Source organism: Neofelis nebulosa, chromosome 8, assembly GCF_028018385.1.
Source record: "Neofelis nebulosa isolate mNeoNeb1 chromosome 8, mNeoNeb1.pri, whole genome shotgun sequence".
In the NCBI taxonomy this organism is placed as follows: domain Eukaryota; kingdom Metazoa; phylum Chordata; class Mammalia; order Carnivora; family Felidae; genus Neofelis; species Neofelis nebulosa.
Window position 1 is genome coordinate 43,984,340 of NC_080789.1, and position 144,179 is coordinate 44,128,518.

The 144,179-nt window shown below is 34.3% G+C and overlaps 1 pseudogene; it reads left to right on the plus strand.

The window, feature by feature from the left end:
• Window positions 1-20,456: 20,456 nt before the first annotated feature.
• Window positions 20,457-104,764, plus strand: LOC131483803 (small ribosomal subunit protein eS17-like; annotated as a pseudogene).
• Window positions 104,765-144,179: the final 39,415 nt, after the last annotated feature.

Here is a 144,179-nt window from a genome sequence, read left to right on the forward strand (position 1 = left end):
AATGGCAATTTTCATACACTACTGTTTTTTGTATACATTTTGATACCATTTTGAAAACCTGTTTTAAATTATCTGCTGCATCTAAAGATGTGCACATCCAATGAACAATTTCACTTTTGGAAGAAATGGCAAGAAGAGGCACATCAGGACTCATGCATAGAGATGCTGACAGCAGCATTGTTCCTAATTGTCCTACACTAGAAGTGACTGGTCATCTCTATTAGACTAGATAAACTAATTGTGTTATATTTATAAAATGTAACATTATCTAGCAAAGAAGCTAAACTAACTAAGCTAAATCCAACACCATTAGTGAATCTTAGAAAAAATTGAGCAAAATAAACACACTAAATAATATGTTCACTATGATTTTATTGCTGTAAAGTACATAAATAGGACAAACTCTGTTCCATTGTGATGCACACGTAGGAGGTAAAACTAGAAAGAAAATCATGGAGTTGATTACCATAAAAGTCAAGATAATATTAACCTCAAGTGGGGAGAGAGGAAATGTAATTGTCCAGAGACACATGGAGTTGACAGGAATGTTCTCTATATTAACCTAAATTCTGGTTACATTTATGGTCACTTTATAATTATTCATTCATTCATACTGTATATTTATGTTGTCTTGGCATATATGACATGTTTATATTTTATAATGAAATACAAAGACCATTGATGCATATATATAAGTTGAGTGCAAATAATATCTGATGAACATTAGCACTAATTAATAAACTAAATTCAATGGGCAAAAAGCTCAGTTCTGTGTCATTATAACAACTGTCTCAACTTGACTAAAGCAGTAAATCTGATTGTTGTTAAGCCAGAAACTTTCCCATTCTAAAATCATTTGACATAAACACAAGCTGATTCAATTTTTTTTTGGTAAGGTTTCAAAGGACAGGCATAAAGAGCCAGAAATCCTTTTAATGTAATTAGGTAAAGATTGCAATTCTTGTGCTAAATATAAATGCATACATCATATTTGAAAAAAAAAAAGCTAGACACATAGAGAAGAATTAATTCAGAGGGAAAATACTTATTTCAGTCCCAAGTTTTCCCTAAATTAATTTATTTCTTTGAAACTCTGTTTCTAATTTTTTTTAAAATTACCCAAATGCAATCACTAGGGTTACATTAGAAAAACATTCACCATTTGCAATATCAAGTATATCTTCAGTATACACTCTACCCTGAATATGTCCACTATGAACACATAGTGTTGACACTGTCAGTCTTCTGAAGGAGTTTGGGGGAAAACCTGAGGGTCGGTCATTCAACCACATTTTGATAACCACCATAGTAATAGCTATCTTTAATATCTTCAATCTCCTCTCATATTTATATTCCTCGAGCAATAAAGAAGGTTCAAAATGGGGAAATATGAGGGAAATTTTTAGAATGATGGGAATGTTCTAAAACTGAATTATGGTGATGATTCCACAATCGTAAATTTACTAAAATTCACTGAATTAAAAACATACTTGGGGTGAATGTTACAGAATGTAGATTATGCCTTAATGAACTATAAAAATGGTGGAATATAATCTCATCTTTCCTTTGTAAAATCTTCATGTAGTGTTCTTGCTTTGTGATTTTACATGTATTATAACTTGTGACTTATTTGAAACTTTGATTTTAGAAGAGGTGGAACAGTGTAAGAAACCCAGATTCTTGCTTGACCTTGAATTCATGGATTTAATTCCAAATACCTCTCTAGCTACTGTATAAGACTGTGTTTATTAAAAAAAAAAAAAAAAAGCGGAGGGACACCTGGGTGGCTCAGTCAGTCAAGTCTCTGACTTCGGCTCAGGTCATGATCTCACGGTTCATGAGTTCAAGCCCCACTTTGTGCTCTGTGCTGACAGCTCAGAGCCTGGAGCCTGTTTCAGATTCATCTCCTTCTCTCTCTGCCCCTTCCCTGCTCACGTTCTGCCTTGCTCCCTCTGAAAAAAAAAAAAAAAAAGATTGTGTTTGCTTCCTCTTCTGTAAAAAGGAGAAAATTATAGCACCTAACCTAATGACTTACTCTAAGTATTAACTGAGTTAATGTGTCTAGATGTGCTTAGAGTAGTGTCATTTCTTGGTAAGCACTATGTAAGCGTTAGCTATTTCCATATGCTGAATTAAAGAGTCAGTTAAATGTTGAAATTGAAGATACAAAAGCAAAATAATTTATAGAGAAAGATATGAGAGAAGGGAAATAAAAGGGAATGTGTTAATCTTCTTACAGTTAATAACTCTTATCCTTGAGGTAAGACATCAATAAGCAATAACTAAAATTAATTCAGGTTTATTTGTAAGTGATGCATTGATGAATGATAATGTTAGTAATTAGCAAGAAGAAGGAAATTCAATTATTTTGGCTATTTCTGTTACTGTTCTACAATAGGTAAAATCATTTGAAAAAAACAAAAATATCACCTGAAGTAATAAGGGTTGGAGAGTTGAGATTATTAATGACTTGCCATGGCAGTTGATGAGAAGTGAAGAGAGATGTTAAATAGGAATACATAACAGGAAAACCAAATGGTAACTGGAATCCAGCTGAAGTTGTAGACTATAATTTGTTTTCAAAAATTTTTAATATTTTATTTTTAAGTAAGATCTACACCCAATGTGAGGCTTGAACTTATAACCTCAATATCAAGAGTCATATGTTCTGCCAGCCAGGTGCCCCTAATTATTTTTCAGTGTTAATGGAAGTATATTCCTTTGACAATCTCAATAGGCAATATGACATATTTTACTAAAATTGATCCTCTTACTAATTATTAAAACCAGTTTTAACAGTGTACAACAGCCATTATGATTGTCTGTCATCTATTCCTTGTGAAATAATTATTCTAAGTCATTCATGATAATTTCCTCAACTTTGCCAGTGTTTAGCTTAGAGATAGCCGAGTTTAATGTTAGGCAATGAAATGCAACCGAATGTTCGCTTTGGACTTTTAAGGAAGTGAATTCAGCCTTTGACAGCGGATGTGAAAAAAGATGCTTATTATTCCAGTTTCTGTTAGCAGACACTTCATGTTTATGAGAGACTCATCCTCAGGATGAATCTAGTTTGTGGTAGTAGAAATAACCTTGGGTTTTCATAAAATCCTATAAAAACCAAATCAAACATTACAGAAGATTGGCCTAAATCTAGACTGCTTATTATGTAAGTTCATATATTTTCTCATTTCTAAATACAATTTAAGTTGTGGTTTCCATTACAGTGAAATAATTCAACCCCATACAAAATAGGTATCTGGAAATATTCTTCAGACATTCATTATAAAGAAAAAAATAAATAAAGAAGAAAAATATTTTATTTAAGATAGGATTAATATTATAATTACATATGTAGTTGAATTTACATTTAATCATCATTATGTAATCACTTTATCTGCAAAGTATGGGTTCCTCCCTAGGAATATCCTAAAGTAGCTACAAGAATGATTGGAATTCAAAGCATCTGAGCAAAATTTAATTGTGCAAATTCACGTTTGACTAAAAGTAGTTTTTAGTGTGCATATAGATCATAAAAATGATGTCATTGAAACAATCTTATAAATAAAAGAATAAAAATTTCAGAAAATATATCCAATAATGTGGTAAGAAACTAGTATTTGCTTCTGTCCTATTTCTGGCATTGCTATCTAATAGAAATTCACCAAATAAAGTGTTTGATGTGACTGTATTCGTTTGAATCATTGCAATGACTCTGGATTATAAATGGCTTACAAATTACAGGAGAAGGTTTACATTCTCCTAACTGCATTTTACTTTTTTTTTGTCTTGACTTATAGGCAATCTTCTTAGCATACCTCATTACATTATTCTCAGCGTACATTAATCTCACCACTTTTAAAAATAAACACATGCCAGACCTTTCACATTGATTGTACCTGAAGCAACTCTTCTGAAATTGTCCCTTTAAACATCTTTTATTCTTGGGTATAATTAGAAGAAAGAAAAAGTGAACATAAAGCTAAATTCAGTTCTTATATTTTAATACAACAACATCCAAGTACTCTAACAGAAATGTCCTATAATTTCTTCTTAAATAAATGATAAGAAGTATACTAGAACATGTCATTTGTGAGCCTAATCTTTCATACACTCTAAATATGTGTATGGGCTAGAAACACATTGAGTTCAGAACTCATCATAGTGTTATTCCCTCAGAGAATGGAAAGGTGAAGTCTCACTCAGCACAGTTTTACCAAGCCAAAAAAAAAAAAAAAAAAAATCAGCATTAAATGCAATTTCTTCCAAAATCATATGAGGCTCTTTCATTCTAGGAAATCACTCAGGCTTGACAGCAAGAAAACACTTTTAAATTGGAAAAGCCTTTAGTTTTCAAACTTTTCCTCTGGTTCTTATTTCCCTTTTACATTCTGAGGTCAGTAATGTTCCACTCAACTACACTCCTCAGAGGTTTTGCGCACCGTATTTCCCACTTGAGTGCCATCTAGAAGGAAATGTTAATCTATCTCTACTTTAAAAAAATTATCGCTCTCTGATTGATGTAAATTATTAGATGGAACTACAGGCAATTATCAACATTCGGCCGTTTTACTTCACAAAATCAGTATTTTCGGATGGATCAAACTAACATCAAAATGTTGAGAATTTTTTTTCATCTCAGAAAAAGGTGATCTAATACAGTCAACAATAGAAGTTCATTTTCTTCTTAATTTGTAATGTTTCTGAGATTTTAACTTCCCTAGCTTTAGCCTTCTCTGCTATGTAGTATGGATAGTCATTACTTTGCCCTAATATTATTTTCCTCTTTGCTAATCTCAGGGACTATTTTAAATCTCAGTTTGGTTATGAAAATAGTATTATTGGAATAAGCAGTTTTAATAAGGGGATTTAAGCTTATATATTTCTGGCAGAAACTGGGGAAGTAAAAAGGTAAATTTAGAGCCGAAGGACTGGAAAAAGAGTTATCAATGATGTTGGCTGAAGCATAGGCTGAAGAGGATGGGAAAGAAGCCACAGACCATAGGGACTTTTGACAAGCTTTCTTCTGTTTTCCCCAGAACTGCAAGTCAGAAAGGTGCTAAGACATTATGTCTGAGTACCTAAGTGACTATCACTCCACTTCTACTTTCCTAATTTCACTCAATTTCCTTTTAATGAGAAACACTGACTTGTGTTAATACAGGGAAGGAGATTCCACTGAAAGCATGTCTTAGTCTTAGAAAGCAGTCATGGTAATTCCAAGAGGACTAATTCTAAGGTGACTAATGACAATTTGCCACAGACACAGAAGCCTCAGATTCATGTAAGCATAAGCGACCACTCAGAGATTTTCATCTCCAGGGGACTAATGCTTTTCCCAGAAAACTTAATAAAGTAAATTTATCACTGAGATACACCATACCCAATCTCTCTCTCTCTTTTCCTCCGTCTCTCTCTCTCTCTCTCTCTCTCTCTCTCTCTCTCTCTCTCACACACACACACACACACACACAGGACTCAAAGATCTTGCCAATAAACTAAGTGGAAATGATTTCCTTAGATCTTTAGAACATATTGACCCCTTTTGGCCCACAGCCATAATTAGTAAAGTAATCGATAGGAATTAAAGTGTATGGAAGGCTTAATGACAGAACATCTCTCTTTGCGCTCTGAAAGAAAGTTGGTCTACCTTATCAGTCTTTATATGAATAATAATACATCTGTTCATTTCTGAGCCCCTCTATTCCTTTTTCTTTCTTAGAATTTATTTAAATTCAAGTGAGTTAACATATAGTGTACTACTGTTCAGAAGCAGAATTTAGTGATTCATCACGTAAGTATAACACTCAGTGCTCACCACAGCAAGTGCCCTCCTTAATATCCGTCACCTATTTAGCCCAGCCCCCCCTCCCTTCTAGCAATCCACAGTTTGTTCTCTAGAGTTAAGACTCTATGGTTTGTGAGGCCCAATATTCTTATTAGAGGATTAGTTATGTATCCATGCATTAAAGCCACACCCCATTAGGTCTCCAAGTCACCTAGTAACTAATAATGTAATCAAATACAAATGACTATGGAATTACAAAAAAAAAAAAAAATTCCCATGTAAGAGTTCTTTCCAAAGAGACAAGATCTTGCTTACAAAATATTGGGTTATAATTATTACACCAAATAGTTCTTATCATTTGGAGAAAACTGGTTATTTGGGAAATGCATGAGAAATATGTGAAAATAAGGTGTTCCTTATTGTGACTTTATTTTAAAGTAATTTAATACATTATTTCTTTAGAATTTTATTTAAAAATAAAAGTTTGTCACCAATTTTTACATACTGAATTATCATTTTCCTAGAGGATATCTTTTTCTTTCTTTCTTTCTTTCTTTCTTTCTTTCTTTCTTTCTTTCTTTCTTTCTTTCTTTCTTTCTTTCTTTTTAACAACCTTCAGAAATAAATGTATCTGACTGTAATCTAAGTTAAAGTGAAAGGACATCTTGTGAATCTTGTAAATGTATTGTCATTTAAAAAACAGGAAGCCACAAAACAGTGGAGACCTAACAGTGTCCATGAATGTAGTACTCATCTTAAGATTACTGCAATATTACATAAAGAGCATGAGAAGGTGGGATTCCAAAGAAGAGCAATTATCACTAGACTGGGAGGCCTGAGAATGATATTCAGACAGACAACAGAGATAGGGAAGATAGGAACATCGTGTCAGAGGTGAAGGAAAGATCTTAGAGCTTAGAAAATTGGCAAAATAAAATACAACGTTCTAGCTACTGAAGAATGAAATGAGTTGATGGTCTTGAGGAAAAGAGAGTCAAAGGAAAAGATGAAAGCTTACTTTTGCAATTGTACCCCAAAGACATTTTCATGTTTTTCCTGGCAACCTTTATTTGCTAACTATGGGAAAAGCAGAAAGACAATAATACTTTGTCTATTTTTTTTCTCATGTGAGACAGCTTGTTGGCTTCCTTGAAATGTAAATTAATAAAATTTATTACTTAATTACTAGTTTTGATTTTATAACTTTAACCAGAGATCAGTGTCCTTACAATATGGAATTTCATCAGTTCCTAATATGAGAATATAAAATTTTTCATTTTTGAAGTCTTACTTTAAAATGTCTCAAGGCGTTTCGATTGAAATGTTGGTGATTTCTATTAGTATTGAAATACAGAATTAGGTAGGTTACACTGTATTTAATTGAAGTTAGAAATATCTGTACTTGAATATTTTCATTTTAGAATAGATTTAGATTTACAGAAAAGTTGCAGAGACAGTAACAAGTTACTGTATTTTCCACACAAAGCTTCTTTTATTATACATTCATATGTTCTATTTGTCAAAATTGACAAACTGATGTTGATACATTATTTAACTGAAGTCTAGACTTTATATATACTTTATTTCTATAGTGTTGACCTAATCTCCTTTTTCTTTTCAAGGATCCCATCTAAAATACTAAATGATGTTGAGTTGTCATGCCTACTTAGGCCCTCGCCTGTCACAGTTTCTTAGATGTTGTTTTTGAAGACCTTGATAGTTTTAAAGATTACTGAACAGGTATTTTGTAGAATTCCTTCATTTGGATTTGTCTGATGTTTTTCTCATGGTAAGACTCGGGTAATATATACTTAAATATTATTGATCAAGAAATTTTAATTTATTTTTTTAATGTTTATTTTAATTTTTGAGTGAGAGAGAGAGAGAGAGAGAGAGAGAGAAAGAGAAAGAGAGTCAGGGAGGGGCAGAGAGGGAGACACAGAATCTGAAGCAGGCTCCAGGCTCCAAGCTGACTGTCAGCCCAGAGCCCAATGCAGGGTTTGAACCCATGAGCCATGAGATCATGACCTGAGCCAAAGTCAGACGCTCTACAGACTAAGCCACCCAGACACCCCTAGATTAAGACAATTTTACAATTATCACTCAAAAATTATAATCTAGGAAACAAATGCACATTTGTAGAGAATGGAATGGAAATATATATATTTATATATTATATAATACATATCTCATATCAATATATAGAATCCAAAGGGCAGATTTTCAACCTTTTTGAAACTTCAATACATATGCATATACTTTCCATTGTGCCTCAGTAAACATACACACGTACAAAACTAAAAAAAATCATATAGTCTATTTTAAAAAATTGTAATCCAGTAAATTCATTTTACAATCCATTAATAAAGCATGATTTGCAGTTTTAATAGACTGAGGAAACCAAATACAGCCTTGTCTTCCTTCTCTCTCCTTCATAGCTTTGGAGAGCACGTGACTGAATAAAGACAGAAGGAAAAAAAGGAGAAAAAAATATTGGAGAGATGATATAATATCCAATAATATAAAGTTCCCTAAAGAATTTCTTTACATATGCTGGAAACACAAAAGACTAAGTGAGAAGAAAATAAATACATGTTTTGGTGATTTTCATAATGGCCATTACAGTTAAATTAGGTGAATCAAGAATAAAGAAGTTAATTGCATGGATAAAGGTTGTACAGTAAGTCAGCAGTAAAGAGGGATATAAAAACCAGGCATCTGTCCCCTGCAGTCACTATGACACACTTCCTACAAATAGTTGATTTAACAGTAAATTGCATTGTCTTTAATACTTATTACATAGGTTCGCATTTTCACTATAAAAAAAGAAAATGAGTATAGGGAATTCACAGCTATGTACAAATGATTTTGGTTCTCAATTTCATTTCTCTATTGTATATGAAAAAATTGCAAGAATCATGTAAAAATGCCCTTTGTTTCAAGTGACTTGCACTATAGCAGTCCCCACGGCACATTCCCACACTTGAGCTAAAAGGTAATATTACAGGGATCATTTCCAAATGGAGAGAAAAATAAGAGAAGACTCTTCCATCCTGAGTCCCATTAGGAAGTGAGGCTCAGAAGCATGTTTTCTTAACACTTCGTTTGCATAAAGAGGTGGACACACACCTAGGGAACATTTTCAGAATGGGCAAAGGTGGCAGGGGTGTATCAAGTGAATGGAGTATGGTCTAGGCATGTGAGGAGTTCTAATACAGGCACTTGGGGAATCTTATGAATTCAGTTCTTGTTTAGGAGTCAAAAGAGTAGCTCATTAGTAACATTTTTGAATGCCAGAAGAGAGATGTGGGTTCGGTTCCCAGTGTCAGTAGCTTCTTCTTCAGGCTATTTGGCACACATTATGCAGCAGGAGTTGTCTGGGAAAAAAAAAAAAAGCTGGAGGCCAGGAAGTATGACATGTTGCTCATCGACAATTCTGTTAGCCAAGAAATGATCTGCATGTTGATGGGCCCTCTGATTAGCTATTCATGATGAGATACACTGTTAACAGTGCATGTATATGCATAAAGCAAGAGGGGTAAAGTTAAATGTAGGAAATAGATGGCACAAATGCCCTTTGTACTTGGCCATTTCAAGGTAAAACTAAGGGTGATTTATCTTGTCTAAGTGCAGGTAAGAAATAATTACAGTTATTCAAGCCACTAAATTATCTATTCTTTATTCATATAAATAAAATAAAGTCCTAATAAAAAAACAAACTGGTATATTGACTTCCTCTTGGCTAATTTTTAAAAGTGTTCTTTGGATTAGTTACTATATTATAAATTTTCAGTGTCGGTAGCTTTATATGTGACTTAGTATTCCTTCTAATGCTGATGACTTCAAATTTTTAAAAACATTTTGATGGTGTTTTTCCATATTAAAACAAGCTTGCTAGAACAAAGTACTAGAATCTTTAAACGAGCCTTTATTATATTTATAAACAACATAACCGCAAAGAGAGAAAATGGAACAAAAGAATAAAAGGAAATTTTCAATAAGGCATGACAGCATTCTGACCCATGACTAAAAGTGTGCTGAAGTCAGTTGTTTATGATCTTTATTTAATTAATCCTTAAAGGAGACCTAAAGTTAAGTGCAAAACTTTGAGTAAATATGTCTTTGTGCTTTTTTTTTCATGAAGTAAAGGTGCATACTTTTCATAGCATTTTTAAAGCAATGTTAAGTGGATCCATGGCCAAATGTTGCCAAAATTCCCTTCTCCCTCCGAAAATATCAAGTTCATATGAGTTTTGCCAAACATTTTTTTTAAATTTATTTTGAGAGACACAGAGAGAGAGCGAGAGAGAGAGCATAAGTAAGGTAGGGGGAGAGAGAGAGAGAGAGAGAGAGAGAGAGAGAGAGAGAGAGAGAGAGAGAGAGAAAGAATCCCAAGCAGGTTTCACACTGTTAATGCAGAGCCTGAGGAGGGGCTCAAACTCACAAATCATGAGATCATGACCTGAGCTGAAGTCAGATGATTAACAGACTGAGCTGAAGTCAGATGCTTAACAGACTGCTTAACACCCAGGTGCCCCAAGTTTTGCCAAGTTTTTTAAAAACTAGATCCTCTATACCTTTTGCAAATTGTTTCAGAAAATGAAAGTGAAGGAAATATATCTGACTTATTTAGGGTGCCAGTTTAAACATGAGCCTATAAGTAAATAAAGGGAGTGTAAAAAAAGATAATTACAGACTAGTATTTCTTCAGATTCAATATCTAAAACAAAACATTTCTGCCTACGTTTCAATAGTATAAAATTAATGTAAGACTAGCTTCTGTAATAGATAAAACTCCAAATCGCTGTTGTTTAATACATGGAGTTTTATTTATTTTTACTCAGATAAAGGTAGTGGTGGGGATAGATGGTGAGGTACTCTGCATAAGCAGTCATTAAAGAACCCAGATCCTGCCATCTTCAACAGGTAGCTTCTTCTAAAGTCCTGGTGGGTATGATTGACTTCCAGCCAACAGATGGTGAAAAAGAGAGATTATAACTCAGGGGGCAGAGAAGGGAGAAATTATTCAATGAATGATGTTGCAAAAATTGTTTATCAATATCAAAAAATGAAGTTAAATCCTTACATAATACCTAAAGCAAAATCAATTACTATGAAAATATTGGATTACTTTATTTATTAAAAAAATTTTTTTTTACATTTATTTTTTTGAGAGACATAGAAAGACAGAGCACAAGTTGGGTAGGGGCAGAGAGAAGGAGACACAGAATCCGAAGCAGGCTCCAGGCTCCAAGCTGTCAGCACAGAGCCCGATGCAGGGCGTGAACTCACAAACTGAGATCATGACCTGAGCTGAAGTCGGACATTCAACCAACTGATCCACCCAGACGCCCCGGATTACTTTTAAATTAGATCCCAGTTGCTTAAGACCCAGGTCGGGAAACTGAATGCAAACCAATTCCACTGTATTCTACTGGTCAAGTGATCACAGACACCAGGTTCAAAAGGAAGGAACATAGACCACTCACATAGATGAGAAAAATGCCAAAGAATTTTGGTCCATATTTGAAAACTGCTACAAGTGTTTCCTGATTTGGGGGCCTACATTTTACTGTTTACAAGGAGGAACAGTGCTTAAATGAGAGGAGATAGAAGAAAGCAACAAATGAGTAAAGACAAGGGTGCAATATATAAAACATGCATATCTCATAATAATGACTATCTTTATCAAAATGTTTTTTAAAACTGTTTCCATATTTTACCTTTGAGAAAAATCTGAAATATTAGTCATATATAAAACACAGTTATTAGCAAAACAGTCTAATGTACTTTGATAGAATAATTTCTCACTTCTAATTGCTATTTGTTGTTTTAAATAAGTCACTTTGGCAAAATTTCCACCAGGATGCATCCATAACAATATTTTTACCATTATAAATTAAATAAACAGATAACAAATTATTTTACATTTCAAACATAAAGTATATTAAACAGAGGAGAATGTACATTTTGTTACCCTGGGCAACATATACCCTTTGCTTGATTATTTATTTAAGTTTGACAGCTACTTCAAATCAGAAATTTGAGGATACACATAGAAGACAAAATATAGAGGAAAGCTATTTCCTTGTTTACCATTCTATGCATGCTAGAATAAGCATTAAAAAATTTTAAAAAATAATAAAAAAAAAGAACCAAACAAGAGAGCAGGCCTCCCTTTGGTAAAACCTTCTGAGCTGAAGAGATTGTCAATTTCATGCTTTATCATAATGTACTATAAAAATCCAAGGAATATGTACACTGTAGCTTGCATATAAAAAATAAACAATATGTTCTATTTTCTAATAGAAAAGGGCATCAAAAGACATTTCTTTTCAAAAAAAATTTTTTTAACGTTTATTTATTTTTGAGACAGAGAGAGACAGAGCATGAACAGGGGAGGAGCAGAGATAGAGGGAGACACAGAATCTGAAACAGGCTCCAGGCTCTGAGCTGTCAGCACAGAGCCCGACGTGGGGCTCGAACCCACGGACCGTGAGATCATGACCTGAGCCGAAGTCGGACGCTTAACCGACCAAGCCATCCAGGCGCCCCCGAGAGACATTTCATTAATGACAATATTAAAAGAGACTTAGGCACTATTTTCCCCCCTCTGAGAGGTCATCTGAATTTTGTCTGTGTTACATAGGTACTATTTTTATTTGGTTTTATCATTTATTCTATAACTTATATAATCATTTATTAGATTTATAAGTTATTTGTTGAAAGTTTATGTGAGCTACATAAATGATCTCCCAATCATTTTGCTATATGTTGGAATAGTTTGTGTAACGGTGGCATTTTTTTTGTTTAAATTTTGGTGAAATTTTCCAGTGATGCCATCTGGTCATAAAGTGAACATTGTGGAGATTGTTTTAATTATTGATTAAGATACTTTAATAATATAAATGTTTTGAAATATTGAAGTTTTCTATGAATTTGCCCATTTCACTTCGATCTTCAGATTTATTGAAATAAAGTTGGTATAATACCCTCTTAGTTACTTTTTTAATGCTTATAAAGAGGAATGTCTAAATGCAACATTCATTTATGATATTGAATATCTGTGCTTTATATCTCTTTTTATTTCTTAATCAACCTCAACAGATGTTTACCACCATTCATCAGAGAACCACCTTCTGACAATTTTTACACTCTCAATCTTAAATTTCTCAGTCACAAAGCAGAGAAAAGGGGTCAAGATAAGTGTCTCTTTCAAGACTCAAAGACTCTAAAAAGTATGTTAAATTTGGAGTAGGTTTATGTTAATCGAGTTCCATATTTTGTAGTTAGATGAAATTTCTTCAAGAGTTTTGTCCTCAATTGTTTTCTGCACATCTATTTTATTGCACATTATTGTAGGAGATTTTCACCATTTTGTTGGTTTCATTTTTCCAGAGCTGCGTGAATCTGCCTTCTAACTGTTTTCCAAATGCCTTTTTAAGACAAAGCTTAAGCATTTTTTTTTCTTACACGAGTAATACGGGTTGAGTGGCAGAATATGGTATCCAGAGAATATGTGACAAAAGATAGGTACAGGTAAGTAGTTGATATCGGGGACTTTACAAGAGGGGTATCAGTATATCACCGAAAGTCAGGACAGTGGAGCATGGCAAGGAACAATTTAGGAGCTGTCACTACTTAGAGATCCAGATAAATAAGCTAAAACAAAAACAAACAAACAAACAAAACAGCAGGAAATGGCAGGGTGACAAACATTAGGTGACTAATTGCAGTCTCCAGAAGATGGGACTATAGGAATTGACAAGGGAGAAAAGCAGGGTTCAGACTTGAGGGACTGGAGAAGTTCTAAGACAGGCAATTTAAGGCGGAACATTGGCACAGGAAACCGGGTACAATTACCTGTTAAAGACCCATTTCCAGAAACAAAGCAGAAGCGTAATTTCTTGGTTTGGCTTGTATGGTCAAAGCCAGACTGGTAGCAATGACAACTTGTTGCTGACCATCTGGCAGTGAATTAAGTCCTTGCTGGCAAGGGAGAGTTATGGGTTTAGAAGCAAGGGCAGGGTTGAGCTTAATGCCAGAAAGTCTGGCAAAAGGGAGGTAGCCAGATCCTGATGCTGTGGACATTTGGCCCCTTTCATATGCATTTCTTTTATTTGTTTTTAATTATGTTTTAAATTAGGGACATTGGAAATTTCTCGTAATAGATCTTCTATTATTAAGAAGAACATATTATATGTAAAATACTCTGTTCCTTACCAAGCATTATTAACAGTAAATTAAACCTAAGACATTTTTTTTTAAGAAATGTTAATGTTTATTCATTTTTGAGAGGGAGAGGCACAGAGCATGAACAGAGGAGGGGCAGAGAGAGAAGGAGACACAGAATCCGAAGTAAGGTCCCGGCTCTGAGCTGTCAGCACAGAGCCCAATGGGGGCTTGAACTCATAAGCTGTGAGATCATTACCTGAGCCAAAGTGGGACACTCAACCATCTCAGCCACCCAGGTTCCCCAAACTTAAGACAATTTGATTTTTCAAAGCTTACAATGTCTACTTCACAGGAAGTTAACTCTTAAAATGTTTATCCCATCCATTTCAAATTGAGGGTCACATCTTCCAAATCAAGAAATACAATCTTTAAACTTGAAATATTGCCGTTACTCAAACGTCATATTTAAAATGCTCATTTTAAAGGGGAAAAAACCTGTCAAAAATTGTTCAATAATACTTTCAAGAAATATATTTTTTCACTCTTTTACAGAGACTTTATTATTAAATCAGTCTGCCAAAGCATATTTTTACCTATTTTATTGTCTATTCACAAATTGGTACCGATATTGATGTCAACCCTTTCTTATACAACACTACTTTTTGGAAAATTTTGGTAGATTATTTTATAAATACTAACTTTAAAGCATGCACTGTTTTTTTTTTTACAATCTAGAATGCAAAGCAGAGTGTTGGATAGGGTGGGGTAGTGACTAGAATATCATTTTTATTTCTATTCCTCAAAGCTCCTATTCCAAATAAGATGCTGTTAGTCTCTTTCAGTTTTTGCACGAGCCTGTTGACTTTGCAATCTGAAAGCTCTTGATCTTTAATGATCTGTAACACATCTGTATGCATAATACTGTCTTCCAAACTCCTCAACAATACAAAAACATTAGGCACGTATCATGGAGCTCTTTTAATACATTTTCCATGCAACAGTGCTTTTCCAAAATGCAACCCATTTTTGCATAAAAAATAAGATTTTACTGTGTGAGAATAATCAGGTAGTTATGCTGAACTAATGAGCTTTTTCTCTTTCTGACAGTCTTCAGACACAGTAATTGGGGAATTTAGCCATTCCTTAGATGCAGGAATGATGAGTTTTCTACCTTTAGTCATCATGAAAGATTTCCTTACAGTAGAATATGCTGGCCAGGCAAGCTCATTAACAAGCAACACTCCAATTCATTGATTGCATTATATGAAATAATAGGTTGTCTGCCTATTCATTCATATAAAATCATTCGTTAAGACTGAGCCACTCTGCATGTAATGTAAATGGATTGTGCGTACTTGCCACTGTTATTTTTATTACATAATGAATCTGAAAAGATACATTATTTTTCTTCTTTTTATAGGAAGCAAAATTTAAAAATTAAAAAAAAAAGATCACAGGGAAGTGATAATGTACTAGGCTGGGACAACTTGGTTTTATTTCTTTAGAGGAAATATGTTTACTATAATTTGGAACCTGGTTTTAAGAATCCTATTGTCATAATTTTTAGACATTCCATCTCTCTGTTTATCTCACGTCCTGTGTTCCAGAATTTCATCTTGATGCTTCATAATCATACAAATCCCTTTTCTGCATTCTGAAAGGAATATTCAATTCAAAAAGGGAGAGGAAGGATTTGTGAAATTCATTTAAACTAATAGCATATTTATTTAGCACCAAAGGGCAACATTCTTATTATGAAAATATGTTTTATTTTTTCCCCCAATACGACAAACAAGCTAGTGAGAAGGTGGCAAATCTTCCACCTTTGGCTATTTTTCTCTGAAGCTCTGGCTTATTTCTTACACTACTGTGGAAACAGCCATCGGTTTCCCATTTCTTTCCCTCTGTCAATTTTGCTTCTTTCCATAGTTCTCTATATTCATGATCAAAGAAATGAAAGCTTGAGGGTTTCCTGCGTGTACCCAACATCAGAAATGCAAGTAAATGACTAATTTTTAAGGAGACTCTAAGCCTTACCATCCAAACTATGTTTATGAGATTTAAAACTAATTATTTTTAAGTAACTCTGATTCTTATAGAGGTATACTTGGACAATAAAACAAAAACAAAAAACAAACAAACAAAACACAAAAACGAAAAGAACCACAGCAAAAAAACAAAACAAAACAAAAAAAAAACCCAGCTGTGCCTTGTTTTTTTTTTCTCTTCATTGTCTGGCTTGTTTGGAGCTCCCAGAAAATAAGATTAAATTGATAAAAAGCTTGAGAGGAAGCATAATTAACGGAAAAAATTAACAAATGAAAACAATGATGTGCCTGTTTAGCAAAAGCCAACAAAACAACTGCAATAACAAGAAAGAGGAAAGAAAGAGAGAAAGAAAGAAAGGAAGAAAGAAAGAAAGAAAGAAAGAAAGAAAGAAAGAAAGAAAGAAAGAAAGAAAGAAAGAAAGGAAGAGAAGGAGGGAGGAAGGAAGAAAGAAAGGAAGAAAGAGGTGTATCGAAAACATGTTTTCTGCAAGCTAAGTGTGCAAAAGGTTGGCTTTTTAACAGCTATTGAATTCACTCTGGGACTGAAGCATTAAATCATTCTAACCCCATCTGTCAGACAATCAGGAAATCTTTACATTTTAGCTGGGTCTTTAACACAGGGACCTAGGTACTCACAAGTTGCTTTCTTATAGTATAAAGTTTAACGCACTGTATAGCACATCGGTGAAAACTGGCCAGGACTGACATGGACTTGGCAGACACTTTCTGGGGCCAACAAGATGTCTTTGCTAGGTGAAAACAAATAAGAACCAATTCTTTTTCCAGCCTGCAGAGATAAAAGTTTCCTGGGAATTGCTGAGTGTTACATTGCTGTCCTAAAACCCTTCATTTTGTGCTCTTGTTCTGAGTTGTGTTTTTGTTGTAATTGGCTCCCTGCCTAGGAACTTGCTGTGTGCTGCTGGGTTAACCATGATGGGCAAGTGGTGTGAGGAACCACCAGTTGATTTGGCAGTAGCCCAGTGGAGTTGGGGATTACCTTTACCACAAAAGGGCGGTACACATATTTGGAAGGCAAGGTGGTATTTTATCCCCGGCCCCTCTCACCACTTCACTCCCCTGTTAAATTGGTCTCTGTTTTCTCAGCCTTCCACTTCTCACCTTCCTCTAGATACACATCCAACTGCCATTCCGTAAGCTTACACTTTATCAGCTCCAACCGTGTAAAAAACAATCAATGCAACCATCTTGGGGAGAGGGGGTATTCAACAGAATCAAAGTCTTTATTGACCGTCTGGCACACATTTAGAAAATGTCTCCTTAAATCCCATAGATAAGACTATGGAATTTTAGCATTAGCATTCAAGACCTATGAAATAAAAGGAAAAGGGGTTAGCTGAAGGTTTCTATTCATTCACAAATATATGTCATTAACACTGTCAGAATACTCTTATTTTATTCATAAATATTTCATTGAGGAGATTTTTATTGAACTTCACTGTATTCCAAGCACTAAGGATATAGGAGTGGACCAGAGACAAAGCCTTGTTCTCATGGAGCTTATCGATGAGTGGGAAAGGCAAAAAGGCAAAAAAAAAAACGATGAGTGGGAAAGGCAGATATATATGTCATGTAATGATAAGTGTTAAGAAGGAATATAAATCAGGTTAAAGAGATATTCAGGGAAAAGGGTGGTGCTATTTAGACCAAGGTGGTTAAGTAATGCTCATCTGAATCAAATACAGAAGTGAGTTTGTGCAAATTGAATGGTATTTATCCATTCATTCAGCATGTATTTATTGACTGCCTAGAATAATGCAGAGCAAGTATTTTATTTAGTGTTTAAGCTATGCTATGTACATTCTTCAGGCATTAGTTGTTGCCACTCTGGCATAACATAGAGATTAAGATCTTAGGTTTTGATATCACGCATCCATGTTTGCAGCTCACTGTAGTATGATGTGTAATTTAATGAGAAATTAATTTCTTTAAATCTGTTCTCTCAAGGGCACCTGGGTGGCTCAGTCAGTTAAGCGTCCGACTTTGGCACAGGTCATGATATCACAGTTTGTGAGTTTGAGCCCTGCGTCGGGCTCTGTGCTGACAGCTAGAAGCCTGGGGCCTGTCTTCGAATTCTGTGTCTCCCTCCCTCTCTCTCTCCCTGCCCCTCCCTGCTTGTGCTGTCTCTCTCTCTTTCTCTCAAAAATAAATAAAACATTAAAAAAATTAAAAAAATCTGTTCTCTCATATATAAAATAACATCTATCCCATTGACTTGTATAATTGAAACAACAAATGAGAAGCACGTAGCATAATTCTTAGAGCACAGCTTATAATTATTGAATATTAGTTATTCAAAGTGTTAAAATCAATGTACACCCAAATCTGTCAAATCAAAAATATCAGTCACATAACCATGGGAGCACTGTTTTTAATGTTATTAAAGCCTTCTGCTTATTTTACTGGTAGCATTTTTAAAGTGAATAGTTACAAAGTATGATATGAAAAAAATGACAGGAGCTGTTACTTTTCTACAAATGAAAACAAGTTAATTATAAGGCCTCATTTTCAAGATATTAGTTCAAAGTAACTCAACTACTTTCAGAATTCTCTATACCTTTTTCTCTGGGTGTTCTATGTTTAAGAGCAGGGGCAGAATGTCCTAGATCATCCTGCCACAAGGAAGAATAGAGTCTATATTTTTTTGCTGAAATATCTACACATTCTGCCAATCTTTGGTCATCAAGGTCTTCAGACTGAGTCCTTGTCACAACCTCAGATCCTGTTGACACTTTTGACCCCATCTTAAGGTAGATAGAGCCCTCAACTGCTTTCCTTGCACTACCCAGGACACTTAACCTGCTGTTAGCCCCTGACTTCACGCTGGACAGAACATGGGTAAAAGGTTTACACTCTTCCTCGATTACAGACTCAGAAGGGAGACCGAAGTCCATACCCAGGGCTTTTCCTATACTCTCAGGGTGTTTATATTGAGTACTTCCAGACTTATGCAGGATTTGGGCCTCTAGATAGGGCAGGTGTGATGACTCCTTCTCAAACAACTCTCTCTAAATCATTCCTATCCTAAAATCACTTTTAACTTAGGCCAGTGGTTCTCAAGCATGCATTAGCCATAGATTGCAGAGCTCTACCCCTGGAGTTTCTGATTGAGAAGGTCCTGACAGAGCCTGATAACTTGAATTTCTAGTAAGTTTCCAGGTGATGTTGATACTGCTGGTCCAGGACTATACTTGGGAAACCAGTGACCCAGATGAATCCCTACCTTCTTTTGGGCTGGAACATCATTATCATGTTGAATTTGCCATTCTTTATATTTTATAATATAAACTGTATTTCTCAGTCTTTCAAAATTGACTTTTAACATTTGAAGCTGAACTCTTGGAATTCTAGAAAAACATTTTCTCTCTCACCAAAGTACAGTTCTTACAAATCAAAAGTACTTTGTCTTTCAGGACAGTGGTTTCCTCTTTTCCCCTTACTATATTTTGTATCTATTTCAAACTAAGATTAATGAAATGAAATACCAGGAGGAAGATGAGGTGTTTTTTTTTTCTAATTTCAAATGTACTTTTTGGTTTAGAAAAAAACAATACATCTGCATGTATTTTAAAAAGTATCTACTGTTTAAGTATTCTTTATTTTAGCCTTCTGATTGCTAAATATGACTGAGTCACATAACAGTCTTCCAAACTCTGGAGGTATCATACTGTTACACAATTATGTTCTGTTAAATAACGCTTATGCAGATTACAAGTACTTAGCTAAGTTAATATGAGCAACCATTTACAATCTGTTATATTTTGCTTATGGTAATTTTTAAGAGATTATGTTGGATGCACAAATAAGCTAGCTGAACCTGCTAAATGAAAGTGCATGCACTTAATCCTTTTCCTCTAACTGCATTTAAATTAGACCATAAGAACTGCTTTCTTTTTAAAGCATATCCCTGAGTTGAAATGAACACCTTGGCCATTGCATGCCTAATATATGCATACAAATATATACATATGTATACACCCACATATTTCGGTAAAGTGTGATGAGACAAAACTAGATATAGCACACATGCACAAGAACTAGGTAATATAATCTTAATAAAACAATGTATTATTCAAACTTTCAATTTTTATGGCTTCAAGCAGACTAGACAATTTACTTGCTCTAAATTTTTAATCATCTTTTGAGTAAATTAACTGGGTTTTAATTATAAAGTCTCTATTTCAATTATTTGTATTAGGTATGGGATTAGGTGTGTGGGATTAGGTGTGTTGTGTGTGTGTGTGTGTGTGTGTGTGTGTGTGTGTGTTTGGTTGTTTTTCAGACAGGCTCACTATTCAAAATCCATGGGGTGTGTATCCTACATGGATATGCTCCTCAACCTGTAATGGCCCTGGGTTTTAATATGGCATTTACACCTTTTATGGTATATAAACATAGTTAACACACTTTAATATATGAAACTGACTATGGTAGTGGAATATGAAGCTAAAAGGGCCAATACATTTTCTGAGGAAGACATTTTGAAAGCTGTCCTTTGCTTAGCAGGTGAGGTTGCTACTTTCAACCATGCCTTTGTGTTTGGAGCTCTACCTTTGTTTATTAGTCTCTATAATATAGATCTGTAGAGACTTTTTTTTTCTCAAAATGGTATCAGTCTGTATCTGATTCCTCCCTGCCAGCTGCCTGTTCCTGTTTTTGTTTATTTCAAGCAATCAACAACTCTCTTACATTTCTACAGGCTGTGTTTCTGTGGTCCAGTCTTTCTTTTGGCTGGAAAATATACTAGCTTCATTTGACAGCAGGTCTAGCAAGCATGCTTATAATACCAATTGATGCATTCTGGTCCAGGATTTTGATAATTTCAACTCCATTTTGCTAATTGAAGACAACATTAACATAATGCTTGCCAATAAATCCTAGCCAAATACTGATAAAGGGAGTGATAGTGTTCAAGGACTCTCTAAGCTTTGTGCATACATTATTATTCTTAGACTCTCTGTTAAACTTCATTGTTTCCCATGGGTACCATTTATGCTGGAGAGCTATTATTTTGCCTGCCCAACAAACACTGCCTTTTCATTTGGTAAAGGCACCTTGCCTTTCTTTTAGAAGATAAGTCTTTTCACAATCTTAATCCATTGATTTGAGGGAGGCTGATTCAATCTTGAACTTCAGCAATATATGTGACCCATATGTGGCCATTTATGGCACTTTAATTTCTTCGCTAAACTCAATATGTCAGCTGGAACAGTGAGACCCTTACATGTGGATTTTACTGTCAATAGAAAAAGGAAGTATATTTATTTGTTTTCAAATAGGTATCTAAAGTGATACAATATCATCTTAGTGTCACCGGTTATCACTTGGCATTATTTGTGACTGAGTATAGCTGCCTAGAATAAAGTCAACAAATATAAAAGCAAAACAGTAGTGAAGAGTTACCTTTACAGAACTCTTCTCGAATAGCACATTTGAACATCTATCAACCCATACCTAAAACTGCTTCTACTCTTAGACTTCTCTGTTATGTCAGCCAAACACTCCATTTTTTGCTTGCATCAACTTGTACTGGGTTTGGCCACCCACAACTAAACCATATCATAAAGTTAACTGATGAAAACATTAACCCTAATTCCAAACACTGGCATTGATAACAAAAACAAGAAAAACATTATAGAACCATAAAATTTAGGATAAAGCCAATGAATTACCTTATGAAAATTAGTAAATACTTTGCCTTATTAGCATTAACACCTAACATTTCATTTGTAGGACTACTAAGAAGCCATTAGATGTGATATGCATGTGCACACAAATATGAGCTTATTTTTCCCCATTTTCTTTTCATTTTTGGTTGTCTCCTTCATTTGATATCTAAGTATCATGAGGTTACTTTGGTTTTATAATATTTAGTGATACTTCCTCTTGTATTAAGCCAGCCTCTTTAACAGGGATGTGGTATATAAATATAAGACACTGTAGTGGAGGCTGATGATGAGCTATGGAGGGAACAGAATACAATGACAGCTCTGAGTCCTGTAGATCAGGAGGGAGTTGCTGTCAGGTGTAGGATTTATCCAGCAACTCCTTGGTTTTCAGGATGGTTATCATTTCATTGTATTACATTAAGCCTTTATACAATCCATAATTTAAAAAAAATAGTGTTTGTTTATTTTGAGAGAGGAAAAGAGAGAGAGAGAGAGAGAGAGAGAGAGAGAGAGCGAGCATGCAAGCGGGGAAGGGGCAGAGAGAGAATCCCAAGCAGGCTCCATGCGTCAGTCCAGAGCCTGATGAGGGGCTCAAACTAAATAACGTTGAGATCATGACCTGAGCCAAAATCAAGAGTTGGAGGTTTAACCAACTGAGCCACCCAGGAGCCCCAAACAATCCGTAAGTTACTGCATGTCTTCTTGGATGTGTGCTTCCAGTAGAGAGTTAGAGATGTAGAGACTTTCCCAAACAACTTTATAAAGGTCTTCTGTGTATGCCTGTGAAGCCCAAGAGAAGAGTTTCCTTTAATGTACAAACTCCAGATCCCAGGCTTTTGTTTCATAACTGATCGGTGTGGAAGATGAAGGATGGAAAGAGTCATGTTTACCTCCATGCCTTTGGCTTGGTTAATGAACTCCAGAATGGATACTTTTGCTGACTAGAATATTTTCCCAGTATGTGGAGAAAGCTTTTAAGATCTCAGAGTCCTCCGAATGATGATAAACATAATTCTAACTCTGGCTCCTGTGCTTACTATCTGGGAGTCCTTGGGATTTAGGTTCCTCTCATGTATGCCAGAATAATCTTAATAGACTATTTTATTGGGTAGTAGTCATTATTAAATTAGATGATGATTAGTCTGCAAAATGTGATTTATTAGTATTGGTGTAAGTGTTATAGTCCAATATAAAAATAATAAAAAATTAGTCCATTTCTCAAGCAAATTATCTTAGTAGTAATTTCTAAGATGTGTGATTCATTAAAAAAAAAGTGTTCTCTGACTCAAACATTCTATATCATGAAATTATTTGCCTGAAGTTGCCACTTGATTTATATGTTCTATCTGACCTCCCCACTATTTTTCCTATGTGAATACATCACAAGCAAATTACTGGCCATATGTTTCTACTTGTACTCAGTGCCCAGAGTGTGCACATACATAAAATGGTTCCCACGAGGGAAGGAAAATAAAGACCCTTGAGATGAATGAATCTCCTAGAGCAAAGGAAAGATGCTCTTCTCTGGAATTCAACATAGTCATGGAATCAGAGCACACAAGAAGTGATCTATCAGCACAGCCTCAAGGTCACAATTTCCAATTCAGAGAATCACCCAAGGGAGAGTTTCAGAATTAGTAAGTGCTTCTGGGACTGCGGCAGAAAGCAGTGCGGGAAGAAATACCATTTATAAAAGTGAAGAAGCTACAGTGAATACTAAATTTTTTTTCTCCTTTCTGGGCAAATGACAGCACAGACTACCACAGAAAATGAGAAGTGATAGTAATTATGACTTAGTGGAAGTGTTTAAAATCATTACTGTTGGTGATGATGATAATCAAACAGAGTTGTCCAGGACAGGAGGGATAAAGGGACAGTTAAACAAAAGAAAAATTCTAAAAGAACATAAAAAAAAAGAGATCCAAGGCAATAGAATTTTTTCTTAAAGAAAAAGAAGGAGAAAAATTAATGAGACCTGGATGAGATAAAAGATTAAAATTTTAGTATTCAAGAGTTTGGAAGATCAAACCAGTCAACTTCAATAAAAACATATTTAGGCATTCTTTCTAAAACAAACATTTCTATTTATTTGGAACATAAATTTTGTTTATAAATAAATAACATTAAACTTACAATAATGTAATTAATGATCTATTGCCTTTATATATGGTTTCTATTTTTTTTTAATAAACTCTTAATGCCATGATATTAGTCAGTCTGAGAGAGAATAAGAGGCTTGTTAAGACAACAAAGTAAATGGGTTAGAATTGGGGCAAGAATTTCTATTTTCTAAATGCTTAATCAAAGCTTCTCCTGTTATATTACATACTCTCAAATAGGTTTTTACCAATTTCACAAACATTTAATATGGAGACTTAAGTAGGCCTTATTGATAAATGTAGTTCTAGCAATTTCCTAAATTCAGGGTATATTCCATGAAATCCAACTAGCAATAATGTTGGTTACTAATTATCTCCTTAGGGACAAACTGATATGGAATGTGTTCTAAGAATACTTTCTTTTTCTTTCTTTCTTTCTTTCTTTCTTTCTTTCTTTCTTTCTTTCTTTCAATAATTGTTTATTTATTTATTTATTTAAGTTTATTTTTGAGAGAGAGAGAAAGAGACAGAGCATGAGTGGGGGAGGGGCACAGAGAGAGGGAGACACGGAATCCTAAGCAGGCTCCGGGCTCTGGCTGCCAGCAAAAAGCCTGACACGGGCTTGAACTCATGAACCGGGAGATTGTGACCTGAGCCAAAGTCCCGGTACTTAACCAACTGAGCCACCCACGTGCCCCAAAGACATGTTTTTGTTTTTGTTTTTAATGTTTATTTATTTTGAGAGAGAGTGTGAGCAGGGGAGAGGGGCAGAGGGAGAGAGAGAGACTCCAAAACACACCCTGTGCTGAGCCCAACATGGTGCTTGATTTCAAGATCGTGACCTGAGCTGAAATCAAGAGTCAAACCCAACTAACTGAACCACCCAGTGGCCTGTAAGAATACTTCTTTATTACTGTTACTTAGCAATGAAAAAATTTATATGATTAGAAATAGCATGGCTTAATTTATGGTAACAGTGTGTGATATACCTGGGATATTAAAACTCTGTTTTGGGGTGCCTGGGTGGCTCAGTTGGTTAAGAGTCTGACTCTTGATTTTGGCTCAGGTCATGATCTTACAACTCACAAGACAGAGCCCCACATCGGCTCTGAGCAAATAGTGCCAAGCCTGCTTGGGATTCTCTTTGTCTCCCTCTCTCTCTTTGCCCATGCCCCACTTGTGCACACATGTACACCCTCTCTTTGTCAAAAATAAATAAACTTACGGGCACCTGGGTGGCTCAGTCAGTTGGGTGTCTGACTTCAGCTCAGGTCATGATCTCACAGTTTGTGAGTTTGGGCCCCATGTTGGGCTCTGTGCTAACAGCTCAGAGCCTGGAGCCTGCTTCAGATGATGTGTCTCCTCCTCTCTTTGCTCTGTCTCTGTCTCTCAATAAGAAAAAAATGTTAAAAAAATTAAAATAAATAAATAAATAAATAAACTTAAAAAAATAAAATTCTGTTTCATTTAGTCAAAAGTCAGCTGTGGATCTTTGGTTTGATAAGTTTCACTCAATCTTAGGTGCAAAGCAAGAGTTGCCATGTTGCTTGGTGGTTGAGACTTAGAAAAGTTCTAAGAGTGTGATCAGGTAAGAAACTTTGAGATGGACAATTGAAATTGATCTGTGCAAGGAATTCAATATTTTAAACACAAAACTAACAGCTACCTCCATGCTAGTTAAACTTGCCAGCTTTTAGTACTCTGACCTGAAAGGGGCTAACTTTATAAATCCCCATTATACTTATAGATAGAATTTTATTGTCTGGCTAAGTGGTATTATAACTTTTCTCTTCTTTTCAGTTGTTCAACTTGGGAAACTTAAAATACAATTACCCTTCACCATTGTACCACTGTTCTGTTTATCAACAAATACACTAAAGTAGGGTTCTCCATAATTACTTCATACGTATCTTATTAGTTTATTTTTTATACCGTGTATTATTCTTCAAATGCATTATTATACCAGTCTTTCCATTAAAACTCATCTCTTTCTCATTTGAATAATTTCCCCAGCTGTCCAGATCCATCTGTATTTTTGATCAAGCTGATTTATTATCTCTAGCTTCTAGCATTTTATTATTACAGATTTGGATGTGTGCTCATTTACATTTTCCACTGACTGCTTAATGAATACGTTGAATAATACCAATGCATATTTTGATCCCCAGGGACCTTCCTTGATACTTCTATCCTTCAATGAGGCATAAAATGAGTAAAGTTTTCTATGTGCTGAGCTAATTTGTATATTGTTATTGTACCATTATTTGCATGCAATAAAACCTTAAGTAATGAAACTCTCAATTAACTAGATTTTTTTTCAAGTTAACTTTAAAAAATATTTTTTAATGTTTATTTATTTTTGAGAGAGAGAGTTAGAGAGCGCGCGCGCGCGCGCGCGCGCGCGCGCGCGCGCATGAGTGGGGGAGGGGCAGAGAGGGAGGGAGACACAGAATCTGAAGCAGGCTCCAAGCTCTGAGCTGTCAACACAGAGCCCAACCTGGGGCTCGAACTCACAAACCGTGAGATCATGACCTGAGCGGATGCCCGGCGCTTAACTGGTAGAGCCACCCAGGAGCCTCATCAAGTTAACTTTTAGAATAAAGAAAAATAAATAAATAATGGCGAAATAGTAGCTAGCAGGTATTGAGTTTACAAAATTACCACTTTGCAGAGTCCTGGCTCAATTTTGCTTTAGTTCAGTTCCCTCTATCTTCCACAGCTAAAATGAGAAAGTTTTAAATAATTAAGACTTGGGTACAGCAATATCCTCAGGCAATTTGTTAGGAAAATATGCCACAGACCCTACAGTAAACTGAAGAGAATTGGACTTGCTGGCTTCATGTGGAGAATGCTATCTCAGATAATATCCCACCCTCCACACACATGATCAGATAAGGTGAGCTTTCTTGCTTAAGATAAGCTGACTATCTCTGGCTCATAAATTTCAAGTTTTGAATACAAATTTGTGCACTCATTTCTGCCTGTGTATCACAATATACACAGATACACAGTCCCTTTTATCCTACATTTTAACATTAATTTTTTAAATGTTTACTTACTTTTGAAAGAGAGAGAGAGAGACAGAGAGAGAGAGACAGAGCATGAGTGGGGGAGGGGCAGAGAGAGAGGGAGGCACAGAATCCGAAACTGGCTCCAGGCTCCCAGCTGTTAGCACAGAGTTCAACATGGGGCTTGAACTCACAAACTGTTGAGATCATCACCTGAGCCAAAGTTTGAGGCTTAACCGACTGAGCCACCCAGATGCCCCTTATCTTATATTTTAAAAAGTTCTACCTCAGTCAGCTTCATGACAGTATAGGTGTGAATACTTCTAAAGCTATCTTTTCTTGAGAATATAGGACTTAGGTAAAAATCAGTCTTTAACATTGTCATGGTCAAACTCAGTATTACACTGGGGTCTTCCCTTCTCTCCTCTGGTATAGTAGTTGCTGCTTCCTATGTACCACTTTACTCTGCTAAGAAAACATCAAGGCAGTACCCCTAATTCGCAGACTCTGATCTTGGGCCTTCACTTTACTGCCTATTCCCACACAAGCTTTAAATCCTAGCTGTGATTAAGAAACTTGGTCAATCAGATTCTCAAGGAACTTTATCAAGCAGGACGTGTTTGGAATGATCCTAGAATAAGTCCAGGGTAAGATATATGTATATATATCTTAATATATATATATATACATATATATATATATAAAAACATCAAGTGTGATTTTCATTGTAATAAGCATAAACATGAGATGGTAGTGATGATGATTTCCTAAATGGAGAAAACAGCATGAAAAAATAAAAGGAAACTAATACATATTGGCCAACTTATATGGAATTAAAAGTTAGAATAAGAAGGGGAGGTGTTAAAAAGATACCTAAAATTTCAATTATAACATACCAGGTCTACTATAGATTATCTTGGTTGAATCATATAACAAAATCAATTTCCTGCTGCATTATTTTAAAAATGGCAATATGGGGCGCCTGGGTGGCTCCGTTGGTTGAGCATCTAACTTTGGCTCAGGTCATAACCTCGCGGTTTGTGGGTTCAAGTCCCATATCAGGCTCTGTGATGACAGCTTGGAGCCTGGAGCCTGATTCAGATTCTGTGTCTTTCTTTCTCTGCCTCTCCTCTGCTCTCTCTCTTTCAAAAATAAACAAACGTTAAAAAATTTTAAAAAATGGCAATATAAATCTTGATTGTTCCTAGGGTTTAAATGCTAAAGTAGATATAATGTCCCTATCAAAGTGGCTTGTTCATAATAGATTAGTGCCCATAAATTTTAGCTACATACTCCTTTCTGTTTCAGGGCAGTACTTAGTGGCTATTTCCCCAAATATTTAAATAAATTGAAGCATGTTATGAGGAAAGCATGATGAGGGGACAAAGTGACATAGATTCCAAAGAAATAGGAACACAGTGGTTAAGTCCAAAATCACCAGAGAGAAAATCTATAGTATGCTAATTAATTGCATCAGTGAACCTTGCATTAGTGTAGTAGAAATATGGTAACAGATATCCAACAAAACCATTTTTGCCACTAATAGCTATAATACTAGCCAATATAGGTTGCTACAGGGTTACCTCACTTTATTTGAGAAGCAGCTATTTATTTATTTATTTATTTATTTATAATGTAAGTTCTTTGAAATGTTGATATATCTTAAAATTGTCATAGGCCAAGCAGTAGAAGATTGCCTGGAATTGGGGAATCCTGACTGTTATTTCTGGTGCCATGACTGGACAACCATTGTCCCTCCATTTTCAAATCAACAGGGTATTTCAGAACCTCTTGTTAAGAAAATATGATTTCTCATTGTTACCTAAAAAATATTCTGTGCATTCTTCTGGAAAGTTCAATAGAGAAACAAAATCAAGTCTGCAGACCTTAAATAAATGGTATGGAAAAATATCTTGGAGATAAAAGTTAAGAACTTTTTAGAGGAATCTAAAAGTGTATCACTGATACTTCTGATGTCACAGGGGATGTTATTCTGAGGCAAAATACAGAGACTGACAATTCTGAGGTTCAAAAGAGCCAGACTCTGAAAGGAAATTTTTTAGGAATATCCTATTCAAGTTATTTACCCCAAATTTTTCTCTTGTATTTACTTTTTAATGTATACACAAGTGATATATGAAGTAAAAGTCTAAATTAAGTCAAAAAGATATTTTCCATAAGGACAAAATTTAAAAAATTTTAATCGGCCATGTTCTTTTATAGTTCTTTTTTTTTTTAATTTTTTTAAATGTTTATTTTTGAGACAGAGAGAGACAGAGCATGAACGGGGGAGGGTCAGAGAGACAGGGAGACACAGAATCCGAAACAGGCTCCAGGCTCTGAGCTGTCAGCACAGGGCCTGACGCGGGGCTCGAACTCACGGATCGCGAGATCATGACCTGAGCTGAAGTCAACCGCTTAACCGACTGAGCCACCCAGGCACCCCTATAGTTCTTTCTTTTTTTTTTTTTTTTTAATTTTTTTTTTTAACGTTTATTCATTTTTGATACAGAGAGAGACAGAGCATGAACAGGGGAGGAGCAGAGAGAGAGGGAGACACAGAATCCGAAACAGGCTCCAGGCTCTGAGCTGTCAGCACAGAGCCTGACGCGGGGCTCGAACTCACGGACCGTGAGATCATGACCTGAGCCCAAGTCGGACGCTCAACCGACCAAGCCACCCAGGCGCCCCCCTATAGTTCTTTCTTAATGGTAATTAATGTAATAGTATATCATACAATTGACTATGTCTTAGATTTAATAAAATACAGTAGCTGCTCAGATACTATAAAGTACTGACCTAAAATGTATCATCAAATGAGCATATTTATGGAAATATCAGAGTGTTTCCTCACTAGTTTAAGTATAGCAGCCAAAAGAATCACCACCCTGAATGCAAGAGAGTAACAAGTTTTACATTTTTGACCATGATAGCATAGGAGAGTAAACAGAGAACACATTAAAAAAAATAAGAGGTGATGTAAAGGGACTCATCTCTTTCAATTGGGATTTAGATTATTTAGATTATCATAGAAGAGTAATGGTGGGATTATACAGATTCATTTGCTTGTATGCTTGTGATATTTGATGGGCAAATCCCACGTAGTGTTCTGCTCGGTGGAAAGCAAGCCTGGTTTAGCTTTACTTGTACAAATAAAAATGTACAAGGGTACTCTTTTTGTAGTCTGGGAAAATGCAAAGTAACCTCAAAGATGAGGATATTTTTATTCTATAAAATACAATGTAGTAATCTCACTTCTAAAAACTTTTAAAGTAATACAAAATAAGCCTGCTAGGCAAAGAGAAAGCTGAAAAAAATCAGAAGAAAATGATTTATATGGCCAAGCATATAAATTAAATGAAAATACAGAGATACTTAAGTCCAAATTTTCTCAATTGCGGCCTCCATTTTGCACCTGCAGTGTGTGGGCACAATTCAAACCAGATAACATCTGGCATAGTGTAAATGCAGTAATCAACAATTGCAGAAGCATTTAAATTGTGGCTGCACTTATAGGGAAGAGAGAAAAGGCAATTAAGAAGATGTGAGTCTAAGATAGGTTTAAACTCACAATTTCCACATAACTCATTCTTCAGACGAAAGACCAGAACCGAGGCTGTACAAGATCTCAGAGGGAACATGAGGTCATGCAGCTACAAGGTTCAGTCGTGGAGGAGTGGAGGGAGGGTGGGCTTGGAGATGATCAGATGTGCTTCCACATTCTGACCTCAGCACTTCCTAGGTCAGGGAGCTGAAACAATTACTTAAACTCTGCATCACATGTCTCTCAGACGTAAAGTGAAAATAATAGAATGGCAAGAGTGTGGGGTTTATAGTGAGAATTATAGTAGAAGGTTGTAAAGTAGGAGGCATCATGAATGGTAGTTTCCTTTCTCAGCCTTCTTTCACTTATTTCTGTCCCTGTATTTGACATATAATGAGAATAATTTTAACGTATTTAACTTGACTGTGTTTCAATTTGACTTATAAATTCACCTACTTCATACCCTGAAGAATCGCGAAACATTTATTTATTCTAAACCATGTATCAATAGCCTCTTATGTGCAAATTAATACACTAGGTGCTGGAATTGCAATTATGAGCATGAAGAGGAAGGGCCATTGTTTCATAGAATCTACTGAGATGGACATTAATCAGATGTACATAAAAAATAAAGTGACATTATAAATGTGATAATCACCATGTAACATGGTGATTCCTTGTAACATGAAAGGGTACAGAAGTCAAGAAAGGTAAATACTTAGTGAACTGAAGGAGGAAGAGAAAATATCTAAGCAAGTGAATAACATGCCAGCATCAACAACAACAACAACAACAACAACAGCAACAACAACAACATGAGAAAGGCTTTTTTTGGCAAAAAGGAGTACTATATATGAAAATGAGAGAATGTGTTTGGTATTCAATTGACAATGTGAATGAAATATTAAAGACATGAAAAATTTATAGAGGTCTTTATCAGGTTATGTGGAAAGAATAGTAGTAGGGTTTTCTACATAGGGTTCAAGCCAGGAGTTATGCTCAAAATGTGTTTGCAATATTATAGCAATAGAAATATTCCTTAAAATGAGCAAACTGTGCCAATAAGGGACTTTTTGAGGGCAATCGCATAAATTTAATTCATAATGACATCTCTTTGAAGTCCAAGGTCTAAATTTGGGAGAGATATAAAACACAAAGCAGGGTGGGATCACTAGAATTTGGTATAACAGATGTTCACACATATACTCTTCACCCTCTTGATCATTCCTACTTTTCTCTGTTTTTAGCTCCATTGCTGCCAGAGAGCAGGAAAAAAGAAGAGTTCCATTTCTAAGCTGGATTGAACTATCATTTCTGAGGGACTGTGCACAAAGACAGTAGTACACTTTACGTGTGTGTGTGTGTGTGTGTGTGTGTGTGTGTGTATGTTTGTGTATGTGTGTGTATAAAGTATGGATGTAGGAGAAATAACAGCTATTGAGAAGCAGTCCAAACTCTGAGTTACAGTATGGATATCTCACAAGGTTACAAATTGTAAGGGAAGTATAAAATGTGGTTATACCTTATGGATGAATACCATAAATTTGTATCCTTAATTTAATCACATATATTTATCCTTTCACTTATCTGTTCATTCTATTTGCCATAAAATTATTGATAGCATATCATGCATGAGGAAGTTTGTCAGGCATGGAGATGCATTAATACACAAAGTAATCATGACCTCAGACCTCATAAAGTATATAGTTTTTCAGGGAATATAGACAATTACACACATAATTACCACAGTTAATGTAGGAGACACAGAATGCAAGGAGATCACAAAGTAGGGCGAAATAATCTAGGGCTGTGGGGAGAAAGGCAGTGAAAAAAACATCTCAGAAGAAATAATTTTAAGCCAACTAGTTATCTAGGAATGTGAAAGAGCCAAAATTTGGAGGATAGGTAGAACATTGCATGCAAAGGAATGGCATGTAGAGAGGCAGCCTGTAGGCTAGAAGAAGAAGCTCAATATGGATGGAATATAAAAGTACAAGATGGAGTGTAAAAAGGTGTGAGGATAGTGAGGAAAGTAACAGCTAGAAGGTGGAGATTTTCATGCAGCATGTTAAGAAGTCGGAATTTTTATAAAAGCAAAAGTTTGTTTTGTAATCGAGAAATGGTTAAGCAAGGGAGTATCATGAACAGAGTTGCATTTTTGTTTGTATATTTTAAAGCTCCTTTTACAGAGATTTTATATGGATACAATTTTAGGAAAAAAAAGAGACACTGGGCATAGAGATATCAATCAGATTTGGTGGTATTGGAGAAAACAAAATAATTAGGCGATATGTTTAAGCCATTGTCTGCAAGGCATCTTCATTGACTTGGTATGGAGTAGGAAAGGATGATTCCAGAGTTTTTGACTGTAGTAACCAGGGGCATTGTGGTAACAATTATGGAGTAAGGGAACAATTATAGAAGAGATAATTAGGAGAGGACATAATAGGCTCTGCTCAGGTCGAGTTTGATGTGTCTACCAGACATCAAATAGAAATTTCTAGTGAATATTTAAGTATAGGGATCTGGAATTGAAGATAAAAATCTAGTATGGAGTTAAAATATAAGAGAAAAAAAGTCGTTTTTGAGATAGTGTTCTTCTGCAAGATGCAGCTTTAAGATGGCTTCCTAATTCTGAATCGCAGAATTAGATCAATCCTGCCTATGGAAAGCGTTGTAGATTGGCTCAGTGAGCTTCTCTTCCTCTAACCTAGAGGATGGAAATGTAAAATTTCATTTTTCACATTCTTGAAGCTACGTTTCTAAAAGTGAAAATATTCCACCAAGTAGGTTCCCACATAATACTTGGAAGGCAGAACTAAAATTATAGGGCAGAAGCCATGTGGCCTCTCTGGCAAGCAAAATCAGAAAAAAACAATTCCCTTTTCCTTCTCTCTTTCCAATTTTCCTTTCTCCTTTCTGCTCCTCCTCCTCCCTTTCCTTCTCCTTTTCTTTCTCTTTGCCTTCATCTTCTTTTTGTTTAATAGAAACTATATAAGGATCTGTGCTCTCCACCTATGCTGGATTTCCAACGGGACATTTCTGTTGTGTGGCTGGATAGGTTTCCTACTTACATTGCCCCTGGAAGTTCAGCATATAAATTTAGTGTCTAAATAACAATATCTTTAAATATATTATTATTTTCTTTTATTCTAGTTAGGAGTAGATGGTATTGTCATCCATTAGTTCCTAATTAGAACTAATTAGTTTTTGCTGGATTCATTATTGGTTACACATTTTGTAGAGCCCAGTGCAAAGTAAAAAGGTGGGACACTTTGTTCAAAAAATATTAATGTCAAGATGGCAACCACAGAGCACTAAATCAAACAGTCTGAGTTTCTAAGCCCATAACCTTGTGCACCTGCATAGTTCACACACCTGTGAGGTCAATCCCAGCTAGAGTGTTAAAAAAACAGATGGGTTGATTTGGGCAGAAGGCTTGTTCGAGATGTGTCTGGGTGGCTCAGTTGGTTAAGTGTCTGACCTCGACTCAGGTCATGATCTCACAGTTTGTGGGTTCAAGCCCCGCATCTGGCTCTGTGCTGACAGTGTGGGGCCTGCTTGGGATTCTCTTCCTCTCCCTCTCTCTCTGCCCCTTCTCCACTTGTGCATTCTCTCTAAATAAATAAATAAATAAATAAATAAATAAATAAATAAAACTTAGAAAGAAAAAAAAAGAAGGTTCCTGGATGCAGGTATTTTCAGGTTCCACTGCCCTATAGCTTTACTATCTAACAGTTGTTAATTGCTGGGTCAACAAAAAAGAGCTAAGATAATCATTCATAGCTCATGACTGGAAAATCTATATGTGTTACATGCTATCCACCTTATAGGCCATTGGTCTAAACTGGCACAGGCTCCCTCCTACCTCAAAGAGTGCTGGAAAATATCAGGCAGCAATTTTAAGGTCACTATGGTGAGCTTTATAGTATTTGCTACAAATCCCAATGTACATCTGCACAAGACACAGGAAGTCCTGGAAAGGACTCTTAATGCCAGACTAGAGGCTTCACTATCAAGATATCACAAGAATATGCTTTCTGCAGTCAGAAAAATACAAAAGATGAAGACAGGCAGAAAAGAGGTAAGCTAAGTAAGCCTTGCTCTCCTTCCCTAACTCAACAATCTAATCATTCATTCCTTCTTTAAAGGACTGAGGCCTGGCGTATTATTCAATGGGAAACCCATTCATTCGGAAATTAAATGCCATTGGAAATGAGAATGATTGCCAACATCTCCTTCTCCTCCCTGATCCTTATATTCACACTAGTCACGGAGGTATCAAGTACAACATGGATGATAAGGATATCATATTGTCTTAAAGCAGTAACATTTGTAGGTGAATCTGATGTCCAGCTTTCTTCAGTAAAATACCTTGTGCTTAGACCTTGAACTTTCCCGAAGAGGAAGAGAAGGGGGCTACCTAATATGTATTGGTATCTTAAATACTTTTATTTCCGAATCCCCTTTCCATAAGAAGCCTTGCAAAACTGGTTTTTGTTTGCTTGTTTTCTGTAAAGAGTTGCTGGCAGGGAGAGGGCTGGAATTTATCAAGTACTGTTGATTTTAATTTTGCAGCTATTTTACATCCTGCTTATATAATCTAAACTCATTCTAACAGTAGTTAAAATAAGTTTAATAACATAAAACTTGCAATGTGTATTGCAATGTGTAACAATACCATAGAAAATTCACTTAGTATTTTTTGATGTTTTGGAACACCAAATCCCTCTCTTCATTTAAGCCCCCCAAATGCTGTCTTTTATGAAAACACAAGTATTAGAATGTGACATAGCTCCACATCTGGGTGGTATCTTAGGGTGGTAGTAATAGCACTTGACATGATTTCAGGAGATTTATTGGGTTTATTTATTGGGAGATTCAGGGTTTATTTGGTTCAGTCTCTAGATGTGTAACCTTTAAAAGTCACATAACATCCCATCAAATTGTTCTAATATTTTATACAGGATCACTTTATTCATGACTTGATTTGCTTTACGTGGTTGGTTGTGCCAGCACAGATTATAGACTTGCAAAGATTTTGTGTTTCTCTCTTTTACTCCCACTCTTAGCTACATGTAGAGATTTCACTGCAAACTCCTTGAAAAGTTTTGAATTCCCTAATACTGTTTCATGCTAATATGCTATCTAAATTTAAAAAAAAATGTGTTGGGTGGGGGGGATGGGCGAAATGGGTGATGGGCATTCAGGAGGGCACTTCTTGGGATGAGCACTGGGCGTCATATGTGATTGATCAATCACTAAGCTCTACTCCTGAAACCACTATTACACTGTTTGCTAAATAACTTGGATTTGAATAAAATTAAAACAAATTGTAAAACTAAGTGTTGTGTATTAGATTACCTATTATACTTGCCATAAATTGGATTTAATTCTTATTTATCCAGGTTTCTTTTAAGAATATTAATATAAATATATTTTAATAGAGGGAGTAGGAAAGCAGGAATTCAACACAAGGAACAGATAAAAGAGCGTACTGTACGATTCAGTTGCTACTAGAAGAAGCTGGAACATTTTACTTACAAGATATCCAACCATGGAGTAATAACTTTTTGTCTCAGTATGCTATATATTTAAAAACATTATTAATTGAAACTGCTAAAATAGGCTTTACTTTAAAATTATGATAGAAAAATCCAATATAAACATATACCCGGAAATATTAGAAAAATAAAAAGTATTACTTGGTTATCATATTATCTTACATATAGTGAATTATTGATATTACTGATTATGTCTAAAGTTTAAAAAGTTTCTGTAATTTTAATTTTGCTAATTTTACTAACAACACAATTGGTAATTCTCTAACTGAAAGTTTTTTTTTCCTTTAAATATTTTGTGCTTTAAGAAATGGTAAATTATTTTTTTCAATTTTCTTTTTTGTACCGATTCACAGAAGTCAAAATAGAAGATGCTTTTACCCAGAAAGAGATCAGGTAACTGATATATCAAAAGTCATGTCAGAGCACTTACCAGTGTAAGTTAAACACTCAAAACACAAACACTAAAAATTCAGCTAGTAAGAACCATGTCCATAGTCATTCTGTTTATGTAAAATTACAACAAAGAGAATAGGAGGACTAAATCAACAGATCCAAAATACAGAATGCTGAACAGTTGTTATAGTTCAAAAACACTTTTTAAAATAACAATCCTGTTTACATATAATTATCTCATCATCCAGCTCTATACAGTTTTAACAAATGAGCATAGGAGGAATAAGATCTATCAGCAAAATATTAAAATTTAAAAAAACCCCTAATGATGGAAATGCAATATCCTTATTCTATCAGTACCATCAAAGAATATATATATAGTGTTAGCCTGAGATTCTTATAGACAGGAATCTAAGCCCCAGAAAAGATGCACCCCAAACGTAGATGTCTTTTGTTGAAAGTAGCAAAGAAGCAGTGTGCAAATGAGAGAAAATGTAGAAATACATAAAATTATCCAAATGAAGCTTACTTATTTCACACTGACTAATCCACAAATGTTTACACTTGTAATAGTTGCCAGATATGATTAAAGTCTTGATTCCTGGGGCACCAGGGTGGCTCTGTCTGTTGAGTGCCCGACTTAGGCTCAGGTCAAGACTGCTCCTGGGTTGGAGCCCCACGTGGGGCTCTGTGCTGACAGCTCAGAGCCTGGAGCCTGCTTCAGATTCTGTGTCTCCCTCTCTCTGCTCCTCCCCCCCTCACACTCTGTCTCTCAAAAATAAATAAACATAAAAAAATAAAAAGTCTTGATTCCTAGGATATCCAAGAAAGTGCAGAAAGGGCTATTCTGTTCTCCCTTCCTGCTGCAGTGACAACAGACTATTTCTACATGACTCAGTTTTTGGAAGTAGTTATAATAACTTTAAAAGCTAGTAGTTTCTCTTATATTTTAATCCTAAAAATATATTCACCGACCAAGCACACTTTGTGATAAACTACCATTTAAATACATATATTTTGTAGTGTGGCAACTTCTTAGATGTATATTCTTCCAAACTGTCATTAAAACTTGGATGACTTTTTACCTCTATCAAATATTTCTTTGTATACTTTAATATTACTGCATTTTTAATGAACCATAAAGTTTAAACTCTGTCTTTTTTGAGGTTTTGTCAATTTTTTCCCACTAAAGTGAATTTATTTTGACTGGATTTCTTGTGATAATATATGTTTATAATGTTGGTTCTAAATAACATTTCTGCCTCCTATATTTAGGGTCAGTTTGGGGTTGATATTTTCATTCATTTGAGAAATATTGACTTGATATGCTTATCTTTAAAACAAATTTAGATGAATGGGCAGGATAGCAATATTAAGGGATTCCTTCTTCAATCAGCTGCTTGCCTTGTCTAGATAATGTGTTATGTCATTTCAAACTGACCAGTGACCTGTCTAAAACTTGAGCAGCTCTTAATCATTCATAGTTACCTTCCAGGGGTGGCTACTGTCACCATTCCCCTAATAGTTCTGGAATAGGTGATACTTAGTAAGGTGACAGAACTTTATTCCAAGTAGATTGCTTGCCATAAGGAATAATAGTCAGGTTCTATAACATCAACATGGAAAATGTTTGTACGAGAAAGAAGGCCTACTGTGTGTTTTCTAAGGCTCCCATTCAAAGCTCTTACCAGCTGTTGAGAAAGATTATTAACCTCATCTTACAGATGTGAAAACTGAAGTTAAGAGGTTGAGAAAATCATTGCCTATCAAAGACAAACCAATAGTCAGGCACTCTCATCTGCCTGATTCCGGGTCAAAATCAAAGGCGATGGGGAGATGTAGAGTCTTTTATTTATTTATTTATTTATTTATTTATTTATTTATTTTCACATTGTATTTCTAATTTTATTGGTTTTTTTCTTTTTTTTAATTTTTTTTTATTTTTATTTTTTTATTTTTTAATATAAGAAATTTACTGTCAAATTGGTTTCCATACAACACCCAGTGCTCATCCCAAAAGGTGCCCTCCTCAATACCCATCACCCACCCTGCCCTCCCTCCCACCCCCCATCAACCCTCAGTTTGTTCTCAGTTTTTAACAGTCTCTTAAAGCATTAGAGTCTTTTAAGTAAACATTGGGAAGAGAGAACAACAACAAAAAGTGTCATCTTCACATTTCCGGGTAATAAAAATCAAACCAGTGCTTTCTCAACTTGTCCTTAAGTATTTTAGTAAAAGATTTACTCATGATTCTCAAGCAATTTCAATGAAAGCCCAACTGGGGCTTTTGAAAATTTTTATCTCAGCACTAAATAACAAAAGTCCTAAAAAACAATTTTAGAATCACTTTGATATGTAATAGCATCATTATGTTTACAGGCTGATAGGGTCTGAAACTAGGTATTTTTATAGATAGCAATACTTTGACCAATAGCATGAAACTAATCATCAGGTGTTAAGTTAATCTGAAAACCCATCCAGACATCTGCCATGTAAAAAGAAAAAAGGCACAAATCAAGGGAAAATTGGGGATGAGTTAGTAACAGATTTATCTTTGAATTGTCTAATTTGGTTGAGTTACACCTTCACCATACTTTTCAGCAATATAGCTTTTTGAAGTGAATTTCTTCTTTGGCCCAGAAGAAATAAATGAGTAGATGAATAAAGGAAAAATGAGGTATGGGAAATAAATGAAAACTTTCTCAATATCTTCCATCTACCAGGAATTGCATAGTTACTTATGTAGTTAACTATTCTCCCAATCCTTAAAGCCATGGCAGGATTTATTGTTGAACACTGAGTATGAAATAATACTTGGCGTCACGCAAAGTATCATATATTGCAGGTATCAAATTACTGTCATTTAAATAAATTGTAAATCAGCCTTCTTGTTCCTCAGACAGAGATTTAACTGCTGTAAATCACTAGGATCTTCCGGCTTTTCCACTGAACCATTATTGTCTTTTATATTCTAACAATTATCATGTGACTCCTCTTCAAAATAATAAAGAACAGGGAATCACTGTTGCAGAGAAAGTCCTTCGGGGAGTTCTCACAGGCGCAGTATTTCTACTTTTCCTTTCTAAGGCCACCTAATGATTCCTCATAGCACAAGTCAGCAAACTTTCCTTAAATGGCTAGGTAGTGAATATTTTAGGATTTTGCCAGCCATAGGGGCTCTGTCACAACCATAAAACTTTACTATTGTAGCTGGATTGCAGCTACAAACAATAACTAAACAAATGGTGTGGCTGGAATCCAATAAAATTTTATATGCAAAAACAGAATGGAACTTACCCGTTGATTCCAGTTTGCTGACTTCTGTCACATCTGAGTAGCCACATCATACCTTCCACTTGGTCAGAGTACCCCGCTGGAGGTTTTTGTCACTATCTTCAAATTTGCCGGCTGCCAATAATCTGCCTATGTCCTTCCTTGCCTTTTGGTATGAAATTCTCTTCATACTTATATCCCAACCATTCTTCAAATCCCATCTCAAATCTACCTCATCAGAGGCCTCCAGTAAGTATGATATTATGTGTATTAGAATATCATCAACTATCCATCCATTAGGCAATCTTTTCTCTTGGTGACATAATAGCATTCATTATTTTTGCACATGGAATCCTTTTTTCTTTTTGAAGAATTAAAGAAAAAAACAACAGTCTGAATTTTAAAAATGGGCAAAGATATTTTTCCAAAGAAGATATACAAATAGCCAATAGGTACATGAAAAGATGCTCACTATCACTAATAATCAGGGAAATGCAAATCAAAGCCACAATAAGATATCACCTCACCCCTGTTAGCATGGCTATTATCAAAAAGATAAAAACAAGTGTTGGTGGGTCTTTGGGAAAAAAGAGAACCCTTGTGCACTGTTGACAGAAATGTAAATTGGTGCAGCCATTATGGAAAACAGTATGGAGGGTCCTCAAAAACAAAACAAAAACCCAAAAAACTACCATATGACCCAGTAATTCCATTTCTGTGTATATATCCAAAGAAAATGAAATCACTGTCTCAGAGAGCTATCTGCACTCATGTTCATTACAGCATTATTCACAATAGCCAAGAGGTGGAAACAACCTAAGTGCCTGTCAATAGATTAATGGATAAAGATAATATTGTATATTTATTATATATACATTTATATATTATATATATTTATAAATATTTTAGAAGGAAAATAATAATAAAAGAAGGAAATTCAGACATAATAAAAGAAGGAAATTCTGCCTTTTGTGACAACATAGGTGAACTTTGAGGGAATTATGCTAAGTGAAATAAGTCAGATAGAGAAAGGCAAATACTGCATGTTCTCACTTATCTGGGGAATCTAAAAAACGAAACTCATAGGAATAGTAAAATGAGACCGAGGGGGTGGAAGAAATGGGAAGATGTTGGTCAAAAGGATATAAACTCGTGGCCACAGGATAAATAAGATCTAAGGATCTAACACACAGCATGGTTACTATAATTAACAGTACTATCTTATATACTTGAAAGCTGTTAAGGGAGTATATCTTATCATCATACATAGACAAAAATTTTAATTATGTGAGGGGATCAGGTGTTAACTAATCTTATTGTCATAATCATTTTGCAATATATACATATCTAATAATCATATTGTATACCTTCAACTTATATATGTTACATGTTATATATAAAGAATAATATTTTCACATAAATAAAGTTTGGGGAGGTAAAAAATTAAAAGAAACCCAATCACATGGTATAATTTCTTCTTTGGGAAATGTAAAACAAGAAAGGTTAATAATTTTCCATGATCAAATGAGGAAAAGGAAAGGCAATAGTAAAGCACTGCCCTCTTAAATCCTACTTTAATGATCCTTATTAAGGCTGTAAAAATCTTACTATTACATTAGAATTCCTAAGATGATATAACTCAACATTCCATCAAGTACAAAAATTCCCTCCATCAGTTCACTAGCAATTAATATCAATTTTCAATATTTCCAATCATAGGGAAATAACTACTGACATGCTTCTACTTAAAAATAACTTAGTTATTTTTGTGAGTATATTTCTTATTAAACCAAAATGATACACTTAAATTCTTTGCTAATGTATGCTGAGTTGATGAAATGGTGATCTGGTGAGAGTCTTTGTTCTTATTAATAAAAATTGTGAGTAGAAAGTCAAATGAGAAGCTTCATTACTTCCTATGGAGATATGTCTATAGCTGAGCAGGTCTAATTGTGATTTCTCATGTTGAGAAAAACCATCCTCACTGTAATATTTACTCATTTGCTTTTGCTCTACAGATTTAGTTTCATGGAATCTTATTTCATTTTTACATGGCAAATATTTATATATTTGAGAAATGTTGTCATGCATCCTCTAAGAATATTTTTTCAGATAAAACAGCACCCAAAACACCATTATTTATCCATAGGATACAACGGACACTTCTAACAACTCACATGAATGCATGTCATTCTTAAAACTTGCCACTGTGGAAAGCACAGAGGCAAGTGGTCTGACCAGCACAGAATACAGTAAGCCTCTTTTCTTCCATGATTTGTAAACTGGAATTCTCACAACACAGATTGGCTGCATTACAGATACACTCTTTTGTGTAATCTGTTAGTAGTTTGCATATATTGTCTACCCTTTAGGTAGATTTCAGTAAGTTAAAATCAGAAATAGCTCAGTTATATTTCAACAAATTCCCACATAAACGATTTCATCTATTTCCTGGTCAGTTGTGCATTCAACAGATCCTTGCAATTCATACTATAAGGTGGAAGTCTAAGTTGTAGGATTTAACCCCACATGCTGTCACTGGTAATGCCACAAGGTTGGAGGTCTTTGGCTTAATTTCTTAGATCAGTGGACTGCTCTTCAATAAAGCAGAAATTATTTTATGAGTATTAACGTCCCTGGAAAAGAAAGTTCAACGACAAATGTTCTTTTTGAAGGCTTAACAGTAATGTCAAAAACATGACAAGGCACTGTGCATTTAGATTTATATTTCATGTGCTTTTGCTAAGATAAGCATTCTCTGGAAGGAACTCTAAGAGTGCTTAAGGTCGAAGCTGCTCTGTGCTTGTTTTTACACATGCTTTTTACACATGTGCTTGTTTTTACACAGATGTAGTCATTGGCTACATCTCACCATTTGTGATCTAAAGTCCTGAGAACCAGTCTCCAAGGCTGATGATCAGCAACGAAAGACAGTTTAAATATATCAGTATTCTCTGAGCTCCATCTAATTTATTACATATAACGTCAGTATTTTTTTGAGTTTAGTCTATTTCATCTATTTTAGCTAGATTCCTCTTTATAAATATTATCTTAATAATATCATTTTGAGAGAACAAAAGAGGAAAATTATGTGTGACAGGTAGATGTTTAGGCAAAACCTAAACAATACAGAAAAAAAAAAACAACACAAAAAACCAGAAGAACATGGGAAAAGTATCTGATTCTATCAATGCCACAAGACTTTCTTACCAAGCTATTTTGCTGGTGATCTGAAAATGAGCATGGAGTTTTCTAAGCCTTCTAAATTAGTGTGATGTAGCCTAGAGCTGCCACATCAAGACTCTTATCTTTGGGACAAGCAGATTAAACTCATTTGCATGTGTCAACTCTGCTTTCTATTCTCATCTTGAGTGGTTTATTAACTTGTTTTGAGTAGTAGAACCCAGGTATCAATGAGCTGGCTAAAGTCTCCCAGCATGAACTTAGATTTCAAAATGGGTGTGACTAAAGGAGTGGTTGTCATTTTCATACAGCAGAAATTCCATAATTTGGAATTCTGAAATTGGATTATACTTTAGTCATCTACCTCTTTACAACAGAGACTGCAGCCTGGCCTATCCAGTGAAAAGTGGGGAGAGGAGTGAGACCTCACAAGAAGTGGCAGGAGGTGATCATGTAAGGGACACATTCTCACTCCATGGTGGCTTAAGAAAATATCCTCAGTTTGGGTTTGAGGGACAAAAGTTTATATACTATTATGTAAATATGGCTGTTTGAAGTATTATATATTTCAATGGACAATTGTTTGGAGTCCAGAAAAAAAAAAAAGATGTTAATAATCTACATGGTATCACTGAAAACACACACACATACACACACACACACACACACACACACACACACATACTCTCACTCCAACTATAGAAAGACCTGTAAATAAAAATGTAATAAAAAATATTGAAACATAAATCTAAGACCTAAACCTTGTCTTTTTCTGTGTATATAGAGACAGTATATTAAAGATATTATAAGGTATCTATATATATATATGTGTGTGTGTGTGCGCACGCACATATGTAGACATACACATTTTAATGTTAACTGAAATAACCAACTATCTTTTCAGATTTAAATAAAATTTTATTGAAACCCAGTGTGTGTTGATTTTAAACAACTCTACAAATTCTTTGACATTGCTCTTTGCCTTGAATATTGGCTGGTCTTAATAACTCATTATGATCAATTTTATGTGTCAATTTGGGCAGGTTCCCTGTGCAAACACTAATCTAGGTATTTTGCAAATTAGATTAAAGTCCAAATGTAGTTTACTTTAAGAAAAGGAGATTATCCTAGATAAACTGGGCAAATCTGACTCAATCCTTTGAAAAGTCTAAGAGCACACAGCTGAGGATTCTTAAAGAAGTTCTGCCTGTATACAACCGCTTCAGTAATGTCCAAGAGTTTCAGCTTGTTTTTGCTGATGGCCTGCCTTATCATTTCCAAACTTGCCTATCTAGTCCCTAAATTTATGTAAGGCAATTTCTTTCGAAAAATCATTCAATATGTATCTCCTACTCTTGGTTTCTCTGGTTGAACACCGACTAATACATTCACTTTGTGGTAGAAGTGGCTGTGCATGATTTTCAAGGTTATGTCCCAAAAGGTTAAAGCTTCTGTCTGACTTTCTTCCAGATACTTGCCTTAAAAACCAATGATGTGGCTTGATGAAATCCAGGTAAAAGTTGTGTTCCACCCCACAGTAACGGATGAGAGTCAGATGACTGACATCCTCTGCCAGTCATTTAAGGAAGAAAGCCTTTGAAATGACTCTAGACCTACCAGTCATTGACCACAACCACATGAGAAACTAAGAACGAGAACAACACAGCCAAGCCCAGTCAACCTACAGAATTGTGAAAGATAATAATAAATGAACGGTGTTGTTTTACACTACTGTTTGGGATGGCTATATATATATATATATATATATATATATATATATATATATATATAGTATAGATAATAGGTACAGACCTTGGTGGCTTTGCATTGTGTTAAAACTCTAAATTAGAACCTTTTCAAGCCTGGCTAGAGGCTTATATATTTTCTTGATCTTTTCGAAGAAGTGGCCTTTGGTTTTGTTGATTTTCTGTTGATTTCCTGTTTTCAATGTCATCAAGATCATCGATTTCTGCCTTGTTATTTCTTATGCTTCCTTTTGGATTAAATGATTTTCTCTAGTTTCATAAGATGGAAGCTTACATTATTAAGTTAGAAAGACTTCAGATATTCTTTATTATTGAATATATATGTATTTCATATTATAAATTTGCCGCTAAGCACTGTTATTACTGCACCTCAAATTTTTTGATACTGTCATTTTTAGTTCGATATATTTTAAAATTTATCTAGAGATATCTTCTTGACCTACGTGTAATTTAGAAGTGTGTTGTTTAATCTGCAGGTGAATTTACCAGCCATTTCCACCCAGTTATTCATTTTTAGTTTAATTCCATTATAGTCTAAGAACATACTTTGCATGATTTCTATTCTCTATATTTGCGCAAGTGTACTGATCTTGGTGAATACTCCATATAAGCTTGAGAAGAATGTGTACTTTGCAGTTGTTGAATGAAGTATTCTATAAATGTCAATTAGATCCGATTGATTAATGGTGCTGCTGTTCAGTTTAACTCTATCCTTGCTGATTTTCTACCTGAAGAATCTATCAATTTCTAAAAGAGGTGTGTTGAGTTCTCCAACTATAAAGTCACAGAGCATTTTTACATTAAACTTGATAGGAGCTGGGATATGTTCACTGTTTACTGTAGATACAGGAGCCACAGGTTTACAACTGATTTAGTGTCATTATTTTTCATCTCCCCTGTTTTCCTTGGGTCTAAGAACTCCTTAAATTCAGTCTTGTCTTGTCAGTCTTGTCAGCAATTCTAGTTATAATTCACTGCTGATGTAGTGGTAAGGTGTTGAGTGTCACATTATTAATTATTAATCAGTCTTTTAGAGGGCCTGAGTCCCTGGGCTTTTACCTCCACAAATGTTTCTTACCTCTTTTTTCACCACTTGGATAAAACAGGAAGGTTACAGAGGGCTGAAGTTGAGTAATTTCTTCTTACCCAGATCAAGCAATGATCTGGTTAAGGCTTTATCCTTTGGAGAAAGAATTTGCTCCAAGCAAATTTCGAAATACCTCCTTTTGCCAAACCCATGGAAGGGGGGTTTTCTCCTCACTGTGAGAAACACTCAGGGTTCCTAGAGGTAAGACCACAAAACTTTAGGGGCCCTCCTAAAACTGTATCTCCCAGAGAATTCTCACTTCTATGCTAACCCCTCCTCAGCTTCCAATAATTTGTCAAAATTGTGCCTCAGGTAAGCAAGTGTCTACTACGATTCTCTATATTTGCCTACTTGTCTTTCAAAATTTCAGTATAGTGGTTTGCCTTATGACCACAATACACTGATAGGTCCGTGAAAATCTTTGATTTTCTGTTTGTTCATTTTTGTTTGCTTGTTTTTTAATCCTTCTCGTAAGGATGAGAATGATGACTTCCAAGCTCTTTACATTTTGGAAGTGAAATTAGAAGGTCCCAAGTGCTACATCCACGTGAAAGTCAGTTGGAGACAGTGGCACAGTGTTCAGTTACCATTAAAACAACCAGCATAAATTTATTATTATTTGCACCTTTACATAAAACTATGAAAACTTAAGTGGGATATGTACAAATGTTTTGATCAGAGATGCTAAATATTTGGTTATATAAAGCTAAAAAAATGGATACTTCTTGCAATTTCTACCTAGGCTTTACACTATGAACAGGAAATGCAAACGGATTGTGAAATAGGTAATCTGACCATATTTGGAATTTTTGCAGGATGCTCTATGTATTCTTAGAGTCAGACAACAGGATGAATGCTTGCCATGAACACCATAGTGACTGACCCAGACTCTCATTTTGTGTCCCTGCTTCTATTCTTGCCAACCTAAAAAAAGAATTATGAACCAGTAAATGACAAAGAAGATCATTGTAATGATTTTTTTGTCCTGAAAGGCCTTACCTTTCTTCCTATACTCACTGCAGTGTGGCCTAAAAAAATAGCTGAATTGTTTTGGGCATCTGTTTGAAAGTTAGGGCTAAAAGTATAGTGTGCCTTTTCTTAACAATAACAATTAGAGTTTTCTTTCTCAACTAACCTTCCAAACACGATGGTTCACAACTGGCATGCTGTGACCTAGTTTCAGTTGGTTTTATAAGAATATTCACTATAATAATGTAGTCACCAAAACTCAGCATGCTGAGCAGCTAGAAACCAATCTCTGGGTCTTCAACAATCCCATCTATCTATTTGAGGGATTTGTTGTTCTGCAGGTACTCAAATATGTGTAGATATTCTTAAACTCTATTATAATTATATTTTTCTTTGTTCCCCTGCTCCTTATGAAGAGAGAGTTCCAAAATAAAGTCTGGTGTAAAATTCAAGTGCTTATTAGCTGAGAATATATTTTCCAAACTAGTTTCTTCTAGGGACATGGGGAAAAATCCTAAAGAAATAACAATTTATTTTCCATGTATTTTCAATCACTGATAATGTTAAAATTCTGTGGTTCTCTAAAGGGTGGATAAGTAAAAAGAATACTTCCCAGACAGTCAAGGATTGCGTATCATAAATTCAATGTAATACTAGTTTTGTTATCAGAAATATTTTACCCTAGTTTATGCTTTCTTAATTTGTTTTTTTTTTTCAAGTTTTTAAATGTTTTATTTATTTTTAAGACAGAGAGAGACAGAGCATGAGTGGGGATGGGGCAGAGAGAGAGGGAGACACAGAATCTGAAGCAGGCTCCAGGCTCTGAGCTGTCAGCACAGAGCCCGACACGGGGCTCAAACTCATGAACTGTGAGATCATGACCTGAGCCGAAGTTGGACGCTTAACCAACTTAGCCACCCAGGTGCCTCTCTTAATTTGTTAAAGAAGCAAATAGTGTAGACTTCTTTGGGACAAGATATTAAAATATAGGTTATTATATGCAACATTTCAATATCCTTGTTGCATTGTTTCTATATCCTGAAATTTCATCAAAGTTATCTGAAACTATATGCCTGCTTTCTCTCCCTACCCCCTGCCAACACAAACACATATCCTGTTCATTTAGCTTTGTTTTTCCAATTCTCTAATTACAAAATGAGCTTCTCTATACCTAACTGGACACCAAAATGTCCATTTTTGCTGTTTTAATAATGCAGAACTTTCAACTAGAAAGAGGTTATGCTTTTTCCTGCTCTCTTAATAAATGAAAAAGTCTATTTCCTATAAACTGAGATGTTTCTCATGACTAATACAGACACCATGTAACCAAGAACTATTTTTGAACTGAATAAAGAATACTAGATGCCAACCATTCTGAGAAATGCTGTGGTGATCAATGAGCTTGAAGGATTACTGAGTAAGGTGGCTGTTTTTGTTTTTGTTTTTAACAAATACACTGGAACATTTCTTTTTACAGATAGTGTTTTATTTCAGTATATCATCGAAATATTTATTCTGAAGGTACTTACACTGATGGCAAAAGTGATGGAATGCTTCTTTTGAAATTGTCCTTGGAAACAATGTTTTGTTCATTAATGTTATGGCTTCATTCAGTGCTAGACACCATTGTGAGGTTCAGGAGAATAATTCTAGAAGATATGTAGCTTACATTTTCCTTTTCTTGGCTTTTGAGTCTTGATATAAGTCAGTTTTGACCCAGGTGGCATGGCCTCCTTTAATGTATCATATAGTTATTCTAAAGAATCTATGACATAAAACTACAGAGAGAATTAAAGCTATGAAGAATAGTCTCCTGATGAAGCAGTTAAACGTTTTTGAAGACCAACAGAAATATATTTCTTCCTTTTTTAAAAAAACACCTTTTTAAAATTTTAAATCATCTCATACTACTCTAGATAAACTGGTTACATGCTAGAATGCTCTAGAAAACAGAAAAAAATCAATGTGGATGGTATCGCTTTTTTTTTTTAGCTTTAACTTAACATTCATACATATATGGAAAAATTGCTATGTAATTATTCAAACATTCAACAAATATTCAGTGAAAGCCTACAATGCACTAGTCACAGAGACTTACGCTAGATTATCTAGACAGAATAGTAGTTCCATAAGGGTACCCTGTTTTTTTTTTATGAAGTCTATTCAGTACTTCTATGACGCATAACATTTTTCTCAGTGTTGTAGATAAAGAGGGGTCAAAATAGATAGTTGCAGAAAATGTAAATGTCATAGTAAGATCAGTAAGGAATAACCAGAAATATCATACAGGTGTGACCAGGTGGAAAGAGGACCCGGCACTGGTTTCAAGATAACATAGGGGTCATAGCACCATAATTGAATTAATATCCTAGACCTGATACTACCAAGCCTACCATGGGGGAAAGGAATGATATATGTGGAATTAGAATAATTTTAATATGATACAGTAAGTATTATCACACTCCTGAAATGAATGGTAAAACTGAGATCATGCCCTGGACTTGACAGATGTGGCAGAAAAGAAGGCAGATAGCAGGAGAGGAAGAGGTAGAGGCCTTTATGCCAGATGTGCCCTTGTATCTTTGACTGTCAACCAGAATAAGAACAGCCTTGGGAGGAAAGAAATCTCCCAGAAAGAAGTCTCTGGTACATGTTTTCTGAACTGTTACTGAAAACAGCCCCTTCCTTGCTTCCTTTACCAAATATCCGTTAAGCATTTCCCATATGACAAGATATTAGCCCATGTTCTGGGATATAGCAGACCATCCTCACAGAACTTAAATTCTATTGGGCAGAATTTGATTAGGACCTATTAATTTGGAATGGGAATCTTATACATATTTGGTTTGTGATTACTGACTCAGTTGCAAGTCTGAGAGTCTATAATGAACTATTCTAAAACTAAAGTTATTTATTTTTATAATTTGTACTGTAGACTGCAATGCATCAGAACAAGTTAACTCATTTTTTTTACCATGTATACAATGGGAACAAATGATTTAAATTGGTTCTGCAGGAAGTTACTTTGCTCAAGGATGAACATTTTCTCTTTTTTTGGCAAAAGTCCATTAGATAATACTGACTATAAAAATATTACTCAATAAAAACAATATTTATATAGGGTAGAGCTCTGTTGTTTTAATTTTTATGTACATTTAAAAGTATATATATATTCATTAAAAGTATATTTAATAAAAGTATATTCTATTAAAAGTATATATATATGTATATATGTATGTGTGTATATATATATGTGTGTATATATACACACACAAATATATACACACACACACACACACACACACACACACACACACACACACACATATTTCTGATGCACCTGAGTGGCTCAGTCAGTTGAGCATCCGACTCTTGATTTTGGCTTAGGTCATGATCCCAGGGTCGTGGGATCTAGCCCCCTCCTGTCCAGCTCTGCGTGGAGTGTGCTTGAGATTCTGTCCTTTCTCTCTCTCTTTCCCTCTTCTCCTTTTCCCTACTCACACACACACACTCTCTCTCTCTCTCTCTCAAATAAAGTATAACATTTCTTTAAAACATTCATATGTGTATAATGCATATATGAATGTAATAAAATGTGGTGTAACTTAATACATGATAAAATGCCACTAGGTCATTATACTAAAACTGAGTTCATGAAAGCATAGCAAATTTGGTACATAAAATACAAAAAATATTTAGATGACTCTAGCTCAAATATTTTAAAAAGGCATTTATTTTTTAAAAATCATTGTTTTGTGAATCTAGGCAAAAATGTGTTATTTATCTTGATATTTCCCCTCCACTCTGTGTAAAAGCAAAATTTAGGCTAATGTCTGATATAAATAGTGAGTGAACCTGGGTTTGAAATGGACTGAGTATATCTGATGCTATAAGTATCTCTAATCCTGATGGAAATATGCCGTTGATAAATTCTATAATATATGTAAGGTGAAACTTCTTTCTCAGCAGGGAAAAAATAAATATGAAATAAGGTTATGTAAGCTGGTCTAATTTTCCACTCTGCGCCACATGTTGATGGCCCTCATAATTCATACCAGAGGGAAAGTACAAGCAAGGCAGAAGATGTCTGGAACCAGATAAGCCTTACTGTATTAGGAAAAGTGGCAATTAGAGAACATATTATCAACAAGAAATCATGAGTGCATTAGTGCAGAGTTGAGAAGGAAAATAATTTGGCTTAAGAGGATTAGAAATCCCCAGTTCCTAGTTACAAGTAATTCAACCACAGAGCAAAATAAACAAATTCAATAATATCTGAAGTTCATGAACAAAGATAGTCAGAAGGGGAGAAATGACAACATGATGATACATGCAAGGCTTTGTTCTTATTGCTTCTGAAAAATTCGTTTCAGAAAAGTCTCACTGGGAGGAGAAAAACAAAGCTTTTTGTTAAATCTTTGGGGCAAAACTGCTGTTTTTCAGTGACTTTTCTATGTGTTCCTTTTCGCTAATGGCACATTATTTATTAAAATTGTGACATCCCAATAATTGATACACAGTTAAAATGTTCTAAGAAATAAACTTTGCAAGAATTGCAACTCATATCTCTCGAATTTCACTGGTTTTATGTGGGTTATTTATGCATTAATGTTAATACAGCTTAATTTACTTTATGTCCATGTGTTATGCATAAAGTGTGTTAAGTTTCACCAATGACAACAAATCTATTAAGACAAAAATAGAAAGTTATTTTTCCTTTCCTGATGATGTGGCCTTTCCCAATTTCCCCCATGCAAAAATAGAGAAAATAATTTATCTGTATTTCAAAGAAATGTTCTGAAAGTGAATAATTTAGAAACAATTCAAGTGAAAATGCTTTAACATTATTAAGCACTATGCAAAAATCCATTAGATTGTTATTAATATAATATTTATCAATAATAATGCCTTTTTTGTACATCTAAAAATGAAATAGGGCAATTATAGGTAATTATGAGAAATGTTGGAGAAAAGGTTAAAGCAATCACATGAAAGTAAATTAAACCTGTGTCAAATTTCAGTCTCAAAAAAATATATAGATTTTGCTCAAGGGTCATTACTAGCCTTTAATACACACAAAGCAGCAAAGAGTAGGACGACATTCTCAATTAAACCCCCACCCTTCTATTCCCTCACTGTAACTTTCATTTCTCAGGACTGTGGAATGTGACTTTGACTCATATATTAATTGATGTTGCTGCCACAAACCTGCAAATACGGATGCACTCTAACATTTTTTTTTTTTAATTTTTTTTTTTCAACGTTTTTTATTTATTTTTGGGACAGAGAGAGACAGAGCATGAACGGGGGAGGGGCAGACAGAGAGGGAGACACAGAATCGGAAACAGGCTCCAGGCTCCGAGCCATCAGCCCAGAGCCTGACGCGGGGCTCGAACTCACGGACCGCGAGATCGTGACCTGGCTGAAGTCGGACGCTTAACCGACTGCGCCACCCAGGCGCCCCCGGATGCACTCTAACATTTCTCTGCCCCTCCCCAACTCCAACAGAGGAAAAAGGAACTAGCATGCAGGTGTGAGGCAGTAGAGAAGATAAAGAACAGTTTCAAAATTCAGTGTTTTTCTGACCAGTAAGCAATAAAATTCAGAGTTAAGAATCAGATGATCCTCATAGTTGCATAGGATGTTCCCAGGTGGATTCTAAGTAGAAAAGGACAGAGAATAGACATTTGGTTTGGATAAACAAACCAAAATTTCACCATTTTAAGTTAATTGTCTATTTTGAGAAAGAGAGAGATAGAGGGAGAGAGAGAAAGAATCCTAAGAAGGGTCTGTGCTGTCAGTGCATAGCTGGACTTGGGGCTCCATCAGTCCCATGAACGGTGAGATCATGACCTGAATCATAATCAGTAATCAGATGCTTAACCAACTGTGCCACCCAGGTGCCCCATCATTTTAAAATTATTGGATATCAAATGAGCTTCTCAAACACATTGGCCCTGAAAATAGGCAAAATATTTCATATATTGCAGGTATAAAGTTGATAGCAAGTAATCATAGTAGGGATGATGATGATGATGATAGACATCAAATATATCCCAAAAGTCAGTATCACAGTTATCTATAATTTGGAATTATTTATCTTCCAACATAAGTCTTTTGAATTGATAGAATATCTTTCCTTCATTTTGAAAAACTTGGAGTTTATGGGGTGCCTGGGTGGCTCAGTTAGAGCCATGACTTCGGCTCTGGTCATGATCTCACGGTTCGTGGGTTCGAACCCCGCATTGGGCTCTGTGCTGACAGCTGAGAGCCTGGAGCCTGCTTCGAATTCTATGTCTCCCTCTCTCTCTGCTCCTCCCCTGTTCATGTTGTCTCTGTCTCTCTGTCTCTCTCTCTCTCTCCTTCAAAAACAAAAACACATTGAAAAACTTGGGAGTTTATCAGAGTGAAGATCCTAATAGTAGAATTACTGAGAAAAAGTAAAACAGCACCTTCAAACCAGAGTTTAATAAATCAAGCATTTTCTTTCTTCTGTGAATTAGTGAATATTTGCATACTGCATGTTTACCAGTTTGAATATTGACTATTCACATAAATGCAGTAGAAATGAATGAACATGCACTTAATTGTGTCAATTAATTTTGTACTAAGACCAGATTATATTCAGGATGTTTAAAATAAATTTCTGCTAATAGCTTATTTTTGCTATTTGCAAATTACTCCTAACATTAAAATGTACGAAAATTGTTATGAATATAATTGATTATTCTGACCATTACTTGCTTATTATTTCATTAATCTGATAATAATATTATCATCAATAATACTCTTGCTTCAGTGTTTTTTTTCTATAATTACTTATTAAATCTTAAAATTATAATGTGGCAACATGTAGTATTTTTCTGTTGGCCCCTGGAAAGTGAAAAAATAAAAAAAAAACTATTTTGGCTAAATTTTAAATTTTTTTCACATTTCTCATACACTTAATAGTTACTTACATATATGGGTGAGTTGGGTTAACACAGAAATATTTACTTCTGTAATATAATATATATCTTTTGTGGCTGTCCTTTATTGATGCATCTTTCTAGTTCATGAAGAATGTGTTGCATTTTATGACTTTAACACTGCAAAACAATGACTTTCTCAAAGTCAGAAATTTAAATATATCATTTTTTAATTTTAATATATATCATTTAAAAATATATCATTTTTTAATATGTTGTAATAGCATTGGCTAAACAAAACTTGGGGTCTCTCTCACCTTGACTTAATTTACTTAATTCAATCAGAAGTACTGAATTTAACAGAGTTTCTGCTACATTTATACTGTTCAATGAAGATGATTTTTATTCTATCTCTGTCCTAGGCTGCCTTGCTTTAACTTTTTAGACCCTTTCTTCAATTAGACATTCTCTTTACCTCATGTTAAAAATCATGCTTACATGGCAGGTTTTCTAAGTCCCTCTTTAACTGAATAATCTTATTTGGATTAATACTTTTCTATGATTTATCCTAGCTCTATGTAGTTAATGTATACTTTAAACATTCATACATTCTCTCATGGTTTGGCACAGTTCATGTTGTTTACTTACCCCATTGATGTTGCTCTATTATTCAGATGCCCTAAAGGTAAAAATACAACCCTACACTATAAATATTGCTCATTATATATTAGTTTAGTAGTTGAAATTTGCATTAAGTGTGCATTTACTTTTTAGACTAAATAAAATTGACATTTTCATTATGTTACTAGTAATGTTGATGTTAGCCAGTCATTTCAGCTAAAATTGTTTTCAGATTAAAAAAAAAAAAGCAATGGCATGTCATTTTAAATTGTTTACATTTGTAAAGTAGATATCTTGACATAATTATTATACTCTAATGAGGGATTAAAATCAGATAAGTACTTAAGCTCCATGGGTTAATCCACTGATACAAATTTATGTAAACCAAAGTACTCAGAATTTATGCTACTTAAAGATATTATAATGTGAAGAGCTAAAATTTCTGATAAAAAGGGGGGGGGGGGAGTTTCTCTCAGTCCTGCCAATTGGCTTATCTATATTTGCTCCTCTCTCTGCTCAATGTTTTTATCTGTGATCCGTGAAAGACACTTCCCTTGTTGTCTTGAAAGTGCCATTTTTCATGAGTAATCTATTTGAGAAGCTCTTTGGTCTTCTTGTTTTGCAAGTGGAGGGAGGACAAGTGGGATATGACTGAAGGAAAGAAAGTGCAAGTAGATAAGGCCTGAATTCAACAAAAAGAGTTAAAGTCTTAGATAGCTCTAGAAAAACAGCTTCTGTTAAGTAATAAAAAATAAAACTAAAAAAAAACCCCACTACAACAAACAACAATAAAAAAGCAGCCAGAAAAAAGCATATTGTGCAAAATGGATATTTAATTTAATTTAATTTAATTTTAGAGAGAGAGCACCTATAAGCAGGGGGAGGGGCAGAGAGTGACAGACACACACACACACACACACAGAGAGAGAGAGAGAGAGAGAGAGAGAGAGAGAGAGAGAGAGAGAGAGAGAATTTTAAGCAGGTCCCATGACCCTGGGATCATGACCCAAGCTGAAATCAAGAATCTGGCTCTCAACCTACTAAGCCACCCAAGCCACCTTGGACTTTTAATTTACCACTTTATTAAATATTTAAAAATAGCCTTATTATCAAATTATTTCATTTTATACAATATATCTTTTGGCTACCAAATCCCATAAACTTTGTGTCAGGTGAACAGTGTCATTAGAGTATCAATTACTTTTTATGTGGTTTCAGATTTTATTTGGTATAAGCCCCTCACCAAGAATACCTGGGAGAATTAACTCAATGCTTTTATTCTCTAAGAATTAGATATGAGACAATTAAAATGGTGTCTTGATTCCTCCTCTTTCCCACATCTCTCAAAATCTTAACCGACTTTCACAGTCTAGTGTAGGTTCCACTTCCATCATGAATATTTATCTAAACATTTCAACACATATGATCTATTTCTCCAAATCCATAAGGCATTTATTTCTTGCATTATACAATTTGGTATTAATCACTACTTCATAACAGTTATGCAATGTTTTAAGATTATGTATTGATATTTCCCATCCCTAATCCCTCAAAGTATTATATGTTCTTATAGTTCAAAGACTGTGATTCACACTGCACTTTTATGTGCCTGAGTACTAGTATAACTATAAACATGACAGGCCTTATTTTTTGAGCTGTGACTTTTAGCGTCAGAAATTTGACTTCATTGCTTACTAGCTACATGACCTTGAGCAAGTCAATTTATATTTCCAAACCGTATTTTTATTATGCATAAGATATTCTAATAATTTTGAATTCATAGGGTTATAAGAATAAAATGAAATACTGCATGGAAAATAGTACTAGAACCATAAAATCAAAAAAAGAAATCTGTTACTGTAACAAAAATTATGTCTAAATGGACAAAAGAGTGCTTATCTCTGAGGTAACTTACTTAGGAATAGGTACGAGGGAATTCTAAGGAGACAGAGTATACTTTAATAAATACCATCCATCTCAATTGTTTTCCACACCTAAATTTTAAAAAGTCATCAATTCTGTAGCCTCCAGCACCTTTCTTGTTAAAGATGTTCTGTTTCTGTTTCCCATAGAGACATGACAGTTTAGTCTTTCTCCATTTTTCAGGAAAAGATGTAAAACCAGGATACTACATTTAACCTGGCATACAAATGTGCTAATTTCTTACACTTTTAAGAATCTAGACTTCATGCCCAACAACTCATAATCCAAGCTTCTCTCAGTAATGCTTTTACTATTACTTTAGTAAATTATCTAGTGAATTGCAGCTTATTTATTGTATTACATATTTATCATAGTTGATATGCAATAAACTGAAGATTGCTGGGAAAGATAGCTGCATACAAGGTCCAAGGCAATTCTGCTAGAGAAGAACTTGTAACATAGTGAAATTTCCTTTTATTTAATTTAGGGAAGGGAGATGGCAGCTTCTTTCTCTCCACACCTTAGATGTCTCCTTGGTAACATAATAGGCCCGAACTTTTGATTTTAAAATATAAGGTTGTGGGCTTTCTATTTCTTGGAACTTGAAACACATACCTCTAAAAGTTCACTCAGGAGTCTCTCACAAGGGGTCCAGGAGATTAATACAAGGTGCAATCATTTGTTTCTCATGGAGATAACTGAAGTTTTAGTTGTTCTTTATCCTATTTTCCTTATAAACTTATGTGGATTTTTGTCTATACTTTGCACTCTCCTGGAGTGCATATAATGATATACATACAAAATAATCAATAAAGATACAATTTTTTTGTTTCCTCTTTGGGGAGAGGGACATGGTTTTCTATTTCTCCAACAGAACTAATAGAGTTTCAAAGTTTTTGCAGTCAAGAAAATTCTAATCAAGATTCTAATCAAGAAAGAAGGAACAAGGACAACCTGTAAGTAGGAAGAAACGGGTAGGAATAAGTTGGTTCTACACTATTTCTGGGTGTTTCCAAGCTACTGTACCTAAAAAATTATTGCTAGTTTCAAGATGAATACTTTTTGAGATGGAGAGTGTGCACTTGACCAGGCAGATCTGCACAGGTATATACAAAAAACAAACAAATCTTAATATTGATATTAAAGTTCAAGTTTAGCCAATAACCATCTTAAGCTTAGAATTAACTGCCTGAAACAGCTTCGCTGTTGCTGACAGCCTGACCTTGACACATCACAATCTGTGAGAAGCAGAGATCCTTCATGGTAACAAGAGAGAGCTTAGTAGCCTGACCTTAAGCCGAGCCCCAGTGACTGGTCAGTAATCTGGAGAGCAAAGTCTAGTATTTCAGCTATGTGCTGAAATCTAGATCAGCTAATGTGCTCTCTGATCATCAGACATGGTGGAGGACCAGAATTGGAATACTAAATATAGGACTTTTGCCAAAATAGGAAGCCCTATTTCATATACTTTTTATCAAATTCTAATCAATTAAATATAACAATTCAGTTGAAAATTTCCTATTTTTAAAGAAAATTTTTTAAAATTTGTTAATTAAAATGTTAGAGAATATGTATTCTTCATGTTAATTCATAACTTAACTAAATAATGAGGTAATGAAGAATTTGCTACTATAAAACTCAATTAAATATAAATTTCTTTAAAGCTATAAAGTGAATTATCACTTAATATCTTCTTTTTTTGTAGAAAGCATATCATTTAATTAATTTATTTATTTTTAATGTTTATTTATTTATTTTGAGGGGGAGAGAGAATCCACAGCAGCCCAGAGCCCTATGCAGGCAGGGTTCAATGTCACTAACCATGAGATCGTGACCTGAGCTGAAACCAAGAGTCGGACCCTTAACCGACTGAACGACCCACACACCCCAACCATGACATTTTAGTGTATGGAATAAGTACAGAGAAGAGAAAAATATTGTGAATTATTAAAATATAATTTAAATATTAACAAATTGCATAGTAACAGACGCACATTTATAAACAAATTTCTCTAGCACATTATTTTCACGGATTTTTTTTGTTCCTTATAACGGTACAAGGGGATATTGAAAATGAGTTCTGAAATGGAGTCCAGCTTGCAAAAGCAAGAATCACTAGGTGAGTTTTCATTCACTAACAGATGTATTTGAAGCTGGATTTTAAAATAAAGCCTTAAACTCACAAGCTCCGTCATGAATAAAATTAAAAGGCTTTATTGCCTTCATTAGTTTTCTTCAACCCAAATCTCAAGAATTTGCTTTCGATATCATCCATCAGAATCATCTGTGGAGGAAAGGTCACAGATCTAATTCTTCATTCAGGCACAGAGGACATTAACATCTAATACACAATGTGAGATATCATATATAATAATTAGGATGTAATTATGTTCATATATTTCCTCATAGATGTCTTTAGGCACTAGCTGTTCTTCCACTTCAAGAAATCACAGTGGACGCTGTTCCTATGGTTACCAGGAGGGGTGCATTTATGAAGATAGCTCAAGACTATTAAAACGAGTGAGAAACTAGGCTGGAATTGCTGGCCAGTCTGATGAAGTCACTCTGCCCATCACTATTTCTCAGTCATTGTGATGCTAAGATTGTGTTCTTTACTAGGAACAAAGCAAAAAATGAATCATTTTACATGAATAAGCCAACTTAATTAATTTTGGTCTACTTTAATCCATTCATTGCTGCAGCTCTAGATTCCTGACACAATTTATAAAAAACAAACTTTTTTTTGCTTTCCAAATGTCATTTTGAAGGAACGGTTTCCTCAAATGTTGCCGAAGTGATCACTGGAATAGTCAACTAGTATTGAAAATAACAATCCATGGGAAATAACCATGTTCTGTGTACAATTGTAGGTTTATTTAACTGAATATGAGCCTAATCTTTCTTGTTATTTTTGTTTTGTTCTTATAATGATTGGTCTGAAATAAAACTTCTCTATTTTGACAAGATATTTGCTGAAAGAGAAAGAGATATAAGTAAATTATAGCATCACATGCTCTAAAGGGGAAGTCAAGTAGAATTAGAGAGTGAAATGAAGGTGGTAGTAAATTATTAATCTTCTTCAGAGGAAACTATTTTTAGTGAGAAATCTTTGATCCATCCAGTTGCATAACAAAGATATGATTAGGTAAGGCATCTAAATATTCTTACTAATTTTAAGAAAAATTTATTGTGCTAAAGTTTGCAGAATATAGATATTTATACCTATGCATATACACTTATAAAAACTTAGCATTCTATCCCTTATCTAACCAAAGGTAAACTATTTAATCGTTTTTATTTAGTTCATGACACTATTTGTTTTTAAAATCCAGGTTGCAAAAAAAAAAAAAATTTAGGTTGAAGCCCATGAAAAGTACTAAAGTTTTTCCAACTCCATAGTTTTACATGTTTCTGATATTAAATATCTTAGAGAAAGCACTATTCATCAATCCAGCAAGCCTGCCTCTCTGACTGCCAGAGCTGAGAAAGACCAAAAAAAAAAAAAAAAAAAAAAAAAAAAAAGGCAATTTATGCAAGTTTTCTAATTAAGCAAAAGGAATCCAAAGGCATTTACTTGAACCTATCACTGAACATCCTGACTTATTTTTAAACTGAATAGGATATAATTATTTGTGTATGTCAGCAAAAACCCAGTGGCATATCTGAGAGCAACATCTATTAAAGAGCAGACACCCCCGTTTTCCTGGGAAGATTCTGAAATAATTAAGTTAGTAAATCATCACCTAGTCAGGACATCAAGCTCCCACAGCTACTCTCCTTGATCTTCACCTTAATTATGTATCTGTCTTGATCTCTGACTATAAAATGTACTGACATGCATGTGCCTTTGCTCTATTCTGGAGATAGTTTACAAGCTATTCATGATTTAATGTTTTTATTCTAACTCCCTATGTTTCTTTGCCATATGTATCCAAAGAGTGGTGTCTGCCACAGCCTGCAAACTCTATGGTTACGGTAAGCGACTTACAATCAATTTTCATTGTTCAGTAGCCACCAGAGTGGCATTTGCAATCAGACAGTTCATCAATGCCTAATGTCATGATGAGGATGATTATCATAAGTCTTTATTTTGATTGAAGTATAAATATATTATATATAGAGAAGACAGAGTTAATAACATCTGTTTAAAATGTATACATACACCCTCCCACAAATAAGGTAAAACATATTATTAAAGACCTTCCTTATCTCCAAAACCTATCAAGATCACAATTATGCTTTGAATAATTAATGAAAAGAGAACGTAATAATGTAAATTACTACCACCAACAAAAGGAATGTAATACTGTTGATTAACTATTACAGTGGTACAGTGGTATAGTTGTATTTTGAAAATATACTTTAGTTTTATTTCTTCTGTATGCTATTTTGGCTTTTCAGTATTATTAATATATATGTATATTTACATATCTGTTTGGTTTTTCATTAGAAAAAATAAAGCATAATGTGTCTATTATTCAGTAACATGACAGATAAGAGGAAAATTAGAACTCAATATTCTGACAGAAGTATTACATTTTCTATATAACACCTACAATATTCAGGGAAGTGATACTATTGTAGAACCAAGAAACAACAAGTTAATGAGAAAATAACTATTACTAGAGTCCTTATTATTGGATTTCCTTAAGGAATAATCAGAGGGATGGAACATAATACCACATCAACCGAGTCTGTAGAGTGAATGGATGAGGACATTATGCAAGTAAGAAATAAATGGCTTCCTAATCCTTGTGCCATACTCATCCTTGAAAGAAGTGGCCTGTGTCCTTAAGGCTTGTTTTATGAAGACATCAACATTTTGAAAAATACAAAGATAGAAGATAGCAAGAAAAAAAATAAGCCTTAAACCTTGACTAGTGATTGAATTTTTCCACCTGCTATCTATTACTATTTAATCTATCCATGGGGGAAAAATCAGCTGAGCTGTCCAGAAACATCTGGATGTTATGGCACCCAACAAGTATAATAGCCACAGCTAATGAACCTAAAGATAGGAAGAGCATTACCTGGTTGCTATTTCAGCCTTCAGCCAATGAATATAAATAGGTTTTCGATGATCTTTTGTCCTACTAAAATGTAATCCAGTTTATTGAACTGGTGAATTACATTAACCATTTTGACATTATTTCTTTATAAATCTACCATGATGTCCTTGTTCTGTTCTTCTTCTGTCTGTATCAGAGAAACCATAATAAAATGATATGATCTGTTTAAGCTCAGTGATTCTAATGATTGAAAAATAACTTGTATAGGAATTGCTAAAAATATATATATGACCATATATATATATATATATATAGTCATGCAAGAAGAAAAAAAAAGTAGGACTTCAACTTTCATGCCTATAGTTATTTCTTCATACAAAATGGTCTTTCTCAGCTTTGTCCCTGTATAATGAAAATGATGATGGCATCTACATAGAGTTCTGTAAAGATGAAATTAAGTAATGTATATAAAGTGCTCAACGCAGAGCAAGTGCTGAGAAAATATATTCATTGATATTATTGCTTCTGTGGCTATTAGCATTTTATCAGAGCATCAAATGTATAAATTGGTTTTATGATGGCAAATTCAGCCAGTTAGGAGAGAAAGGCTGTATTGAGATTGGAAAGTGTGCCCAGGATAAGTAAAGAGTTTATGAAGGTAATGTAAAAAAGCTTGTTCCTGTAGTCTGTCATTCAATGCTAGGCTTTCTCCTGAGGAGAAATATCTCCAATAAGTACCGTGACTATTCCCCTGCCTCAACTGGAAGTCATTACATTATCTATTATTAGATATAATAGATTTATAGGTATTTATAGATATATAGATTTAAAGGCCATGCTCCGTGATTTCAGTTGCATTTTTTCCCTTGGGCATAATATAATATACAACTATATCCACTATGTACTTTATTAGTGGTCAATTCTCTTACATCTTTAACTCTTGTGCTTCCATTGATTTAAAGATGGGGAAAACAGGACTAGAGGGGTTTGAGAATTGTTTTGGGCTACTTGGAAATATTCAGAATCGGTACCAGGCTTCTAACATGGGAAACTAGAAGTATTAATAAAAACACATTTTTAGGATGCAGAATTGACGATGGACACAAGACTGTAGTTTTCATTTAGGGGCATTACAACAAAACACAATATATGAGTTTTATCATTTAAACACCACTGTCATAAAAATGGTTTTACATAACCTTCACAACCAGTGAGTGATCTAGCTAAAAAATATTTTCTCCATTTTACAGACGAAAAAATTAATTTTGAGAGGTAAAATGACATATCATATCTCATACAAATGTAAGCAATAGACTTAATGTGGAAAGCAATATCTTTTCTTTCTAAACAAAATTTCTTAGTATTGCAACTCAACATGAAAGTTCAAATATCAAGGAGGCAGTCTGATTACACAAGTTTGGAGCTCAAGGGATCTAGAAGAAGCTGTAAATGGCTGTGTCATCAACATACAAAAGTGGATGCATGAATCCACTGAGGCGTGGTTTGGATAGAAATGACAGTTTGGTCTTGAAACCCTCTAACTGGGGTTTAGAAACTGGGTGGGAAAGAGAAGCCAGCAAAAGAGAATAAGGGAAGACTGGATGGTAAGAGGAAAATCTTTAGATAATGAGACTGTAAGCAAGAGAAGAGAGTGTTTAAAATATGCTGAATTCTTAAAAAAAAGTCATGAAAAAAGTGGTATTTGAGACTGTTTTTCATTTTTGGAGCAATTTCTATTAGTTAAGAGTTTGAGCTGAAAAACAGAAGCAATAAATAATTTACTTTTGAAATTTGATTGTAAACAATTGTGGGAATTCATGCCATCCCTGTGTGGAGCTCTTGCAGGAAGTCAGCAGATTGACTGATACTCACTCATGTGAAATGGGGAAATGTGCAAAAACTAAAATATCCATGAATGAATGGACTGAGAATAGAATAAAATTGATATCAGTCTTCCATCGCCTCCAAGCCTCCAGTTTCAATGGTGCAGACCCCTTTAGGAATAGCTAGTGATTTTGTCAATGAGCTAAGAGTGCAAAAGGAGGCGATGAGGCAGTAGAATTGCTGTGGGCCAGCTGTGCCCATCCCAACCATGTAAGCCACCAGATAAAGTACAACCTGCTTGAGCTACAGCAGCACCTCATTCCAGCCTCTGTCCTTCCCAGAGCAAAAAAGAACATGATTTAACTTCCATTGTCTAAATCTTACTCACAATGTCTCTTGTAACTCATGCAAAATGGAATGAGGCATGGAAGGGAATTCAGGGAAACTACTTCCAGTTTAGATTTTGACAAAGTACAAATTCTTCTGAGGGCTGAAGAGTAAATAGGAGGTAAGTAAACATTTACAGTTTTTTCATGGGTTTTGCTGAAACAGACAATTAAGACGCAAATGTTTTTACACAGACTTTGGTTTTTGATTATTTTTATTTTACAAAATGGTTGATGATGGAGTAAGATGATAGATAATGGAAACTGAATCAGCAGAAAAGACAGATTAATGCTCCAGGGAGAGAGAATAAGGACAGAAGTAATAAAACTGAGAAGGTGAGATGAACACTTGCTGTTAACACTCTAGGTCTAGGGTATTTCTTCTCATGCTTTCTTTTCACTGTGTATTTCTAATGGAATTTAGTAGTTCACAGCATGGACTCTGGCTTTAAATCTGGACCATTACTAAATAGTTGGGTGGCAAAGGGCAAGAATTTCTTTGTCTCAGATTCTTCTTTTTAAAATGGTAATACAATTAATAGCAACTTATAGGGTCACTGGGGGATAAAATAATAATGGTATCCACTCATAGGTCATTGTAAATATTCAGTTAAGTTAATATTTGGAAATCATGGAGGATATTATGTGTAATTAATAAGTGCTCTGTTATTATTTAAATATTTAAGTGCCTAAAGAATATAAGTAAAAAAAATCTTTTTGGTTAACATTCTAATGTTATGATTCTATTATTTAATTTTTTTACAAATATTATTTTAGTATCCCATAATATCCTAGCATATACAGCGTATTAAAATGTATATAACTTTTTATTTTTCCATGACAGACATTCAGGACAACCAATTGTTGTCAGAATCAGAAAGCTTCTAATTTCAACAAATACTGTTTTTTCTTTGCTGTACATAATTTTGCGGTGAACATCTTTGAGCATAAAGATATATCAATTCAGATTATTTCTGTAGAATAAACTACTAGAAATAGATTTAATGAGTCAGTAATTCTCAGCATTCTTCATGTTCTTCTTTTGAGTAATAAAGAAAAATAAATCTAAAACTGAAGTTTTAACTTTCTTCTTTTAAAACATTATCTTAAGAATTAATAAAATTTAAGAAAGTTCATTAAATGACTAAATGGTAGAGTATTAAAAGTTTATTAAAATTAAATATTTTAGCAATATATGTCCATCATTTATTTCAAAATCCATGGTAAACTCTATTAAAACTAGAGAACTATAACTTTTCTTCAGCTGCACCTCTGTTGAACACTGAGTATTCCATAGAAAAAAATGCTTTCTTGTAGACATTTAAATTATAGTAACTACAATAGTTTTTTTTTATATTCTCTTACTATTTGCTCTTCTTTTGTACCTGATGTTTACAATTATAGATTTTTATCATGAAACTTAAAAATGCACTACAGTGAGATAATATACATTGCTCCTGCACTTCACAGATTGTCAATTACCATTTTGATAGTATCATTCGTTACATTTCACAATTAAAACATATGGATGATTCCTCTGTATAGCAATTGTATTTGCTATGTTAATAACTAGTGGCAAAATTTCTAAGATAATATTCCCACCCGTCTCTAGAAATCTAAGAGTCTTCTTTACATTACCAATTTGACCAAAGTTGATTTCCTCCAATGTGGTTCACCTACTGTTAGTATATTTGTTAACAACCATAACTATGTCTTTATTTCAAGCGTTAATCATGATTTTATAATGTACAGTTATGACAAATGTCCTTAAACATGTTCTGCCCACGATTTGCAAACATTCCCTTAGTGGTTGAAAATATTATATTGTGAATAAGGTAGAATACATGTCTATACAAAGGATGAGAGAATTTTGTCCTATGTAAGAATACTCACTAATAATGCCATAATCACTTTCATTAGGAGCTACCTCCTTTTCTTTGCAATCGTTTGTCTTTGGAGTGCAAAGATAACCTGTTCCTGAGAGACAGAGGCTAAATAAAACACATCCCATTTTTCTTTCTACCATCAATCTGGTGTTAATATCCATAAGAAACTGGAAAAGTGCATTTTCTAAATAGTGCACTCTCCTGGTTTCCTTAACACTGCACTTTCCTTATACCTCCCTAGCAATAAGCAAACATTTTCAATATTTGTTTTTATGGTTTATAGATTCTGTGTAATCTTCAGAAAAGCCTATTCCGGCTGAAGTCATGGAAGAAAAATTGTATTTCTCTCAGCACTTTTTTAAAATTCACTTCTAATTTTTTTTTCACTTTTACATTTTTAAATGGGATCCTTATGAGATTAATTTTGTAGTAGAGTATGCAATAGGAATCCAGATGAACTAAAACAGCTAGTCAATTTCCCTACCGTCATCTTTTTACTAATCCATGTTTTCACCATTGATTTTGATAGATTAGATCAACTACTGTTTGGAGACTTATTTCTGGATTTGCTATTATATTCCATTGATCTACCAGGTGACTCATGAACCCATAATTTATTTTATTAATGAGAGCTTTATTATTTGATATCCATCTGAAATATTTCCTTTGCCACTATCCTAATTCTCCTTTTTTACATAAATTTCCAGTCATTCTTGGATATTTCCCTTTTTATTATCAACTTTAGAAACAGTTTCCCTAGTTCAAAAAATAAAGCTATATTATTTGGAATATTAATTTAGGAAAATGGCATCTAAAAATATTTAATCCTCATATCCAAGAACATATTATGCATTTCCATCTATTCTAAGAGTTATTTCAAAGATTTTTTTGTATTCTTCATATTCTGAAAAAGTTCATTATTGGGCATTTCATATATTTGCATTGTCAATTATTAATTTTAATTAATGTATTTCCTACTTATCACTAGTATAGAGTGTATTTCTACATGTTTGTCTAACTAGTTTAAAATCAAACATATTACTGACTTTACTTATTACCTATTAATTTTTCACATCTATTTCCACCCTTTATTTTCTAAACATATAATTATACTTTATGGAAGAAAGATAGTGTGCCTTGTCTTTTCCAGCTGTATACCACTTAATTCTTTATTTTTTATCATTTCATAGGTTAGTGTGGAGACACACTTTTTGGGGTATCTAGTATCCTATACTCCATTCTCATCACTCTCCTCTCTCTTAATATTTATACAGTCTCTGCTCCTTAGAAAATGCTTGAGCCGTCAATAAGGGAATGAACAAAAATCACTGGCATCTGATCTATAATTATTGCTAGCACAACTGTATCATTATGGCCTATCTTTCTGGGACCACAGGGGTCCTTGAAAATGCACTGAACAATTGGAGGAATAAATTGGTAATACACAATTACATTGTTATATTAAGAGTCATAGGGAGGAAGACAGTTTGTTAATATATGTTCTTCTGCACTTGTCTGTATTGTGTCAAGGGGAACAAAAAGACAGTTGGTGAGAAAAACTCTTCTGAGGAAAAGCACAACAACATTAGATTTATTTCTTCCAAGTGCTTAGAATGTGGCATTGAGCTAACTCGTTTATTCGTTCATATAATTGTTCAACTACATGCAGACGTTGCTCTAGGCACTAGAGATATGATAAAAAAAAATAAAGTTCATGTGCTTATAGAACTTTCATTATAGTGTAAGGAAAGAGAATAAAAAATGTTGTTGGGATTAGATAATGCATAAACGATATTTAAAGTCATGGGACTAAATGAGAAACTTGGGATTTAATGTACATATGAAAGCCCCAAGGATGGATCCCTGAGATATACCAATATTGGAAGACTGGTGAAATTAAGAACAGTAAGAATCTTGCTCTAAAAATAGACAGTAATATAGCAAAAAAATCAAAAGATATGTATTCTGAACTTCATGTAAAGAGTGTGTTTTAAGATAGATAGTGTTCAACTGCCCATAAGTTGAAGAGAATGGCGATCTGGAATTGATCACTGGATTTGGTAATTTGTAAATCATTGTTCACCTTACACGGTTTGTTTTTTCAGAGTGAAAGGGACTATATCAAGATTGGAATAAGTTCAAGTTAGACTGTGAAAAGGAAGTAGAGAGTGGACTGGTACAGTTTTTCAATGTTGTTTTGAAACCACATATAGAGTCTAGGGAGTTTTGCCGATTGTGTGTGTGTTATTTTTCTGCCAGGTAGGAAATGTTTATCATGTTTGATCTGGTGTAGACAGAATATTTATAATTCATAAAAGAGAGGACCGCTAAAAAGCAAAATTGTAATACTCCAGAGATAATGAGAACAAGTGCAGAGGTAGAAGAGTTGGCCATTGAGAAATATACGGGTAATTCATTCATAGCAATGGGAGAAAAGATGCTGTACATAGTCACTAATTAAGGATGTTCGGTGGAAGTAATGGTGCACTAATATGGGAATTCCCTTCTAATGTCTTCGAATGAGTAAATAATAAGATCATAAGCAGAGAGTAAGGGGAACAGAGAAAATTAGATGTTGATTAACTGAGAGCCAATAAAAAAGGTATAAAATAGTTTTTTTTTTTTTTTGAGAATGATATGTGAGTTAAAAGGCAAAATAAGTGTCAGAGTAGTCAAGTGCCTTGCTGCAGTAGGTGAGATTCTGAATACAATTGAGGCAGAGCAGGGAAGGGAGTGGAGACAGTGTGCAAAGGGAATAGTATATTTATTAGCTATAAACTTTAATTGGTTCTAATGATATAATTGGATCTAATGTAGAGGATAAAATGTGAAAGAAGGATGTGGGAGATGTTGATGCAGAATGAAAAAGACAGCAGTTGTACACATAATTCTACCATCTTATTTTAATGGAAAAACAAAACATAAAAATTATTTGCAAAAGTTTTAGTAAATGTGGGAGATGGGAAACAATAGCCACCCTCTGTACATGTGGTACGGAGAAAGAAACTACAGTGACTAGAACAAAAACAAATATCAGAAATACTTCCCAGTCTAAAATATTACTGAACTAAGTAGACTGAAAAGCCTTTATAACATTTTAGGGAAATCCAATGTAAAGCTATTAAAAAAAAAGAAAAGCAAATAAAAAAGAAAAGAAAGAAAAAACCTATGAAGGAAAACAATGTTAAAGACATTTTGGCTGAAAAAAATTCTATCTATAAAAAAAGAAAAATTAGATTTGCCTCAGATTTCCCACTGCAATGTCAAAACCAGAGGACAATTCTCCTGGAAAATTTAATCAGAGACTCTAAAATAGCAATCTATAGTCTGATATCCAATATAGCATCTACTGCAATCAATATCTAACAACCCCGTACCTCTCACTTTAAGATATTAAAGTAAATAAAGAGGTATTCATTAAATAACTTGTTTCATCAAGGGAATGGATCTTGTGGTACATGAAAACTCCACCTTTAGATATTATGAAGCTTATTTCTCCATATAGGTTTCATTTGTGATTTCAGAAGAAGGAAATAGATGTGAGGAGCACTCTTTTACCTCCCTTTGAAGTTCATGTTATAATTCATTATGGCATCTCTTCCTTAGGATGTCTTCTAGTTTTAAATGATTTTCAATTTAACCATATAGACTATCATGAGAATCTTTGAAAGGAAGGTGGCAATGATTTCACCATAGCTACTGGACTTTGAATACATAACACTGCCGTAATAAATGCATAAATGCAGGATAATAACGTTTTTGGTAAATTTGATAAGTATGTGTATAAGTTAATCTTTGGATTCTATGCTACTTACATTGAAATTTTCACACAAAATTAATAAGCACAATTCTTATTTTATTTTCACCTGTATATACATTTAAAGAATCACAGATAAAAGAGTTAAAAAAGAATCAGTAAGAAATGAAGAATACATGGGCACCTGGGTGGCTCAGTTGATTAAGTGTTTGACTTTGGCTCAGGTCATGATCTCATAGTCTGTGGGTTGGAGTCCCCCATCAGGCTCTGTGTTGACAGCTCAGAGCCTGAAGTCAGCTTCTGATTCTTTGTTTCCCTCTCTCTGCCCCTCCTCTGCTCGCACTGTCTCTGTCTCTCTCTCAAAAATACATAAACATTAAAGAAAAAGAAAAAAAATGAGGAATACAATAGATGAGATTGGAAAAAGGCCTGATGCAATGAATAGCAGACTGCAAGAAGCAGATGAATGAAATAATGATACCTAAGACAACATAATAAAAAAATATAATGGAGCTAAACAAAAGAGACAAAGAAGAATTATAGAACATGAGAATAGACTTAGGGAAATCAGTGACTCCATCAAACAATAACATTTGCATTATATGAGTGCTAGAAGAGACAGAAAAGAGAGCAGAAAATTTATTTCGAGCAATAATAGCAGAAAACTTCTTTATTCTGGGGAAGAAAACAGACGTTCAGGTCCAGGAGGCACAGAAAACTCCCATTTAAAAAAAATCATTCAAAAAAAAACAAAAAACAAAAACAAAACAAAAACAAAAACACAGGCCAACACCAAGATATATTGTAATTGAACTTGCAAAAGCACCAGTGATAAAGAAAATATCTTAAAAGCAGCAAGACAAAAGCAGTCCTTAACTTACAAGGGAAAACCCATAATGCTAGCTGGAGATTTCTCAAAAGAAATATGACAAGCCAGAAGGGAGAAGTTTGATATATTTAAAGTGCTGAATGGGAAAAATCTGCAGCCAAGAATAATGCTCTATTCAGCAAGGCTATCATTCAGAATAGAAAGAGCCAAAAACTAAAGGAGTTCCTGACCACTAAACCAGCACTGCAAGAAATATGAAAGAGGACACTTTAAGTGTAAAGGAAAGACCAAAAGTGACAAAGACAAGACAGAATCAGAGAAAATCTCCAGAATTAATGATAACACACATAATAAAATGGCAACAAATATGTATCTATCAATAATTACTTTGAATATAAATGGACTAAATGCTCCAATCAAAAGACATAGAGTGTCAGAATGGATTAAAAAAAAAGGACCAAAAGTGAGGGGATGGAAAACATTCATCACAAAAATAGATGTCAAAAGAAAGCTGAAGTGGCAGTACTTATATCAGACAAACTATAATGCAAAACAAAGACTGTAAAGAGACAAAGAAGGGCATTATATAGTCATAAAGGGGACAATCCAACAAAAATAATTATGCACCCAACATGAAAGCACCTAAATATATAAAATAATTAATAATAAACATAAAGGAACCAATTGATATTAGCACAATGATAGTAGGGGACTTGAACACCTGCTTACATCAATGGATAGATCATCTAAACAGAAAATAAACACAGAAACAATGGCTTTGAATGACACACTGGACTAGATGGACTTAATAGATATATTCTGAACATTCCATCCTAAAACTGCAGAATACACATTCTTTGCAAGTGGACATGGAACAGTCTCCAGAATAGATCACAAATTAGGTCCCAAACCAAACAGGCTTCAACAATACAAAAAGATTTAAATCATATTATATACTTTTTCTGACCACAACACTATGAACCTTGAAATCAGCCACACGAAAAAATTTAGAAAGGCCACAAATACATGGAGGTTAAGCATGGTACTAAACAATGACTGGATCAGCGAGGAAACCAAAGAAGAAATAAAAAAAAACAAACAAACATAAAAACATATAAAAATGAAAACACAGTGGTCCAAAACCTTTGGGATATAGCAGAAGCAATCCTAAGAAGGAAGAGTATAGCAACACATGCCTACATCAAGAAAAAAATCTCAAATGAATTACCTAAACTTATACCTAAAGGAACCAGGAGAGGAGAGGAAAGGAGAGGAGAGGAGAGGAGAGGAGAGAATAGAATAGAATAACCCAGAAATGAACCTACAACTATATGGTCAATTAATGTTTGACAAAGCAGGAAAGAATCTCTGATGGGAAAAAGACAGTCTCTTCAACAAATGGTGTTGGGAAAGCTGGACGGCAACATGTAAGAGAATGAAACTGTATCCCTTTTTCACACCACACACAAAAATAAATTCAAAATGGATTAAACACATAAATGTGAGACTTGAAACCATAAAAAATAATAGTGGAGACCACAGGCAGCAGCCTGTTTCACAGTGGGTGTAGCAAAGAAAGCAAAAATCATCTATTGGGACATCATCAAAATAAAGTTTCTGCACAGCAAAGGAAACAATCAACAAAACTAAAAGGCAACCTATGGAATGGGAGAAGATATTTGCAAACGACATATCTGATAAAGGGTTAGTATCAAAAAAATAAAGAAATTATAAAAGTCATCACTCAAAAATGAATAATCCAATTAAAAATGATCAGAAGATATGAAGGCATTTTTCCAAAGATGGCATCAAGATGGCCAATAGACACATGAAAAGATGCTCAACATCACTAATCATCAAATGCAAATAAAAACTACAAGGAGATATTACCTCACACTTGTCAGAATGGCTAAAATCAACAATACAAGAAACAACATGTGCTGGCAAGGATGTGGAGAAGGGGAACACTCTTGAACTGTTGGTGCAGCCACTCTGGAAAACAGTATGGAGTTTTCTCAAAAAGGTAAAAATGGAACCACCCTACGATCCGGCAATTGCACTACTAGGTATTTACCCAAAGAATTAAAAAGTACCAATTCAAAGGGATACCTGTACCCTGATGTTTACAGTACCATTATCTACAATAGACAAATTATGAAAACAGCCCAAGTTTCCATCTACTGATGAATGGATAAAGAAAAGTGGAATATTACTTACCATAAAAAAATGAAATCTTGCCATTGCCAATGACATGGAAGGAGCTAGAGAGTATTACGCTAAGCGAAATAAGTCAGAGAAAAAAATAGCATATGATTTCACTCATATGTGTACTTTAAGAAAAAAAAAAAAACAAACAAGTTAACCATTGGAAAATAAAGGAGGTAAACCAAGAAACACGCTCTTAACTATAGAGAACAAACCAATGGTTACCAGAGAGGATATGGGTGGAGAGATGGCTAAAATACATGATGGGAATTAAGGAGTGCTCTTCTGGGATAAGCACCAGGTGATGTATGGAAGTACTGAATCACTATATTATACCCCTTAAACTAATATTACACTGTATGTTAACTGGAATTTAAATAAAAACTTAGAAATATAAAACAAAATGACTAGAATGACTTTGTCATGATTTTGATCCCAGCTGATTTCAAGTCTGTTTTGAATTCTGCTTACTTCATAATTAGTACCCTGGTGACATTGTGACTCAACTGCCTTTAAATATCTCTTATTCTGGCCTGTTTCCATGACACCTTTCTAATTTGTCTTCAATTGCCTTTCCTCACTTTTTTGTATGAAGATTAGAACCATAATTCTCCCATTTCTAGAAGCTATTGGTTTTCATTAGTAAAGATACTTGATATTTAATTGAATTCAGAAATTCCCACTTAAGTAAAAGTACTTTTACTGTAATCTTTAAAATATTTTTGTAGAAATCTATAGTATTATTTATATTTTATAGAATCTATAGTATTATTTATATTTTATACATTGATTTGATAAATATGATTGATTTAAGAATGTTTTGTTAAAAATGTTTTGTTAGGAGTTACATGACAAATTTATTAGAAACTTATGTCAATTAACTTAATTTTGAACATTTTAGAAACACACCATCTACTGAATAGTACAGCCATTGTTTACTTAAAGTGTTCTCTGTAATTAGTGATTTGCTAAATAATATATTACACATTACGACAACCAAAAAAAGAATAAAAACAGTAATATAAATACTATGTGTGAGTGTTTGTGTTTCTCTATCAATTTACATATTGGAATCCTCATAGTATGATTGTTCTAGGAGGTCGGGCATTTGGGAGGCAATTAGCTCAGGAGGGTGGGGCCCTCGAAAGAGATTCTAAGAGCTCCTTAGCCCTTTCCAGCATGTGAGGATACAGGGACAAGTCTGTGACTGGGAAGAGGGCTCTTACTTGACCATGCTGGCACCCTGATCTTGGATTTCCAGCCTCCAGAACTATGATAAATAAATGTTTATTGTTTACAAGCTACCCAGACCATGGTATTTTGTTATAACAACCTGAACAGACTAAAACAGGTTAACAATTTTGATCCTTGATTTATTCAAGGTATTATACCTGGTGCTGTAGGTAGTATTCATTTACTATCTCCTAGAAAATAGATGAGATATAGCCTAATAGTATCTCTCAAGATAGGGAAACTTAGTCTTACAATGTGTATGTGTCTTGTCCAAGGTCAAGGTGCTGAGGTTGGAATTTAAAATTAAGAAATCTGAAGATAAGATTCAATTCATAACTATTAAGGCAAAAAAGTTGTTATACACAAAGTAACAATCTATAAAAAATACTGGTCAATATTGTCATGGAATTTCTTTTCTTTTCTTTCTTTTTTTTTTTTTTTTGAAACTTGCCAGACCTCTCTAGATGACATTTGTGCAACATGAAAATTTCAAAGGAAGATCTACATCTAAAATGCATGACTATTCCTATCAGCAGTTTGCAAGAACCATATTAGTAAATCATCTGGGAAAGATGGCGTATTAATGGCTATCTATCATGAGTCACTTTCATCTTTCACATCAATGAGAGATATGAACTTTAATTTACAATGGTGGCTATGTGGACTACCACTAGGTAATGGGGAAAAAAAAGACAAATGAAAGAAGGAAAGAAATCCTAGAAATAGAGCAAACGTACAATATATATTGACGTACAGCTGTATATAGGGTCTGTATCTTTTAAAATCTCTTCTTCAGACTATATGTTTTTCCCCTGTATCTCACTTGACATCCTTTATGGATATATATTTTTTAAGGACTTACAACAATGCTGACTAATATGACATAAAATTATTCACTTTGACTTTGAATGGAAATTTTGAAATATTGATTTTCAAGTTCTGCTAACTAATGCTTTTATAAACACCAAATAGCTCAGCTTCTTTTAATTTTCTTGGATGGCAACCATGATTTTGGAGACTTTTGGAAACTTCAATTCCATTTTTGCTTTCTTGTAGAATAGAAAAATAATTTACCAAAATGTGATGAGTTTACAAAATTCCACCTAAAACTAAAATAAATGAAAAGCAAAGAAACAAAAACAGCTGTATGTTTTGACAGCTGTCTTTGCCAATTGCCACCTTTGCCAGTGACTTGAGAATAGGAAACTAAAGAACACGTTAAAAATGTATAGGGAATACATCTGGTATACTTGAAATCAAATAATTAGCCAGCAGTTGTTATTCTAACCTCTATTTAATGCCATTTTTTATAGAAGATGAGGGATTTACGCAGTAGGTGTAAATGTAACAATAATGATAACACTAAAAAGGATTCAATAAATTATCTTTTGAGAACTGTTTGTGTAATTGTTGAAGGGTTATTAGAAGATTGTTTTTTCCCTTCATATTTTATAACTTACTTACACCTGAAGATTCATGGAGGGAGAAAATGAATCACTCAGAACACTTAAAAAGCAACGTGGAGTTTAGTGAAATAGCACAGCATGGAATTAGCTATGTAAACTATCAAAATCAAGAACAATTATTTCATATTTTTATATATAAAATGAAAATCAAACAAATTCAATATAAATTATCTCTCCATGTGTATTTTACGTGTGTTTGTGTGTGTATAAAATACACGTAAGTTGAACCTGAACCACAAAATCTGAAACTTCAGAATGAGAGAACATTTGTGACCATTTGATCACCATCCTAATTGAAGCCTCAAACATGGACTCTTTCTTTCTCCCCATTTCACAGAAGATTAAAACGAAGATTCATAGGATCTAAGTATTTGCCCAAAGTCATCTTATACCTAGTAAGTGGCAGAGATCTTGCTCTCCAGTATCCAAGCTTAGTGTTCCTTCCCCAAACAGGAAGTAAATAACTAGCAGAAAATGCTGAAGGGAGTTGACAGGATAGTAATAAAATACAAAGTATATAAATAGTTAACTTAGCATTATTGTGCTATTTAACTTTGTAGTTTGGTTTCACACCACTATGTAGAAATAATTTATGTATTTCTTTAAATGAGCAATAATTTGAGTTCTGAATAATTCTGGATTGAAATAAAGGTGGATAAACTTTACCTCTAATTTAGCATAGAACAATTTACTTATTTTATTTCTCTTTTCCTTCTTATGTTATTAGTCTCCTTTTTTCACCTCTTCTATCCCTCTTTCCCCTGCCCCACACAAAGTTTTTATGCAAATAAACATGGTATATTTATCTTTATGTCTTATTTAAATGTGGACAACTATTTGTAGATATAAGTTAAAAGCCTGTAAAAATGTCCTAGACCTTTGTAACATAACTTTAATAATAAGAACACAGGCACAGAAAAAGTGTTTAACTAGGTATTTGAAGCTATTTTAAAAATAGAAATAAAAATGTATAGCTTCATGTGCTGTAAAAAAGAGTTTGTCCTTTTAAGTCAGCTTGATAAGGGTATAATTTATATACAATAAAATAAACAGATATAAAGTGTACAGTTCAATGAATTTTCACAAATACATATTCCCATGGAGCTACCACCTCAATGATCCTATTATCCCAAAACATTCTATCATATTCCTTAGTAGTCAATCTTCCCATTCCCTCTTCCCCCAGAAAATCACTGATCTGCTTTCTGTTGCCATTGAGTGTTTTGCATATTCGAGGATTTCCTATAAATCTTTTGCATTTATTTAGTCTTTTGCATCTGATTTCTTCTGTTCAACATGTTTTTCAGATTATTCATATTATGTATTTCTTATATTAATGAGTAGTATTTTAATGTATGAATACTTTTATGAAGAAAGTTATTAAATTCTTTTACATATAGGTATTTTTAGACAAGTGTTTTCAATTACTTCAGGTAAATACCTAGTAAAGAAATTGCTGGGCCATATGGTAAGTGTATATTTGACTTTTTAAGAACTTGCTAAAGAGTTTTCCAAAGTGTTTGCCCATTTAAATTCTCCTTGGCAGTAAAAGACCTTTCCAGTTGTTCCATGTCCTATTCCACATATGGCTTTGTCAACCTTTTAAACTTAGTACTGACCATTTGAATATCTTTTTGGTGAAGTGTCCAATTTTTTTGTCCATTTTTAAAATTGGATTTTTGTCCTAAGAGACTTTTATATTCTAGTTAAAAGACTTCTGTCACATATACTTGAATCATTTTTCACAATTTGTGGCTTGCCTTTTCATTTTCTTAGCAGTGTCTCTAAAAGAACATAATTTTTTATTTATGAAATCTCATTTGTTAGTTATCTATTGTTATATAACAGACTTCTCCTGATTTAGCAGCTTAAATCAACCACACTTAACCATCTTACATAGTTGGAAGGATCAGTGATCTAAGAGTGGATAGACAGATGGTTCTGGCTCAGGATCTCTCATGAGATTACAGTAAAGCTGTTAGGTTTGACTGCATCTGGAGAATGTATTCTCAACCTAACTCTCATGGTTACTGTCTCCAATTCCTCCTACATGGGTTCTTTCACAGGGCTGCTTATGGCAAGGCAGCTCCATTTCCTGAAGGGAGGGAGCAGGACAGAGAGAGAACAAGAGCAGGAAAAGAAGAGAGCAAGAAACTATGAGATGGAGATGGAAACTATAATATCTGATATAACTTAATCCCAGAAAATGGCATTTGATCACCTCTCTCTATTGGTCCAATATACCAACCCGAGTACAATGTGAAAGGTATTACACAAGGGTGTGACTACCAGGAAGTACCAGAGAAGACCAGAACCCTCTTGGAGACTAGCTACCACATATCTATTAATATTATTATATTTTCTTTAATGGTATTGCTTCTTAGTGGTGAATGTTATCTAATTTAACATCATATGAATTATCTGCTTTGTTTCTGTACATAAATTTTAGGTTTTTAGCATTTCTCTTCAGGATGAATACTCATTTTGAGCTAAGTGTTCTGTATGGTGTGATACAAGGGTTTATTCCTTAGGGATTTTTAGTGATTCTAGCAAAATATAATTTCCCCGTATTGTACCAGGATTCTCGCATAGAGAGTCGTGACACAGAGGCTTTTCTTTCCAGGAAGCAACTTTATTTGTGCTGACACTGCTCAGCTGGGTTTGTACCAAAGAACTGAGCCCTGAATGCCACGTGGAATAGATTTTCTACTTCTTTGTCTCCCATATACGGTAACACACAAACATGTAGTCTGACTAAGTGGTCTCATGTTACAAGGTCATGAGAGATGTTGTCACACATGTGTATAGCCAGGTTGTCTGAGTTTTTCTTTTTTTTCTTCCCTTTCCGTACAGAGGGGACCCTACCACAATGTTAATTACACTAGCACAAGTTTGAAAAATTATTTGACAAGATTTCTATTTTCAGTAAAACTAAATAAGCACCAACTATTTCATGTCTTCCCACAGATAACTACAGTCTTTGGAGAAAATGAAAATGACCTGTAGGCACTGGTGCGTACATCAGAATAGAAAGATTCTGAAAGGAGAGTCAAAACATGGAAGGTATCAGATGAATTTCCTTTTTAACAGCTTTTAGCAGGAAGGTAGATTGAACTCACTTCCAAGCTGTGTGGTTGAAACCTAAAGAATTTAAGGGAATATAAGACAATGTATAACCTATGTTTAAAAGGAGTAGTGCAAGGTAGAAAGAAAATGAATAGAAAATATATTTCAGTATATGAAAATATAAAAGCCAAAAGTTTTTCCAAAAATACAGACATAAATGTATTGGTTCAAGAAGCTCAGTGAACTATGAACAAGATGCACTGAAGAAAATCACATTATGCACAAAATAATCAATATAAGGAGATGATCTTAAAAGCAGCCAGACAAAAATGACAGATTGCATACAGAGGAACAATCACTGGAATGACTGCTGACCTCTCATCAGAAAATATGGAGGCCAAGAACATTTTAAAATACTGAGAGAAAAATAACCAACTACTTTATATTTTGTGAAAACACTCTTTAAGAATAAAAGCAAAATAAAGACATTTTCAGACAAAATAAAGATAACAGAAGTGGTCATTAGCACACTTGCACCACAAGGGATATTGAAGGAGGTTCTCAAGACTGAAGAGAGATGATAATAGAAGTGACCTGACCCACCAGGAAAGAAAAACAAAACAAAACTAAACAAAACAAAAACAAAAACAAAAAAAAACCCATCAAAAATGGTAATGCTAGGGGCGCCTGGATGGCTCAGTTGGTTAAGCATCCGACTTCAGCTCAGGTCATGATGTCACGGTTCATGAGTTCCGGCCCTGCGTCAGGCTCTGTGCTGACAGCTCAGAGTCTGGAGCCTGCTTCAGTTTCTGTGTCTATCTCTCTCTTTCTGCCCCTTCCCTGCTTGTGCTCTGTCTCTCTCTCTCTCTCTGTCTGTCTCTCTTCCTCTCTCTCTCTTAAAAATAAATAAACATAAAAAAAATTAAAAAAAAAATGGTAATGCTCATTAAACAGTCAACTCACCAGGAAGACACAATAACTGTAAATGAATGTGTAAGTATGTACTTGAAGCTGAATTTGAAAGAACTAAAGGGAAAATAAACAATTTTACAATCATAGTTATAGGCATTTAAACCCATCTTTCAGGATTTAATAGAACAAGTAGATTTTAAAAGTTGGTAACAACATAAATTATCCAGAAAACACTATCAACATATTGACTTAATTGATATTTATACAACACTAGGTACTACAATTGCAGCATGAAAATCGTCAAATCCACACAGTGTGTTAACCAAGACAGACCATATGCCAACCCATAAAGTGAATCTCAATACATTTCAAAGGACGGAAATAACTTCTAAGTAATACATAAGTGGAAAAGAAAAATCCTTAGGGAACACAGAAAATATTTCAAACTTCATAAAAATAAAAGCAACATATCCAAATACACAGATGTTTGGAAATTCCTCAAGCATTTAAAGCCTAAGTAGGTCAATTTTAAATAATCCACAGGTCAAAGAAGAAATCAAAAGTGACCTTAGAAAATATTCTGAAGTTAAAACAAAAAGACTTACCAAAAACTGTGGTAGCCGTTAAAGTAATTATGTAAATAGGCTAAGGTGGCTTTAACGTCTTAGTAGCCTTGGTAAGCAAACAGAAGTAAGCCAGAGTAAAGTGCTTTAAACACACTCCTATCCCAAAACACAAAACTTTAAGAACAAATCACAAATGGCCAACTATTCTTTCCTAAACAATCCAACCACTGAAGCTATAGCCCACCAAATAACTTCCTTGCTTTAATTCTGCATCTGCTCTATAAAAGCTTTTCTCCAGGGGCGCCTGGGTGGCTCAGTCTGTTGGGTGGCCGACTTGGGCTCAGTTCATGATCTCAAGGGCTGTGAGTCTGCGTGGGGCTCTGTGCTGACAGCTCAGAGCCTGGAGCCTGCTTGAGTTCTGTGTCTCCCTCTCTCTCTGCACCTCCCCCACTCTCTCTCTCTCTCTCTCTCTCAAAAATAATTTACGTTAAAAAATTTTTTTAAAATAAAATAAAATAGCGTTTCCCCAGCTCCTGCCCAAGGAATGTGTCTAACCACTTTTGGTTTGGTGCAGCCTCAATGGAATAGACATTCCATCAAATGAACTCTTGAAAATTTTAATGTGCCTCAGTTTATCTTTTAACATAGCTAAAGCAGTACTTGTTTTTTTTATAGCACTAAATGTGTAGATAAGAAATGAAGAAAGGTCTCAAATGACTAGCTGCCACCTTAAGAAATAAGCCAAAGATCAAATTAAAACCAAAGGGATTAGAATAAGTTAAATAATAAAGACTAGAGTGAAAATCAATGAAACAGGAAACAAAAACAATAGAAGAAATGAAATCAAATGGTGGATCTTAGAATCATTAATACAATTGATAAAATCCAGCCAGAATGATCAAGAAAGAAAGAAAGAAAAAAAAAAAAAGACACAAATTAGCACCTGGAATGAGAGGGGTTACACTGCTCTAGATTCTACAGATATTAAAAGGATGATAAAGGGGATATTAGTGTTTTCAGCCAATACATTCAACAATTTAGATTAAATAAATTACTTTAAAGACACAACTACCACAGCTCACTGTAGAAGTTACAGAAAATGTGAATGGCCCTATGTCTTTTAAAGAAATTGAATTTGTAGTGAACATATTAGCCCTCAAAGAAAACTCCCTGACTAGTTTGCTAAGTATCAAATTCTATCAAATATTTGCAGAAGAATTAATGGCAATTCTACACAAACTCTTATAGATAATTTAGGAGGAGGGAATACCTCCCAATTTATATAATGGGGCCAGAATTATCTTCACATCAAAATCAGTCAAATGCATTTCAATCAAATTCCAGAAAAATATCCTTCATGAACATAGATGCAAAACTACATACAAACTTTTAGCAAATTAATTCCAACAATATAAATAATAAATTATTATCAAATTGGTTTTACCCCAGAAATACAAGGTTTATTTAACATTCATAAGTCAATTGATATAATTCACCATATAACAAAGTAAAAATGAAACAAAAAAATTAGTTTAATAAACAGAAAAACTTTTGACAATATCTAAGAAACATTCCTGATAAAAACTTTCAAACTAGGAATAGAAGAATACTTAACCTGATAAAGAGCATTCAGTCTTAGTTTTTCTCAATCGTCTTTTGTTATTTTCTATGTATAGGTATTTTACATGTATATTTAATCATTCATATTTCCTATTTTGATGCTTTAACAATCTTGGAAACTTACGAGACCCAGAACCTTTCTGAGAATTTCAATAAGCCCCAGGAACCTTTCCAGGGCTCCAGAACCTTTCTGGGAGCAAGATGTACGTGCAGTTTTAAATACAGTTTGTTTCGATCTGAGCGCCGCAGGCACGCGAGCCCTCAGTCCTCAGTGACTTACCCGGAGCCCTCGGTAAGTGCTAGAACCAGGAACTCAAAAGGGTTCAGCCGCGGGTGTTTCTCCTGTAAGCTCCTCCCCCAGTTAGCAGGAAGCCTTGGATCCCACTCCTCGTGGTCAAAAACTTAAAAAAAAAAGAAAGGAAGGAAGGAAGGAAGGAAGGAAGGAAGGAAGGAAGGAAGGAAGGAAGGAAGGAAGGAAGGAAGGAAGGAAGGAAGGAAGAAAGAAAGAAAGAAAGAAAGATTAAAGAAGACAATTTCAGCGATAAAAGCCAAACAAATCTTATCTAACACTTCACTAAGCAGATAGTCTTCTTTCAGAGACCCGCAATATGGGGCGGAAGGCAAGAAGCTTTTCTGTCACAAAGAATAAGGAACAAGGAAGACAAAAAAAAAAAATACCTGAGGGATTGGGGCTCCACCGTCTCTTGTTTGGGGTGAGAGGGACCGGAGTTGGCTTGGCGTGGGGCGTCTGCGGATTGGCTGACTGGATATCCTGCCCTTGGGGTCAAGTGGGGGCATTTGCATCACTGAGTTCCGGTTTGTTGAGGTCGAACGCGGGACAAGAATGGCTCTACCTTGGGGGAAGAAATTTATTTCAGTATTTCAGGATAAGGTGTGCCTGCAGCCCTGGAGGTGAGAAAGAAATCTGCTGGCTTTCCTGGACCACAGGTGCTGCCGCATCACCAGGTAAGGAGAAAGCAAGGGCGCGATGCAGGGGCAGGAGTGTGGGTGTGCTGAGAAAGAGGGGCACCTGTGCGGAGGTCTAGATCAGGTGACAACACAGTGTCTGCGGGGCCTGACACTCCAAAATTAGCTGCCAAATGAATAATTTGTAATAATAAATGTACAGTACTTGATTTATTCCATAAATGTTTATGGAGAGTATATTTTCCCCTCTGTCTAGACACTAGAACGCGATCTGGGAAAATACCAGCTTTCTATCGAGTTTAGATTCTTGTAAGGAAACAGGCCAAAGCCACATAAATTTTAGTTAAAATAAGCACATTAGATGTTGGTAATGCTATGAGAGAAAGAGGGTCAAGAGCAGTGGCGTTGCTGTTTCAAATAGGTTGATTTAGGAGGCATAACTAAAAAGTAGACATTTTAATAAAAATCTGAGCCTGAGTGGCTCAGTCCCTTAAGCATCAGACCCTTGATTTCAGCCCAGGTCTGGATCTCACCTCAGGTCTCGATCTCACAGTTTGTGGGATCCAGTCCAGAGCGGGTCTCTGAGCTGACAGTGCTGAGCCTGCTTGGGGTTCTTTCCCTCTCTCCGCTTATCTCTTTGCCCCTCCCCCACTTGTGCTCTATGTCTCAAAAGAAATAAATAAACTTAAAAATATGTATTAAAAAGTCCCCGAAAACAGGGAGAATGCAAAGCCATTCATGTGTCTAAGGAAAGATATCTCCAGGCTGAATAAACTTTTGTTCATATTTGGACGTCTAGCCAAGCGTGTTCAAGGATTAGGAGTGACGCTAATGTTTCTAGAGCAGTCAGCAAGGTGGTGAATGAGATAGTCAGAGACGTTGGGAAGAGGGCTGTATATAGCATTATGGACCATATGTAAATAACTTGGACTTTACTCTGAATGGAGTAGAAAGCCACTGGAAAGTTTTAGGCAGATAAGCGACAAGATGTGATTTTTGTTCTAGAAGGATAGCTCTAACTGCTATGTGTTAGCATTGGACCTATGTGGTATGGAAGTAAGAACAAGGTCAGGGAATCAAAGGATGGCTTGATAGATGCAATGAACACAAATGGAAACAGTTGTTGGGACAAAGGAGGCTAACAACAGAAATGGTGAAACATGGCCAGATTCTGGGTACATTTTTAATGTAAAAACAATTAGGCTTACTATTATATTGGATGTGGGGCATGAGGAATTAAAAATAACTTCAAAGTGTTTGGTCTGAGCAACTGAAAGAATGATGATGTAATTTATTGAGATTGAAAAGATTAGGCGAGGCAAATTAAGGTAGAAAGGATGCATGTGTTTTATTTTTCTCCTCAAGTACAGTTTAATAATTCGTAGATAATTATAGTGTTCAGACATCTTTTAATTTTTAATATATTCTTAAAATTAATATGCCATCACACTTGAAGTAGAATTTTTATCTCTGAATCTTGCCCTTTATATGTTTGATGTTTTAGAGTTCATATATTGATACATTCTATATTGTCACTCCTATGCCATGTTTTGTGTGCAAGTTTGCACTTTTGTACCTTGGTTATGCTGTCAGGGAGCTAAGATTTCCACTATTGCAGTGTCATCATTTTTCTCTATGTAACAGTGTTTGTGATTTGTGCAATTAGTTGGATATTTTATTGAATTTTCCCGTATTTTATATAAATTACTGGAAAATGGAAAAATAAAAGTGCTGATACTAGACATAAAAAAAGATGTGTCATAAAAATAATGCAATTGTGACAAAGATGGAATTCATTAAGGATGCTGAATGAAGCAACTCTAGTTTCAGTTCTATGATCCTTAGACTTAATCTGATTTTTTTCGTGTGAACCGTGAAGGGGAAAAGAACAAAATTAAAGAACATGTGTGAGGTGGCTAGAAAATGTTGTGGTACTTAAGACCTCCATAACAGAACACAATTGATGCAATGACAGTCTGTTGTTCAACTTTAAAAAGTAATATTTAGGGGCGCCTGGGTGGCGCAGTCGGTTAAGCGTCCGACTTCAGCCAGGTCACGATCTCGCGGTCCGTGAGTTCGAGCCCCGCGTCAGGCTCTGGGCTGATGGCTCGGAGCCTGGAGCCTGTTTCCGATTCTGTGTCTCCCTCTCTCTCTGCCCCTCCCCCGTTCATGCTCTGTCTCTCTCTGTCCCAAAAATAAATAAAAAATGTTGAAAAAAAAAAAAATTAAAAAAAAAAAAAAAAAGTAATATTTAGCTTTCATAGCTGTTTTTTATAAGCATTTGTTATATTTAAGAGGAAACTATTTGTAATGATGTCCAATCCATATGTTATGTGTTATGTATCACATTCTGTAGAATTTTATTAATAACTGAACTGTGATTTTTATAATAAACAAACAGATCTCATGTGCTTGTTACCAGCATAGTCATAGATTTGTCTGTACCAAAAAAAAAAAAAAGTTGTATCAGTTTAACCAGCTAGTCAAATAATAATCAATGGAAAATTTATTAGCCAGGTTATTGGGAGAACTGATAGAATTAATATGGTCAAGTTGTTTATACACATATTAAGGACATACTTGCAAAATTACAAAATTGTTCTATAATTAATGGAAAGGAAGTTACTCATATTACCATACCATCAATTAATTGACAGGAGACTAAGTTATTATTGTCATAGTGTAAAAACTGTATGTCCTCAAAAACTTCTTTGCTGAAATCTTGACTTACCAACAATTGGTATATTCCTACCTATCATTTACTTCACTGTTAATGTCTAAATATTCCTATATCTACTCCAAGTTTATTTTGTAAATGATGTAAAATTTGGAAGAATTTTATTTTCTTTTTTTTTTTTTTTTTTTAATTTTTTTTTCAACATTTTTTATTTTATTTTTGGGACAGAGAGAGACAGAGCATGAACGGGGGAGGGGCAGAGAGAGAGGGAGACACAGAATCGGAAACAGGCTCCAGGCTCCGAGCCATCAGCCCAGAGCCTGACGCGGGGCTCGAACTCACGGACCGCGAGATCGTGACCTGGCTGAAGTCGGACGCTTAACCGACTGCGCCACCCAGGCGCCCCGGAAGAATTTTATTTTCATTTGGATGATTTTTTCTCATCTCACACCATACATAAAAATAAATTCACAAAGGCTTTAATCTTTGGATACAAAAATTAAAAAAAAAAATTTTTAATTCCCAGTAGCAAACATACGAGAAAAGCAGAAGATACAACAGCATAAGACTGGTTACGTGGACATGGATCCTGAAATTATGGGGAAATTTTTTTTTTAGGTTATAGGCCAATAATTTGGAAGTTCTACAAAGCAGTTAAAGGATAGTAAATGTATAAGGGATTCTTGAAATCAATAAGATAAAGATGACATGCTTGGTGTGAAAATGGGCAAAATTTAAAAAACAAATTTAACAAAATATAGAAATCAGGCTTTAATGTGGACACAATCTCCACGACCACTGTCAGATAGAATAGATAAAGAACATATAGTATATACATACAATGGAAATCTATTGGGTCTTCAAAAGGATGGAAATTCTGCACTATGTGACACATAGATGAACCTTGAGGCCATTGTGCTTAGTCAAATAAGACAGTCACAGAAAGACAAATATCGCATGGTTCCACTTATATGAAGTATCTAAATTAGTCAAATTTATAGAATCCAGGAGTGGAATAGTATTTGCCAGTGGCTGGGGAAACAGGAAGAGGGGTTACTAATCAACCAGCATAGTGTTTCAGTCAAGCAAGGTGATTAAACTCTAGGAAACTGTTTATTAACTGGTACCTATAGTCAACAGTAGTATTTAGTACCCTTAAAATTTTGTTAAGAAGATAGATCTCATGTTAAGTGTTCCTTCCACAATACAATTTTTTAAAAAATCAAGTTTTACCCTAATAATCAAATAACAGGAACATTTCGTTTAGAACATCAGATAACCATAGATTGACATCAGTCATAATGTTCTGTGATGATAAGGGTTCAGAGAAGTGTCTCAGTAACCCATCCCAAATATCTGGTTTTAAAATTTAATTGAAAAATTTCCTTCGTTTTCAATTTTTTAACAATGAGGCTATATTAAATGTGTAAACAGGAAGAGAATTATGATTTTTTTAAAAAATTATGAAAAATTTAAACTTTTTAAGCAATTGGCAAATTGGAGAAAATAGGAGAGAACATAAAGTATAAATTGGCCCAAAATTTCTGGAGGAACAATGTATTAATACATACCAAGTCCTTTTTTTCCCCACATCATTTAGCCCAAAAATCATAAAGAGAGAAAGAAAGAGAAAAGAAAAGAAAGAAAAGAAGAAAAGCAAATAGAAATTTTTTAGCTGTGGTCATTATAGCATAGTTTATAATATTTAAAAATAAATTGTCTAAAAATAAATTTAATTACAGTAAAATAATTGTGTTATAACCATTTAATTTGTTGCTACATAACATTTAAAAATACCTTTTAGATACATATTTATTGATGTAAAAATCATTTGTTATAATGCATAAAATCATGGGACACAACTAAATATAAAAGGCCATTTTGTTTTACAAAATTATAGATATACAGATATTTTATATATACTACATATACTGTATGTTTTATAAATTATAGATATTCTGTAGATTGAAAGCCCTTCCCATGTGCCAGATCTCAAACACAATCCTTAAAAAACAAACACAATCCTTCCTTTTTAGGATTATTTTTTCACTATCTAATTATGCATCTCTAGACAACATAGTTTAATACTACCCTATTTTCTAAAAATTTGGTGTGTCTCTTAAGCCTTTTAATTTACAGGTGCAAACTCTGTCTTCTTGTCCTTGCAACATATCAAGTTGAAAAACATAAGCCATTTAAATAGCAAATTTCCCATGTTTAGATTTGCTGATTATATGCTCATTTTGCAAGTCATATATCCCACTGCTCTCTGTATTTTTTGCGACTTGGAAGAAAGTAGAGTTAGGCTAGATTTTTTTGGAAAGATCACACATGATTTTGGTTATATCTAATTTGTCTCTCTTTTTATGCTTAATGCCTACATCCATTAATTCATTGATAACTGAATCTTAACATTTCTTTTTTAGTTATTGCCAGGGGTACTTATATAAAATTTTATTTTTCCTCATCTGTTAAGAATTAATAGTGTTTTTATTTGTTGTATTAATAAAATATTAATTAATATTCTCATTTTACTTATCAGTTAATAATAAAGTATTAATGAAATTAGCACTTTATGTGGAAAAAAACAAGACAAATGCTCAGTTTTTTAGATTACGTATTTTCAGATATTTAATTTGTTCTTCCTCATCCCCTGAAAGTAAGTTATTATTAGATTGTTGTCAAAGTATCATTGGAAACTCATGTATAAGCACATTTGATGGGTTTCAGTCTTTTAGTATAAATTCAATCCATTTGAAACTCAAATTGTTCTGTCTAGTTATAGCCGTCTTCACATTGAATCGTATCTCATTCTAATGTGATCTTAACGGTCTTTGCAGTGACAAGTTATTCCAGGTTCATTTTGTGCATTTCCAGCCTCAGACCTGGAATCAGTCATTTCTCCAAGAAGCTCTCATTGTCTTTAGTGGGAAAATATCTTTTCAGTTTATAATCTGAATTCTGGCAGTGTTCTTTTTACCTGATTTTTTAAATATAATTTTGTGGCTGCAACTTAGAAGAAAGTAAACACTAATAGAACAACTAAATGATCAATAGATGGATCAAATGCCTAATGAGTTCATTCTGATTTCCAATTCAACTTGAGGCCTGCAGGACTATTTAACCTCTTTTACTTTATGTGTATACTTCTTTTCTTTCACCTTCAGAATTCTGTATTCAGTTAGAAAGGCAGGTGATAAAATTACCTATTCATTTGACTTATCCCATGTCACACCCAGGTTAGTTTCCTTGTAACAATGCAAATACTCCCAAAATTGAAAGATTTGCAAGCACATTATTATTTGTCCTCAGTTCTAACTTTACTATATCTACTTTGTCCTAGCATATAGCAAATATATTCTTTTCAAATTTTTAATTTAAATTTTATCTAGTTAACATATAATGCAATATTAGTTTCAGAGATGGAATTCAGTGATTCATCCTTTACATATAACACCCAGTACTCATCACAATTAGTGGCCTCTTTAATATCCATCACCCATCTAACCCATTTCCCACCTTCCTCCTTCCATAAACCCTCAATTTGTTCTCTATGGTCAAGAGTCTCTTGTTGTTTGTTTCCCTCTCTCCTCTTCTCTCTGCCTGATATATTCATCTGTTTTGCTTCTTGAATTCCACATCCGAGTGAAATCATTTGGTGTTTGTATTTCTCTGATTGACTTATTTTGCTTAGTATAATGCATTCTGGTTCTATCCACAACATTGCAAATGGCAAGATTTCATTCTTTTTGATGGCTGAGTAATATTCCATTGTGTTTATGTAGACACACACACACACACCCACACACACCACATCTTCTTTATCCATTCATCAGTCGATGAACATTTGGGCTCTCTCCATAGTTTGTCTATTGTTGATAATGCTGCTATAAATATTGTGGTGCCTCTACCCCTTCAAATCTGTTTTTGTCTCTTTTGTGTAAATACCTAATAATGCAATTGCTGGATTGTAGGGTAGTTTCAGTATTCATTTTTTGAGGAACCTCTATACTGTTCTCCAGAGTGGCTGCACAAGTTTGCATTCCCATCAATAGTGTAAGAGGTTTCCCCTTTTTCCACATCCTCACCAACATCTTCTGTTGTTTCTTATGTTGTTGCTTTTAGCCATTCTGACAGGTGTGAGGTGGTATCTCATCATGGTTTTGATTTGTATTCCCCTGATGATGAGTGATGTAGAGCATCTTTACATGTGTCTGTTAGCTATCTGGACATCTTTGGAAAAAAATCTATTCATGTATTCTGCCCACTTCTTCACTGGGTTATTTGTTTTTGTTTTTGTTTTTGAGTATTGAGTTTGATAAGTTCTTTAAATTTTGGACATATCCTTTATCAGATATTTCATGTGCAAATATCTTCTCCCATTCTATAGGTTGTCTTTCAGTTTTGTTGTTTGCTTTGCAGAAGCTTTTTATTTTGATGAAGTCACAACAGTCCATTTTTGCTTTTGTTTCCCTTGTCTCTGATGAGGTGTCTAGTAAGAAGTTGCCACAGACAGGTCAAAGAGGCTGCTACATGTGTTCTCCTTTAGGATTTTGATGGTTTCCTGTCTCGCATTTAGGTCTTCCATCCATTGTGAATTTATTTGTGTGTATGGTGTAAGAAAGTGGTCCAGTTTCATTCTTCTGCAGGTTGCCATACAGTTTTCCCAACACCATTTATTGAAGAGACTGTCTTTTTTCCATTGGATATTCTTTCCTGCTTTGTGAAAGATTAGTTGACCTTATAGTGGTGGGTTCATTTCTGGGTTCTCTGTTCTGTTCCATTGATCTATGTGTCTGCTCTTGTGCCAGTACTGTATGTTTTGATGACTACAGCTATATTTATAATATAGCTTGAAGTCCGGAATCGTAATACCTCCAGTTTTGTTTTTCTTTTTCAGAATTGCTTTGGCTATTCTGGGTCTTTTGTAGTTCCATACATATTTTTAGTATTGTTTATTCTAGTTCTGTGAAAAATGTTGGCGGTATTTTGATAGGGATTGCATTAAATGTGTAGATTGCTTTGGTAGTATAGACATTCTAACAATGTTTGTTCTTCCAATCCATGGGCATGGAATGCTTTTCCATTTCTTTGCATCCTTTTAAATTCCTTTCATAAGTGTCCTATGATTTTCAGAGTACAGATCTTTTACCTCTGTAGTTACATTTATTCTTAGGTATCTTATTGTTTTTGGTGCAATTGCAAATGGGATCGATTCCTTGATTTCTTTTTCTTGTTCTTCATTATTGGTGTATAGAAATGCAACGGATACCTGCACATTGGTTTTATATCCTGCCACTTTGCTGAATTCATGTATTAGTTCTAGTTATGTTTCGGTGGGATTTCTACATAGAGTATGATGTCATCTGTAAATAATGGAGGTTTGACTTCTTCCTTGCCTATTTGGATGCCTTTTATTTCTCTTTGTTGTCTGATTAACAATCATATTCTATATTCTTTCTTCATTTAATCTTAGTTCTATATAGATAGTTATACATCCAAGGCTGATTTTCATATGAAAATCTGAATTTTTACAAGTTTTCTGAATTTTTGGAAGTAAGCTTGTTTCAGAATAGGTTTTCTAACTTCACAGAGCTCTCACATCTGTTTTTTTTCAATTAATATTTAAAACTATGAGATTCTTCTGATTCAGTTCCCCTCTCCCTCTTTTATCTAGACTTTTTCTTTTTTTCATATATATTCCCATTGTCCTGATAAGTTTTAATTCAGTAATTCAAATCTTAGTAAGTTTTGTTTTGTTTTTTTCCTCTCTTAGTGTGAAACTGTAAGAGACAAATTCCAAGGAAGGGAACCATGCTTATTCAGTTTCAAGAATTAAGAGGGGCTGTACTCTATCTGCTTCAGACCTTCGTACAGACCTTTGCATGGACTACTTGTGGATTAGGCAAAACACCTCCTAGTTTTAGCTGTTTTCAAATTGGCCCCTGGTGAATAGCCTGTCTTCAAATCTTAAGACATCTGATTTGTCCTATGCTCCACTGGTACAAAGACAGACAACACGGGGCTTATAGCTATCATGTTTTCTCCCCTCTCATTGTATTTTGGGTTTGCAGAAATATCTTGTAACATAATTTTGTCGTAAATGCAGTCCATCCATTTTGCTTTACTATTTAATTGTTCCATCTGCTTTTATAAGGATGTTTGAAGAGATTAAATATGATGCTACTGTCTCTTTTTCCCAGAATCCCCTGTTCTTATATTGAAACCAATTTTGCATGATGGAGGAATATGTCCTTATGTAAAAAATAACTTCCCTCTCCTTTCAATGTTCATATTTCATGGCATTAGAAGTCTAATAACTGCATTTTGTGTATAAAATAGAACAATTTTTGGCAGCACCTATGCCAACCATTTAAATTAAAGTAAACACATAAACCAGAACTCAATACAGCAGAAATTGTGTTAACATCAGGCAACTATCTTTGGGCTCTTTCCACAAAAATGTGCACTGTAGACAAATTGCAATAAACGGGACTGACAGTTATTCAGTATTGGTCTGTTTAACTTCATTTGAAGGGCCAAACCCTGTGATTTCTCTTCAGCAACAAAATTAGTTAAAATGGTCAAATCCTTTTTTGTTTAATGCAGTTTTGTATCAATTATCTTTTTAAAATTACTCAATGTTAGTTGAGAAATCAGTCTGCAATTATCCCTGCCATCCATCCCCTTTGGCTTCACTATTTCTATCAGAGAGCTTTGCCTTTGGCGATATAAACATATGGTGTATTTTGCAAAAATTTATTCCAGTGCTTATAAAGTCATAGTGTATTAGACTATGGTTACATTTATTTAGCACTGGAGTTATTGCATAAGAAGACCAAGCCATACATAACTTTGTATATGCTACAATTTTATGACAATAATTATTTGGGGGCAAATATGCTAGGAAAAGTCAGCTCATTTGTAAAATGGTGGGGAAAAGTGTTTTAATGCTGTACTTTGAAATTTTCAACTCTTAAGCAGTTTAAAATTTTTCAGGAGTACAAAACTTTCTGTGTGCATTTGATAAGCTTTCTAGGAAATCCTGATTAGAATAACAAAGAGTTTCTTCAGTTTTTACACACGCCTAAAAATGCATCATTGTCTTTTAGATTTGAGTATTTGAATACAATGCAGTTAAAGAGAATATACTGCTCAGATTAACACCTGGGTTTAGAGGACCACAGACCTAAGTCCTTAGGCCACTTTGCTATATGCTGGATGCATGACTTTGAAGAATTACTTCTCTGTACCCTAGCTTCTTCCTCTAAAAATCGAGAACAATAATAATTCTAAATTTATGGGATTGTTATGAAAATTAAATGATATAATAAATACAAACCAACTTTTACTCCGGTATATAGTCATAAAAACTTCGAATATAAAAAACATCACAAATTTTACATGTCCAAATCAGAACACTTTTTTCCCCCATCCAATAATCCTCCCACAATTTTTGACATGACTCACTCCCATTCTTCCTTCAGTTCTTTGTTCAAAGATTATAATGAATAGTATATGGTAAGGATGTAGTTCATTTACTAATGGTGCCATGGCAGAATAAACTCATTCTTCAGTACTCTGTAGAAGTTTTAAACAACTTTATGTCTGAAAAGGTGGATGCTAATTATTAAATCTGAGTTTTTTTTTAAAGATTAGCAGTCTTAAAAACAAGTATCTTTGATTTTAGATTAGGGCCTTATTTTATTTATTTTATTTTATTTTATTTTATTTTATTTTCTTATTTTTTAATGTTTATTTATCTTGGAGAGAGAGAGCATACGTGTGCATGTGCACAAGTGAAGGAGGGGGAGAGAGTGAGGGAGACCAAATCTGAAGCAGGCTCCAGGCTCTGAGCTGTTAGCACAGAGTCAAATGGGGGCTCAAACTCAGGAACTGTGAGATCATGACCTGAGCCGAATTTCTAGGCTTAACTATGTGAACCACCCAGGCACCCCAGTTTATTTTATTTTTTTAAAGTTTATTTATTTTGAGAGAGAGAAAGAACATGTGTGCAAGTGGGGGAGGGGCAGAGAGAGAGGGAGAGAGAGAATCCCAAGCAGGCTCATTGTTGTCAGCATGGACAGGGCTGGTCCCAGGAACTGAAATTGTAATGCCCCCGATTTCGAATCCGAGAGACCACCAAGGAGCCGATACCGATGCAAACACACGAGGGTTTATTTGCAAGCTCGAGCTTGGGCCCAAGTATACCCGACACAGCGGAGCAGGGACTTGGACCCCTAGGTTAAAAGGCATAGCAGTTTTATAGGGGCCAGTGGCCAATGAGATTGTAACACACACAGAAAGTTGCATAGTCATGCCAGTCCACACGCAGGTGGCCAATTGAATTACAATTTACCCTATAGTAACAGTTTGAACTAGCCTATCACTCTGGTCAGAATTGGCGCGCAAGTTTGGGGGGCAAAAGGCAGGGCTTACATTCTTTGGCGGTTAGGGCTTCTGCATTCCTATTTGAGCTGGTTTCCAGTAAGGGTGTGCACAGCGGCTTGACTAGGGTGGGGGAGTGTCTTAAGCAATAAGCAGGTCATGTGGGGGTTATACATGAGATGGTGGGTGTAGCACAAAATGGAGTTAGTCTTGCTCTGCTTGTCCAGGGATAGGGGATTTTGGTTAAATTCCTTGGGTGCCACAAAATCATGACCTGAGTCAAAATCCAGAGTCTGATGCTTAACCAAGAGTCACCTGCATGCCCCGTAGGGTCTCAATTTATAATAACAACTGTATTATTTTCAAAATGTTCTCTTTTTTTTAATGTAAGCATGCAAATATATAAAGTATTTAATCAACATTTGAAAATACCTCTTTTACAACATTTCCTATTTCTACTTATTCAGGTTTTCTAATGAATAAAGTGAATTTAGGGAACGATTTCTTTGTATTTGATGCATTTCCTATATTTAATAAAAATAATTGTGGAGTACTTTATGCTTAAGTTAGTGGAATGAATCCAATTATTTACTTTAATAAGGCTTGTCATTTATACATTTTTGAATATAAACTGGAAAACACTGGCTTTTGCTAAGATCACTTTCATTCATGGTGACAGATAAAAGAGCTTTAGTCCTATTTGTATTAAACACTTTGGTGTACTTTAAGAAATAAAAGAAGGTCAATGTGCTTGAAGCATAGAAAGTAAGAGGAGAATAATAAGTAATGAAAAGATGTTAGTACTCCATGAAAGATTTCATATTTTACTTATATAAATATTTTTGAATATGTTAAAGTTTGTATGTGTGTATAAGTTTTAATGGCTATAATATAACAAGAAAGGATTAGGATTACTTTTAATATTAGCATTGGCCCACTTTTGCAATTTCCAAAAAAGATGTTTAGGCTTAGTTACACTTTTTTTTTGTTCAAAGTTTCAATATTTAAATTTTAGGGCCTAAAGCAAACTATGCCTTCACCACATCTCTCCTCCTAGCATCTGCTTTACAAAGGCCTGAGCATACTGAGAGAAGAGGAAAAAAGAGTGCTTTTAGTGGTGGTGTTAATAGTCACATTTATTTCCATTTTATTTTTATAAATAATGGGATATTTCTTAAACATTAAGGTAGTACAGTAATATTCATACCTTAAGGTAACTTAAAACATGACTTTAAAATACAATGAAAAGCTATTAAGAGTTTTATGCAGGTAAGTTACATCACCTAAAACTGTTTCTAAAAGACTCTTCAAGAACATTTTAAATTTTTATAGGAAAAGAATTAAAGAGGTGGTTAAAAGATTATTGCAGTAAAAACAACAAAGGATAAATGTATATATTTGTTATATTTATTTATTTATTTTTAATTTTTTTTCAACGTTTTTTATTTATTTTTGGGACAGAGAGAGACAGAGCATGAACGGGGGAGGGGCAGAGAGAGAGGGAGACACAGAATTGGAAGCAGGCTCCAGGCTCTGAGCCATCAGCCCAGAGCCCGACGTGGGGCTCGAACTCACAGACCGCGAGATCGTGAGCTGGCTGAAGTCGGACGCTTAACCGACTGCGCCACCCAGGCGCCCTATCTTTGTTATATTTAAAATATATTTTTGAACTACGATAGAGGAGAGGAATGTCCAAACTGGCTTCCATGTTTATATCTAGAGAGACTGTGTGGAGATGGTGCCACTAGCCAGGACAGGAAGGTCATGAAAGAGTAGTGTTGGTGAAACGTCTTGTGACAGGTATTACACGGAAAGCTGTTACATGGGCATTTGGACATATAAGTGAAGAGCTCAGAAATATATCCTAGATGGGAAATAATTATGCCATTCATCAATGGAATCATCATGTTTAAAAGTTGGCTGTACAAAATAAAAGACACAGTTGGTGTATTGGTCACTATTTAGGATACAAGGATTAATTATGAATTTTCACTAAAATATGCTAAGAGATAGATATCATTAGCTTTTCTATGGTTTTCCTTTCATATGTGATGTCAACAAAAAGGATATTCTAGATATTCAAGGGCTTTGAAAAAAATCACCTCCATGACTCTTCACGGAAAATTTAATCAAGATGTAATTTAAGTGACCAGGAGATGGGTTGAAATAAATCCTGATTTGGAAACCATGGTGTAATGGAACAGACAGTGAAAAATGACACCAGTAAAACATGAAGTTAAAAGCAGCAAAGGCATGCACATAAATAACTAAAATAAAATGTAGAAAGTAGTATGTCTCCTGAGAGATGACGTACAAATAAAGTTCAATTTGGTATAGGAAATTGGAAAATTTTTTGAGGGCAAAATATCAGGGATATCTGAGACAGGAGATGACTGTAGAATTGGGCCTTTCAGGTAATGAGGATTTGAACAAGGAGGCATAGGAGAGAAATGATTAAGTGCTTCAAAAACCAGCAAGAACTGGTTACATATGTAAACTCCTCCCTATGACACATAAGCTCCTCCCTGTGAGAGGAGCAGGTGTCCCAAGTGGAGCACTGGGTGACTCAGCAGGACAGCTAGTTTAGACCAAACTGAGTGAGGCTTTCAGTTTATGTATCATTTAACTATCTTCCATCAAATGGACAATCATTACTTCTAGGTGCAACCCAATAATTTTAAATTATCCTAGTAGAAATAAATGAAATCTTGCTTTAAATTTTATCTTTAAGAATTCAGTTGTAACTGTCTGACATTCAAAATAAATTGTTCATTTTAAAGTAGGATTTCTTAAGTATTAGATCTGATGTTTATGCAATATCCTGTAAGGAAAAATACAGACACATAGGAAAATTAACAAAATAAGAAGGAAACAAATATTTCCAATTTAAATTTTCTCAATATAAAGAGAATGGTCATTTAAAAACATGATTATAAGGCATGAGTGGCAAGTCACTGCTAATTAACAATAAAGGAACTGTATAATTAAAGAGAATTCTTAAACTACTCATGTACTTAGAAGATGTAAAAATTTACTAAAGGAGCTTCAGTTTGGTCAACAGAGTGTAGTTTTAACAAATAGATTAGCTTTAAAATGTATTATTCTTCAAAATAAAATTTGATGAGTATGGGGTGCCTGGGTGGCTCAGTTGGTTAGGCTACTGATTTCGGCTCAGGTCATGATGTCACAGTTTGTGAGTTCAAGCCCCGCATCGGGCTCTGTGCTGACAGCTTGGAGCCTGGAGCCTGCTTTCGATTTTGTGTCTCCCCCTTTCTTTGCCCCCTCCCCTGCTCACACTCTGTGTCTCTCTGTCTCTCAAAAATAAATAAACATTAAAAAAAATTGATATGTAAATTCCTAGACACAAAGTTGTTCTACATATTTGCAGTATGATATATGCTGCATGTGAATGTGAAACTCCAGGACATATACTTTTATAGATCTTTTACTTATTTCAGGGTCATGGTTGTACCAGTGTTAATATTAAATTTTTAAAATATTAAATACACAAAACAAGTAATTTAATAAATATTTGACATAGGAGAGTTAAAATTTTCTGTTTTTAATCCATCATAATTTTTTAAATAGCCTTATTTTTAGCTTATTTTCCATGAGCCTTCTATTTCTTAGTATAATCAAATACTTCCTGACCTTTTTTCCCCCCTTTTTACACTCTTCGTAGCACAGGCTGTGTAAGTTTTTGTCAGCACAGAGTCAGAAATCTATAGGAAATTTAAACAGAACTAAAGAAAATTGGGCAAAACAAAAAAACAAAGATTGCAGCAAAAATTATGCCTATAAAAAACTTTTTATTATTCTTTTCTGTCTCATCACTATCTATACTTGGCATATCCAACCACTTTTGTTCTTTAAAACTGAACTCAAAAAAAACCCCAAAAACTGCACTCAGATGGCATTTTCTCAGTAGTCTTTCTTTTCTGTTCTCCCAGAATGTGAGATAAGAGTCAGGTTATATATTTGAAATCTGTCATAACATAAACCTCATTTGTGTCTAACCCTTTCACTCCTTTGCAAATTTTAAGTTACTGTTTTGTCCTAAGTGGAGAGAGATAAGTGTCCCTGTCTCAGGAATTTCTATGAGGATTTAACGAACTTGTATATGTAAAGAGCTTAGAATTATTGTATGTTTTACAATATTTCCATGTTGTAGTATTAATACTTCTGTTTTCTGATCCTTATTCTCTGATTTTTCCTTAAACCCACTCCAATGAGATTATTCTGTATCCAGAGCACTGAAAATCTTCTTGTCAATACCCCCATGGCACTAAACCCAATGTTATTCCTCAATTCTCATCAAATTGCAATACTATTGGACTGAATCAATTGGTAAGTCCCTCACCGGGAGGTTTCCAGGCCACTCTCCACCATTGTTGTTTTTTCCTCTTCAATCACTGGCCACTTCTTCTCAATCCCCTTTGCTGATCCCTCGTATCCTCTGTCTCTTAAAGGTGGAGAGACCCAAGGCCCATTGGTCTTTATGCTCTGTACTAACTCCCATGATAATCTTATGCAGCCTGTGTGCTCAAGGCTTTTATATTTGCATCTACCGTGAATGCAGTATTTGTCTACCCAATGGTCTATTTAAAATATCCATTTAGACATCCAAGAAACATCTTGAGCTTGGTCTCCTTTGACACCAGTTACCCCATCCCAACCTGCTCTGGTTTCAGTCTTCCACACACTGCAAGGCAGCTCTATCCTATTTGCATAGGCCAAAAACCCAGCTGTCTTCTTTGTCTTCTCTCTTTTTCTCACACACCTCATCAAATCCATTCATTTGGATTAACTACATTAACTTTAAAATATATAGCATATAGAATTAGACATTTTTTTTACCCTTCCAGTATTGTTTTTTTGTTCCAAGTCTGGATTATAACAAAAGAGCTCCCTGATTCCATTATATGCTCCTCTAGTGTATGTTTTTAATATAGAAGCCTGCATGATCTTTCATAAAACATACTTAGATCACATCCCTTCTCTTCTCAAAAATTTACAGTGCCCCCCACTGTATGTCATTTAGCACAAAAAAGTGTATTTAGAATATCCTGGAAATTTCTACCCCTTTTCTTTACTTCTTTGATGTCCACCAAAGCCCCAGTGGCTTCCTTCTGAATGTTGAGCTTGCCAATTAGGCTTTTACCACAGGGCCTTTGCACTTGCTCTTCTCTCTACCCATGATGTTCCTCTGTCACATATCCACAGGCTAGCTCCCTCATCAACTTTAATCCTTTATTCAAATATAACTTTCTAAATAAAGAGGTCCCTCATGGCTGCCTTATGTTAACTTGCAGCACTCCTTCTCTTCCTTGCTTTCATTTTCCCAATACATTAAATCACCATATATTTTTTCCATAAATCATACAGCAACAAACCTTGTCTAGGAAAATCGTTTTCAAACTCTTTTGACTTGACAAGTAACTTTGGTCTATTTATTGCTTTTCAAGAGTAACATTTAATTTAAACAATTTATTCTACAATAGTGACAAATCTAAGATTTTCTGTTAGGAAATCGTATCCCATTCCCCTCCTGTAGTTTAGCTCAATGAACTCTAAAAATAAAATTTCAAGTAATAGTAGATATACATTGAGTTACTCCTAAATAATACTTCAGAACACAACAGGCCTTATAGTAAATCTGAATGTAGGAATGATTCCCTACAGATGCTAGAGACCAACCACAGCCATTGTATTATTAGTTACACCAGGAAGCCTTGTCACAGTGCATGACTGCTGAACCTGGAAATATTCTGAAATGTCACAGACCAAATCTCCATTGCTTTATTGATACTACAGAGACCTGTAAAGATATTTTAAGTTCGATTGACATTTCTGCTTCCTGAAAACTTCAGCTATCGATAAACTAATGTTCTCTGGGTCTGTTGTTGCTTCTTCTTATATGTATATTGTCTCTTGCTAATACTCTTTAAATAGCTGTAAATTTTGTTTAATTCAGGGAGTTTGTGTATTACATATAAACACCAGACAATAAACTATGTAGGTATTGAATAACTTAGAAAAAACCCCACAGTTTCCACATTTTTCAAGATGTTTAAAACATGCACGGTTCCTAAACACTAAGAACAATAAAAATTAAATTATTTATTTTATAAAATAGGTGTTTAATTTGATAATGTTTAATTAAAAAGAAAACTGGGAGTATGCTTTAAACATTAAAGTGTGAATTGGACAATATAGTCAATAATCTAGATAACTGAATTTAAACCAAAGAACTTCCATGCTTATTTCCAAAATTTTAAGCATTTTGAATGACAATCCCTTTTTGCCTGCTTATTGGGATATAATTTTTGTATTCTCTACTATGTGTATGCACAGCCTTAAAATCAGTGAGAAAATGGGGGGGGGAAAGCTAGTTGTATGTTCAGGAAATAGTCCTTAAAGTCACTGATTTAATGCTTACATTTATAATCATGATGTTTTGTTATTTTAATATGAAACGAATTTTTATTTGAAAAAATTGTTCAAGCTCTTCTATACCAAATAATCTAGAAAAACATTTCCTAAGTTAGATTTCCTAAAGTGTGTGGAATGTGGTAGATTCTTGCTGTTTTGTTGTGTCTTAGAATTTATACTGTATTGTAAAATGATTTCATGGGAGGCCTCACCAGTCTGAGGAGATCCTTTTGTGTAGGCAAAGGATGAATGCTAATACTTGTCCATCAGCATTCTGTTTCAACTGGCATCATTTTTGAAGCACTAACCTCCTTAAGGTATACATACTCCACCATCCATATCACAGCTTGACAGTGCCACTAGGTTAAGTCGTAGAAACTTGTACACCTGGGCCTACTTCGTTCTCCTCTCTCCTCACCATACTGGTTGTGCTTCATTCAGTAAACCACCGGCCTTCAAAATTCCTCAGAAAGGAAGCAGGCATGAAGCTCTGAGTGGATGTATATTACCAAACTACTGAGGGCAAATGTCAATTTCTCAAGCATATTCCCCTACCAGTGCAGTTCTGGGGTGGGCCTAAGAGTTTCTGCAGCTTTTGAGACATCTAACCAGAAATGATCAATGACAGCTCTCTCTTTGGTAAAAATCCCATCTCTCTGAAAATGAGCTCCACTCAGTTATTTTGGTGAGCCACACCTCAGCACCTAACAGATTCATTTTCTCCCTCCAAAGTTCTCCGTTCTGCCTATATGGCTGAATTGGTGGGAAGTAAAGTTGAAATGCTACTTTGGCTACCCTCTGAACAAGTAGGTGGAGTCCACAACAGGTTTGGGGTGGAACTCTGGCAGCTTCATCATTGTTTTACAATGTGAATAGACTTGTTGTCTATTGTCGTCAAAATTAAAAAGAAAAAGATTGATTTAACATATTGTAATATAGCTCAGTTAACCCACTGATGTACTAGGACTTTCCTGTAATACATGAGTGAAAGGGGGTGAGAGTTATGAAGAACAAACACTACAAAAATTACAGAGGAAAAAAATTCCTTTAATGTATGTAGAAGGTTACATTCTGAGAACACAGAACCACAAATGGGTGTGCTAATGTAAATATAAAATTGAGGACCTATTTTGTGCAACTATGGATAAGGTATTAGCTCTGAGTAAAGTCTCACTGCTTATAATCTTTTATGAATGCCTCATTTAATTTATTCATTCCCTGCGCATGGGGATGTCTGTTAATATGTATTTCATTGAACAAGACTCACTTTGCCTTCCATTTTTCCTGCCGTCTACCAAGCACACACCTGATATGCATGCATATGAAGGCTAACACAAAAATTACTATATAACCTGGCAGAGTGATTTATTAAGAATTTCAAGTGGCAGAATAATCTGAGAAATTAACTGTCTACTCTTATTTTTTTTTCTCCCATAGCACAAAAAAATGTATAAAATGTTATTCTGTTCCACCTTCCATTTGTAAGAGGGAGCTCTATTTCTGTATTCTTGAATTCTGGGTTTCTTTGTTTCCTGGGAAAGAGGGCAGAGAAGGTTCCTTTGCATGTTAGTGGCCAATGGAGAGAAGTTGTCAGGCAGAATATAAAACCAATATGTATTAAAAAATAAATTCCCCGGAGCACCTGTGTGGTTCAGTTGGCTAAGTGTCGGACTCTTGGTTTCCTCAGGTCATGATCTCGCAATTTGTGGGTTCGATCCCCGCATTGGGCTCTGTGCTGACAGTAGGGAGCCTGCTTGATACTTTGGCACTTAAAGGTCTGTGGTTCTTCAAGGACTCTTGTTTCTCTAATCTCCCTATGGGTGCCTTTGGTTAATTATGACAATTCCAACCTTTCTAGACATTGACATTACTTTACTCCTGCTGGCATAGTCTCAAAATTTCAAGAGATACACAGAATCCTAATTCCCTCAGAAGAATCCAAAAGAAACACACACACACACACACACGCACACGCACATGCACACACATATACATATACATATACATATATATACATTTATTAGCAACTTTCCCTGTTTTTGTTGTTTTAACATACCTGTGAAATATTTCTGTTCTTTCCAATATGGTAGCCACAAGTTGTGTGTTCTTTTTGAGCACTTAAAATGTGCCTAGTGCACTGAAGAAAATTTTAACTTCCATTTAATTTTAATTAACAAAATTAAATTTAGGTAGTAAATATAGCTTGTGGATACCACCCAACAGTGAGATTCTATGGGAAAAGTCGGTTTTACTTAATGAAGTGTAAAAAGAAGTGTAAAATGAAGATCTTAGAGAAAATCTTAGAGAAAAAAAAGTACACACATTTTCATTGCAATTACAGACATGTGTAAAGCTCTGTTTTATAAGTTAGAAAAAGCAAACTGAAAATGGGAAAATGGCAGTTAAAGCTAAATACATATATTGATTACTTAGAAATTTAGAAATTATGGGCCACAAAATTTTCTGATACAAAGAGGATAAAAGAAAGTAAAAGACTTCATTACATGCAGATGATTAATGATTTTATAACATAAGTATTTTTAGAGATATTATAAAACATTATGAAGAGTCTTCTATCTCAGAATCTGAAAATTCTCAAGATGCAAGTACATGAAACGTGAAATTTTCAATCACTGACTAAATGTTCTCTGAGTTGTCTGTGAAAACCCTGCCTGTGACACACGTCAGTAGAAAGTGCAAACCATGGAAAGGGGGATTCTGTTTTTCAATTAGCACATAAATCTAAAGTTGATATTCAGAGTTCAGTACTTTTATTGAGATTACAATTTTGCTTTCCTTCAGCATCATAAATGTAGCAAGGAATTAATGGTAATAAACATAAAATCACAATATACTATTAAATTATTCTGTTTTCTTGAAGACCTTATGAAAATTTATTTTAATATGAATACATGTAGCATTTCATAATTATGCTAAGATGTGCATAGAAAATAACTTGTAAAGTTCTTATTTATCTAGTAGGGAATTTCAACTTCTTTAGTAAAGTTATATTTATAAATTGTTTGCTTCACTTCACATTTAAGTAATTACCAATGAGTTTCATTTAGGATCTCTAAAAAAACCAGTGTGCTTTATGTTTAAAATTACAGACATAAATATCTGAGATGAATCTAGCTAATGTAAGGACTTTTTTGTTTTCTAGAAATTATCCTCTAATGTACATTTATATTTAATATAATAAAATTTATAGTCATGAGCTTTGAAAGGTCACTAAAAGATACTGAAGATAAAGAGCTAAATATTTTATCATACTTGAATGTTTATGTGAGTATTTCATTTAGAAAAGGGTTTTCCTATAAGACCAATGTTGTATATTTCACTACATACAATATTTGCCTCCAGAACTAGTTAGCAAGAGTTATGGAGTAAGTCTACTATGATGTAATATATCAATTACATTTCACTTCTACACCAGTATCTCCTTTTGTTCTTTGTTTAGACAGTGCTGTCATTTATGAGTGTGTGTGTGCATGTGTGTGTCTGTGTGCCTGCATGACAAAATAATCCATTTGAAAGCTAGTGAAGGGAACACTAGTTGTGTTTTCTGTCAATTCAATAAATATTTTAAAACTAAATTCTCATAGAGAAAGTAAGATGTTATAGGCAAAGCATTTTTTGCATTGTGTAAAGTAAGAATAAAAACTGTTATATATTAAATCATACACTTTCTATGGGGTTTGTTCATCATGACATGATATATTCCAATAAGGTCATGAATAATCCTGACTAAGCCAGCTTTCTGAAAAGAATATTATTTATCTCATTTGCTCTCTTTATATATAGAATTTTGAACACAAAGTTCTAGGTGGGCCCAGTTGGCCCAATATAAAGATAATATACTTTATATTATCTAAATGGATTTTTATTTTTATTTATTTACTTTTTAATGTTTATTTTATTTTTGAGAGAGACAGAGTGCAAGAGGAGGAGGGGCAGAGAGAGAGGGAGACACAGAATCCGAAACAGGCTTCAGGCTCCCAGCTGTCAGCACAGTGCCCGATGCGGAGCTTGAACTCATGAACTGTGAGATCATGACCTGAGCCGAAGTCGGACACTTTTAACCAACTGAGCCACCTGGGCACCCCAAATGGCTTTTTAAATTAAGAAAATTTTGTAGCTACTTTGGAAATGGTTTTATTATTTATTATGTGTGTGTGTGTGTGTGTGTGTGTGTGTGTGTGTAAATAATAAATGTGTGTGTGTGTGTATACATATATATATATGTAAATAATAAATGTCACATTTTGGCAGTAAGTATAGAACAAACACCCATGAAACTACCATCAAACTTAAGAAGAAGACTGCAGATAATATTAACTCTCTGTGTCTCCCTGTACCCCATTCTTGCCTCCTCCCTCACACAGGTACTACTCTCCTTAATTATGTGATTATTTTGTTACTTTTTAAAAATATTACTTACCACTTGTGTGAAAAAGAAAACTTAAAATATTTTTAGAAGTGATATATACCTGTACATGATAGTAAAGTCAGACAGAATTAGATCCATACACTGATTTTCCCATATTATTATATCTGTATATTCAACATTTTTTATTCCAAACAACAAAAAAATCTAAATAAAAAGGTATGGGAGGTATTGTTGGTACTTTCTTTATAGTTTTTTTTTTTGTGGAGATTAAGTGACATAAGTGTATCTCAAATTCTCAGTGCAGTGCTTGCTGCATGCTGGATATTTTTATCATTATCATCATTATTTTATGTTGTAGTATATTTAGAATTCTTATTGATGATTTAATAACTATTTAGTCAGTCAGCATGGTTCAATCCAAAGCCTTGATTTAGTTCTCAAATAATATTTTTGCTGTCACACATGTTACTCTTTTAATTAAAGTGTTTCTTCCACAATTATTAAGAAGAGAATCATGAAAGAACGCCAAGAACAGTTGCATGGGAACAGCTTTATTCTTGTCCAAACATACCACATCCTACTCCAGTGTCTGTATGAAGTGAAACATGCTTGTGCTGACCCTTTCGTGACTTTTAAAACATTTCAGTATTTTACCATGTATTCCAAATCCCTCGTTACCACTTTCCTTTTACGAGGCCCTGCCAACGTGGCTGCGTTTGCTCTAAAACTGTGAAGATGGCCCGGTCATCACTGAGAGAGAGGTACTGCACACTCCCGGGCAATAACTGCCGCGCCAACAAGCACACGTGTGAGGAGATCGCCATTATTTCCACCCGGCAAAAAGCTTCGCAGCAAGAGCGCAGGCTGTGTCACACACCTGATGAGGCCGTTGCAGAGAGGCCCCGTGAGAGGTATCTCAGTCAAGCTGCAGGAGGAGGAGCGGAAAGGAGAGATAATTATGGTCCTGAGGTCTCGGCCCTGGATCAGGAGATCACTGAAGTAGATCCTGACACTAAGGAAATGTTGAAACCCTCGGGCTTTGCCATTCTGTCCAAACTGCAGGTCACTCAGCCTCCAGTTGGGATGACTTTCAAAACCCTCCATGGAGTCATTTGAATCTTTCAGCTGTACGGTAATATCTTCAGTATACCTTGGACAATAACAACAATAACAAGAGAAATTGGAATAGAGTCCCCTATTATTCTAAAATAATTTCCACCTATAATATTTACATATTATACATTATAGCTATTTTAGGGGATTTCGCTGTACACATTTCATGTATATGTTATATAGAAAAAAATATCATTTTAACAATTTCCTATTCTTAGGTTGTTGCTTAGCAGTGAAGATGCCATGTTTCTTTCTGTTATTTTTGTTACATGCATAATTTTAAAAGATGCAGTGCTTTATAATGGCTTTGAAGAAATTATTGCCCTCAAGAATTCTACTATATTATTAATATGTTACTCAATAGGTACTTTTTGAACATTCTTACTAAAATAGGCAATATTGTTTCCTCTATCATTTTCCTCTATCTCTTTGCACTAGTTTCATAAGAAAATCTGAGGATGTGAATAAACTGTCTTAAAAATAAAATCTATTTTCAAAGTAAGACAGAAATAAACATAAACAAATTTAAGATGATTTTCTAATTATATCATAATAAGGTTCTAACTCTACTAGTACAGCTGTTAGAAAGATACATATTTATCTGATGTGTTTATAATATATGTAATATATGTTTATATTATGAAGATAGTATAAAATATTCAGGGCAGGGGAATTTTCTGAGTTTTTCTGAGTTTAAAAGTAATGTAAGAACTCCCAAAGAAGAGTGTCAGTAGATTTTCATCATAAAATACCACAACTTCTCAGTATAAGAAAACCACAAATAAAATAAATAGCTATGGATCAAAATATTAAAATAAACTATGTTTAATTTAACTGTGTTTAAATGCCTCAGATGAATAGATAAGAAAACAGTAATGTGATAATAGATAAGTAAGCACACTTTGAACTGACAGTTCAGAAAAGAAAAATATTGATATTAGCCACAAATATCAAAAACCCATTGAACAGGAAGCAGCTGATAAAATTACGTTTTAACAGAAAGTTTTCATTTCTAATTCTCTAATACAATCCTATAGAGAAGCTGTGAACCCCGGGGTTCAAGATATATTTGTACATTTTCGTGGTCACATCTTAGGAGCTCTTTAAAAATTTAGACTGTGCGACGTAACAAAGTCTAACTTTTTCTCCTCTATGTGTGCCCGTTGCCCTTTATGATCCTTTCATGCTCTGCTTTTCAGTGGTGTCCTTAAGAAGGTCTTATTCTTGGATTTCAGTGTAACCTTACCATCTCTGCTATTAATTAACCTTTCTTCCTCTGAACTGGTTGCACATTCAGTGTGCATGTTTGTCTTTCTTTGTTCTATTGAGCTGTCTGTGAAATGCAGCAGAGGAACCAAGTCTCTCTCAGCAAAAGGGCACCAACTCTTTTTACAGCCTCCTCCTTGGTTCATGGATTCTCAGCGGTCAGCTTGAGACCATAATTGTGTTCGTATGTCACCACAGACTATTCTCAGGGGCCTGCCCTCAATTCCTTATACCCTTACAGAATTCTAAATACCATTTCCAGTCCCTTTATCATTTAAGTTTTCAACTAAACAACTTCAAGATACAGTTCTCAGGAGAGAACTGGGTGTGGAGGGTTTAGTGGGGGGGGGGGGAGTGTAGTTGAAAACTAGCATCTGTTGTGTGTGTATTCATATAACCAGTGGTCACACTGCAGAAATGTATCTGTCCTTCCATAACATATTTCTGAAAGAAGGGGAAAGTGACATAGATAACTCACAAACCCAGCAAGTCTCATTAAAATGGATGTTACAGGGTTTGGTTACTGTTTTTCAATCAGAGTAACCACAGTGGCACTTGATTATTTAGTGCATACTAAAAGAGGCTTAACTTTCTACAGAAAAACATCACTGTTGCCATTTGTCTAAAAAGTACTGCTGTGTTCTGGTTAATTAGTTTTAAAGAAACAATCATGGTATTTAAATATAGGAGGTTCTTAAAAGTGATACGGATCGAGTTTTCTTCTAAACATAATTTGGGTAACAGATAAAGGATCGGCCTTATACTTATTTCATATGACATTGGGTCAAGGTAACTATGTCCTCAAACTACATTTATAGCACCTACATGGAAGAATGATCAAACTGACTTGACCAGGCAAACCTGACCTTAGGAACAAGTAAGGCAACTTTGTTTATAGCAGCTTCTCCATCAGTTAGACAATGGGAGTCATGGAAGTTATGTTCATGCTTTAATGGAAAGCAGAACAATGGATGAGAATTTGACTCTAAAAGACTCTTCAGAGATGGAAGACCCTTAACCACTCAGTAAGCAAACTGGTGGCAGCAGGTATCAACACCTGTAACATTAACCTTCAGAATGGACTCCTGACAGTCATGGATCATTCTCTGATATGCGATTTCGAAGTCAGCCTCTGAGTTCCTTGGAGGAATTTAGTAATGTGGCTTTCTACCTCAAAGAGCCTGTAGAAACTTTCTGACCAGAAGATGAGTTACTGAACAAGGATTAGGGAACTTTAGCTTATGCTGAAAGACAGACCATAATTGAGTTGGTATTCTTGGCCTGAGTCTATTTGAGAGGTCTTTTAATGAGACCTAAAGGCTGGGATTTTCAAAATAATGACAGCAAAAACAAGCAATCAAAATAGGCTGGTTTTTTCCCCCTTAAGGAAGATTTATAGCAATTTGCCAAAACTATACTTTGTTGAGAAGTTTGTTGTTGTTGTTATTGTTGTTGCCTTTTTTTCTTTTCCTATAAGCCAGTCAAGTGTTTCTCTGCTGAGAGGTTGACTATGTGGGTGGACCACTCTACTCTTGTTTTTGTTACCTCTGACTTCTGATCTCTGAATTGCAATCCCAAGTCTGACTTGATTTTCAGAGTGCCAGCAAGAAAAGACATCAGAAATTGATGGAGTAAACTGACATACAGATTTTTCTTACTTTAGGGTTCTATCAGTTTTATTCTGAGTCACTGTGTTACATATTTCTTCAAAAATAGAGTGCTACTCTTCACAACGTGCTCTGGCCATGCAGTTTATGGTGATCTTGACATATGATACAAATAGACCTCAAAAAATTAGGAAGTCAGGGTGGAAGTGACCATAAAGTTAAATAAATCAAGAAAGGAGAATTGGGGATCGGTATCTGGAAGCTTGGAGGTTGCCTCAATTACAGAGACGAACATGCCTGCAAGAGATTGAGGAGTTCATTTTATATGTCTCAGTAAACATGATCAATTATCTTCCCATCAAATACAGCCATTCTCTTTCAAGGCTAGGAACCAGGGCCACTTCCATGGTTATAACTGGATACTTGTTGGAAAAGAGAAGTGGCAAAATGGGTATGCTGTTATATTGCACCTAGAAGAGAGATGCAGCTATCTATACACACACAACAAATAATAAGAAATCTCAATTCTCGTGTTATTTGAATTATTTGAGAACATAAGAAAAGTTTTACAACTTTTCAACTTATTTTAAGGCAGTCATCAAGTACATAAAAATATCCAAATTTAAAAATCCCAGGGGAATCAAATCCTAAATAAAGTATACACAAATATAATTTACCAGTGTTTGAAAGAAAAATACATCATGACAAAAGTAACCTTTAACCCTGAAAAAGCAATGCATATTTAATATCATTAGATTTATTTTTATCAGTAAACATGTCAATAGTTGTCAAAAATCTGTGATAAATTGAATTAAATCATATATATTTATTTTAAAATATAAAAAATCTCAGTATGTTAGAACTAATATACCTTCATTGGAGATAACTGTTCTTAGAGGAGAATTAAGAAATGTATCAATGATTGACAAATGTGTAAATAGTTTCATGTAGGTGAGCTATTGCATTAATTGCACAATGTAGGGTAAATAACCCAATAAAATGTAGTATATACTCCATGCTGTAAGAAAATAACATTTTTACTGGCAGGGATACACACACACATACATACACACATACATACACACATACATACATATATACATACATACATACAAACACACACATATAGAATTGCTTCTCGGAAGACAGGGTAGTCATATTTACATATCTACTCCTATTCCTCTGCCTAAGAACAATTAAAACTCTAGAAATATATTATCTACAAATGCTAATAATAATAAAGAACATTCTGAAAGGTGAAGGAAGAAAGACAGGCTAGGGACCTTGGGATCTGAGAATGACATGATGATGAGTTTCCTGGGTTTTCTTTTTGTCTCATATATCCCAAATTTGGAATTGGAAAATACAGAAACCTAGAAATAACAAGACATGCAGGCAAAAATAAAAGTTCCAACAAATGCCCGCTCTTTCCAACCAGAAGACCAGAAAAATGGCTATATAGCAAGACAGAAACTTTTATATAATGAGTACTCTATTGTAGAATAAACCATGGCACCACCTCCAACCCAGCCAGAAAAAGCAGAGTGGGGAGGCTGGATTTTTACTGTCTCTAGGTTGTAGCAAGGTGCACAAACTCCTCACCCATACCACAGAAGAGTGGTGTCAGAGAAACCTGAGTCAGGACCCAAAGCATTCATTTCTTCTAGGTTCTCCTAGGTAACAACGACCCCATATGGTATTATTAATGGAGACTATATGGCAAGCCTGGAGTAATTGAAGCATTGTTCCTCCTCTGCTCCTCCTGGGAAAGCATTAGGGGAGGGCTCTTGGAGAAGTCAAACTTTCACTCTCAGCAGCAGCAACAAGAACATCCTCCCTAACTTTGTGTAAATGGAAGGCATGTAAGATGCAGAAAAAAAGGCAGACCTTACCTCACCCAGATCGGGAGATATTAGTAGAGGCCTAGCAGGGACTGAGAACTACCATCTCACAGTAATGACTAACTCTTGACCATGGGTTATCAACAGAACTCAACTGGGGAACCTGGACTTGTACTCTCTTCTGGCCGTAATGATGTGTCACTTTGCCCTTTCCTTGCTAGAGCAGTGTCAGAACAAGCCAGCTAAAACTGGTTTAAATGAGATCCAGAGTTCCATAATCTCAAAATGTCTAGGTTTCAGTATCAAACTGTTCACTCTACCAAGAATCAGAAAGATCTCAATCTGAATAAATAAGACAAGCAAGGGGTGCCTGGGTGGTTCAGTCAGTTAAGTGTCAGACTCTTGATTTTGGCTCAGGTCATGGTTTCATGGTTGTGAGATCGAGCCCCGTGTTGGGCTACACTAGATGTGGAGCCTGCTTAAGATTCTCTCTCTCCCTCTCTCTGTCTCTCTCTCCCTCTTTCTCCCTCTCTCTGTCTCTCTCTCTCTCTCTCTCTCTCTCTCTCTCTCTCAAAAAAAAAAAAAAAAGATGGTCAATAGATGCCAACACTAAAATAACAGAGATGTTGGAATTATCTGACAAAGACTTTAAAGCGATCATCACAACGTTTAAATGAACAATTATGAACATATTTGAAGCAAATAAAATAGAAAGTTATGGCAAGGAAATAGAAATTCGTTGCAAAGAAATTGAAGCTATAAAGAAGAACCAAATGGAAATTATAGAACTGATATATACAGTAACTAAAATGAGTAACTCAGTGAAGAGCCTCAATAGCAGAATAAAAATTACCAATGGGAACAACAGAGAGAAAATAGACTGAAAAAAAAAATGGATAGAAATACAGGCATCACCAGAATTGAGGATCGAATTAAAAAAAATAGGATAAGGCTAAAAGAGTACTTGAAGAAATAATGGCCAAAAAATCCTCCAATTTGGCAAAAGAGAGAAGAAGCTGAGCAAATCTCATATAAGATAAACCTAACAATATCAGCACCAAGAGACATCATAGTCAAACTTCTGAAAACTAATGGCAAAGAAAAATCTTGAAAGTTCTGAATGAGAAACAATATTTTACCTATCAGGCAAAAATAATTCTCATGATAGTAGGTTTCCCATAAAAACCATGAAGGCCAGAAAGAAAAGAACTGTCAGTCACAATCCTATATCCAGGGAAAATACTCTTCAGGAATGAGGGAGAAATCAAGATATCCTAGGAGAAACAAAGATGAATAGGAATCAATAAAAGAGAATATCCAAATCTCCAAAAAGCATGTGGAACATACTCAACAGCATCCATCGGCAGGTAAATACAAATTAACTCTTATATACCACATTACACCTACCAGGATAGCTAAAATGAAATAGATTTCCAGTATTAATTATTGACAAGGATGTGAAGGATCTGGACCTTTCATTCATTGTTGGTGGTTGTTTAATTTGGCTAGACGACTTTGGGAAACTGTATTTACTAAAACTAAACATATGCCTGCATTATGACTCAGCAAATCCACTGCTACTATATACAAAGACATGAATGCATAGGTTCTCAAAATCATATACAATGAGTGTTTGCAATAGCTTTATTCATATTTCCAAACTAGAAACAACTTGAAAATCTTTCTACAGGAAAATGGATGAGATGTTCTATTCAAATAATAGAATATTATGCATCTATAAAAAAGAATTAAATTCTCATATGCAGAATAATATAGTTAATAGATATTATATTGAGCAAAAGAAACAAACACAAATGAAAATATATAAATCCATTTACATTAATTTCAAGAATGAACAATACTTGTCAATGGTTATAAAGGTCAGAAAATTAAGAAATTCTGAGGGTATTAATGAGAAAGGAGAATGAGAGAAATTTATAGAATCTCATATAGAGTTCTGTCTCTGCAATTGTGTGTTACCTTTGTAAAAGTCTTTGAGTTCTATATTTAAGTTTTGCTCACACGTGCAGTTAAGTATAAGTGACTTAAGTATGTTTTCTAACTCTGAAAGTTAAGTTGCTCATCATTTGAATTTGAGTTTTTCAAATATCAGAGTCCATGGTAATCTCAGTTATGTCATATTGCCCTCCTAAGATAAATAGTGTCATCTGGATTTAATTCTACAGCTCAGTAGCCCTGGGACATGGAAGAGAATTTATCCTGATTAAGAACACGGAAGAAATCGTACTAATATGAGAGCAACAATTCAGTATAATTCACCAAACATTCTGCATAAAATGTCACTTTAAATGGAGGACTTTTTATGATTCAAAAATTTTAATTTCTTTGTTCATATTGAATAGCAAGTAAAACGGTAGGAATTTTGTTATCTTCATAGTTGTGGACACAATAGTAGTACCAATAAACTATTCAAAAAGTAGGTTTTTTTCTAAAAATAGATAATTTTTTAAGTCTAAACATACTTAAAAGGTATTATATATAGGGAAATAAAACATTAAGATAATATCTCATATTAAAGTAATATGTAATTAGATGTAATATTCCCTATGGTTCCCTTCAAATTAAACTGTTCTCTCTTGAGTTTTTCCCAATCCATTGCTCATATGGGTTACCTTGTCTCCATTTTTAGTTATCTCCTATATCCTGAATATTAAGGCAGGCTTCGCTTCTGCTCCTCCTTTACTATTTGGACATTTAATGGATGCTTCCAGAACAAAATAATCTATAAAAATCTCAGTATCCTCTCCTCTAAACCTAGTTTTGTATTCTCAGCATTATATTGCAGTACCACAGTTAACCCATTCACACAGCTAAGACTATTGTGTCTTACTTGACCTCTTCCACTTCCATTCCCTTTGTATCTTGGATGATATGCTTACTAGTTCTCTTACAGAACAAACTATGGTCTCTTATTTCTCTGATTGTTAGTTTTTAAATAAATATTTAGAAGCAGCTCAAAGGTCTTTCATCCTCATACTCTTTCGTATACTCTGTGCGATATATCTATTTCCATTTAACTAATTGTATTGTAACTATGTCTTTAATTTACCTGTCTTTTCTATTAGACTGTAACTGCATGGACTATGCTTTTAGCTTCTTGCCATCAAGACTATCCCAGACATGGAGACTTCTCATGTGAATAAGATGGTATTAAAAACCCTTTAGTATTATGCATTGCACACCAAAATCGTTGTACCCCCTTTTGAAAACAGACCACATATCTGAATTAAGAGAGAACATCTCTACAAAATTCAAGACTTCCTTTGTTTAGAAATCAGGTTGCTAGGTTGCTCTTCTTATTTCTAAATAATGAGAAAAACCCTTGTCATCTTATTCCAAATGAGATCTGAAATTTATGACTTGAGGTCACACTGGTTCAAAACTGCTCTGAAAAATTAATAAGAGTGTCAGAACACTGCCTCACACTGTTGATAGGGATGACTGATTAAATTCACAGATATTTGGCTTTAGCAGTGGAAAATCCTTCTGTCATCTTCATTTTCTAAGTGAGCCATGCTTCCTTCTCTAGGTCATAAGATCAGTGAGATACTTGAAGAAGGTGGGAGCAATGGATCATAGCTGTACCACCCTTGGAAGTATATTTGGTAGAGAAAAAAGAAATAGTGTCTTTTTTTAAAGTTTTATTTATTTATTTTGAGAGAGAGAGAGAGAGAGAGTGCCTGAGTGGAGGAGGGACAGGAGGGTGGGGAGAGAATCCCAAGGCTATGTGCTGTCAGCTCAGAACCCGACCACTTGGGGCTCTATCTCACAAACCAAACTGAAATCATGACCTGAGACACAACTAAGACTCAGGTGCTTAAACCACTGAGCCACCCAGGAGCTCTTGGAAATAGTGTCTTTCAGTGTCTTACAATTATTTTTTAATTTTTGTGAAAGGGTGCATGTAGTATCCACCTCATAGACTGGCAGGAACCCCAGTTTGACTGAGATGAACTCACAGAGTTGTTTCACTTTTAATTTTCTAAGTAAAGAATATATACATGAGAAACCAAATATAAAATATTTATTTTTGAATATATAAATAACCCTTTTAATTTTTATTTTGTAAGGGAACAATCAACACTTGACTGTAACCCAAACCATGTTTTCCCAAACTGATTTGCAGAACTCTGATGTAAGAAGATGCTCAACTGGAATAGGTAGATAGAAAGACTTCTATGATCAAACACATTTGAGAAATAAATAGCTAAGCAAAGTTGAATAAGTTCCTTCTCTTTCTGAGTTAGAGCGTTGAGTATGCAAATATGCCTTAGAAACTGTTAGCATATGCAGATTTTCCACACATATTTGAACATGGTACTCTTTCCATGGCTTCTCAAGATAAAAGTATTTTATAGAATAAATGTTACATGAAGCATGCTTTGCAAAATACTACCATAAACTAACCATATCTGTCTTTCCATTTCTTCCTAATATTTCTGCCTTTTTATAAAAATGTTCCCTTTTCATTCTTTTGTTCTTGTTTGTTTAGTTTTCTGACCTTACTAAGTGCCCACTGAGCATGGCATAGCAGGAGGTAGAAGCTATTTATTGCTGTGACAAGCTGGGTAACCTGAAAGGGTAAGGGCATAAGAAGAAATAAAAAGATGTTATTCTAAAAAAATCTATTTTTTTTTCTGGTTTGCTACATACTTTGTACACCCATTTCATTATAATATAAATGACTACACAGAATGTCAACCTAAAGTACATCTTGGCCCCAAAGCCCTTTTGGGTAGCCATATAAACTATTAAGGGATTTTATAAACCTCTAAACAGTCATAATCCACATAGTAGTATTTAGGTACCTGAGTTTAAGTAAAATATAAAATCTTTAAAAAAAATCACAAAAGAGGTCAAAAGTGCCATGAAACTGCACTATAGTTAATGGTAAATGGCTTCTCTCTCATCAATTATCTTTCTATCCCATCTATTGAATGATTATCATGTTGGATTAATACTTCAATGATTATGTCTTTAGTTAGCTTCCTTTCATAATAAGAAAGTTCACCAGTAAGTCATAATGGATAATCATCCTGAAATGATTTATTTAAATATTCAGCCTGATATTACATATGACTCATTTATATCATCGAATTAATAAGTGGCATTTCCAAGATTCAGTATTTATAATAAATGGGATTTTTCTGGTCTGAAACAATTTCCCATAAGTAGGTTAATCATTTAAAGTAAAGCATAGCATCCTGCAATGACCTTTTCCTCTCTAAATTTCTATGATTATAAATCAGGCTAAATCATACTATGCTATATTTTATATGTATCTTCTGAGACCTACTGGGATCTGGGATCCTTAAACTGTTTTCTGCTCTAGCCAACGCTCCTGTGGTAGCTTTTTTTTTTTTTTTCCTGTCCCAGAGAGTACAGGGTACACAATTAGTACAAGGCTTTCGCCTCAAACTCCCACGTAGAACATATAGTCATGGTGTCTTGGGCAGGATGGTTTTTGAGTGGAATTATTCCTTTGGTGTTTGTGGCGCCAAGCCTTAACTACAGTAATGAAAATCCCTTCTTGCACTCTTTATTTATGCCAATCTCTATATGTATCTTCCAATATTTTTTCCTGCTTCCCCCAAACCTTTAGCATATTGTTTTTTTGTTTTGTTTTGTTTTGTTTTGTTTTGTTTTGTTACTTTAACTATTTGATACATTTTTTTTAATGAGGGGGGGAGACTCATCTGATTGGTTTATTGACGACTACTCTCAGGCAGTTGCAAAATTTTCTTCTTGTCAAAATATGTTACTTTTTCAAAATTTTGTGTATATAAACATTCGTTTTATATTGTGTATATAAATATTCGTTTTTTTACAGAATCACTTCAATATTTTTCTTTCTCAACAACTTGTTAATTTTTCCAAAATAAAATTCCTTATGACAGCTTTAGGATGAGATCTTTAGTCATATATAGAAGAAAAATCACCAGGGGCATCTGGGTGGCTTAGTCAGTTAAGCATCCAACTCTTGTTAGCTACTCAGGTCGTGATCTCACCGTAGTGGTGAGATTGAGCCCCACATCAGGCTGAGCGTGGAGCCTGCTTGGGATTCTCTCTCTCTCCTCTCTCTCTGCCTCTCCCCCCCACACCCACTTCTCTCCCGCAAACTAAATAACCTTAAAAAAAAGAAAAATCACCATTTTGTAGATTAACTGAAATCTGAAAAAATGAAATAAGCTTTCCAATGATATTTACCTAGTTTATGGCAAAGACAAAATTATGTTAAAACTAGGCCGTATGTTAACCATTCCTTGTGTAGTGTCATATTTAAGGGAAATGTATATTCTTTGGTCTCCAGGGGGATGCCGAGTCTTGGTACCATCAACGAATTGTATCATTTGTTCTGGTTTTATTTGCACTTTTAATCTCTGCTTGATTAGTTCTTCAGTTGTGAAATCTGGATCTATTCAAGTGCATCTGAACATTTTCACATCTTAATTTCCAAGTAGCTATCTGCTAACGATCAATCAGATATCGACTCTCCCATAGCTGTGAATTGAGCTGGCCTTAGGGTTGGAATCAGATTTCTCTAGTACTCTTATGCTTGCCAGATTATCCAACCGATTTTGGAAATGTGAGCTCTTGATAAAATTTCATTTTGGCTCTTTGCTCTGTTACTTAACGTAGAAGCCTACATAGTCTTCCGGAACTACAAAAGATGTTTTTGTTGAAAGAGTAAATGGAGTAGTTTTTCTCCTAATTCTGTGCTCAATTGTTAGTCAGTGTTCTCAAAGGACTCTGATCTGGTGAAAAAAAAAAAAAGTATTAGTCTCTAGATCCAAAGAAAGCATGTGATTGAATTGCATAAACTGTATTAATAAAAATCATTGTATAACCATAACTAAAACGACTCTTTTCAGTAACAATCCTAACACATACTCCTCTGGCCCTTCTATATGCTAGGCTTATTTATTCTAAGAAATGGCATTGCTCCATAAACATGGAGCCAAAGGTTATCTGTAAAGCATATTTATTTACAAATCTCAACCCCAAACAGTAGTCTCCTTTCCCTCACTCATGTTTCTCAGAGAGACCATATCTATTACCATACACTTCAAATGAATCATACAGGCTTGATAATTTCTTAACCTTCTAATCTCCAGACAACAATCCACAAGATGCACCTGTCATCTTAGAGATAAGCATGATGGACATAGAGCAGGTAAAATATAGTAAAGACTTCCTTTTATATCCCAAATTATTTTTTCTCAAGAACTGTTGGGTTTTATTTAAGTTGATTATAAGAGATAAAAATGAGGTTTGTTAAAGAAGAGGATTTATTATATATCAGAAATGGCATTATATTCAGTGTAGATTCCTAGGGATGGAAATCTCATGGTATTTCATTAAGCTGAATCAATGTAATATATTTTTATATAGTTCTTTCTGATTTTCAATTTGATTTTTTCACTGTATTATCTTTGAGTTTCACAAGACCAAAGAAGTACACAGCACATGAACAATGATATTCGCATTTTATATATAATATTAGCAAATTTATATAGTGGTATGTTCTTCCTTAGTATGTGTTTGGTATATGCCTGTTCAGAGTATGTTATGTTGATAAATTCATTTTGTCTTCTCAACTTTGACTGTCTGAGGAAGTTCTATTATTGTCCCCTTTACAGTTAATGAGGTAATCTCAACATTCCACAGCTAGAATGATACAACGGAATACAACCAAGGCAACTGGCTCTGTAGATGTCCATTATACTCTTTATATTGTACTGATTCTCACATCACAAATACGGAAATTAGGGCCTCATGAAAGGGTGACTTTTTCACATTGTTACATGAAGATTAATGTAATGAGTCTGTTTTAGATCTCTTGTCTTCTGATTCTAATTTATGAGATATTACAAAGCTTAATGAGATATTGCAAAGTTCTTAATAAAAATCAGATCAATGTTTTTCTCAGAAAAATAATGCTTTAATTTCTAGCTAGGTATCATTCTTTTGATCAAGAAAATACCATTTGGGATATTGGGACCCAAACAGTAGCAAATTTTTGCAATAATATAGGATGTATTTGTGGGTATATGTTATGTATGAGGAAAACCACAAAGGCTAAATCCTAGTTAAGAGGACTGAATTGATTCATTTAGTTAACAAAGATTTACTGAGCATGTACTCACCAATCACTCTCCTAGGTGGTTGTGCTATGTCATTTAAAAAAAAAAAAAAAAAGATCCTCCTTTTGTGCAGTATACAGACAAGCTAGTGAAGAGATTAACAAAACAAAGCAAAGCAAAAACAAATAAAAGCAAACCCACAATAAATAAGAAAATTGTAAGTCAGTAGGAATTATAGAAACTAGAAAGTGTAAAGTATGGTAACAAGAAATCCGAAATTTAGTGTGGTCGGTGCTGGTGGAGTGGCTGTAGTTTTTAATGGTCTTCAGATTAGGTCTGACATTTGAGCAAAAATTGTGAAGAGATGAGAAAGGTCATCATTTCTGGGGGGATTAATATTCCAGGAAACAGGAATAACTAACACAGTTTGTAAGATGGGGATGACTGGCATATTCAAGAAATACCAAAGTGGCCAGCAGGACCAACTATGTAATTTACATACAGTAAAATGTTAAAAATATTATTGGGAATCCAAAGATGATGATGAGGGAGAATTAAACAAAACATGGGGTCCATTTTAGCAAAAGGCTTCATGTGATAGCATAGGTTGCACATCCATGAAGCTGGCCCTGGTGGCAGAGTGATAAAAGATGAGATTAGAAAGAGGAAGAGGGACCAGATCTTGTACTACAATTTGGGCTAGAGAGGTGACTTTTGCTTTACTTTGAGCAAAATGGGAGGTACTTAATGGTTTTGAGGAAAGGAGTGACATGTTTTGACTTACAATTTTTTAAAAAAAGATCTCTTAATGCTGCTGTTTTGAGAATAGAATATAGATTGGCAGAGTAGAGTAGAGGCAGGGAAATGTTCCACTAAATAACTAATAATTATTTGGGTTGGATGATAATACTTTAAGAAACCAGGTATTTCTTTGCAGTGAATTGAGTAGCTTTAACTTAATGTGTGAATATGAATGTATATGTAGTGGTATGAATGTATATTAAGAAGACTAGTTCAAATTAAGACTAGTACAAACTTAATCATATATGAAAAGATTTTTGGAGATTATATCATTTGAAGGAAGGCATGCATTTGACTCTTAAAAGTATTTCTGAATAGTAACATTTGCCTTAGCCCCTACTTTATGCATCCTGAATGATGTATTTTTAATAATAATTTGTGCTAATTTTAGAGTTAAACTGAGCATTTTTGTATACATGTATACATTATAGGTTTTGGAAATTAAGTTAGATTTGCAGGAAGTCACACATTAAATGTCAAAATTAAAAACATAAAGAATTCCTCCTTTAAATATTTTTGGCAGTTTTATATGCATAGAATCTTGAAATTCTATTTGTATTATTATTAGGTGATAAAAATAGCCTAAGTTAATTACTATCATCTACACTATAAATAAAATTTAAAGTTTATTGTTTCCAAAAGCAATAAAAAGATGGCAACATACAAATAGTCCATTGTCTCAGAATTTACTATAAAAAATAGGTCAGGTTGGAATTCTGGAAAAATGGAACAATGGTTGGATAGTTTGTGAATCTCCTCCAGTTTCCTAATTGAACAAGACAAAACAAAACAACAGATAAATTTAGATAGTCAAACCGAAAGTTCCATGAAAATTACATAAAATCAAATGACATAATGGTTTCATGGACTCTAAAATATAAGTGTATAGTCAAACTTGCCAAGACCCATGTGGAATCAAAAACTTCAAGAGGGAAGGCAGAGGGGAAGCAACTTGGCTCTGACCACCATTGGACCTGAGAAAGCCCCTAGTGGCCAAAGATATTCACTGTCCAGTATCCCAGTTCAAACTGAGCAGAGCATTTAAAACTGAGAGGCAATTTGAGACCTAATTATATGCAAGAATGAGAGGAGATTCTAAAAAGAAAAGATTGATGCGGTCAGAGCTCTATGACATCAAAACACCAACATTCACATCACAGAAAAGACCCTACACTGAGGAGAAAGTGTGGGGAGCATGATCAAAAGGAGCAGGACTGACAAAAAGGACAGAAAAAAGGGGCCTGATACCTCAGAATGCTTATGCAAACGTAGGTTTCATCACTTTCTGAACAAAACAAGAAAATCACCTCTAGAGTAATAAGAGTTAGCAATAATACAAAGGCCTATAATTATCTTCTAAAAAATACAAAAACACTAATCTGTCTTAAAAATGAGCCACGACTAAAGTATTGTGGTTGAATTCCATAGAAATTAGTATAGAGAAATAAAAGAATAAAGCAGAATTACATCCCTGAAAAACTAAAGGTGTAATAAAAAATCACACCCAAAAACTTAGAAAGATAGCCTCATATTTTGAACGGAGCTAAAATTAATCCAAAAATAATAGAAGCTCTAAAAGAACATCCTAAATCAGAAATGAAAAATAAAGTTGAGAAAATGTATGAAAAATATGCAACATGAATTAATTAGAAAATTTTTAAAAAGTCATCTCAAAAATAAAGACTGAATTGGAAGAAACACACATTACAGAGATAAGCATGAATAATGCCATATGAGATATGAAAAAATGATATTTACACTTTTTAAATAAATGAAATAAATCAAATGGATTTGAACAAAAGCATTAGATGTAGAAGATAGGCTAGAGCAAGCTAACATAGCTAAAATAGGAATCCCCATACATGAAACCAAACAATTTAACAAGAAATGTAATTAAAAAAAATTGAAAAACAAAAACTAAAAACACAGTATTTTCAGTTCATGTATGAGAAAGTCAACATAGGGTGACCCACAGATTGGTATATACTAGTGAAGTATTTGCTTTGAGTGGAAAGAGAAAGAAAAATTTATTTGGGCATTTAGGCAGACAGGTTATACAATATATAAGGAAAATAAATCAGGTTGTTATCAGACTTTTGTATGATACTTAACACCATAAGATAGTGCAATAACATATTTAAAATATTTGAGCAAGGAAAATTAAACCAGTGTCTTATATTCACTCAAACTGGTCAGAGGTAACTATTAGGATTATGAAAAACTCAGGATGATTTTCTTTTTCCCCATGAGTTCTCCTTTAGGAATATAGGATGCAAAAATATCTATAATTAATGAAGAGGTTATTTATATATTTTAATAGAGAAAGGTTTTATCAAATAGTGATAGTATTTGGACTTCATGGATAAATTTAAATAGAGCTCTAAGACAGGGCTTCACAATGAAGTAAACAGAATTTGCAATTACTTAAAGTTTTAATAAAAATATTAGATGGCTTCCTAAAATGTGCCAGAGAAGAAATACTTAATCAATACTTATTTAACGTTTTGTAGAGTTTTTTAAAAATTATTTTCCAGAGAAGGGAAGCAAAAATAATATAAAAACAGGGAGGGGACAAAACATAAGAGACTCTTAAATATGGAGAACAAACAGAGGGTTACTGGAAGGGTTGTGGGAAGAGGGATGGGCTGAATGGGTATGGGAAATTTAGCAATCTACTTCTGAAATCATTGTTGCACTATATGCTAACTAACTTGGATGTAAATTTAAAAAAATACATAGAATAAAAAATGAACATTTTAGAACATTAAAATAAACAAACTTAAATAAATAAATAAATAAATAAATAAATAAATAAATAAATAAATAAATTTCCAGACAGGCTGGTAGAATAGTAGATGAAATAGTTTGTTAATATGTCTAAAATAGAAGAAAGGAATTAAACTTTAGGTTTTGCAGTTATTTACGTAGAAGGCAATGATGGTTATGTTCTTGGAACCTTTGGTAGTCATGGTGAAGGATCAACTTTGAGCTTATTTTAAAGAAAAAATTAGGATTCAGTGACACAAATAACATAAAAATCCTTTTTATGAAAGAAGGATATATCAAGTATATATATATATATATCAATATATATATACATATCTCAAGGATATATCAAGGAAATCTAGAAAGTCATCTGGAAAAGCCTTATTGACAGAATTGGGTTAGCTGGAAAGCAAATACATGTTAGAGGATGATATGGAGGAGTTAAATTTTGCATACAGTGAGTTTGAGGTAACAGTCAAGAAACCTTTTTATGTAGAAAAGTAACAAGTTACTGGTAAAGACTATGATATAAATATGGGTTATTTTTTGAGAAATGGCGATAATGTAAAATTAGATAAGGATTATGAAAGACTAAATGAAGAAAAGATAGCAGATTTCTAAGATTAAGTAGGTTTCTATATTTCATAGCTAGTTGCATTTTATTTGTAGCAGTAGGGGTTTGCTGAAATATGGAATGATGTTAGAGGATACAGATTCAAAATATCTTTATCTTAGATTTACTAAATCCTAACTCATTCTTAACAAATGAAATTGTCATCAAAGTTGCTGTGGGCATATCCTGTAAACACCCAGCACCCAATTACATTTTAACCTCTTGGTTTACAATAAAGTTATCTTGGGGTAGATCGTAGGCATGTATAAATTGTAGGAGGGAAATGCATCGAAGTATGTAAAGTACTATACCTTTGTGTGTAAAATGAAAATACCCGCTGTATTCTCTACTGCAGCATTGTCTATTTTACAAGAAAAAGTAAGAAAACAGCCCAAGGCTGTGTCAACCCAATGTCAAAACAAATTGATAAATTCAGTATGAGAACAGCAAAGTTATATGATTATTTTAAATAATTGTACTTATTTAAATAATTTATATTTAATAATTATTTAAATTATTAATTATTTAATTAATTAATATTAAATTAATATTAAATATTAATATTAAATAATAAATTAATTTATTATTTAATAATTATTAAATAATAATATTTAATAATTATTTAAATAATTGTAATTTTAGTATTTTTTTGAATCTTAGGTGGATTTCTAATGTGCCAAAATATCTTTGTTAATAGTACAAACTCTTATCTCATTAATTTCTGTGCATACATCAAACATTGTAGTATTTGAAACATTTTTCTGGGTAGGTTCTATGCTCAAAGTTTTTGATTATTTGAAATATTCAGACAGTCATATTATACGACAGCCTATTTTTTTGGGTCTGTATGCAACTGAGTTTTAGTTATTACCAGTTGGAATAATATTATCACTGGTTGGAATATTTCTGTTTTTTAAAAAAGTGAATCATATTACTTAATGACTTGACCAAAAAGTAGATTGCAAATTTCCACTCCAAAGCAATGTAGGCCATAAAGTTTTAATCACTCAGCCTGCTTTGTAGACTCTAAATCTTCCTCTTCATAGTTGAAGTTAAACAGGATTTTAGTTACTAAAATTTTGGCTGAAATATTTGTAAATGAGAATATATCATATTAAATTAGGGAAATAAGAAAGAGGAACTCAATTATACTTTCTATGGGACTGATCACATTTAATCTCTTTATTTTTCATATTTCACTGGTTCAACTTTATTGTTATTTAGTAGAGGATAACTTAAATCAAGGTATCATAAACCAAGATATCAGAAAGACATGAGCTAGAATTTGGTCTAATAACAGAAAAGGTGGGGAAAATTAATTAACTTCCTTCCAGAGAAAATAACATGACTTGCATAAATCAAGTTTTTCTATCTATCTACTGTGTATCTACCTACCCACCTGTTTATCTAAAGTCTGTTGTGTCTGTCTGCCTTTGTAGCTAATGTGAGTATGCATTGAGGCAAAAAGAAAGAAAAAAAAAGCTTAAAGATTGGAAAATAAGTAGCAAAAGTGTCCCTAAGTTTGTACATATTTGTGTTTTTTTCTTTTTTTGGACATAATTGTTTTTGTAGAAAGTTCTACAAAAAGTAAAGCCACTACTAAAGCTTATATGCAAAATAGCATAGTTGAATGATGAGCAATTAAACAACAATCAATTGTAATTCTATATAGTAGTCAAAGGAGAAAATTAGAAATAAAAAAGGCCACTTAAAAACCCTAAGATAAAATAACATTTAGGAAGAAACTACAACAGATTGCATGTCTTCTGCACCAAAAACAATGAACGTGTTGCGAGATATTAATGAAGACTAAATAAATAGCATGCTATACATGTTCAGGGATGGGAAGATTTGGTATTGTGAAGATGTCAATTCTAAACAAATCAATTTAAGACTCAGTGCAATTTTTTATTGTGGTTTTATTGAAATATAATTCACATACAATAAAACCATCCTTTAACTTATACAATTCTGTGGTTCCAACTATAGTCTTAGAGTTGGTAATTATCCATAAAGTGTAATTTTGAACATCTTCACCCTGAAAGGAGACTTCATACCGAATAGCAGCCATACCCTCTCACCCACAGGCACCTGGCAACACATAATCTACTTTCTGTCTCTGGATATACCTCTTCTGGATATTTCAGTTAAGTGCAGTCATACAATATGTGGTCCTTTGTAAATGTCCTCTTTCACTTTGCCAAACATTTAAAAGTACACACATGCTGTAGTATGTGTAAGTGCTCCATCACTAAACTTTTCATCACTAAACTTCCAAATGTATGGGTATACCACATTTTGTTTTTCCATTTATCTGGTGATGAATATTTAGGTGTCTCTGCTTTTCAGATATAAATAATAATGGTGCTGTGATCATTCATGCATTAGTTTTGTGGAAATATACATTTCTCTTCAAAATGTATCTAGAGTTTGGAATTGCTGGGTTATATGGAAACTCTACATTTAACATTTTGAGGAACTGCCAGTCTATTTTCCGTTGTGGCTGTACCATTTAACATTCCTACCAGCAGTGAATGAAGTTCAGATTTTTCTACCTCCTCATGAACACATTATCTGTCCTTTTTATTTTAGCATCATAATGTATGTGAAATAATATCTCTTTGTGGTTAAAATTTTCATTTCCCTAATGATTTATGATTTTAGAATCTTTTTGTGTACTTATTGGCCATATTTATACTCTCTTTAGAGAGAAATATCTATTGAAATACTTTGTCAATATTTTCAGTTGATTAGTTACCTTTTGATAGTTGAATCGTGAATGTTTTTATATATTCTGGAATCAAGTCCCTTATCAGCTATATAGTTTGTAAATGTTTTCTCCTATTTTTATTGTTTTTTTCTTTAATTTTCTTTTTATTGTCATTTTATTTTATTTTTTGAAGCAGAAACATTTTAATTTTTGATGAGTGCGATTTATCCTTCTGTTATTTTTGTTTGTGCTTTTTGTTATTATAGCTAGGAACACTTTGCCTAATGTAATGGCACAGAGATTTATGCCTATTTTTTTTTCTAAGACTTTTATAGTTTCAGCTATTAAGTCTATAATACATTCATTTCTTTAAAAAGATTTTTTTTTCAGAGAGAGAGAACCTGCACATACAAATGGGGGAGGGGCAGAGAGAGAAAAAAAATTTTTTAAAGTTTTTTTTTTTTTTTTTGAGAGAGAGAGAGCATTCACATGCAAGTTGGGGAGGGGCAGAGAGAGAAAGAGAGAGAGAGAAAGAGAGAATCCCAAGTAGGCTGTGCTTTGTCACCATGGAGCCTGATGCAGGACTTGATCTCAGGAACTGTGAGATCATGACCTGAGCTGAAATCAAGAGTTGGCTGCTTAACCGACTAAGCCACCCAGATACCCCAGTCTTTAATACATTTTGAGTTAATTTTTTATATAGTATGAGGTTGAGGCTCAACCTCATTCTTTTGCATTTTGCTCTTCAGTTGTCCTACTACCATTATATTTTTTCCTCAGTAGTGAAATACCTGGCTCGAATTATCTTCAATATATTCAACTTGTTAAATAATAGAATATACATAAATAATTTTCAGCTTTTTTAACCCATATTTCTGCAACAAATACACTAATCAGAGTTCAATATTTGTTTGCAGGATTTATTCTTTTAGGTATAAGTCACATGTAATAAAATGTATATAAATTAAAGATATAGTTCTGTCAATTTTTATAAATTTTTACTCCCATATAGCTTACATATCTGTAAAAATTAATAATATTTCCATCAAACCAGACTGTTCCATAAGATCCTACCGTTTCAGTACCAAAAGGTAACATCTGTTGTAAATATGGACTTGGAGAGGAGCAAAATTGAGCAATTTGGGTCCAGATCTTAGTTTTTAAATACCAGTCTCCACTAAAAGAGACTATAGTTCCTTGAAGTAACAGATGATTGCTACACTAGGACAGGGGAATAAAAGCTGAGCTACGTACATCATGTGTCAAAAAAAAAAAATGAAGTCTCAAGAATCATGGAGACTTGACAGAAGGTTTCAGGAATCAGCATGACAGGGTTCACACTGGCCAACCTGGAACAACTTGAAGGCCAAAGTAAATATTTACTGAATTATATTTTATTAAATGAAAGAGAAAAACAGTTATCACACTGACATAAAAATCAATGACTATGTAAATGAATAAATGCAAAGAAGATAAATGATTTCCTCCCAAAACAATAACACAAAAATTCTATAGAGGGGATAAAGGAGTTAGAAAATTATCAGTAGATCTATAAGTAATAGATAAATTTTGCTGATGATACTTTTAGTTTCGTTTGTGACATGTAGACAGTTTGAAAGTTGTCTGGAGAGACATTCAAATCCAAGGAGCTACAGCTAAGATCTGCTTAATTGCAGCAGAAGCCACAAACCAGTAGAAGCTCAGGAGAAAAGGTATTTTTGGTAAATTACTGGAGGCTCATTGTGGATGAACATGAGGGTAAGAAATTCCTGGAGGCTAGAGTTTTAAGGAGGACCCATCACATTCATTTGATTTACAGGAAAAAATCCCTTTTGAATGTGGCAGGGGCTGGGGGAGAGTAATTACTGAAATAAAACCCAGAGTCTTCTCAGCCATAAGACTTACTGTGTAAAAGAGATTTAATCAGCAGGCTATAGAATGTCCTCTATTCCCTTCTTACCACCAACCACAACAAACACATTTGTAACACCAACACAACACAACATTTGTAATCCAAAATAGTGGATTACAGGTAAAAAAGTAGCAAGGTATTGACTGCCTCTGATGAAGATACTTAGGGAAACACAAAATCAAGAGGAGAGACATAAACATGGACAATAGAATAATTTTAAGCCTCTAGCATCTATCCATAGGTGCAGCAAGTATTAATGGAGCCCACGCCTAATTATATTAACATATCATTGGATATGTTTGCCTGATACATGTTTGCCTTTCAACAAAAAATGACAAAGTAGGCAGAAACACAAGACAAAAATAAAAAAGCCCAGTCTGAAAAAACAAAACAGTCATCAGAAGCAAAATAAGACATGGCACAGATTTTGAAATTATTAGAGAATTTAAAATAACTATGATTAATTTGCTAACAGTTTTAATGGAAAAAGTAAACCTGTCAGAACAGATGACAAATTTAAGAAGCATCAAAATAAAACACTGGAAGTAAAAAACAATAAAAAAATAACCAAAAAAAAAGATGTTTATGATGTTATGATGTTCTTCAGTAAAGGAAAGGAAGAGAAAAAAACAGAAGAAAAAAAACTTGAATTAATAATGGTTAAGAACTTTCCAAAATTACTGAGAGACACCAAACCACAAATCTAGGATGCTCAGAGAACACCAAACAGGGCAAATATTGTCTCTTCTCCTCAACCCCCAAATCTTGGTTTATCTTAAACAGAAGAAAACCAAAGACAGAAAATTTTGGATGAAGCCAGATTTGGGAGGAAATTTAAGTACAAGGAAGATAGATAAAAATGATTGTGGACTTGACAGAAACCACACAAGGAAGAAGAGAGTGGAGTAAAATAAAGTGTTGAAAGAAAAACAACACCCACAGGGAATATTTTATACAGCATTAAAGAAAATGAGGAAAAATCCAAACGGAAGTTCTGCGTAAAGAGTTTATGAGAGTTTCTTGTATTATTTTTGTACATTTTGGCAGTTTAAAATTATATCAAGGAGTTTAAAACTAAATATAAAGTGTTACCTCAAAATAAAACCGTTGTTCCAATGCAAAAAAGGATGTAGAGATCTAATTTTTTTCAGGAGATTTCCCTGAAGTAAGGAATAAGAAAAGTGAAGTTAAATAATAGTGTATGGTGAAATCCCCTGGGATGTGAGAAGCACCTTGGCTAAAATTATGACAAGATAGAAAAGTGTTTTACTTACGGGATTTCCTGGCCAACCAGGCTTATCTTTTTTCTTGCCTCCAATAGTCCTGATGTTCTAGATATATCCTGGAACATTGTAGGAGCAAAATGAGTAGTGCTTCATTTACAATTCATATCCTTCTATTCTGACAAAAAGGAGGGAAAAGAGAAAAATGTGAAGTGTTAGTAAGGAAATTGGGAAGTTTCTCTGACCACAAGTTCACTCAGCATAACATAAAGCACTATTATAGGATTGATCTTCATATTTGAGCAAAAAAATGTTAAAGAGTTTACATTCAATAAGGAGTAAGAAATTAATTTACCTGTTTCATAAGCACATAATAAATGTTCAATTTAAAATATAAATTATATTACCACATTTATTTTGGATAACTCTTTTTTTTTTTTAATTTTTTTTAACGTTTATTTATTTTTGAGACAGAGAGAGACAGAGCATGAACGGGGGAGGGTCAGAGAGAGGGAGACACAGAATCTGAAACAGGCTCCAGGCTCCGAGCTGTCAGCACAGAGCCTGACGCGGGGCTTGAACTCACGGACTGCGAGATCATGACCTGAGCCGAAGTCGGCCGCTCAACTGACTGAGCCACCCAGGCGCCCCTGGATAACTCTTTTTATGCATGGTCAAAATCCAAGTAATCCAGGAGTATTTTTCAGTCAAAAATAAGTTTTAAACTTGTGAAAAATTTAAAAGTTTTGCATAAAGGAGTCTTCCTGTAAGTGACAATTCCTATTTTCAACTCATTTTGTAACTGGTTATATAATCATAAACCCTGTTGTTGTGAGCCAAAGGAATAGTTTATTCATGCAATATAAATTATTTCTGAGCCACTCCATGCTTCTTCCTCTGCCTTCTCTATTAGAGATAATTGATGTAATTCATGTATTACTGGCAATCCTATGAGCCTACAAATAACATTGCAATTATTACTTCAAATTTTCAAAAAAGTTGATCAAATCTGACAACCTCCCACAATTCTGTATTTGATTGTAACTATAGGTTGATTGTCTTTATTGTGATCTGAAAGGAGAATATAGTTAACTGAAAGCATATGCTTAGTTCATTAATTACTGATTATTCTTGAAGTAATGGTTTTTATATATATGGTTAGTTAGGAATACCAGATGAAGATATTGAAGTCTCTCAGAGCAGATATCAAGAATAACCTCTATGAGGAAAGCCAAGTTGTTGTTTGTTTATGAAGTGGTTGTGCATTAATGGATACGAACATATCTGTAATTTCCCCCCAAGAAATCTTTATACTAGAGTGTGAACTTCACCCAAAAAGGGGTGATTTTTTATTCACCTTTGTATTTCTAGCATTTAGCACAATGTCTGGGGTAGCACAGTATACCTTGTGAACAAAATCATGAAAGGAAAGAGATAAGGAAAAGGAATGAGGAAGGGAGGAGGGAAAGTTGTTTGAATGGGAGGGCAGGTTTTCTGAGAATAGGTAAACTAATCTCATTTTTTGGTAGTATTTTGAATGGGAATAACATATATTCCCAGGAATAGTCGTTAAGTAGAATTCTTTAATTCTGGGTAAAACCAAAAACCATGTGACCTTGAGGCTTCATCATAAGTAAAGTAAATTGAGCAAAATCTTTTGTTTTTGCAGTTTAGTATTAATTAAATTATGTTTTTAATGCTTATTTATTTTTGAGGCAGCAAGAGACAGAGCATGAGCAGGGGAGGGGCAGAGAGAGAGGGAGACACAGAATCCAAAGCAGCCTTCAGGCTCCCACCTGTCAGCACAGAGCCCAATGTGGAGCTCAAACTCACAAACCATGAGATCGTGACGTGAGCTGAAGTTGGACACTTAACCAACTGAGCCACCCAGGCGCCCCTTCAGTTTAATATTAATTTAAAGCCAACCTGTATGATATAAAAGATACAAGAGTTCCAGGAAGTCTAGAGGGAGAGTAACTGAAATGTTTTCCTTTTCAGAAATGTTTTGTCTGTTCTTAGGAAGCAATCAAACACATAGGTGAAGAGTGTGAGTTTGGGAGCCAGCCCATCGTCATGTATTTCCTGACACTTGTCACTGAGGTAAGAATTTAATGCCTCTGTTTCAGCATGGATAGAATGAAAGTAATCCATACCTACACCCAAACCATCTTTGGGTTATCAAGCTTTTTAAAACTTTTTGCTAGTCTGTTGGGGTGTCAGGATGTCTTCTTGAGTTTTCATTTGCATTTAGCTGAAGTAAATGAGATGAAGCATCTTTTGATTTGTTATTGGAAATTTAAATTTCATCTTTTATTAAACTTCCAGTGAGTTCTTTTGCCTTTTTTTCCCTATTCAGTTCATATTGATTATCTGCTTTTTTTTGAGGTTCTTGAGTTGATCACTTAGCTCAGTTATATTCAATCTTTGTTGATTTTTTTCTTACATAAACATAAATATGAATTACTTTTAAAGAACCATTATTATAAATATTTTAACTGCTACTTGAGTTCTAAGTGGTATTTAGTTTCCATAATAAATTATTGATGAAGTTATATAATATTTAGAAAGTTTTCAAGTATTTTGAAATACAGTCTTAACTGTCTTAAAGATCTGAGTTTCTGACCTATATCCTTTTTATTGTTTCTGAAGAATTTTTAACATTTCTTGGAAGGCAGGCTTATTAGCCATAGATTTCCTCAATTTTTGTTTTTATGGGAAAATGTTTGTCACTTTTGAAAGATAATTTGGCAGGGTATGGAATAACAGATTTTGGTCTTCTTCACTTCAGATATTTCAGTCCATTCTCTTCATGCTTGCATGGTTTCTGAGGAAAGGTCAGATGTAATTCTTATCTTTGTTCTTCTATAGTCAAGGTTCTGTTTTATTTTATTTTCTCTTTATGGTGTCTTTCAAGATTTTTTCTTTATCTTTGATTTTCTGCAGTTTAAATATAATATGCCTAGTTTGCATATAAAATGCCTATTGTTGTTTTGGCATTTATTTGGTAGGTGTTTTCTGAGCGTTAAGGAACTGTGATATGCTTTATGGCACTAATTTGAGGAAATTCTCAGCTGTTCTTGTTTCAGATAGTTCTTTTATTCTTTTCTCTCTTTCTTCTAATGTTCCCATTACCCATATGTTATACCTTTTGTAACTGTGTTAGAGTTCTTGGATATTCTGAGCCATTTTTATTGTCTTTTTGCATGCTTTTTTCCTTTATTTTTTGTTTTTTGAATGTTTGTATTGACATATCCTTCAAGCTCAGAGATCTTTCCCTCAATGGATACAGTGTATTATTGAGCACATCAATGGCATTCTTAATTTCTGTTAATTTTTTTTAAACTCTAGCATTTATGTTTTATTTTTTTCTTATAATTTCCTCTCTCTCCTTACTTTGTCCATCTATTCTGGCAAGGTGGTTTTTTTACCCATGAGAGCCTTTAGCATATTAGTCAGAGTTGTTTTAAATTCCTGGTCTGATAATTCCGACATCTTGCCATATCTGGTTCTGATACTTGCTGTGTCTCTTTAAATTGTGTTTTTGCCACTTGATATGTCTTATGATTTTTTTTCTTGATAGCTGGACATGAGGTACTGCATCAAAGGAACTGTAGGAAATCAGGCCTTAGTTATATGGTAAGGTGTGGAGGAAGGGAATTGTTCTACAGTGTTATAATACCATCTCAGTCTCTAGTGAGTCTCTGCTGCTGGACTGCGAACTTCACAAGTGATTCTCTTTCCCCTGCTCTTCCTCACTTCAGAGGGACAGGATGGCTAGATATGGCCAGAGTTGGGTATTTGCCTTTGCCTTCTTCAGCATGAAATCCTAAAGCTAGCTGGAATTGGATATTTCCATTCTGCTAGGTCAATTACACTTAAAAAAAAGTTTCTCTTAAGTTAGGTCTTGTTAAGAAGAACAGAATGCTCTGGCATATTTCCAAACAGTTAATTTCCCCTCCTTCTTCTGGAATGGTGATGGCATTTTTGTATGATATTCATTGTAAGAACTTAGTCCAACTCTTGCAGGCAAAACACAAAATTGTGGAACCACTCTATGACTAGTTTCCCCTGGTGTTTTCAACCCTCAGACTTGTCCACACTGAGCCTCCAGGTATTTGTCAGTTACATCTTAGGTTTTCCTACCCCAGCACTGGTTCTCAGAGAAGTTTCTGGTCATGAATTTATGCTCTCGTAAATTATTATTCCCCGTATTCACCTGTCTCTCCAATTTTGGGAAGAGTTGTTTGCCCAGTGAATTCACGTCTTTGTCAGATCCAGGAATATTTGTTGATATCTCAGTTTTTTACTTTTTAGTAAGGAGTGAGGACTTACAAGCTCCTAATATGCCAGACCTGAAATCCAAAATCCTTCTTTTAAAATCTTAGTAGAATTATTATTTATATTCTTTAATTTGTTCTCCAAATACATATTGTACATTGGTTGTGTTCCAGCCACTATGTTAGGTGTAATAGAGGAAGGTATAAATGCATGTAGCTCTTAACCTCTATTATTATTTCCTTCACAAAGATATTTTGCTAATATATATTATCATTTAACAAATGTGTCTCAGCACAATATTACAGGTTAGGTACCTTTCTATTTGATATATATCTAAACAGGTTTGAAATGTTTTATATGCCAGTCTTAAAAATTTCAAGTACATACAGTTGATCAAATAAATTAATCAAGATGTAACAGAGTTCTGTTCATTTAATATATAGAAAGTGTAACTATAGAAAGAATAACTATTATTTTAGTATACTAATTTGGTATGCAATGCATGCATTATACACATGTAATGTATATATACTTTGTTCTCACTGTGTATACTTTATTATTTTATGCCTGTGTATACTTATACTACATATATATGTATACTTCTAATTTAAGTTTTATGAAATTCTAGCAAATATCAGAAAATATAACTGATATATTGATCTGACAACATTCTATCTCGTGTTAATCATGTTAGTAATATCACAATGCCCAAATCTCATGGCATTCGTAAAAATCGCACTCACCTCATAACTTTGATACTCCTTTCCTCGGATAGCTTTGCTAGCTTCAAATTCTAGAATTCTTCATATACTATAGATTTCTTTGAAAATCAGAGAGCAAATGAAAACAAAAAAGAAGGTATAAATTTTTAGAGCCTTGCAAGCCCCAGGGATCCCTAAGGCAATATTAGTTAAGATATCGTATATTGCATTGATCTCTATTAGCAATTTTTGCTGATTTTTTATAGATTTATATTACTTAATAATAGATAATAACTTTTAAGTCCCTCATATGATGGTGTTTCTCTGTATAAAGAGATACACTTAGTTAGATTTTATATAATGTGTGACAGTTATTGCTTCAAAGTATGGTATAATTAAGAAATGTTCTCTCCATTTGTTAAAAATAGGATCTCTTTTCAGTCTTTCAAGCCCTTCACTTGCCTTTTTATACCTATTACAGAGATACAGCAGAGGTTTGTGCATGTCTGTTTTGAAAAGTCCCTCCAAATAAATGTATATCCCCAAATAAAGAAATGAAAGACTTGTGTGTCTCTCATCTTGACAAGTTTGGCATATTATTTATTTTCACTCTCTCATGATGAAGTGGTCATTTTAGACCTTGATACATTTTTCTCTTTGAAGGTAAACTGTGTCTTTATGAATTATTCTTTCAGTAGAATACATGTACATACACTTAATTATTTCTGTTTCTCAGTCTTTGATCGTAATCTATGAGAGGAAAAAGAGTATCTGGAAGTGGTGTTGTATCACAAGTGAATTTTCTAAAATAAGATATTCTCCCTTAGGCACACATCTTTTCTGCTCTAGATTATCTTGGGAAATGCATGGCTGATTTCTTTTATCACTATAGTTTCTGTTCTTTTCTGTAATTTTAATGTGTGACAGGTAAGATTGGAAAGGTGGCAAATACTAGCCCTAAGAATGGCTAGATACCTCCAAAAGACAAAAGCATTATAAACATTTTAAATGATATAAATATGAACTGGTGTGAAAAGAAATTCAGATTAGAAAATGCGACATACTTATTTTTAGGTATAGTAATTGTTGGCTATACATATTAATAAAAGGCTTATAGTGATAGAATGGAAAAAAAACAGTGCACATTACAAACTACCATAGGATAGACTGCAAAGCTCAAATCAATTACCATCAATATAAATGTATTTTTATCTTTTCTGTTGTCTGTATCTTTAGTTCAAAGAACTCAAGGTTACTTTTGGAGCTCATAACAAGTACTTGTTGTGAGACATAGATAACACCAGCGGTTTACATCATGGATAGTAAAAAATATATTATGTATCCAAGATTTTTTCTAAATTTATTTTATTTTAGTGTAATTCTTGTCTCCTATTCTTAGTAATTGACAAATACTAAGCCTTAAAGTATGTTTATGAAGTAAATAAGCTACATTGCTTAAGTAGTATTTGTTTTTAATTAAAAAGATTCATCCTTTAATTCCTTCCAGTTCTACAGTGAATGGAAAGCAATTGAAAGTCTGTTATTAAGTGTAGCTGTTCCAGATTTAAATAAATTCAATACAATCTATGTAGAGTATAGTTTGAATAAAGGTTACTTGTCTTATGGTTGAAATATAAGCAGTATAAAACATAAGCAGTATGAGTTAACAACTCTCTACTCCTAATCCCAGAATATTGTTCTGGTTTATAAAGCTTGGAGAGGAAAGACATTTTTGTGAGAAGATAATCTCTGGTTTTCAAAAGATACCATGTGTCATGTTAATATTCAGAACTCTTGCCAAATGATTTTTATTATTCCTTCAAAATTTTAGTAATTTCCTGATACATATAAAATATGCTTTAGTTTCAGAGGATGTCAAATGACCAAATTTTGGTCTATATTCCCAAGAAATTAAGAGACTAGTATTAGAGAATGAGTAATCATAATGTAATTGTAAATGATGAAAGATTATGAATGAAATAAGGAGGGGCAAAAACGTGATCTGGGATATAGCATATTATCATGAAGTACAGTTTTTTTTTTGTTTTCAGAGATTTTATGTACTGAAGGGTAAAAATACTTAAAATAATCTCTTTCTCACTCCTTTTCATTAGATTTCATGTTTTCTGTTTCTAATGCCTTTCTAATACATTTAGACGCAGAAGGGAAAATGGACCAGATGAGAAACAGAGGCATTAGAGATGCACAGATTATGCTAGTAGTTACACAAGACACAAAAACAGGGTGTAAAAATCATCCCCTATCATTTCATTTCCACAGTAGTTTCACTGTGGTGAAACTACTACTTAGCAGGTGACATGCTAATATTTGGAAAGCCAGATATCAATAAAATGTCCCTCAAAAGAGAAAAGATGATTACTAATTGGTTGGCTGCACTTCATTTTCTTGTTCATTGATACAGAAAGTTCAGAATAAGCATTACAGTTTGTTTATTTCAGTGTGTAAACTCTTCTTTTGGTAGCAGAGGTAGAGATAAACTCACCAATAATGTTTGATTTTAAGGCAACAGACATCGGAATGTTTTAAAGGTAGATTCTAATCATGCATAGTATTCTTTGTTCTTGCTAGGTTAATTGAATTTCAAAGACTGTTCCTTAAACTGATTAGATTATAAATTTTATGCTCAGTTTTGCTGAATAATATTTTTTCAGTGAATTAGTTCCCTAGGAACTAATTGAAGCAGTAGCGATATGTTGGATAGCATCTTTACTTCCTTGATTGCATACTTTTATATAAGTAAATTGCTTATGAAACTGGGAATTTCTATTTCCAAGACCATAATAAAAAACAGGGTAATTTCTGCTGTTACATAGAGTAAGATATTATCTATATCTGACTTTTAAAAGCTGAACCAATAAAGCTTTATTAATTAATGTGTGTCTATATGTTCTGTAAAATTCTTTGGAAGATTAGTGTTTTTTTTAAATCTAATGCATGTTCCTAAACTATAAGAAAATTGTTTTCCATGAGATAAATTTTTTAATCAGCTGTAATTTGGAGATTAGGAGAGCCTTGCTGACATGGATTTTGAGGCACAGTCAGAACTTGGGTTGAGCAGAGGGGCAGGGGTGGGATTGCTATAGTTAAAGAGCAACACCATTTATACAAGAAGGTGGAGAGGCATTTATTTGCCGTATATTTGCATTTGTATATTGAAGTGATGTACTAGTTGAATTCCCTAACAAGTAGTGTTATCTCATTGTTTCAGCAAGACACTTGAGCCTTCTTTTCCAGTGGATATGTTTGCCATTTAGCTCTTAGACACTTGAAGAAGTCAGGAACAGTTAGGAAATATCTTCAAATTCTTGGCCCAATTATTCCCTCTGTAGAAAGGAACATCAATTTGTGCTATTCAAATTATAGCTAAAATTACTCAGATAATTGTCTTTATCCATATTGTTCTTTATCATGTATTTTTCATTTCCTAATTTTTCTCACATTAGGGTGTATTTAACTGGGACTGGTTAAAAATTATAATTTTTTAAATGTTTATTTATTTATTTTGAGACAGAGAGCATGAGCAGGAGAGGGAGAGAGAGAGAGAGAGAGAGAGAGAGAGAGAACCAGCAGGCTCTGTGCTCTTAACGCAGAGGCTAACGCAGGGCCCAATCTCATGAACCGAGAGATCATGACCTGAGCCAAAATTAAGAGTCAGATGCTCAACCTCCTGAGCCACCCAGGTGTCTCCAAAATGATGAAGTTTAAAACTACACGTGCCTTTGAATTCTCTTCTCATAATTGTGTTGCCTCTGTCACAGATCAAGGTCAGTATACCCTGGTAGTTCATTTTATTGTGCACAATGATTCCCTAGGGAATTGCTTTACATGACTAATTCTTGTGCTTCATTCATAATCACTGATTAGAATCATAAGGTGTTGTCTAGGAATCTGCTTCGTAATAAGTTCCATAGGAAATTCCAATTCAGACGATTGGGAGATCACACTAGGGTAGCTACTAACATCACCCCATTTTGTATTTTGAGTTGAAGTCTACCCATTTAGAAGTCTCACAAATCACACACAAAAATATCTTCAGCATGAATCATCTTCTGCATTAGTTTCAACATTTTAAATTTAAATCTTTGTCCTTTCTTATTGTGATCCCAGTAAGCTGTAGTCACATCCATCCATCTATTTTCCAGCTAACATCTGTGTAAAAGGCTTCTTCCCACACTAGCAGCTCGTATGCCAGCCAGTCACAGAACTACCAAGTTTGGAATGCTATTCTTATATAATTGCTGCCTGTGGAAGATGGTACTGCTGTGCAGAATGCTAGTTCATTAGTTATGAGTTAGATGGAACTTAAAGATTGAAACAAGAAACTCTTCATTTCCTTCAATTCAACCGGAGCCTCCACTGCTCTTATATTGGGGGCTGATTCCAATTGCAAAATCAGGTGAGCACACCCACACAGAGCGCATCATTCACTAGCAGCAGGTCTTCTCCTTTTCTCCCTCCAGCTTAGCTCCATGGGACTGCCAGCTGCAGAGCAAATGTAGAACAGCTCCCTTGCATAGAAAACTGATTTCTACTGAGTGGGAAATTGATGAAGATTGTGTGATTCTAGTCAATTTCACTCACAATGGGTAAGAAGTGCCTGTGCACAAGCTGGTGGGGCACTTTCAGAGCAGCTGCTGGCCTTTACCTGAGCCTAGTAAAGACGCAGAAGGGAAAATGGACCAGATAAGAAACAAGGAGGCAAATATGCAAGCCTATCTTATTTTCCATCTCTTTACACTAAGAATTTCACATGTGGTCATAGTTTTACCTAGGGTACACACTCCAATGGTTCATAAAGTTTCAAACAATACAGGATTTATTTCAGTATACTACACCAGGGGATACATTTTGGTTATTTTTTTGGTTATTTTTAAAAATTTGTTTTCAGCGTAGCAGACCACCAGTGAATCATGTGCCTTTGTAAGGATTGAAGATAAACATTTACTTCAGTGCAAACAGTTAGAAGTTGGCAGAATTAAATGTCTAACGTGACCACGTCACCTCAGATTTGGAACAAGAAAGATAATAACATCATGAGGTATGGTTTCTGCAGCTCTCTGTCAGCCCTCCATACCGTCTTCAACTAACACACTTACCTACCTACACACAGAGCTAACCAGTTATCCCAAGTCCCAGGAAGGGAATTGTCCCCGAGGCTCCTCCCTTTTCCCCAGGGATCTACCATCTTTTGTGATCTGCATTCGTATTCATGATACTTGCTCTCTTCCCCTAGACTACAAATGTGCTCACGTCTTTTTTGGGACAAATACACACATACTCATGTTTTCCTCTCCAGCTCCAGCTTGCTTGCTCACTCTCCTATGTGCTTCCTCTCTCTCTCTCTCTGTGTCCATTTCGCAACTTAATTCCTTCAGAGTCTTTTGGTATAGTGTCTTTAACCCATTAACATCTATATATGTCCCCCTGACTCTACTAAAATTTCTTTGGAAAAGCAATTCACTAGTAAATTCTGTATTTTGTAGAATAGTAGATATATTTTACTCTGATTCACTTCATTCAATATTGTTAACCGTATTTTTCTCAAATAATTTGCCTACTGAATTATGTGACACTACTCATGCTCCATTCTTCCGCATTTAGAAATTACTATTTCCTTATTTTTCTGGACTCCTTTTCTATTAATTAAATTCTGATATTTCCTGGAGTTCTTATCTTAGGTCTTTCCTCTCTGCAATTACTCCTATAGTTTTACTACAAGCTCTATCTTATTGACTATAAACATGCTATGGCAGGCACCAAATTCCCCATTCATAGAATACCAAGTGATAGAATACCAAAGGATAGAAGGCCTATCCCTTCTTTTTCATTTCACCCTATTTCAAATGTGTCTGCCTCATTATTTGTTTAATCTCTCAAAAAATATCAGCACCAGCCTTTCAATCACCAAACCTAGAAATCTCAACAGAAATCTTGATTTCTCTCCCTTAACATGTATGCTTAAAAATAAAATCATGCCAGTTTGGTCTCAATGTTTTCTTGACTCTCTTACTCTCTCTTACTTCCTGTTTCCAGTATAGTCCCTTAAGCCCTCATTATCTGTTACATCACCTTAGTACAAGCTCCTCTTTGCCTACAGAATTGAATCAAAATTCCTCAACATTTTCCTTAAAGCTTTCATGACAGATTCCTGACTGTCCTCTTTTCCTGCCTGCCTTTGACTTTCATACTCTAGTAGGAAGAATCTTTTGTTGTTTTTAGGAAACATCATGTTGTTTCTTGCTTTTAAAATATATCCATTTTTTGGTGGAGGGGGCACCTGAGTGGCTCAGTCAGATAAGCGTCCGACTTCAGCTCAGGTCATGATCTCACAGTTTGTGAGTTCGAGCCCTGTGTTGGACTCTGCTGACAGCTCGGAGCCTGGAGCTTGCTTCAGATTCTGTGTCTCCCTCTCTACCTGCCCCTAACCCACTCATATTCTGTCTCTGTCTCTCTCAAAAATAAATAAACATTAAAAAATTTTAATCCATTTAAAATATATCCATTTTTTCCTGTTTGGTGGTAAACCATTCTTTCCATATTGAGGATTGTTACTCTTTTTTAGTTAGCTTTTCCCACCTTTTCAGCTCTTCATCTCCAAGAAGATTTCCTGAATCCCAAGCTAGATTGAATCCTGCTTCATGACTAAACAATAAAGGTGGATAACATTATGGATATTTTTCTCCAAGAAACTCAAAGTGCTTTACAAAAGTATTCATATTTTTACTAAATGTGTCTATAGGAGAAAAGCAAATCTCATCATTAACATTAAATATTTTTGTAGCTGTAAAATCTGCCTTCCTTTCTGTAGAATTATATTAGCCTAAGCTTTTGTAAGATTTTTCTATAGCATAAATGGGCATTTCTCTTTATCTGGAAAATACCTGAGAATCTGTGTTACCTTTAGGGATCTTTATGGTAAGTCATGTAACACTCATCTGTGTTCATCTTCTGTGGGCTGGGATGGGGCTATGGATCTGGAAGAAAAACAAAACAAAACAAAAAGCTATATAAGTCTATATGTTTTCCAACAACTAGAATTACTTAGTTGAAAATCTGCAATATATAGCCATTTCACTCATAACACCATTAGAGAATCAGGATTCTTTCATCAACTGGCAACTGATAAATTAACAAAAATAAATGATTTTGCTAAATCTATTATCCAAAAAAAAATAAATCTTTGTACACCCAAATATTTTCAATGAAGAGTATTCGGTAACCACCAAGTGGGTTTTTTTTTTTTTCACTATGATCCACAACCACAGTCTGATTTTATAAATTGGAAATATAAAACTCTATAAAGGAGACTTCTAGTATTGGATCTGACAAGTAAAGAACTTAGCAGACATTACTCCCATTCTGACAACAAGAAGGAGAGGCACAAACTTAAAATCAATGGCTCTACTTGGATCCATCAGAAGCCAAACCACCATACCAAAATCTGTAGAGATGTCCTCATCCAAAGACACATAGTTAAGATTTGCTCTACCTGGAGCAGAAGCTATTGGGACAATAAACTGATGGGAAAACTTAAATGGTAATTTTGACAAATTACTCTAGACTGGGGGAGAAAAACTTGTGTAAGTCACAGTTTTGTGACACTGGCTTCTAAAAACAATGAGACTTAATTAGGTTTTAGAGAGATTCCTTTCTCCCAACATCTTTCCACCATTCCAACATGGTTCCAATGTAATGTCAAGCATTATAGCTGAAGGAGCTGTAAGACATAGACTTTCTAGGGAGGAGTACTTAGAAATGCCCAAAGTCAAGGGAAGACAAAAACAAAGAAATCAAAGCAATGTGTAACCTCTGGCACCTGTACCTATAGCAAACTTTAAGTAGACTCTGATTCCTAGCTAGATTAACGTAGACTCTCACACTAAGGACTTCCTTTCTTTAGTTCTTATTAGACAAAATTATTGGCTTTCAATAACATGAGAACGAAAAAAAAATTACAAAGCATGCCTGATGGCAGGAAAACTCATTCTGAATAGGTAGAGCAATCATTAAAGCCAGAGGAAGATGCCACAGATGTTGGAATTATCAGACAAGGCAGTTAAAATAACTGTGGTTACTTTGCTAAGAACTCTGGTGGGAAAAGTAGAGACCATGCAGGAAGAGATAGGTGATGTAAGCAGAAAGATGGGAACTCTAAGAAAATGCTGGGGTGGGGGGGACCCACTGTAACAGAAGTAAGGAATATCTGCAATGATCTTATCAGTAAACTTGATATGGCAGAGAAATAATCAAGTATGTGGAAGATAGGTCAAAAGACTTCAGAAACTAAAATACAACATATGAATGTAAAAAAAAAAATCTATGTATAAAAAAAGACAAAAGGAAACTCTGAAAAGATGCTAGAGATAAAACAAGATACCCTACCTATATAAGAGCATGGATGTGAATTATAGTGGATTTCTATTCAGGAATGTGCAAGAAAGAAGAGAGCCATACTGTATATGTAACTTTAAAAGAAAGAAACAATCCAGCAACCTAGAATTATATATACAGAAAAAAAATTCTTTAAAAACAAAGGAAGAATAAGGATTTTCTCAAAAAAAAAAAAAAAAATGAAGGAATTTATTGCCACCAGACCTTCCTTCCGTGCAAGAAATGATAAGTTATTCAGAAGAAGGAAAATATTACAGGTTCAAACCTTGGATCTAAAGAAAGAAAGCATGTCAAAAAGCAAAAAATTAAGTTAAAAAAATCTTTCAAATTATTATTCATAAGTGATCATAAAGATATTGTTTAATGTAATGATAGTAGCAATGCATTTAATGATAATACCATATGGGTAAATGAAATGAATAGCAATGAGATCATAAAGGATATGAAGATTTGGAAACACTCTGTAATAAAGTGCCTGTCCTACACATGAAACAATGTAGGGCAATTTGAAACTGGATTTAGATTAGTTAAAATGTATGTTACAAATATTAGGGAAATAATGAAAAAAAAGTTTGAAAAAACTGTAGGCTTCTAGCTTCATCTTTGATATGTAAACAGATTGGAAGTCACGACTTATCCTTGCAACAAGAAAAACTGAACAAATCAGAAATCAATGAAAAAATTGGAAATACATTAAGAGATAAAATTCTGTTAAACTGATCAGAAAATTGGGGTCACATAGCAAAATCTCCATTCCTAAATCTAGAAATAAATAGGAAAATCAGAGTTGCAAGTCAGAGCTGCTAACCTGGAGCATATGCCCATGGAGACATAAACTGATGAGAACATTTAAAGGTAATGTTAATTACTTGCTGAAGGATGAGTGTGGACTAGTGTGAGTGAGAATCTCTTGGGGGCCATAATCTTACCAGGACCCCTATATTTTTACTTTAGAGAATGCCTCTAGGTTCTCAAAGTGAAGAGCTGAGAAAGATCTCTGTGTGGGTATGACATAGGGATAGAAACAGTAATCATTGTGAAATATACTCAAAGCCTTCTCCATGGCAAAGGCCCAACCTCAAGGGAAAGGACTTTTCTAGAGATTTATCTCAGCCTAGGAAATAATCCTTCCACTTCAGTACCCTCTAACCTTTCAATTTCACCTAAAGGTGAAAAGAAGTGCTATACTATTTGCAAAATACTTGTGAGGGTCACAACTAGAGACAAGAGTCAGTCGACAGTAAGCCAGAATTAATCATGAGATTAAACCCTCTTCACACCTATCTATAGTCACCTACATGACTCCACAATAATAAGAGCAGATCCCAACTGAAAGAACTATAAATCACAGTCTCTTTCTTCCAAAGTCAGATTCAAGAGAGAAGAGGCAAACAAGGACACTGGAAGAATTTGAAGCTTCTGGTGCCTGTAGGTAGAGCAGACATTCCACACAGCCTAGTTCATAGCCAGGTTAACATAAATCCTCAACTAAAGGTGTATTTAATTCAGTTCCTGTATACTTAAAAGTATATGTCCAAAGCAGAAGAAATCTTTGAAATAAGAGTAGCTGACATGACAAGATGCTCAGCATCACTCATCATCAGGGAAATACAAATTAAAACCACAATGAGGTACCACTTCATACCTGTCAGAATGGCTAAAATTAACAACACAGGAAACAACAGATGTTGGCAAGGATGTAGAGAAAGGGGAACCCTCTTACACACACTATTGTTGAGAATGCAAACTGGTGTAGTCACTCTGGAAAACAGTATGGAGGTTCCTCAAAAAGTTAAAAATAGAACTACCCTTGGGGTGCTTGGGCAGCTCAATTGGTTGTGTCTGACTCATGGTTTAGGCTCAGGTCATGATTTCACGGTTCATGGATTTGAGCCCCACATCAGGCTCTGCAGTGACAGCCCCAGAACCTGCTTGGGGTTCTCTCTCCTTCTCTCTCTGCCCCTGCCCTACTCATGCTCGTTCTCTCTCTATCTCAAAATAAATAAACTTAAAAAAAATAGAACTACCCTATGACCCAGCAACTACACTACTAGATATTTACTCAAAAGATACAAAGATACTTATTTGAAGGGGCACATGCACCTCAATGCTTATAGCAGCATTATCAAGAATAGCCAAACTATGGAGAGAGCCCAGATGTCCACTGACTGATGAATGGATAAAGAAGATGTGAGAATAAAGAATATTACTTAGCCATCAAAAATTATGAGATCTTGCCATTTGCAACAACATGGATGGGGCTAGAGTATATTATGCTAAAGAAAATAAATTAGAAAAAGACAAATATTTCATTCATGTGGAATTTAAGAAACAAAACAGATGGACATAGGGGAAGAAAGAAAAAAAGACAGGGAGGCAAACCATAAGAGACTATTAACTATAGAAAGCAAACTGAGGGTTGCTGAAGGGAAGGCAGGTGGAGGATGAGCTAAATGGGCAATGAATATTAAGGAGGACACTTGTGATGAGCACTCAGTGTTACATGTAAGTGATGAATAACTAAATTCTACTCCTGATACTATTATTACACTCTATGTTAACTAACTTGGATTTAAATTTTAAAAAACATAAAAAATAAATACATACAGTGTAATATTATTTTCAGGAGTAGAATTTAGTGGATCATCTCTTACATACAACACCCAGAGTTCATCCCAACAAGTACCCTCCTTAATGCCCATCACCCATTTAACCCATACCCCCACCCAACACCCATCCAGCAACTCTGTTTATTCTCTGTATTTAAGAATCTCTTATGGTTTGCCTTCCTTTCTCTTTTTATCTTGATTTCCTTCCCTATGTTCATATTTCCCTATGTTCATATGTTGTGTTTCTTAAACTCCACATATTAGTGAAATCATATGACGTGTATCTTTCTATGACTGATTTTGTTTAGAATTATACTTTCTAGTTCCATCCATGTTATTGCAAGTGGCAATGTTTCATTATTTTTGATCAAGTAATATTCCATTGTATATGTGATATATAATCTATTCATTAGTCAATGGACATTTGGACTCTTTCCGTATTTGGCTATTATTGATAGCACTGCTATAAACATTGGGATGAATGTGTGTGCCCCTTTGAATCAGCATTTTTGTAAATGTTGACACTACCCAAAGAAATCTACACTCTCAATGCAATTCCTATCAAAATAACACCATCATTCTTCATAGAGCTAGAACAAGCAATCCTAAAATT